Source organism: Babylonia areolata, chromosome 21 (genome assembly GCF_041734735.1).
Source record: "Babylonia areolata isolate BAREFJ2019XMU chromosome 21, ASM4173473v1, whole genome shotgun sequence".
Lineage (NCBI taxonomy): Eukaryota > Metazoa > Mollusca > Gastropoda > Neogastropoda > Buccinidae > Babylonia > Babylonia areolata.
In genome coordinates, this window is record NC_134896.1 from 54,667,536 (window position 1) to 54,782,535 (window position 115,000).

General features: G+C 44.1%; 4 protein-coding genes and 1 long non-coding RNA gene across 5 annotated transcripts in view; 3 read left to right on the top strand and 2 right to left on the bottom strand.

Annotated features, from left to right (window-relative positions):
- The window catches only part of LOC143296445 (uncharacterized), a 3,768-nt gene extending 2,343 nt beyond the window's left edge, over positions 1–1,425 (top strand). The window contains exon 2 of the long non-coding RNA XR_013057143.1: positions 1–1,425. This exon is cut by the window's left edge and continues 424 nt beyond it. This is a non-coding gene — a long non-coding RNA (uncharacterized LOC143296445).
- Positions 1,426–26,423: 24,998 nt separating this feature from the next.
- Positions 26,424–61,987, top strand: LOC143296656 (bile acid-CoA:amino acid N-acyltransferase-like). The gene is made up of 4 exons (XM_076608685.1): positions 26,424–26,492; positions 30,606–30,876; positions 31,461–31,730; positions 61,899–61,987. The coding sequence occupies exons 1-4, from the start codon at positions 26,424–26,426 to the stop codon at positions 61,985–61,987; spliced, it is 699 nt and encodes a 232-aa protein (XP_076464800.1).
- A 10,221-nt stretch (positions 61,988–72,208) lies between these two features.
- Positions 72,209–79,186, top strand: LOC143296657 (bile acid-CoA:amino acid N-acyltransferase-like). The gene is made up of 6 exons (XM_076608686.1): positions 72,209–72,488; positions 73,077–73,346; positions 73,925–74,085; positions 77,240–77,323; positions 77,453–77,594; positions 79,071–79,186. The coding sequence occupies exons 1-6, from the start codon at positions 72,209–72,211 to the stop codon at positions 79,169–79,171; spliced, it is 1,038 nt and encodes a 345-aa protein (XP_076464801.1). The 3' UTR covers positions 79,172–79,186.
- A 4,577-nt stretch (positions 79,187–83,763) lies between these two features.
- On the bottom strand, positions 83,764–84,360 carry LOC143296351 (histone H1.2-like). Its single transcript, XM_076608229.1, has one exon. It carries the CDS (start codon positions 84,322–84,324, stop codon positions 83,764–83,766), a length of 561 nt encoding a protein of 186 aa, XP_076464344.1. The 5' UTR covers positions 84,325–84,360.
- A 19,222-nt stretch (positions 84,361–103,582) lies between these two features.
- LOC143296658 (transcription factor IIIB 90 kDa subunit-like) lies at positions 103,583–113,975 on the bottom strand. The gene is made up of 8 exons (XM_076608687.1): positions 113,792–113,975; positions 110,142–110,344; positions 108,607–108,685; positions 107,691–107,840; positions 106,677–106,770; positions 105,733–105,847; positions 104,155–104,159; positions 103,583–103,721 (listed from the first exon to the last, which is right to left on the bottom strand). Exons 1-8 carry the CDS (start codon positions 113,973–113,975, stop codon positions 103,583–103,585), a joined length of 969 nt encoding a protein of 322 aa, XP_076464802.1.
- Between the last annotated feature and the right edge of the window lie 1,025 nt (positions 113,976–115,000).

A 115,000-nucleotide genomic window follows, 5' to 3' on the forward strand; every position in this document is an offset into this window, starting at 1 on the left:
TCTACTGCCCAGAAACTGAACCTCAGCTGCGAACAAAATCAGAACGATAAAGGTTGTGGACCAGATACAGATACAACAGGGTCCATTCTGAACACAGACGAGCGTTTCCATGACACCATCTCCTCTTTATCATTGAGTGAAATCATGCAGCAGGTTATAACTGAACCTGCAGACGATAAAGAATTGGAGACTGGAACCCAACGCTATGAGAGAGACGGGAATCTTCACGATCGGAATAAGCGTGGAAGCGTGTCATCAAACAAACTTGAAAACCACAACAACCTCCAAGAGTCCCACCAAGAACGCGACGACCCCATGCGCAACATGCGTGGTGAAGAAACCAGGACAGAAACAACAGCTGGCCTCCCAGGACGAACCAAAGTACCACCAAGGCTGGATGATGGAGAGAAAAAGAAGCTAGGTTCACTGTCACTGAGTCAGACATGCAAGTTCTGATTCAGCATAAGCAGGACATCTCTTACTAACAAAACCACCCACTGACGACAAAAACAAATTGCTTATTTCTTTAAAATCCAGACTGAGTGAGCGTCGAGAGTGAAGGTCACCACCATGTCCATTGAACTTTAGTCCCATCAAGGACTGTGTTAATATATAAAGACATTGCAGACTTTTTTTTTCTTTTCTTTTTTAGCTTTCCTTTAGCAACAATTCCTTCATCTTAAAAAGGCATTTGACTCAATTTGGAGAAGTGGGTTGTGGCAAAAACCTGTTTATGGGAGCGTGAATGGCAACATTTTGCGTGTCATGATGAACATATATGATACCTTTAAGACATGTGTGTTTTAAATGGTAAAAGAATCGGCATTTGTAAAGGTTTTCGACAAGGAGAAACTCTCTCGCCTTTGCTTTTTTCCCCCTCTGTATCTTAATGATTTTGCGTCGCATTTGACTAAGCTTAAGATTCCATCCTTGATCTTTTATTGAATGTTGACAGCTTAGAATTAGTTACATGCAGTTATTTATACTCTTGTATGCTGACGCAGGAAGGATAACCACGGTCCCCCACTGTCTTTCACGAATATTGTTTAAAACGGAAACTAGTGGTTAGTGTGAAGAAAACTAAAGTGATGACACTTAATACTACCAAAAAAAAACAACGTAAAAGCGTGTTTTTAACTCTCTCCATACGAACGGCGAAAGAGACGAGTTAACAGCGTTTCACCCCAATTACCATCATCAAAATATTGCAAGCGGAATGCTCTTATACTGAAGACGTGAATGTTGACAAAGAATACCACAGTTCTGACGACGGAAGCTAAAGGTTGGGTCATTCAGACTCCCACTGGACATCCGAGGGGTCTGTGTAGAGGAGAAGAGAGGACTGGCCGTGAGTTGAAACGGAAACTAGTGGTTAGTGTGAAGAAAACTAAAGTGATGACACTTAATACTACCAAAAAAAAACAACGTAAAAGCGTGTTTTTAAGTTTGGTGATGCCTGTTTGGGTGTTGTCGATTCTTTTACATGTCTTTGTGTCGATATCAACAGAAAAGGCACTTTTCATAAATCTAAAATATGATTTATGAACAGGCTCAAACAGCCATGTTTTCGTTACTCTAGTCAGCTAGAAATCAAGATTTACCTTTACATATTGTTGTTGATTTATACAGGTCTACGACTATTCCTATTTTGTTGTATGGTTCAGAAATGTGGGGCTGTGTAAATGTAAATATACAAGATAAAATGGAATTGAATTTTGTGAAACACTTTTTCAAACTGAATAGGAATACCGTGACCCAAATGATTTATGGAGAAAGTTGCATTTAAGACTGGTTCGGTTTTGGACTAGCTGAGTGTTAACAAAACCGAAAAAAATATATTCTGGAAAATATACTTGATATTATTTGATTATATATAATATGGATTCTTTAAAAGGGATGAATAATATCAAACAAATTTTAAAGGAAACAGGGTATGACTGTATTTGGGATGCTCGGTCCTTTTTAGAGAGGGAATCTTTCTGCAATGTTTTCAACATTGCTCTGAGAGAGAATTTTCAAATTCTAAGGAATGTGACAGAGTGATTTACGATTGCCTGTGGCCAGAGGAAGAACGGGGAATATTATTTGTACATTTCGAATACCTGTATGAATGTAAAAATGTTTTGCACGTGGTAAGTGTGGGTGAATCGTGAGCTGTGCATGTTCATGTGTGTGTGTGCGTATATGTATGTGCTGTAACGTCAGTCTGAATGCATCAGAGCTCGGATGGTGTGGTCTGTGTGCCTTGACTGTTCCGAACATCAGGTGGGAAAAAATGTTTTTATTTTATTGTTTATTCAATGATTGGTTGCTGGATTATTTTATTCGAAATTTAACTGATTGAATAGTTTGAGAATATAGTAGTTTTTGCTGTTGGTTTTGAAATGTTGGTTTTTGATAAATTAATACTTTTTAGTGTAATTTATAAGACGTAGTGACTCATGAATGGTTATTGTATTGTTAACTGGAAAATTGTATGAATGCATGAGTCGTGTGAAAGGATAGCAAATATAATAAAATAAAATACGGGAACAGTAAATGAAGGGGGAACATTGAGAATTAGCTGGATGCTCGTTCAGTGTGTCGGAAGGAATAATTTAAATGGAGTGCCGAGAGCTAAAAACTGGAAAAAGTATTGCCAGGGCTCCATGTTGACCGGCCTCGGAGTGGAGGGACCTTGTGGAACTGGGACGTTCACTGAGGAGGTGCCCGAGTTTCCCACGAGTGAGTGGGGTGGACATTGACTTGACACTACTGTGAGTAGACTACTGGCCGGCCTAGGACTGAGGCCATCCTGGGATTGGATTATCAGGTTGTGCAAAGAGAATTGACTTGTGATAGTCAAGACATTTGTTCCTGGTTGTCTTAAAATTATTTTTTTTCAGGATGAAGAGAGAGTGAATGAAAAACGTTTAGATGGTAGGCTTTCCTCCCTGTCTGAAATCTTATTGTGTCGGGTAACGTTAGGCACCAAACATAGGGAACCAAAAGAAATCAGAGAGAATAGACTACATTCCCCTAAGAGATGTGGAAAGGTAGAGGGTAGACTCGAACCAACAAATGAATAAGACACACCACCATGAAATAGATTGTGACCAGAGGGAATAATTTCACAATAACAACTAACAAGTTCTGAAGACTTGATTCATTTCTAGATCCTTTGTTTATTCAGTCACATATTCTCAACATTCTTAGGATAAACATATCAGTTAACTGTCCCTGGTAACATTCTTCAGTCATCAACATAGACATCCTACGGACAAACCTAACCTAACTACTGCCTATGTTGACTTAGAATCCAACACGTCACATACCTCTTGAAATCATCATAGCTGCAGACCTGTCTTCTAAGGGTTTGCTCAGGTCTCTCTCTCTGCTCGGTCCGCTCTTCAGCTCTGCTCTTCGGGTTTCTTCTGGGGTCTCTAGTTCAGCCTTATATATAGCCCAGAACTGACCAATCTTCCCATTCGTATTCCACATTAATGAAAAATAATCACTCCCCTTCATCTCTGGAATTTATTCATTTGCCTGCCGTCCGGCCGCATTATTTCAGCTGGGAGTTACACATCGCTGGCTTGCTTTCTTTGTGCTATCACACACACACGTCCAGCCTAAAGGACCTCACTATTGCCTGATGCCCACACGTACTGGACTGGCCTCGGAGTGTGTGAGTCCATTTGTACTCAGCTGACCCTGTGGTGATCTAATCTGTTAATTGCTATACTGCCTGGGTCTGTCCGGCCATCACTCATGAAGAAGGCTGGCTTCAGTTATCGTTTCCACGCTCATTGCCATCTGCCCTTCCTTGTTCCCAGAGCTTCTAAGACTGCTATAGGCAGTGTGATATTTCTCTCGAAGACCTAACTGCAGAATTTTAACATACAACTGTCAATGCCAAACAGCAAGTCTCCATCTGCACACTTGCATTTATTTACAACACTAGTTTGTGTCCGGAGCGATACATCTCTAGACGTGATTGTTTCCACATGCATGTGGGTATTCTTTTTTGTTTTTATAATTATTTCGTGATACTTCTGTGAGTGACAGTCTACTCCTTTCCTCATCACAATACCTCTATTCACTCGACTTCACATTCCAAACCCTACATTACACACCTCACTATAGTATAGTCACAGCATCATTATTCTTCACATGTAACAATGTTTAATTGTGACAGTGAACACTTCCAAGCACACCCATCTCTTTTTCCTTTTGCATTATGTGCACCGTGACTAAATATCAACCCAGCAACCATATTACGTACCACGCTGTTATGTCGCACCCGTTTGTATAGCTGTGAAACCAAAAAAATCTCCACCCTTTACCCACTAGACGCCGTTACCGAGATTCGAACCTGGGACCCTTATATTGAGTGTCCAGCGCTTTAACCACTCGGATATTGTGCCCGTCAATGCTGTGATCAAAGTGAACTATAATGCATGATCTGCACGGGCATTCTCTATCGTGTGATCCTGATATCTGCTTCCCCTTGACCAAGTTTTCCTCCTTCACCACGCTTAAACACACGAACAACACGCCACTTCTGCAGTGCATCAACAATGTTCACCGCCATCCTGCTAAACGTAACCCAAAATCAAGCACACAACACTGTCAAACAATACTTTTTTTTCCATTTAACAAAACGCTTCCTCTACAACTTCATGCAATAAACCACTCTACTATAACAATGGATATAGTTCTCGACTTTCTAATTCAACCGTTTTCTGCACGCCTATCATAGGGATACGTTTATGATCCAAAAGCGAGTGGTGGTCGATCCGTGCATCCGGTTGTGACACTGTGCTGTGCCTGTTCCATCTCTGCCTTTCACTCTTCACTGAAACTCATCATATCAAAACCTTTCTAAGAGCACTCTGTTTCCTTCTTCTCCTACAACTGTCACCTCACTTTGTATGCATGACAAATGAGAGAGGTAGAGTGTGTGTGTGGGGGGGGGGGACACCTTGAAGAAAGAGTGGTCATGAATGATTAATGTAATTTGCATCTTTTTTCTTTCACGTCAAATGCCCTGAGCTCTTGAAGAGAAAGGACGCTGTGTAAATGTACATTCTTCTTCTGCTTCTTCTAATTGTTCTTCTTCTTATTGTTGTTGTAGTTATTATTATTATCATCATTATCATATTCCACACATGAACGTTTCTTTGATGTACACAGAATATCGTCATATCTAGAACCCAGAAGATTTTTTTTTTAAAGTTTTTGTTTCCTGTGTTCACAGAAGTAGAAATGTCGTGGGGAGGTAACCCGGCTGATCACGCGGCTGCACAAGAAGATTCCTGGAAGCGGATGCTGGCATTTCTGAAAACCCATCTGTCTTGAAACAAATGCATTTGAACATCGATGACTTTAATGAAAGTGTGCAAAAACAAGTCACAGCACCGGCAGTCTAGTTTTAGAAATGACGTGTAATATTTGCTTTAAGTATAGGCTATGTAACATAAATATGTTTTTTCAAAGAATCTTTCTTCTCCATCTCCTTTCTCTTTTCCTTACAACCGTACTATAAGCTTAACGTTTTGACCTATCTACATTCATTAACAAACAAACAAACAAAAAAAACAAAAACAAAACAAAACAAAAAAAACCATCAGAGAGAGAAATACGTAAATCTATAACGGAATAGTGTCAGTAGTATCTGTGGGATATGAACTGTTTGCTTAGTAGTGTCTTTTTCATAATTGATTTTTTCAAAATTTTTTTTTTTTTTTTGCATTTCACAATAAAAGGGAAAATCACTGAAAAGAAAGGAAACAAACATTTAGATTTGTTTGATTATCCAACATAAACATAAAAGATTGGCATGTATAAAACACGCTCGACATTCAGACATTAAAGAAATATTTGTAATTACTATCTTATAAGACCGCCAGTTTGCTTTGAAGTCCTGTATGTTGCATTCTATGTTTGCATTGTGTTCTTCTATTGTATAACACCAGGAAATGTGTCTTTCAAAAGCTGCTAAATTGGGTCTGCATTAATTTTGTCAAATTCACATTACAGATGTATATTTTTTCCAAGAAGTATCAGCAGGTCAAAAACTGTGTCCGTGCTTACCTTTTGAGCAATGCAAAGCAATACCATGCTTTCAGTTATTTAAATGTTGGTGCATGTTACATATTTTACCCTCAGTAATTCTTCAAACCAAAAGTGTTTTGAATGTTTGCATCTCCAGAATATGTGCTCAATGTTGTCCTTTTCATCCCTACAAAAATCGCAATAATTATTATCTACAGCCCCATCTCTTCCAGGACACTATTTGTTCCAAGGATTCTATGTAACATACGCGGCTGGAGCTATTTCAGCTCGGTGTCTTGAATTTTGTTTATTTTGTTACATTTTTGATATCATGTAAATTCCATATTTTCGTTAGAATGAGTGTCTTGCAATCGCAGGTTTCCAGCCAAAAACACTGCTTTTCTAGTGTGTGCAGTTTTGTTGTTACTGCAGCTGCTTTCAGTCTGCTGCTAAAGAATCTTGAAGAATGGAGGTAGGTCAGCTGCAGCAGATTATTTCTCATTCCTTTTTTCTCCTCAAACCCCAAACATGTTTCAGTTATGAATGAAATAATGAACTGCACTGATGAGATCTGTTTAGTTTTGCATTGTGCATGCTGCTGTCACAAAAAAAGGAAATAAATACAATGAGAACGAAGATTTGACTTGGGAGTCAAATTTTAGATAACGGATGCTCTCTCTCTTTGTCTCTGTGTTCCACACACATCTCTCTTTCCCTCTCTCTCTTTCTGTGTCTGTCTATTTGTCCCTCTCCTCCCCTCTCCTTTGTGGCAGTATCCTTGTTTCTCCTCCTGCCAAAAGTCAATCTTCAGGTTTAAAACTTCACAGATTAGGTAACACTGATGGAACAACAAAACGAAATACTAGAGAGAGAGGGAGAGCGCAGACACATACACACAAACGTGTGCACACGTTCCACAAACACACACACACACACACACACACACACACACACACACACCACAGCACACAGCACACCTCATAGCTTTCACACGTAATGAAATGAAATGAAATTATGGTGCTTAGAGCCTCGCCGACCACTAAGGCCATCTCAAGGCTATCGCCGCGTCAATTACTACTACAAGGCTAAAAAAAAACCAACCAATTAAAACGAGTCACCACTTCAAACTTTCCACTCCAAAGTTTAAAAAAAAACTTCCATAGTTTAAAACCTTCAAATCTGGTTAAAAAGGTTAAAAAGGTGCATGCAAACACACATACGAACGCATGCGCCACACACACGCGTGTGGGCGCACACACGCACGCACACACACACACACACACACACACACACAAACACAAGCTCGAATGGACACAAATAAAATACATTCCAACAATCCACACATGCTCGCGCGTTCGCGCACAACGCCAGGTGGTAACAGAGCATGTCTGTGGTCTGAAATAAACTGCAGCCAGCTGTTCACTGCCCTGTGGCCTCACTCACCACATCGTCCCATCCTCCACGTCAGCAATGCACGCGACCTCTGGTTCTAGCGGAAACAGGCGGCACGACTGTGCGCGCAATTAGCGGGCAGAGTTTCACTCTCCCTTATGACGTCACAACTATTTAACGAATCTGCAACACACGGCACTTTCCAGTGAGACAGTGGAACGAACGGGTGTGGACTGAGATACAGTTGACCTGAACTGGATATAACTGAAACATTGGTGGATATGGGTAATTTCTCTCTGTCTGTCTCTGTCACTGTCTCTTTATCTGTCTCTGTGTATCTCTGTCTCTCTCTCTCTCATTGGGGAACTATTGAAGTATGGATGTAAAACTGAATTGATTTTAGATTTCTTTGTAACGTTTTTCAACGCTGTTTTCGATAAAGGAATTTATCCCCAAAACTGGACTGAGTCTATTGTTCTCCCTCTGTATAAGAAAGGAAATGTAAACAAACCGAGTAATTACCGAGGTATCTCTATTTGCGACGCAGCTAGTAAGATATATAGCACAATTATTAATCACAGACTGCAAGATTGGGTTGAAAATAATATTACTGGAGAATATCAAGATGGATTCAAACGCAATTATTCTACTGTAGATCATATGTTTTCTTTGATGGCATTTATACAAAAACAATTTTCATTTAACCATAAACTATATGTTGCTTTCATTGATTTTGAAAAAGCTTTTGATTCCATAAGTAGAAGTATATTATGGCCTATTCTGTTAAAATATGGAGTGAGAGGGAAATTAAATGTATAATGAGTATGTATGATTGTGTGAAGATTAGAGTTAGTTGTGGGGGAAGGATGACTGGCTATATACAGTGCACAAGCGGTGTAAAACAAGGTGACGTTTGTAGTCCTATTTTGTTTTCTCTCTTTATTAATGAATTGACCCATGAAGTTGTGAATAATGGTAGACATGGTGCACAATTCACTACTGATCTTTTACAGTTGTTCATTCTGCTTTTGGCAGATGGTGGTGTTTTAATGTCTGGAACAGTAACTGGTCTTCAAACACAACTTAATAGTCTACATAGAGCAGCTACAGCTCTGCAGTTAAATGTGAATATGTCCAAAAGTAACATCATTGTATTTAGAAAGGGTGGGTATTTGGGAGCGAGAGAACATTGGGTCTATGAAGGAGTGAAATGAAATTATGGTGCTTAGAGCCTCGCCGACCACTAAGGCCATCTCAAGGCTATCATGAAATGAAATGAAATTATGGTGCTTAGAGCCTCGCCGACCACTAAGGCCATCTCAAGGCTATCGCCGCGTCAATTACTACTACAAGGCTAAAAAAAACAACCAATTAAAACGAGTCACCACTTCAAACTTTCCACTCCAAAGTTTAAAAAAAAACTTCCATAGTTTAAAACCTTCAAATCTGGTTAAAAAGGTTCACTTCTTTTAAGAAGTCCATCAGCGCCCACGGAGGGACATCACGAAACAAAGTCTTCAAAGAAACCGCCGTGTAATGTCTGCGTCTAACGTCATGCAGATCCCAACAGTCAAGGAGCACGTGTTTCACGGTGAGAGGCTCGTCACAGGGAACGCATCGAGGGGCCTCCTCCCCCTTCAACAAGTAAGAATGAGTAAAAAAAGTGTGCCCCGTACGCAGTCTGCACAGCACAGATTCCTCCTTTCTGTTCTTCACCCCCGAAGGGAGGGTCTCCCCCAGGTCCGGACGGATCTGGAAGAGCTTGTTGTCTATCTGGGTGTTCCATTTCTCTTGCCAAAGATCTTTAACGTAAGAATTGACCTTCCGCTTCATGTCTGTATAGGGTACCAAGGATCTGGACAATTCTTTCTTTACAGCGTTCCTGGCCAGCAGGTCCGCCCTTTCGTTACCACGAATGCCAACATGTCCGGGAACCCAGGCCAACACAACCTCGTATCCTTTCTTCGTTGCGAGAGTAAAAGTTTCATAAAATTCCAGCAGTTTGGGATGAGTGATATTCCTGCAGGCGATCGCCTCCAGGGCTGATAAGGAGTCGGAAAAGATCATGAATCTCTTCTGTTTGGAAGAGAGAACCATTTTTAACCCCAGGACCAGTGCAGTCAGTTCCGCGGTGTATACCGAGCTGTCAGACAGGATGTGTTCTGTTGAGGGCCGGTCAGGAAAGGCGGGACAGAACGCAGATGCGGCGACTCCGTCCTCTGACTTGGAACCGTCAGTGAAGATGCCTTGAAAGGTGGGGAATTTGTGGCACAGTTCCGAAAAGTAGGTTCTGTAGGCCAGAGAACTGGTGGTGTCCTTACGGTACGAGGCCAGATCAAATCGGACCTCAGGTGTTGTAAAGGTCCACGGGGGGCTGTCAGGGAACTTAGAGAAATCTGAGATGCCACCGACATCCAGATCGGCATTTTCCAAGTGCGGCTGAATGCGGAGTCCGAGAGGAGGTATGCAGTTTGGGTTGTCTGTAAATTTCTTATCGAAAGGGTTGTTGAATACAGCATCGTAAGCAGGGTTTGTAGGTTCCGAAAACAATTTCAAATAATAGTTCAGGGTCAGCTTCAGTCTGCGGTTGGAAAGAGGCGGTTCCCCCGCCTCTGCATACAGGCTGTGCACAGGGGTGGTGCGGAAAGCACCCAAGCTGAGACGGAGCCCTTGGTGGTGTACAGGGTCCAACAGTTTCAGGTAGGACGGTCTGGCCGAGCCGTATACAACACTTCCATAATCCAGTTTGGACCGGACCAGGGCTCTGTAGAGGTGCAAGAGAGTCCTCTTATCAGCACCCCAGTTCGTGTGTGCCACAACTCGGATGATGTTCAGGGCTTTTAGGCAAGATATTTTCAGCTGTTTAATGTGGCTGAGAAAATTCAGCTTCTGATCGAAGACGACCCCTAGAAATCTGGCTTCCTTGACCGCCGGGATGGTGGATGTTCCCAGACGGATTTCAGGGTCCTGATAGAATTGGCGAAAATTATGAAAGTGGATGCATTCAGTTTTGGAGGACGAAAATGTGAAGCCATTCTCCTCTGCCCAACACTGGATTTTGTTGACGCAGAGCTGAAGCCGTCGCTGGATGCTGGCGTACGTGCTGCCGGTTGCATATAAAGCAAAATCATCCACGAACAGCGAGCTGTCCGATCCTTTCTGAACGGATTGAACGATGTCATTAATTTTGATGCTGAACAGAGCAGGCGACAGGATGCTCCCCTGCGGGACACCCAGCTCCTGCTCGTGAATGTCGGACAGGGTGGTGCCGACTCTCACCTGGAATTGTCTGTCTTGTAAAAAATTGTGGATAAACTGAGGCAGGTGTCCTCGGAAGCCGAGCTTGTGCAAGTCGGAAAGAATACCAAATTTCCACGTGGTATCGTAAGCTTTCTCCAGGTCAAAAAATATGGCCACCACATGTTGTTTGTTGACGAAAGCATTTCTTATCGTGGTTTCCAGACGAACCAGATGGTCAACGGTAGAGCGATGCTTGCGGAAACCGCACTGTTCCTTCGCCAGAAGGCCGTCGGTCTCTAGTTTCCACATCAGTCTACCGTTGACCATCTTCTCCATCAGTTTGCAGACGCAGCTGGTCAGTGCAATTGGGCGGTAGTTGGAGGGGTTCGAGGGGTCTTTTCCCGGTTTCGGCAGCGGGATTATGAGGGCTTTCCGCCAGGAGGGTGGAAAGAAGCCTGTGACCCAGATGTGGTTATAAACTTTAAGCAGGGTGTCCAGACAGGTTTGGGGAAGGTGCTTTAGGAGTTTATAATGGACTTCGTCCATTCCTGGACAGGAATCCGTACAGGTCTGAAGGGCAGATTTAAGTTCGTTCATTGTGAAAGGAAGGTTGTAATTCTCTGTGTTGTCGGAAAAGAAGTTACATGGTGTTTTTTCTGACAGGTTTTTGGTTTTAAGAAAGCGAGCAGATTTGTTAGCAGATCTCGAGTTCTGTTCTATTGTGGAGGCAAGCAAATTGGCAACTGCTTTCTTCTCTGTGACCAGAGCGTCTGAAAGTTTAAGATGGTGGAAGGTCGGGCATGCGTTTTTGCCCTTAATTCTTTTTAAAACCCTCCACACTTTCTTCTTGGGTGTGTTGGAGGTTAAGGAAGAGCAGAAATCTCTCCAAGACTTCCTCTGGCTCTTTTTAAAAACATACCTGGCTTTCGCCCTCAGCTGTTGATGGGTTCGAACGCTATCGGACTCCGGTCTCCGAAAGACGCGTCGCTGCGCTCTCTTCCGAGACTTGCGGGCCTCCCGACATTCCGCGTTGAACCAGGGCGTTCTAGGGACCTGAGGCTTGGAGGTAGACGATGGGACTGCTGCTTTGGCGCAATCTAAAACGATCCGAGTCAGAGCGTCAGCAGGGTCCTTGCTTTTCAATACTGTTTCTTCCTGCAGCTCAGCTCTTATCTTGGTGGTAAAAAAACTCCAGTCTGCTTTGTCGTAGTACAGGCGGTCAGGCAGAGAGTCACCTTCTCCATCTGTGGGGCGGAGGACGACAGGAAAGTGGTCACTCCCGTGCAGATCGTCGTGCACTTTCCACTCGTAGTCCAGGACCAACGATGGATCGCAGACCGACAGATCTAAACACGAGAGCTTTCCAGAGGACAGATGCAGGTAAGTGGGGGACTTGTCGTTAAGACAGCACAAGTCCATGTCAGAGAGAAGGTTTTCTAAGAGAAGACCTCGGGCTGATGTCATCTCACTTCCCCAGAGCGGGGAGTGTCCGTTGAAGTCGCCCAACAGTAAAAACGGACGTGGGAGCTGGTCGACCAGGTTCATGAGGTCCTGCCTCAGAACACGGACGGAAGGGGGAAGGTAGAGAGAGCAGACAGTGATGGTTTTCTCGAGTGTGACTCTGACTGCCACCGCCTGTAAAGGGGTGCTTAAAAGAACTGTACTGTATAAAAGGGACTTTCGAATAAAAAGAGCGACACCTCCCGTCAACCCCTCTTGCTTCGGTTGAGCGGGTTTAAAAACGGAGTTAAAACCAGAGAGAGATAAAACCTTGCCATCTCTTTGCAGAGTCTCCTGCAGTGCCAGCACTGAAGGTTTCAAAGCACGACAAAGCAGCTGGAGTTCCTGGAAGTTGGCATGGAATCCCCGGATATTCCAGTGGATCACTGCCATTAAAAAGGTTTTTTTTTAAAAAAAAAATTAAAGCAGCAGCCTATTCCATCGCTACCCCCTGCTCCTCCACTTGCGGTGGCTCAAGGTCCGCCAGGATGGAATATTTGTTCTTTGACATAAATTTTTCAGGTTCCGACCGGGTCGGAATATCCACCACCTCGGCCCCTCCCGATCCCGCCGTGGCCGCAGCCCTCCCCTCCTTGAGTTTTGGAGGTGCGGGGGGCTTCCGGCCACTTCCGCCAGCCCGAGGGCCAGGCAGACGAGAGGCGGGGCGAGGGGGCCCGGGGGGTGGGGTGGGGCGGGAGGCGGACAACGTGCCTCCGCCCGAGGCTTTTCTCTCCCGCCCAGCAGCCCCTGAGGACTGCCGCGCAGGATGGGAAGGGGTGGACACAGCGCCTCCACCCAAGGCCGACGGTTCCGACGAGGCGGTTAAGTCGTCCGTCTGCGTTCCTGTGGACGTCGTCTGGACTGCGACGTCCACCGTCCCGGATCTGACGACAGAGGCATACGACGTCCTAGGCGACGCGGCCTCCACCTGTTTCCTTGCCTCAAAGAAGGAAATTTTCTGTTCTGTCTTGACTTTCTGAATTTGTTTTTCTTTCTTCCAGGCGGGGCAGTCCTTCGATGAGGACGGGTGGCCACCTCCGCAGTTCGCACACAGGGCTGCACTGACGCAATCGCCCTGGTGCGCCGCCTTCGAACAGGTGCCACACGCCTCTTCCTCCTTACATCTGTCTCTCACGTGTCCGAATTTCTGACACTTAAAGCATCTCAGAGGGGACGGTACGTACAGGCTGACATTAACTAGCAGGTATCCGACCCGAATGTCCTTGGGGAAATGAAATGAAATGAAATTATGGTGCTTAGAGCCTCGCCGACCACTAAGGCCATCTCAAGGCTATCGCCGCGTCAATTACTACTACAAGGCTAAAAAAAACAACCAATTAAAACGAGTCACCACTTCAAACTTTCCACTCCAAAGTTTAAAAAAAAACTTCCATAGTTTAAAACCTTCAAATCTGGTTAAAAAGGTTCACTTCTTTTAAGAAGTCCATCAGCGCCCACGGAGGGACATCACGAAACAAAGTCTTCAAAGAAACCGCCGTGTAATGTCTGCGTCTAACGTCATGCAGATCCCAACAGTCAAGGAGCACGTGTTTCACGGTGAGAGGCTCGTCACAGGGAACGCATCGAGGGGCCTCCTCCCCCTTCAACAAGTAAGAATGAGTAAAAAAAGTGTGCCCCGTACGCAGTCTGCACAGCACAGATTCCTCCTTTCTGTTCTTCACCCCCGAAGGGAGGGTCTCCCCCAGGTCCGGACGGATCTGGAAGAGCTTGTTGTCTATCTGGGTGTTCCATTTCTCTTGCCAAAGATCTTTAACGTAAGAATTGACCTTCCGCTTCATGTCTGTATAGGGTACCAAGGATCTGGACAATTCTTTCTTTACAGCGTTCCTGGCCAGCAGGTCCGCCCTTTCGTTACCACGAATGCCAACATGTCCGGGAACCCAGGCCAACACAACCTCGTATCCTTTCTTCGTTGCGAGAGTAAAAGTTTCATAAAATTCCAGCAGTTTGGGATGAGTGATATTCCTGCAGGCGATCGCCTCCAGGGCTGACAAGGAGTCGGAAAAGATCATGAATCTCTTCTGTTTGGAAGAGAGAACCATTTTTAACCCCAGGACCAGTGCAGTCAGTTCCGCGGTGTATACCGAGCTGTCAGACAGGATGTGTTCTGTTGAGGGCCGGTCAGGAAAGGCGGGACAGAACGCAGATGCGGCGACTCCGTCCTCTGACTTGGAACCGTCAGTGAAGATGCCTTGAAAGGTGGGGAATTTGTGGCACAGTTCCGAAAAGTAGGTTCTGTAGGCCAGAGAACTGGTGGTGTCCTTACGGTACGAGGCCAGATCAAATCGGACCTCAGGTGTTGTAAAGGTCCACGGGGGGCTGTCAGGGAACTTAGAGAAATCTGAGATGCCACCGACATCCAGATCGGCATTTTCCAAGTGCGGCTGAATGCGGAGTCCGAGAGGAGGTATGCAGTTTGGGTTGTCTGTAAATTTCTTATCGAAAGGGTTGTTGAATACAGCATCGTAAGCAGGGTTTGTAGGTTCCGAAAACAATTTCAAATAATAGTTCAGGGTCAGCTTCAGTCTGCGGTTGGAAAGAGGCGGTTCCCCCGCCTCTGCATACAGGCTGTGCACAGGGGTGGTGCGGAAAGCACCCAAGCTGAGACGGAGCCCTTGGTGGTGTACAGGGTCCAACAGTTTCAGGTAGGACGGTCTGGCCGAGCCGTATACAACACTTCCATAATCCAGTTTGGACCGGACCAGGGCTCTGTAGAGGTGCAAGAGAGTCCTCTTATCAGCACCCCAGTTCGTGTGTGCCACAACTCGGATGATGTTCAGGGCTTTTAGGCAAGATATTTTCAGCTGTTTAATGTGGCTGAGAAAATTCAGCTTCTGATCGAAGACGACCCCTAGAAATCTGGCTTCCTTGACCGCCGGGATGGTGGATGTTCCCAGACGGATTTCAGGGTCCTGATAGAATTGGCGAAAATTATGAAAGTGGATGCATTCAGTTTTGGAGGACGAAAATGTGAAGCCATTCTCCTCTGCCCAACACTGGATTTTGTTGACGCAGAGCTGAAGCCGTCGCTGGATGCTGGCGTACGTGCTGCCGGTTGCATATAAAGCAAAATCATCCACGAACAGCGAGCTGTCCGATCCTTTCTGAACGGATTGAACGATGTCATTAATTTTGATGCTGAACAGAGCAGGCGACAGGATGCTCCCCTGCGGGACACCCAGCTCCTGCTCGTGAATGTCGGACAGGGTGGTGCCGACTCTCACCTGGAATTGTCTGTCTTGTAAAAAATTGTGGATAAACTGAGGCAGGTGTCCTCGGAAGCCGAGCTTGTGCAAGTCGGAAAGAATACCAAATTTCCACGTGGTATCGTAAGCTTTCTCCAGGTCAAAAAATATGGCCACCACATGTTGTTTGTTGACGAAAGCATTTCTTATCGTGGTTTCCAGACGAACCAGATGGTCAACGGTAGAGCGATGCTTGCGGAAACCGCACTGTTCCTTCGCCAGAAGGCCGTCGGTCTCTAGTTTCCACATCAGTCTACCGTTGACCATCTTCTCCATCAGTTTGCAGACGCAGCTGGTCAGTGCAATTGGGCGGTAGTTGGAGGGGTTCGAGGGGTCTTTTCCCGGTTTCGGCAGCGGGATTATGAGGGCTTTCCGCCAGGAGGGTGGAAAGAAGCCTGTGACCCAGATGTGGTTATAAACTTTAAGCAGGGTGTCCAGACAGGTTTGGGGAAGGTGCTTTAGGAGTTTATAATGGACTTCGTCCATTCCTGGACAGGAATCCGTACAGGTCTGAAGGGCAGATTTAAGTTCGTTCATTGTGAAAGGAAGGTTGTAATTCTCTGTGTTGTCGGAAAAGAAGTTACATGGTGTTTTTTCTGACAGGTTTTTGGTTTTAAGAAAGCGAGCAGATTTGTTAGCAGATCTCGAGTTCTGTTCTATTGTGGAGGCAAGCAAATTGGCAACTGCTTTCTTCTCTGTGACCAGAGCGTCTGAAAGTTTAAGATGGTGGAAGGTCGGGCATGCGTTTTTGCCCTTAATTCTTTTTAAAACCCTCCACACTTTCTTCTTGGGTGTGTTGGAGGTTAAGGAAGAGCAGAAATCTCTCCAAGACTTCCTCTGGCTCTTTTTAAAAACATACCTGGCTTTCGCCCTCAGCTGTTGATGGGTTCGAACGCTATCGGACTCCGGTCTCCGAAAGACGCGTCGCTGCGCTCTCTTCCGAGACTTGCGGGCCTCCCGACATTCCGCGTTGAACCAGGGCGTTCTAGGGACCTGAGGCTTGGAGGTAGACGATGGGACTGCTGCTTTGGCGCAATCTAAAACGATCCGAGTCAGAGCGTCAGCAGGGTCCTTGCTTTTCAATACTGTTTCTTCCTGCAGCTCAGCTCTTATCTTGGTGGTAAAAAAACTCCAGTCTGCTTTGTCGTAGTACAGGCGGTCAGGCAGAGAGTCACCTTCTCCATCTGTGGGGCGGAGGACGACAGGAAAGTGGTCACTCCCGTGCAGATCGTCGTGCACTTTCCACTCGTAGTCCAGGACCAACGATGGATCGCAGACCGACAGATCTAAACACGAGAGCTTTCCAGAGGACAGATGCAGGTAAGTGGGAGACTTGTCGTTAAGACAGCACAAGTCCATGTCAGAGAGAAGGTTTTCTAAGAGAAGACCTCGGGCTGATGTCATCTCACTTCCCCAGAGCGGGGAGTGTCCGTTGAAGTCGCCCAACAGTAAAAACGGACGTGGGAGCTGGTCGACCAGGTTCATGAGGTCCTGCCTCAGAACACGGACGGAAGGGGGAAGGTAGAGAGAGCAGACAGTGATGGTTTTCTCGAGCGTGACTCTGACTGCCACCGCCTGTAAAGGGGTGCTTAAAAGAACTGTACTGTATAAAAGGGACTTTCGAATAAAAAGAGCGACACCTCCCGTCAACCCCTCTTGCTTCGGTTGAGCGGGTTTAAAAACGGAGTTAAAACCAGAGAGAGATAAAACCTTGCCATCTCTTTGCAGAGTCTCCTGCAGTGCCAGCACTGAAGGTTTCAAAGCACGACAAAGCAGCTGGAGTTCCTGGAAGTTGGCATGGAATCCCCGGATATTCCAGTGGATCACTGCCATTAAAAAGGTTTTTTTTTTAAAAAAAAAAAAATTAAAGCAGCAGCCTATTCCATCGCTACCCCCTGCTCCTCCACTTGCGGTGGCTCAAGGTCCGCCAGGATGGAATATTTGTTCTTTGACATAAATTTTTCGGGTTCCAACCGGGTCGGAATATCCACCACCTCGGCCCCTCCCGATCCCGCCGTGGCCGCAGCCCTCCCCTCCTTGAGTTTTGGAGGTGCGGGGGGCTTCCGGCCACTTCCGCCAGCCCGAGGGCCAGGCAGACGAGAGGCGGGGCGAGGGGGGCCGGGGGGTGGGGTGGGGCGGGAGGCGGACAACGTGCCTCCGCCCGAGGCTTTTCTCTCCCGCCCAGCAGCCCCTGAGGACTGCCGTGCAGGATGGGAAGGGGTGGACACAGCGCCTCCACCCAAGGCCAACGGTTCCGACGAGGCGGTTAAGTCGTCCGTCTGCGTTCCTGTGGACGTCGTCTGGACTGCGACGTCCACCGTCCCGGATCTGACGACAGAGGCATACGACGTCCTAGGCGACGCGGCCTCCACCTGTTTCCTTGCCTCAAAGAAGGAAATTTTCTGTTCTGTCTTGACTTTCTGAATTTGTTTTTCTTTCTTCCAGGCGGGGCAGTCCTTCGATGAGGACGGGTGGCCACCTCCGCAGTTCGCACACAGGGCTGCACTGACGCAATCGCCCTGGTGCGCCGCCTTCGAACAGGTGCCACACGCCTCTTCCTCCTTACATCTGTCTCTCACGTGTCCGAATTTCTGACACTTAAAGCATCTCAGAGGGGACGGTACGTACAGGCTGACATTAACTAGCAGGTATCCGACCCGAATGTCCTTGGGGACATCCGGGCAGCAGAAGGTGAGGAAGAAAGTGTTGGTCGGGACTCTGTCCGACCCCTTCCTCACCGTCACCCTGTACACATCGGTCACTCCCTGAGAGGACAGTTCGCTCTTGATCTCGGCCTCAGACACACCTTTCAACTCCGGGCATCTGATGACTCCCTTAGAGCAGTTGAGACCTTTGTGAGGGGAAATCTTCACTGCCCTATCCACGAAAGTGGTCGCCTTCAGAAGGAGCTGTGTCTGTCTTTTGGATTCTGTCTGTACTAAAAACGCTCCGCTCCTCAGCCTCTTGATGGATCTGAGCGATCCTGCCAGGCACTGAAAGCCCTTCTGGACAGCGAAGGGGCTGAGAGCTGACAAGGGCTTGTCGTCATCAGCGCCCTCCATCACTAGCCATGATGGCCAAAAACCAGAGGTCTCGACGACCTCCGACTCAGAGTCTGAGTCGTCCGTTCCCTGTCGTCGTCTTTTTCCGAGTTTGGGGGGGTGTATTTGTTTAGGATTCATGTTGAAAGAAAAATGTGAATTCATCCCTCCCTTACCCACCCACCATGGGGTCCAACTTAGGGGCCAGGGTCAAGGGAACACCAGCTTGACCCCTTCCAGGTTTCGGGAGGGATATACAACCAGCAGCCCAGCTCCAACGTGCTCCCCCCCGATCATGCCCAGCTCCCGGGGACAGAGAGCCGAGCACTACGGGGGTTACCTTCGTCAGCCACTAAACTGCCAGTCTTGACCCAGCCCCACGAAGGGGTAGCCGATTGACACACACGGGCCATGTGTGCCGCCTGTCTTAGGAGAGGTCCGAGCCAAAGGGATGTGTTGAGAGCAGCGTGCTCTCTCAATCCCCAGGATCTCATTCCCCTCCATCACAGGTCGCGCCGCACGGCAAACACGGCGGGCCTAAAGGAGGCCGCAGAGAAAAAAGAATGTGGAAAAGAAGGCTTGATGGGGAGCTGAGGACAGAAAAGACAGCCTCTTGATGGATCTGAGCGATCCTGCCAGGCACTGAAAGCCCTTCTGGACAGCGAAGGGGCTGAGAGCTGACAAGGGCTTGTCGTCATCAGCGCCCTCCATCACTAGCCATGATGGCCAAAAACCAGAGGTCTCGACGACCTCCGACTCAGAGTCTGAGTCGTCCGTTCCCTGTCGTCGTCTTTTTCCGAGTTTGGGGGGGTGTATTTGTTTAGGATTCATGTTGAAAGAAAAATGTGAATTCATCCCTCCCTTACCCACCCACCATGGGGTCCAACTTAGGGGCCAGGGTCAAGGGAACACCAGCTTGACCCCTTCCAGGTTTCGGGAGGGATATACAACCAGCAGCCCAGCTCCAACGTGCTCCCCCCCGATCATGCCCAGCTCCCGGGGACAGAGAGCCGAGCACTACGGGGGTTACCTTCGTCAGCCACTAAACTGCCAGTCTTGACCCAGCCCCACGAAGGGGTAGCCGATTGACACACACGGGCCAATGTGTGCCGCCTGTCTTAGGAGAGGTCCGAGCCAAAGGGATGTGTTGAGAGCAGCGTGCTCTCTCAATCCCCAGGATCTCATTCCCCTCCATCACAGGTCGCGCCGCACGGCAAACACGGCGGGCCTAAAGAAGGCCGCAGAGAAAAAAAGAATGTGGAAAAGAAGGCTTGATGGGGAGCTGAGGACAGAAAAGAGGCGGTAAAAAGAAGAACAAAGAATAGCGAAAGGGACAGTGGGTCACGTTTAGTTTGGGCCTCACTCACGACCTGTTCGGCATGGGAAGCCCTATCAGGGGCATCAGTACAAAACCACCACTTATTCAGCCCTAACAGCTACGATGGCTATGTAGGCTGTCAATTAAGACCTGGGACCAGAGCACCAAACCCCAAGAAGCACTGATGCCCCCGCCGACATAGCTCGCTCGATCACTGGCCACTAAGCCTCCCGACCACGACAAGGTAGTGACCCTCCCGGGAGTGGGTCAGGAGAACACCAGCCTGACCCCCTCCAGGTTTCGGGAGGCTCAAGGCTATCGCCGCGTCAATTACTGCTACAAGGCTAAAAAAAAAACAACCAATTAAAACGAGTCACCACTTCAAACTTTCCACTCCAAAGTTAAAAAAAAACTTCCATAGTTTAAAACCTTCAAATCTGGTTAAAAAGGTTCACTTCTTTTAAGAAGTCCATCAGCGCCCACGGAGGGACATCACGAAACAAAGTCTTCAAAGAAACCGCCGTGTAATGTCTGCGTCTAACGTCATGCAGATCCCAACAGTCAAGGAGCACGTGTTTCACGGTGAGAGGCTCGTCACAGGCAACGCATCGAGGGGCCTCCCCCCCCTTCAACAAGTAAGAATGAGTAAAAAAAGTGTGCCCCGTACGCAGTCTGCACAGCACAGATTCCTCCTTTCTGTTCTTCACCCCCGAAGGGAGGGTCTCCCCCAGGTCCGGACGGATCTGGAAGAGCTTGTTGTCCATCTGGGTGTTCCACTTCTCTTGCCAAAGATCCTTAACGTAAGTATTGACCTTCCGCTTCATGGCTGTATAGGGTACCAAGGATCTGGACAATTCTTTCTTTACAGCGTTCCTGGCCAGCAGGTCCGCCCTTTCGTTACCACGAATGTCAACATGTCCGGGAACCCAGGCCAACACAACCTCGTATCCTTTCAATTCAATTCATGTTGTTTAGAGCCCAGCCGACCGTTTAGGCCATCTCAGGGCTGTTACCACGTTTCAACAAAAAAATCTTCTCAAAACTGCAAATAAAATATCTTATTTAAAATTTTTATGTTTACAGCCCAGCCAGCCACTTAGGCCATCTCAGGGCTGTGACCACAACAAATCTTTACAGTATGCCTTTTTTTAAAAACATGCAATTAAAAATATCTAAATCTTGTTAAAAATATTTGTTTCTCTTAAAAAGTCCATTACTGCCCAGGGAGGCACATCCCTGAACAGTGTTCTCAAGGACTCAGCTGTGTAGTGTTTATGTCGGACCTCGTTCAATTCCCAGCAGTCAATTAATAAGTGTTTCACAGTAAGAGGTTCATGACAAGGGATACACCAAGGAGCTTCTTCATTTTTTAGCAGATAGGAGTGTGTGAGGAGTGTGTGGCCAGTATGTAATTGGCACATCACCGTTTCCTCTCTGCGGTTACCAGAAAAAGATGGAAGGTATTCTTTCAAATTTGGTCTAATTTGGAACAGTTTGTTGTTGGTATTGTTGTTCCATTCTTCTTGCCAGAGATTGTTTGTGTAACTTTGAACTTTTGGTTTCAGGTCAGAAAACGGAATTGTGGAATTGGATTTGGTCTGCTTTGTTGCACTTTTGGCTAGTTGGTCAGCCATCTCATTTCCAAAAATGCCCGAATGACCCGGTATCTAAACAAAGACAATATTATAGTCATCATTTTTAAGGGAGGTGTGCAGCTCGTGGAATTTTAGAAGCATGGGATGATTTGTATTGCGGCCAGAGATGGCCTCCAGAGCAGACAGAGAATCAGAGAGGATAAGAAAGTTTTTGTTTTGTGACTGATGAATCATTTTTAGAGCTAAAACCAAAGCAGTGAGTTCTGCAGTGTAAACTGAGCTGTCGTTTGGAAGATGTTTAGATAAAGACGAGTTGTTGAGAGAAGGGGATACAGCAGCACAGCCAACACCTTCCTCAGACTTTGAACCATCAGTAAAAATGCGCAGGAAGTCTGGATACAACTGGCATAGTTCAGCATACAATGATTTATAGATCAGGGAGTTGGTGGACTCTTTTTTGTAAGAAGACAGGTCAAACCTCACCTCAGGAGTTTTTATCATCCAGGGAGGGCTGTCCGGAAACTTGGAATCATCAGAAATGACATCAGTGTTTATATCCGCATCCTCCAGGTGTGGAAGAATGCGGATGCCCAGAGGTGGAATGCAGGACTGGTTATCTTGAAATTGTTCTTGAGAGGGAGGATTTATAACAATGTCATAGGAAGGGTTTAGTGGATCAGATGAAAGTTTCAGATAGTAATTTAAAGATAGCTTGAGGCGTCTGAGGGTTAATGAGGGTTCTCCGGCTTCAGCGTATAGACTATGAACTGGGGTCGTTCTAAATGCCCCCAGACACAGTCTTAATCCTTGATGATGAATGGGATCGAGCTTCTTGAGGTAAGAGTCTCTCGCAGAGCCGTATACAATGCTGCCATAGTCAAGCTTGGAGCGCACAAGGGCCCGGTACAGGCGTAGGAGGGTCCGACGGTCTGCACCCCAGTCCGTGTGAGCTACCACTTTGAGTGCAGTGAGAGCTTGTTGACAGGATTTCTTGAGATATTTGATATGGCTGAGGAAATTCAGTTTTTGGTCAAAAATGATACCAAGAAATTTGGCTTCTTTGACAGATTTGATTTTTCCATTTTTTAGTTTTATTTCTGGGTCAGGAAAAAAGGTTCTAAAATTATGGAAATGGATACACTCTGTTTTGGAAGAAGAAAACTGGAATCTGTTGTTCTCAGCCCACTGTTGAATTTTGTCTACACATAACTGCAGTTGACGTTGTATGCATGGAAACGATTTCCCTGTTGCGTACAGAGCAAAGTCGTCGACAAACAGTGAAGAATCGGATCCATGGCGAACAGAATTTATAATGCTATTTATTTTAATATTGAAAAGTGCAGGAGAGAGAATGCTGCCCTGTGGAACACCCTGCTCCTGCGTGTAGAAGTCAGACAAAGAAGAACCCAAGCGGACCTGAAACTGTCTATTAGATAAAAACTTTTGGATGAATTTTGGAAGGCGACCACGGAAACCAAGGTCATGAAGGTCAGATAAAATTCCATATTTCCAGGTTGTGTCAAACGCCTTTTCCAGATCAAAAAATATAGCTACAACATGTTGTTTGTTTACAAAAGCATTGCGGATGGTAGACTCAAGACGGATCAGATGATCAACTGTAGAGTGGTGTTTCCTGAAACCACACTGCTCAGCTGCTAAGAGCCTCTCAGTTTCTAGGTACCACGTCAAGCGGGAGTTGACCATTTTCTCCATGAGTTTGCAAATGCAGCTGGTTAGAGCAATAGGTCGATAGTTTGAAGGGTTGCTCGGGTCTTTGCCAGGTTTGGGAAGTGGAATAATATGGGCTTTTCTCCAGGATGGAGGGAAGTAATCAGTGGTCCAGATATGATTAAAAACTTTTAGGACTGTTTGAAGACAACTTTCAGGTAAATGTTTTAATAGGCTGTAATGAATTTCATTGGGCCCAGCTGCAGAGTCATTGCATGACTGGAGACTCGACTTCAATTCATCCAGCGTAAAAGGCAGATTGTAAAGTTTGATACCATCAAAGTCAAAGTCACAAGGAGATTTTTCCTTTTGAGTTCTTAATTTTGAAAAGGCAGCAGATCTGTTGACAGCAGAGTTTTCCTGTAAAGTAGACGCTAATAAGTTGGGAACTGCTTCTTTTCCTGTAATTAGGCGGTCGTTTAGTTTCAGGTGATGGAAAGAGGGGCAGGTGTTTTTACCCTTGATCTTTTTTATAACTTTCCATACTTTCTTGGTAGATGTTTTAAAATTTAGTGTGGAAACAAATTTTTTCCAGGAATTGCGTCTGCTCATTTTGTAGATATGTCTTGATTTCGCTCGGAGACGTTGGTGGGCTCTAACGTTGTCTGTGGTTGGTCTTTTAAAGACCTTACGTTGAGCCTTTTCCCTCTCCGAGCAAATATCTCGACAATCTTGATTAAACCAAGGTGTTTTGGGAAGTTGAGGTGATCTACTGGAGGTAGGAATAGCCGTTTTTGCACTATTTAATATTACATCTGTGAGAGATTTGACAGGATCATCAGAGTTTATTATGTTGTTTTCATCCATTTTTGAATGAACTATGGCAGAGAAAAGGTCCCAGTTGGCTTTATTCAGAAGAAAGTGTTCTGGAATAGAGATAGGCTCACGAACATTGGGAGAAATAAGAATAGGGAAGTGGTCACTCCCATGCAGGTCATCATGTACTTTCCAATCATAGTCAAGGACTAATGATGGGTCACATACAGACAGATCCAAGCATGAGAATGTACCATTTCTAGAGTCAAAGAAAGTGTGAGATCCATCATTTAAGACACAGAGATCAAGATCAGAGAAGATAGTTTCCAGTAAGCGACCTCTGGAAGATGTGCGGTCACTTCCCCAGAGTGGAGAATGACCGTTAAAGTCACCCAGGAGAAGAAATGGTCTAGGTAATTGTTGAATAAGATTTTCAATGGCTTGTTTTTGAACTGGGATAGAAGGGCTGAGATAAAGGTTGCAGATAGTGATAGTTTTATGTAAACTAACTCTAGTTGCTACGGCTTGTAAATTTGTTATGAGGGGAACAGGACTGTGCAAAAGAGATTTGTGGATAAGTAAGGATACGCCTCCAGTAAGACCGTCTTTTTCAGTGACATCTGCTGGTGTGTTTTCAATGTGGTAGCCATTTATAGAAAAATCTTTACCATCCGGCAGAAATGTTTCCTGGATGGCCAGTACAGCTGGTTTTTTATCACAGCAGAAAGTAAGAAGTTCCTCATATCTAGCTTGTATACCTCTGACATTCCACTGAGAAATTGTGTTCATGTTGATGATATTTATAGCCCAGCCGGCCACTTAGGCCATCTCAGGGCTGTCCTGGTAGTCCATATCATCACAGTCATCTTGGTCCGAAAGAGGGTTGTATTGATTTTGTAGCTTCAATTCAGCTTTTTTCTGTCTCCCAGAGAGAACAGACCACCTCCGATCTCCTCCAGGAGCTTTGTGTTCCGGTGGCTTGTGAAGAGCCGCTCTCCCATGGGAGACAGTTCCCCGCCCCCGCTGGTTTTTAAGTACTCCCCCCGGCTTGGGAGGAGGAGCAGGTTTGTGACTCCCCTCCCCAGCCGAGGATCCGGTCTGGGGATAAGGAGCTGCGGTAGAGGCAGATGGTACGCCCCTACCAGAAGGAGTTTTCTCCCTCACTGCAGAAGTACCGGAGGACCCCTGCAGAGAAGGAGAAGAAGAAGAAGAAGAAGAATGGGTGGATACAATGCCTCCACCCGAGACGACTGACCCTTTCTTGTGTGTAAACTCTGTACATTCTGTCTGGCAAGCGATGCTTACCATCTTTACTTTGGTTTTGAGAACGCTGGCGTACGATTGACCTTTTGGTTCACTGTTTTTCACCAACTTCCTGGCCTCAGAAAAGCTGCACTTTTTTTCTGCTTTTATCCGTTGAATTGTAGATTCTTTAACCCAGGTGGGGCAGGTCTTTGCAGAAGAAGGATGGTCACCTCCACAGTTCACACAAAGGGCAGGACTGACACATGCCCCTGTGTGGGGAGACTTGGCACAAGTGCCACACACCTCCTCCTCCCTGCAACGATCCCGCACGTGGCCAAACTTCTGGCACTTGAAGCACCTGAGCGGAGTTGGCACGTACAGAGAAACGTTGACCCGTAAATATCCCACCCTGAGAGTCTCTGGTAGTACCGTGGATCCGAAGGTCAAAAAGAAGGTATTGGTTGGAACTCGGTCAGCGCCTTTCCTCACATGGACCCGATGCACATCCGTGACCCCCTGCGACGCCAGCTCCGTCTTGATTTCAGCCTCCGACACACCTTCCAAATCACGACATCTCATTACCCCCTTACAAGAATTGAGGCTCTTATGAGGGGATATTTTAACAGGGCGGTTCACAAAAGTTGAGGATTTCAGTAACTGGTCAGATTGCTTTTTTGTGGCACATTCAATGAGCAGCGTCCCATTCCTCAGCTTTTTCGCATCCTTTGCCTTGCCTCCCACAATAGCAGATATTCCCTTTTCAACTGCGAAGGGACTCAGAGTCCGCAGAGGGTGATCACTGTCAAGGGGTTCAACCACCAAAAAGAAGGCCAATTACCAAACTCCCTCCTAGCATCATCATCCGAATCAGAATCAATTTCATTTCCATTTCCGTGCGTTCGTTTCCGTTTTATAGAGTTTTGATTTTGTTTGTGCATGAGGCGTAGGCTCAGCGATGGCAGTAAATATTCGGTCACCCCAGGAGAGCTGCCGTGCTGGGGAAGGGACAATGGATGGTCAATTCGACGTCCGTCTGCCTGAAACCGTCCCGCATGAATTCAGACAGTACACTCTCACGACTAACTAACGTATAGCCATTCATCCCCTAGCCGAGTGTAAGAAACGTGGGATTACGGGCCAGATACGCTGACCACGTTTGGGTCTTTGGTTCGGGAGAATTCATGCATCCAATCTGCTTCCCATACCCCGTCAACAAACAATATTTCAACATAACAAAAATCCCTCCACCTAACAACCAATCCAAACCACATCACTATACCATCAATTGGAAGCAACAATCAGATGCATGAATCCTCCCGCTAACACCCCCGGCGACGTGAAGCCAGACCCCTGGGGGCAACTTCCACGTGGTATCGTAAGCTTTCTCCAAGTCAAAAAATATGGCCACCACATGTTTTTTACAAATGCATTTCTTACAGTGGTTTCCAGACGGACCAGATGGTCAACGGTAGAGCGATGCTTGCGGAAACCGCACTGTTCTTTCGCCAGAAGGCCGTCGGTCTCTAGTTTCCACATCAGTCTACCGTTGACCATCTTCTCCATCAGTTTGCAGATGCAGCTGGTCAGTGCAATTGGGCGGTAGTTGGAGGGGTTCGAGGGGTCTTTTCCCGGTTTCGGCAGTGGGATTATGAGGGCTTTCCGCCAGGAGGGTGGAAAAAAGCCTGTGACCCAGATGTGGTTATAAACTTTAAGCAGGGTGTCCAGACAGGTTTGGGGAAGGTGCTTTAGGAGTTTATAATGGACCTCGTCCATTCCTGGACAGGAATCCGTACAGGTCTGAAGGGCAGATGCAAGTTCGTTCATTGTGAAAGGAAGGTTGCAATTCTCTGTGTTGTCAGAAAAGAAGTTACATGGTGTTTTTTCTGACAGGTTTTTGGTTTTAAGAAAGCGAGCAGATTTGTTAGCAGATCTCGAGTTCTGTTCTATTGTGGAGGCAAGCAAATTGGCAACTGCTTTCTTCTCTGTGACCAGAGCATCTGAAAGTTTAAGATGGTGAAAGGTCGGGCATACGTTTTTGCCCTTAATTCTTTTTAAAACCCTCCACACTTTCTTCTTGGGTGTGTTGGAGGTTAAGGAAGAGCAAAAATCTCTCCATGACTTCCTCTGGCTCTTTTTAAAAACATACCTGGCTTTCGCTTTCAGCTGTTGATGGGTTCGAACGCTATCAGTCTCCGGTCTCTGAAAGACGCGTCGCTGCGTTCTCTTCCGAGACTTGCGGGCCTCCCGACATTCCGCGTTGAACCAGGGCGTTCTAGGAACCTGAGGCTTGGAGGTAGACGATGGGACTGCTGCTGTGGCGCAATCTAAAACGATCCGAGTCAGAGCGTCAGCAGGGTCCTTGCTTTTCAATACTGTTTCTTCCTGCAGCTCCGCTCTTATCTTGGTGGTAAAAAAACTCCAGTCTGCTTTGTCGTAATACAAGCGGTCAGGCAGAGAGTCACCTTCTCCATCTGTGGGGCAGAGGACGACAGGAAAGTGGTCACTCCCGTGCAGATCGTCGTGCACTTTCCATTCGTAGTCCAGGACCAACGATGGATCGCAGACCGACAGATCTAAACACGAGAGCTTTCCAGAGGGCAGATGCAGGTAAGTGGGAGACTTGTCATTAAGACAGCACAAGTCCATGTCTGAAAGAAGGTTTTCCATGAGAAGACCTCGGGCTGATGTCATCTCACTTCCCCAGAGCGGGGAGTGTCCATTGAAGTCGCCCAACAGTAGAAACGGACGTGGGAGCTGGTCGACCAGGTTCATGAGGTCCTGCCTCAGAACACGGACGGAGGGAGGAAGGTAGAGAGAGAAGAAGTGATGGTTTTCTCAAGCGTGACTCTCACTGCCACCGCCTGTAAAGGGGTGCTTAAAAGAACTGTACTGTATAAAAGGGACTTGCGAATAAAAAGAGCGACACCTCCCGTCAATCCCTCTTGCTTCGGTTGAGCGGGTTTAAAAACGGAGTTAAAACCAGAGAGAGATAAAACCTTGCCATCTCTTTGCAGAGTCTCCAGCAGCGCCAGCACTGAAGGTTTCAAAGCACGACAAAGCAGCTTGAGTTCCTGAAAATTGGCGTGGAACCCCCGGATGTTCCAGTGGATCACTCCCATTAAAAAAGGTTAAAAAAAAATAAAGCAGCAGCCTATTCCATCGCTACCCCCTGCTCCTGTGCTTGCGGTGGCTCAAGGTCCGCCAGGATGGAATATTTATTTTTCGAAACAAATTTTTCCGATTCCGACCGAGTCGGAATATCCACCACCTCGGCCCCTCCCGATCCCGTCAAGGCCGCAACCCTCCCCTCCTTGAGTTTTGGAGGTATGCAGGGTTTCTGGCCACTTCCGCCAGCCCGAGGGCCAGGCAGACGAGAGGCGGGGCGAGGGGTGCCAGGGGGTGGGGTGGGGCGGGAGGCGGACAACGTGCCTCCGCCCGAGGCTTTTCTCTCCCGCCCAGCAGCCCCTGAGGACTGCCGCACAGGATGGGAAGGGGTGGACACGGCGCCTCCACACAAGGCCAACGGTTCTAACAAGGCGGTTAAGTCGTCCGTCTGCGTTCCTGTGGACGTCGTCTGGACCGCGACGTCCACCATCCTGGGTCTGACAACAGAGGCATACGACGCCTTAGGCGACGCGGCCTCCACCTGTTTCTTTGCCTCAAAGAAGGATATCTTTTTTTCGGTCTTGACCTTCTGGATTTGTTTCTCTTTTTTCCAGGCGGGGCAGTCTTTCGATGAGGACGGGTGGCCACCTCCGCAGTTCGTACACCGGGCTGCACTGACGCAATCGCCCTGGTGCGCCGCCTTCGAACAGGTGCCACACGCCTCTTCCTCCTTACATCGGTCCCTGGCGTGTCCGAATTTCTGACATTTAAAGCATCTCAGAGGGGACGGCACATACAAGCTTACACTGACCATGAGGTATCCGACCCAAATGTCCTTGGGGACATCCGGGCAGCAGAAGGTGAGGAAGAAAGTGTTGGTCGGGACTCTGTCCGACCCCTTCCTCACCGTCACCCTGTACACGTCGTTCACTCCCTGAGAGGACAGCTCGCTCTTGATCTCGGCCTCAGACACACCTTTCAACTCCGGGCATCTGATGACCCCCTTTGAGCAGTTGAGACCTTTGTGAGGGGAAACCTTCACCGCCCTATCCACGAAAGTGGTCGCCTTCAGAAGGAGCTGTGTCTGCCTTTTGGACTCCGTCTGAACTAAAAATGCTCCGCTCCTCAGCCTCTTGATGGACTTCAGCGATCCTGCCAGACACTGAAAGCCCTTCTGGATAGCGAAGGGGCTGAGAGCCGACAACGGCTTGTCGTCATCAGCGCCCTCCATCACCAGCCATGATGGCCAAAATCCAGAGCTCTCAACGACCTCCGAATTGGAGTCCGAGTCGTCCGTTCCCTGTCTTCGTCTTTTACCCGAGTTAGGGGTGTGTGATTTTTTGGAAGTCATGTTGAAAAAAATGTGAATTCATCCCTCCCTTACCCACCCACCATGGGGTCCAACTTAGGGGCCAGGGTCAAGGGAACACCAGCTTGACCCCTTCCAGGTTTCGGGAGGGATATACAACCAGCAGCCCAGCTCCAACGTGCTCCCCCCCGATCATGCCCAGCTCCCGGGGACAGAGAACCGAGCACTACTGGGGTTACCTTCGTCAGCCACTAAACTGCCAGTCTTGACACAGCCCCACGAAGGGGTAGCCGATTGACACACACGGGCCAATGTGTGCCGCCTGTCTTAGGAGAGGTCCGAGCCAAAGGGATGTGTTAAGAGCAGCGTGCTCTCTCAATCCCCAGGATCTCATTCCCCTCCATCACAGGTCGCGCCGCACGGCAAACACGGCGGGCCTAAAGAAGGCCGCAGAGAAAAAAAGAATGTGGAAAAGGAGGCTTGATGGGGAGCTGAGGACAGAAAAGAGGCGGTAAAAAGAAGAACAAAGAATAGCGAAAGGGACAGTGGGTCACGTTTAGTTTGGGCCTCACTCACGACCTGTTCGGCATGGGAAGCCCTATCAGGGGCATCAGTACAAAACCACCACTTATTCAGCCCTGACAGCTACGATGGCTATGTAGGCTGTCAATTAAGACCTGGGATCAGAGCACCAAACCCCAAGAAGCACTGATGCCCCCGCCGACATAGCTCGCTCGATCACTGGCCACTAAGCCTCCCGACCACGACAAGGTAGTGAACCTCCCGGGAGTGGGTCAGGAGAACACCAGCCTGACCCCCTCCAGGTTTCGGGAGGTGTTTTGTAGCTTATCTGAGTACTGTTTAGGGTAATCAACCTTAGAGACGAGTCCAACAATTGTCGCAGGTAGTTGTCTTTACCTTAAATATTGATTGGTATGTTTGTTTAGTTTGGTGTGTGATATTCCTTTGGTACAGATACAACTTTATAAGATGTGATTATAATGTAACAATTCACTCACAGATTGATTCTTCACAGCATCGGCGTGCTCAAGGAAGCAAAGTACCCTGTTACAGCGGATTTCCGTGCAGCACCCCACCCATCACCTCCACGTGTCCTCCCAACCAGACCCCATACAGGTCACACCCAAGGTCAGCCTCTTTGACCAGAAAGTTCACATCAAAGTTCAAGGACTGCCAACGAAGGCCAAGGTCACACTGCATGCCACGACACAGCAAGAGTGGAACAGACAGCCTGTGACATTTACCTCGTGTGGTCACTACGTGTCCAGTGAGGAAGGTGACCTTGACCTGAGTCGAGATGCTTCAGTTGGAGGAACGTACACAGGTATTTTAAGTTGAAAACGAAGGTAGGAGAGACAGGATTTTTCCGACATGTATGATCATGTCTACTCAACCCCTCTAACATGTCTTGTGAAATATGTATATTTTTGAAGGAATATGTTCCTGAAATGTTTGACACAGCCCAAAGCCATTTACTGGAGTCTGTGTTTGTTCTTGTTGTTGTTAAGGTAAGCTGTATATAGTGCTTTCTTGGATTTGATCAAATAGGTTTCAGATAAAAAGCAAAACACGATGTGTGTTCTCTCTTTTCACCTTGATTTGTGCGGGTTTAAGGAATTGGTCATTGTCAATGCATCTAAAAATTAAGTGTCCAGTTGTTTAAAGTCAGCTCGAATATTTTGTTTTCCAAAGGCATTGCTTTTCACGTGTACTTAAATATTCACAGTGTGACCATGAAGTTTCCTAGAAAGCCAGTCTTTTCATAACTCTTGGTATAGTTTTATATGGAATTTGGTGGCTTACTGCATTTGGATAAAGAAAAAAAGATATCAAATTATGTTGAAACAATCACATCTGATGATCTTCCTCAGTCAGGTGTGTCAACCCAGTTTCCCACATGTGTGTCAGGTGTGGACCCTATGGGACCGTTCTGGAGTCTGAGCCCCTGCCCCTCTGGCCCTCAGAACGTCCGCATGCTGGTGAAGAACGGGGAAGACCCTGTCCTGTACACGCTGTCCCTCTATCTGGGTCACTGGTCTGTGGAGGATCTGGTTTTCAAGGAGACGACCCAGAAACCTCTATACAGCACCACAGTGACCAGGTTGAAGAGGTCGGCAGACGTGAGACGGATACCTGTGAAGGAAGGGGGTGTACGGGGAGTGATGTTCTTGCCTCCTGGTGAGTGAGTCTGTCTTCAAGATTAGAAACATTACTTTGAATGAATGTGGACCTCTCTGTCTCTGTCTATGTTTCTGTCTCTGTCTCTCTCACCGTCAATTTATTATTCAAAAGCAAAAAAAAACTTTCTCACCAAGGAAGGTATTCAGGTGGAGTAGCTGTCATGGTGAAAAAAATATATAGCTCTTATATTGAAAATATTAAAACAGATATTGACAACCTGGTTTTGATAAAGACAGACAGCGCCTATTTGACACATCCGAAGACATAATATGGCTATGTGCTTATATACCTCCGTATGATTCACACTTCTGGAAAAATTACCAGGACGGATATGGCATTGAACGACTAGAGCAATGTATTCTTAACATAAGTAATAATAATAATAATAATAATAATAATAATAATGGATACTTATATAGCACACTATCCAGTAATCTGCTCTAGGTGCTTTACAAAAACGCTTTTGATAACATAATAGTGATGGCCTAGAGGTAACGTGTCCGCCTAGGAAGCGAGAGAATCTGAGCGCGCTCGTTCGAATCACGGTTCAGCCGCCGATATTTTCTCCCCCTCCACTAGACCTTGAGTGTTGGTCTGGACGCTAGTCATTCGGATGAGACGATAAACCGAGGTCCCGTGTGCAGCATGCACTTAGCGCACGTAAAAGAACCCACGGCAACAAAAGGGTTCTTCCTGGAAAAATTCTATAGAAAAATCCACATCGATAGGACAAACAAATAAAACTGCATGCAGGAAAAAATACAAAAAAATGGGTGGCGCTGTAGTGTAGCGACGCACTCTCCCTGGGGAGAGCAGCCCGAATTTCACACAGAGAAATCTGTTGTGATAAAAAGAAATACAAATACAAATACAAAAACATTTTATCTATGTTACGTACACACACCAAAATGTGACACCCCCCCCCCCCCCCCCGACACACACACACACACACACACACACGCACGCACGCACGCACACACACACTGCATACATACATTTTAACATACATGTGTATCTGAAATGAAATGAAATTATGGTGCTTAGAGCCTCGCCGACCACTAAGGCCATCTCAAGGCTATCGCCGCGTCAATTACTGCTACAAGGCTAAAAAAAAACAACCAATTAAAACGAGTCACCACTTCAAACTTTCCACTCCAAAGTTAAAAAAAAAGCCTTCCATAGTTTAAAACCTTCAAATCTGGTTAAAAAGGTTCACTTCTTTTAAGAAGTCCATCAGCGCCCACGGAGGGACATCACGAAACAAAGTCTTCAAAGAAACCGCCGTGTAATGTCTGCGTCTAACGTCATGCAGATCCCAACAGTCAAGGAGCACGTGTTTCACGGTGAGAGGCTCGTCACAGGGAACGCATCGAGGGGCCTCCTCCCCCTTCAACAAGTAAGAATGAGTAAAAAAAGTGTGCCCCGTACGCAGTCTGCACAGCACAGATTCCTCCTTTCTGTTCTTCACCCCCGAAGGGAGGGTCTCCCCCAGGTCCGGACGGATCTGGAAGAGCTTGTTGTCCATCTGGGTGTTCCACTTCTCTTGCCAAAGATCCTTAACGTAAGTATTGACCTTCCGCTTCATGGCTGTATAGGGTACCAAGGATCTGGACAATTCTTTCTTTACAGCGTTCCTGGCCAGCAGGTCCGCCCTTTCGTTACCACGAATGCCAACATGTCCGGGAACCCAGGCCAACACAACCTCGTATCCTTTCTTCGTTGCGAGAGTAAAAGTTTCATAAAATTCCAGCAGTTTGGGATGAGTGATATTCCTGCAGGCGATCGCCTCCAGGGCTGATAAGGAGTCGGAAAAGATCATGAATCTCTTCTGTTTGGAAGAGAGAACCATTTTTAACCCCAGGACCAGTGCGGTCAGTTCCGCGGTGTATACCGAGCTGTCAGACAGGATGTGTTCCGTTGAGGGCCGGTCAGGAAAGGCGGGACAGAACGCAGATGCGGCGACTCCGTCCTCTGACTTGGAACCGTCAGTGAAGATGCCTTGAAAGGTGGGGAATTTGTGGCACAGTTCCGAAAAGTAGGTTCTGTAGGCCAGAGAACTGGTGGTGTCCTTACGGTACGAGGCCAGATCGAATCGGACCTCAGGTGTTGTAAAGGTCCACGGGGGGCTGTCAGGGAACTTAGAGAAATCTGAGATGCCACTGGCATTTTCCAAGTGCGGCTGAATGCGGAGTCCGAGAGGAGGTATGCAGTTTGGGTTGTCTGTAAATTTCTTATCGAAAGGGTTGTTGAATACAGCATCGTAAGCAGGGTTTGTAGGTTCCGAAAACAATTTCAAATAATAGTTCAGGGTCAGCTTCAGTCTGCGGTTGGAAAGAGGCGGTTCCCCCGCCTCTGCGTACAGGCTGTGCACAGGGGTTGTGCGGAAAGCACCTAAGCTGAGACGGAGCCCTTGGTGGTGTACAGGGTCCAACAGTTTCAGGTAGGACGGTCTGGCCGAGCCGTATACAACACTTCCATAATCCAGTTTGGACCGGACCAGGGTCTCTGTAGAGGTGCAAGAGAGTCCTCTTATCAGCACCCCAGTTCGTGTGTGCCACAACTCGGATGATGTTCAGGGCTTTTAGGCAAGATATTTTCAGCTGTTTAATGTGGCTGAGAAAATTCAGCTTCTGATCGAAGACGACCCCTAGAAATCTGGCTTCCTTGACCGCCGGGATGGTGGATGTTCCCAGACGGATTTCAGGGTCCTGATAGAATTGGCGAAAATTATGAAAGTGGATGCATTCAGTTTTGGAGGACGAAAATGTGAAGCCATTCTCCTCTGCCCAACACTGGATTTTGTTGACGCAGAGCTGAAGCCGTCGCTGGATGCTGGCGTACGTGCTGCCGGTTGCATATGAGGCAAAATCATCCACGAACAGCGAGCTGTCCGATCCTTTCTGAACGGATTGAACGATGTCATTAATTTTGATGCTGAACAGAGCCGGCGACAGGATGCTCCCCTGCGGGACACCCAGCTCCTGCTCGTGAATGTCGGACAGGGTGGTGCCGACTCTCACCTGGAATTGTCTGTCTTGTAAAAAATTGTGGATAAACTGAGGCAGGTGTCCTCGGAAGCCGAGCTTGTGCAAGTCGGAAAGAATACCAAATTTCCACGTGGTATCGTAAGCTTTCTCCAGGTCAAAAAATATGGCCACCACATGTTTGTTGACGAAAGCATTTCTTATCGTGGTTTCCAGACGAACCAGATGGTCAACGGTAGAGCGATGCTTGCAGAAACCGCATTGTTCCTTCGCCAGAAGGCCGTCGGTCTCTAGTTTCCACATCAGTCTACCGTTGACCATCTTCTCCATCAGTTGCAGACGCAGCTGGTCAGTGCAATTGGGCGGTAGTTGGAGGGGTTCGAGGGGTCTTTTCCCGGTTTCGGCAGTGGGATTATGAGGGCTTTCCGCCAGGAGGGTGGAAAGAAACCTGTGACCCAGATGTGGTTATAAACTTTAAGCAGGGTGTCCAGACAGGTTTGGGGAAGGTGCTTTAGGAGTTTATAATGGACTTTGTCCATTCCTGGACAGGAATCCGTACAGGTCTGAAGGGCAGATTTAAGTTCGTTCATTGTGAAAGGAAGGTTGTAATTCTCTGTGTTGTCGGAAAAGAAGTCACATGGTGTTTTTTCTGACAGGTTTTTGGTTTTAAGAAAGCGAGCAGATTTGTTAGCAGATCTCGAGTTCTGTTCTATTGTGGAGGCAAGCAAATTGGCAACTGCTTTCTTCTCTGTGACCAGAGCGTCTGAAAGTTTAAGATGGTGGAAGGTCGGGCATGCGTTTTTGCCCTTAATTCTTTTTAAAACCCTCCACACTTTCTTCTTGGGTGTGTTGGAGGTTAAGGAAGAGCAGAAATCTCTCCAAGACTTCCTCTGGCTCTTTTTAAAAACATACCTGGCTTTCGCCCTCAGCTGTTGATGGGTTCGAACGCTATCGGACTCCGGTCTCCGAAAGACGCATCGCTGCGCTCTCTTCCGAGACTTGCGGGCCTCCCGACATTCCGCGTTGAACCAGGGCGTTCTAGGGACCTGAGGCTTGGAGGTAGACGATGGGACTGCTGCTTTGGCGCAATCTAAAACGATCCGAGTCAGAGCGTCAGCAGGGTCCTTGCTTTTCAATACTGTTTCTTCCTGCAGCTCCGCTCTTATCTTGGTGGTAAAAAAACTCCAGTCTGCTTTGTCGTAGTACAGGCGGTCAGGCAGAGAGTCACCTTCCCCATCTGTGGGGCGGAGGACGACAGGAAAGTGGTCACTCCCGTGCAGATCGTCGTGCACTTTCCACTCGTAGTCCAGGACCAACGATGGATCGCAGACCGACAGATCTAAACACGAGAGCTTTCCAGAGGGCAGATGCAGGTAAGTGGGAGACTTGTCGTTAAGACAGCACAAGTCCATGTCAGAGAGAAGGTTTTCTAAGAGAAGACCTCGGGCTGATGTCATCTCACTTCCCCAGAGCGGGGAGTGTCCGTTGAAGTCGCCCAACAGTAAAAACGGACGTGGGAGCTGGTCGACCAGGTTCATGAAATGAAATGAAATTATGGTGCTTAGAGCCTCGCCGACCACTAAGGCCATGAGGTCCTGCCTCAGAACACGGACGGAAGGGGGAAGGTAGAGAGAGCAGACAGTGATGGTTTTCTCGAGCGTGACTGACTGCCACCGCCTGTAAAGGGGTGCTTAAAAGAACTGTACTGTATAAAAGGGACTTTCGAATAAAAAGAGCGACACCTCCCGTCAACCCCTCTTGCTTCGGTTGAGCGGGTTTAAAAACGGAGTTAAAACCAGAGAGAGATAAAACCTTGCCATCTCTTTGCAGAGTCTCCTGCAGTGCCAGCACTGAAGGTTTCAAAGCACGACAAAGCAGCTGGAGTTCCTGGAAGTTGGCATAGAATCCCCGGATATTCCAGTGGATCACTGCCATTAAAAAGGTTTTTTTTAAAAAAAATAAAGCAGCAGCCTATTCCATCGCTACCCCCCTGCTCCTCCACTTGCGGTGGCTCAAGGTCCGCCAGGATGGAATATTTGTTCTTTGACATAAATTTTTCGGGTTCCGACCGGGTCGGAATATCCACCACCTCGGCCCCTCCCGATCCCGCCGTGGCCGCAGCCCTCCCCTCCTTGAGTTTTGGAGGTGCGGGGGGCTTCCGGCCACTTCCGCCAGCCCGAGGGCCAGGCAGACGAGAGGCGGGGCGAGGGGGGCCGGGGGGTGGGGTGGGGAGGGAGGCGGACAACGTGCCTCCGCCCGAGGCTTTTCTCTCCCGCCCAGCAGCCCCTGAGGACTGCCGCGCAGGATGGGAAGGGGTGGACACAGCGCCTCCACCCAAGGCCAACGGTTCCGACGAGGCGGTTAAGTCGTCCGTCTGCGTTCCTGTGGACGTCGTCTGGACTGCGACGTCCACCGTCCCGGATCTGACGACAGAGGCATACGACGTCCTAGGCGACGCGGCCTCCACCTGTTTCCTTGCCTCAAAGAAGGAAATTTTCTGTTCTGTCTTGACTTTCTGAATTTGTTTTTCTTTCTTCCAGGCGGGGCAGTCCTTCGATGAGGACGGGTGGCCACCTCCGCAGTTCGCACACAGGGCTGCACTGACGCAATCGCCCTGGTGCGCCGCCTTCGAACAGGTGCCACACGCCTCTTCCTCCTTACATCTGTCTCTCACGTGTCCGAATTTCTGACACTTAAAGCATCTCAGAGGGGACGGTACGTACAGGCTGACATTAACTAGCAGGTATCCGACCCGAATGTCCTTGGGGACATCCGGGCAGCAGAAGGTGAGGAAGAAAGTGTTGGTCGGGACTCTGTCCGACCCCTTCCTCACCGTCACCCTGTACACATCGGTCACTCCCTGAGAGGACAGTTCGCTCTTGATCTCGGCCTCAGACACACCTTTCAACTCCGGGCATCTGATGACTCCCTTTGAGCAGTTGAGACCTTTGTGAGGGGAAATCTTCACTGCCCTATCCACGAAAGTGGTCGCCTTGAGAAGGAGCTGTGTCTGTCTTTTGGATTCTGTCTGTACTGAAAACGCTCCGCTCCTCAGCCTCTTGATGGATCTGAGCGATCCTGCCAGACACTGAAAGCCCTTCTGGACAGCGAAGGGGCTGAGAGCCGACAAGGGCTTGTCGTCATCAGCGCCCTCCATCACTAGCCACGATGGCCAAAAACCAGAGGTCTCGACGACCTCCGACTCAGAGTCTGAGTCGTCCGTTCCCTGTCGTCGTCTTTTTCCGAGTTTGGGGGGGTGTATTTGTTTAGGATTCATGTTGAAAGAAAAATGTGAATTCATCCCTCCCTTACCCACCCACCATGGGGTCCAACTTAGGGGCCAGGGTCAAGGGAACACCAGCTTGACCCCTTCCAGGTTTCGGGAGGGATATACAACCAGCAGCCCAGCTCCAACGTGCTCCCCCCCGATCATGCCCAGCTCCCGGGGACAGAGAGCCGAGCACTACGGGGGTTACCTTCGTCAGCCACTAAACTGCCAGTCTTGACCCAGCCCCACGAAGGGGTAGCCGATTGACACACACGGGCCAATGTGTGCCGCCTGTCTTAGGAGAGGTCCGAGCCAAAGGGATGTGTTGAGAGCAGCGTGCTCTCTCAATCCCCAGGATCTCATTCCCCTCCATCACAGGTCGCGCCGCACGGCAAACACGGCGGGCCTAAAGAAGGCCGCAGAGAAAAAAAGAATGTGGAAAAGAAGGCTTGATGGGGAGCTGAGGACAGAAAAGAGGCGGTAAAAAGAAGAACAAAGAATAGCGAAAGGGACAGTGGGTCACGTTTAGTTTGGGCCTCACTCACGACCTGTTCGGCATGGGAAGCCCTATCAGGGGCATCAGTACAAAACCACCACTTATTCAGCCCTAACAGCTACGATGGCTATGTAGGCTGTCAATTAAGACCTGGGACCAGAGCACCAAACCCCAAGAAGCACTGATGCCCCCGCCGACATAGCTCGCTCGATCACTGGCCACTAAGCCTCCCGACCACGACAAGGTAGTGACCCTCCCGGGAGTGGGTCAGGAGAACACCAGCCTGACCCCCTCCAGGTTTCGGGAGGATACATGTGTATCTAACAGCTACCCTAACACATACGCACACATAGGCAGGCACAAACTTACATAAACACACGCACACACAATACACATTCATATACATGCATGTAGTTATGTACACATACATATGTATACACACATAGTCAAGCACACCTAACGAAAAGGAAGTGGACCTGCCACAATTGAACTTATTGCTGAGGGAAAAGGTGAGTTTTGAGACGAGATTTAAAAGATGCGAGGGAATCAGAATGACGGATGTTATCAGGGAGCTTGTTCCACGTCTTTGGCGATTGAAAAGAAAACGATCTGTGTCCATAGGTCTTACTTCTGACGTGAGGTATCCTGAGAAGTCGAGTATCAGAGGAAGAACGGAGCTGGCGGGACGGGGTATAGATATGGACGAGTTCAGAAAGATACTTGGGGCCAGATCCGTTGACTGCAGAAAAGGTCAGAGTGGATAGCTTATAGTCTATTCGATCAGAAACAGGCAACCAGTGGAGACTGAAGGAGAGGAGAAACATAGTCAAATTTAGAAGCTCTGCAAATGAGTCTGGCAGCGTTATTCTGAATTCGTTGGAGTCTGTCTAACAGGTATTTGGGAAGGCCGGCCAAAAGAGAGTTGCAGTAATCCAATCTTGAGAGAACCAGAGAGCATACAAGTGTCTTGGTTGCATCAGTTGAGAGATAGTGGCGGATAGAGCTGATTCTACGCAAGTAATCTAAGTAATCAGCACAAATTCCATTTGCTCATTTCTGGGGACCTAAACGCAAGAACCGCGACGAGAAATATCCAGTGTATTGAGAATTTCGATGTTGGTGTTTTTCATAGTATGGATGAGTCCCCTTTCCCAAGAATTTCCCAGGATGAACACACGAATCATTCTGGTGACCAACTCCTTGAATTTTGCAGTATGTTTGACTGCCTGATCCTGAATGGTCTGTATGATAATAATTTTGATGACAGGTGTACATACATAGGTGTTTCAGGTTCCAGCACAGTAGATTACTGTTTGTCGTCATTAGAATTATTTACCTCCATAGATTTCGTGTCTCTTGTCGTAGAGAGTTATGGAGTCAGATCATCTGCTAGTTATATTGAAATGTAGAACTAATGCTAAACTTTCAGCCTGTGCTGAGAATACTAGAAAAAGTAAAGAAATTCCCTCCAAAATCGTGTGGAATTCAGATAAAGAATGTGAATTCGTGTACCAGCTTAAGAGTCCCATTTTACAAGACAAACTGAATTCCGCAATGATTTATGCAGACGAAGATATTGACTATGCATTATCCTTGTTTGTTGACTGTTTAAAGTCTGCTCGCATTTGCATGATGAAAATAAACTCTGGGACAAAGGGTAAGAAGCGTTCAGAATGGTTTGATAATGTCAGCAAATGAAAAAAGAGACAAGGGGAAAACTCAATAAATTTAGAGCAACAAGAGAAGATGACGATAGAAAAGATTATGTACAGGCAAGGAAGACTTACAAAAAAAATGTTGAGAACAAAAAAGCAGACTTTTAAGCGAAATAAAGTAATATCACTTGCCTCGTGTTTATCGGAGTCTCAAATGCAAAAAGGGCCTTTCAGTCTTAAAAGCAATGGCAACCAAAGGTATTGACGCCACCTCTTCCTGCTATACCAATCACTCGTCCTCAGTGTGATCGACTACGGACTTGGGCTAACGACACCGTCTCAAAGCAACCTCCTAAAATTAGAAAGAGTTCAAAATTAAGCTATGAGGCTGATCCTTGGAACAACAAAAGACACGCCCACAGAAACCATGCCATACCTGCTTGACCTTCCTTCAGTGCAGGCCAGAAACAAGTTAGAACAGGTCAAGACCTACTTCAAAGCATTAGAAAACCCTCAAAACCCACTGCATGACGCAGTCAAAGAACCAAAAGGCAGCCGCCTAGGACGAGGAAGATCATGGATGGGGCAAGCAGAAGACACAATCCAGCTAGTATGCCGACTACAAGACCTGAAAGAAACAAAAGAATGGGAGAAAAACCCCGAAAACCTCAACCATCTATTCAACACAGCCATTTCACCCACTCTAGGAAGACATTGTCGGGAATGGCCAGAGGGCAAAACTGATGCAGAAGTGAAACTACTCATAGAAGAAAACAGTAAAGAAGAGGACATCATCATATACACAGATGGCCGAGTCACCAAAGACCAATCCGGTTGGGGATTCACTGCGAAACAAAATGGAAAACCAGTTAGGGAAGAGAATGCTGCCTACAAAGTCACAACCTCCAGCCTAACGATGGAAGTTGAAGCTGTGACACATGCAGGTGTTAAGGGAAATGAGCGAGCTGACAGACTTGCTGGTAACGCAACACCAACGAGCGGCCTACATCTAGGAAAATCGGAAATCCTCAGAAAAATCAAAGAATATCAAAAAGAACAGGTACAAGGCCATCACACCATCGATCGCCTCAAAGAAATAAAAGCAGAGAGAGGGAGTGGCCGTAAGTCTAACATGAAAGGTAGAGCACGATGCTTTGCTAATCAAATATCGGCATCATTTCCAAACCAACATTGCGCAAATTTCTTCAAAACGGAACAGTCTCTGTGGGCTTTTCCAAATACAATAGACTGAGCAACACACTAGACGCCACGTTCTTGGCATCAGAGATCTTTTCCCATCCCTCTTGCGGCCAATCAGTGGCAGCCTCTGTGCGTGTGTGCATGTGTGGGTCTGTATTTTTGAGTGCGTTTGTGCATGCGCGAGAGTGTAAGTGTACACAAGTGTCAGTAGAGTTCTGTGCACGTGCGTGTGTGCATGTGTGTGTGTGTGTGTGTGTGTTTGTGTGTGTGTGTGTGTATGTGTGAGAGGGGGAGGTGGGGGTTAAAATTAAATTAAATTAAGAATATTGCTTAGAGCCCAGCCGACCATGAAGGCCATATCAGGGCTATCCACCATTCAAAGTCTGGTCACCGCAGATGGGCCACCCCAATGTTTTCAGCTTTCTACTGCACTGTGATCACTCCATGATAAAAATTTCACAACTTTTATACTAAGCATATACTATATTAAATACTATTAGAAATATTTATTTCTTTTAAATATTGCAATATTGTCCACGGAGGGACATCACGGAACAACGTTCTCAATGAATCTGCTGTAAAAAAAACCCCGTCGTGTGTCATAAAAGTCCCAACAATCAATCAGAATATGTTGCACAGTGAGTGGTTCATCACACGGAATACACCAAGGAGCTTCTTCTCCTTTCAGGAGGTAGGAATGTGTGATGTATGTATGACCTGTATGAAGTCGGCACAGCACTGTCATTTCTTTTCGATTCACCACAGCCATAGGCAGAGTCTCTTGAAGATTTGGTCGTATTTTAAATAATTTGTTATCTATTTGTTCATTCCATTCTTTCTGCCAGAGATCTTTAGTATACCGATGAACTTTGGGTTTAAAATCAGTAAAAGGAATATAAAACTTACATTGTTTCTCTCTAACAGCACTCTTAGCCAGATTATCTGCTATTTCGTTCCCTTGAATGCCCACATGACCGGGCACCCAAGCCAGAATGATTACAAAACCATTTCTTTTAAGATGGGTAAACAAACTGAAGAATTCTCGAAGTTTGGGATGATCAATATTACGATGAGCCAGAGAAGAAAGCGAGTCAGAAAAAACAACAAATTTACGATTAGATGATTGCAATATAGCATTTAAAGCTAGATTTAAAGCAGTTAGCTCTGCAGTAAACACAGAACTGTCTGACAGAATATGTTTCGCGAGTCTTTGGGAGGGAGAAGTCGGACAAAAAGCAGAAGCAGCCACTCCCTCCTCAGATTTTGAGCCATCCGTAAAAATTTTCTGATATAATGGATATTTCTGGCAGAGTTCGGAAAACAACTTTTTATAGACCAGTGAACTGGTACAGTCTTTCTTGAAGATGGTGAGATCAAATAAGATTTCAGGAGTTTCAAAAGTCCATGGAGGTTCCTCAGGAATTTTAAATTCAGTATCTATTAATGTAGGATCAATTTGGGCTTCTTGAATGTATTGAAGCATTCGGATTCCCAATGGAGGTGTACACTTTGGGTTGTTATCAAATCTGGATTTAAACTTTGGTTTATAAATATTGTTGTGAGCTGGGTTTTCTACTTCAGAAACTAATTTAAGGTAGTAGTTCATAGAAAGTTTCAGTCTACGATTTGAAAGAGATGGCTCTCCAGCTTCTGCATATAAACTATGTACCGGTGTAGTACGGAAAGCTCCCAAACAGAGTCGGAGTCCCTGATGATGAACAGGGTCCAGCATCTTTAGGTAGGAAGGTCTTGCTGAACCATAGACAACACAACCATAATCAAGTTTAGAACGGACAAGTGCTCTATAGAGGTGCAAAAGGGTTTTCTTATCTGCACCCCACTCTGTATGTGCAACAATTCTTATAATATTTAGAGCTTTTTGGCATGAAATTTTTAAATGTTTTAGATGACTAAGGAAGTTCAATTTCTGATCAAAAATAACCCCGAGGAATTTCACCTCTTTAAGAGCTGGAATTTTTGATTTCCCTAGATGAATCTCAGGATCTGGAAAAAAATGGCGGTAATTGTGAAAATGGATAGATTGTGTTTTGCCAATTGAGAAAGTGAAACCATTTTCTTCTGCCCAATTTTGGATCTTGTCAACACAGAGCTGAAGCCGGCGTTGAATGCCAGGGTAGAAACTCCCACTTGCATATAAAGCAAAATCATCAACAAAGAGAGAGGAGTCATTGTCATTGTTTACAGAGTTAACTATATTATTTATTTTGATACTAAAAAGAGCAGGTGACAGAATGCTCCCTTGTGGAACGCCCATTTCCTGTTCATGAAGATCTGAGAGAGTAGAACCTACTCGAACTTGAAAAGTACGGTCTTCTAAGAATTTGTCTATAAATTGAGGAAGGTGGCCTCGAAAACCCATTCATGAAGATCATGAAGTATTCCCTTTTTCCAGGTGGTGTCATATGCTTTCTCCAGATCAAAAAAGATAGCTACCACATGCTGTTTATTTAAGAAAGCATTTCGTATAGCAGTTTCTAATCGGACTAAATGGTCAAGGGTAGAGTGATGCTTCCTGAATCCACACTTCTCTTTGGCTAAAAGTCCATCTGTTTCTAGTTTCCACATCAGTCTACTGTTCACCATTTTTTCCATTAGTTTACAAATGCAACTAGTAAGAGCAATAGGTCTGTAGTTTGAAGGATTAGAAAGGTCTTTTCCAGCCTTAGGAATGGGAATGATAAGCGCTTTACGCCAGGAAGGTGGAAAGTAATCAGTAGTCCAGATAAGATTGTAAATTTTAAGCAGTATTTCAAGGCTTTCATCAGGCAAATGTTTCAACAATTGATAATGAATTTCATCAGGACCTGGAGATGAGTCATTGCAGGTTAATAGCGCCAATTTGAGTTCTGAGAGGGAAAAAGGAACATTGTAGTTTTCTATATTGTCAGAATTAAAGTTACATGGATTTTTTTCTTTTAAATTCTTATTTTTCAAAAATAAGGGAGATTTGTTGTTCTTAGTAGAAGAATGACTCTCAATGGAGGATGCTAGTACATTGGCCACTGCTTTTTTGTCTGTGACGAGTGAATCTGCCAGTTTCAGATGGTTGATGGAGGGGCAGGTGTTTTTCCCCTTAATATTTTTAATTATTCTCCACACTTTTTTCTTACTTGTTTTAGAAGTGATGGATGAGCAGAAATTTTTCCAGGATTTTTGTTTGTTTTATAAATGAAACGTGCTTTAGCTCTGAGATGTTGATGAGCTCGAACATTTTCCGCTATTGGTTGACGAAATACTAAGCGTAGTGCTTTTTTCCTTTTTTTATTTATAAGGCGACACTCCTCATTGAACCAAGGCGTTTTAGGTAATCTAAACTTGTTTGAAGAAGATGGTATGGATTTCTTGGCAGATTTAATAATTAAGTCTGAGAATATTTGCATAGGATCTTCACTTTGAAGGATCTCTTCTTGGATCTCTGATCGTATGATTGTGGTATAAAGATCCCAGTTAGCTTTTTTGTAGTTTAGGTGTTCAGTCTGGGAAGTGTTTATAAAGGTAGAAGGAGTTAATATAGTTGGAAAATGATCACTACCATATAGGTCTTCAAGTACTCCCCACTCATAATCTAAGACTAATGAGGGGTCGCAAACAGCCAGATCTAAACAGGACAGTTTGCCGGTGGATAACTGAATATAAGTTGGAGTTTTAGTATTTAAGCAACAAATTTAATTCTGTAAAAATATTTTCAAGAAGTAGACCCCGGGCAGATGTTTCTTCACTTCCCCAAAGTGGGGAATGACCATTTAAATCGCCCAAAAGCAAAAAAGGCTTTGGAAGTTGAGAAAATAGGTCAAAAAGATCTTGTTTATGAACAGGGATGGAAGGGGGTAAATATAAGGAACAAATGGTAATAGTTTTTTCCAGAGATACACGTGCAGCTACAGTCCCCTTAAAGTAGTATTTAGTTTAAGCGAACTATGAAGAAGAGAATTAAGTATTAATAAAGATACCCTCCCGTTTCACACTTCATTTTTCAGTTGAGCAGATTGGAAATAACATTGAAGCCTGTAACAAGAAAGTGTGTCATCTCTCTGCAGAGTTCCTGCAAAAGCCCCTTAGCACACACGGTTTTCGCTGTACAAAAGTACCTGTAACTCTGACAATTCGCCCGCGATTCCCTCGGATGTTCCATTGAAGAATAGAGCTTTTCCATCAGCTGTTATACAGAAGAGATTCCATATCACCAACCCGATTCACTCAGAGATTCAAATGGATTTTTGGCGCGCGACAAGCCTTTCGCTGACTAGATGTTTATCGCTTTTTGAGAGTTGGATGATGGCCAATTCGTTTTCGATTCCTTTCCCCGAGGACAATCGATAGCGCTGAAGGCTTCCTACAAGGAGGAGGAGGGTTACCCTTCAACCGCATACCCGAAGTCGAGAAGGAATGTTGTATCTTCCAACCCGTAGGGTGGGCCCGTCTTGTCCATGATCAGTTTTTTGCTCCTTTTCCTGTTTACTTTCGAGTCTGACTTGTCTGGACTGATTGTGAGGCAGTTTGTGGGGTCCATCTGCTACAGTCCTGACTGCCTGATCTTTCTTTATCAGAGTTGTGGAGCGTTGCGCCCTGACCCAAGTCCACTTCACCGTCTGGCATGAAACAGTAGATGATTTATACCTTCTGGGATTTTCTTGAGCGCGTCGGAGTATGATAGTAACAACAGTGTGGGACAAGTTGTTTGCTTCATAGACAGGTATTTCCTTTTCTGTCGCGCAATCCTTGTCATTATCATGTTCTCTCTCATACTGACAGTCTCTTGAAGAAGAGGATGGGCAGCCCTGCAGTTAGCACAACAGACCGATCTTGACACGGCCCACTATTTTTGGCCTTTTGCGCATGATCCACAAATCTCCTCTCCAGGACAATCTCCGCTGACAATCCAATATTTTGACAATCTGAAGCATCTCATGATAATGAACATACAGTGAAACCTTTACTCTCAGAAACCCTACTTTCACTGACTCTGAAGGACGGGAGAACAGAAGGTCAAGAAGAAAGTATTTGTAGGAACTCGCTGATATCTCTTTTTGATTGTAACGCGATGGACATCAGTTACTCTCTCTTGTGATTTCATTTCGGATTTTTATCTCCGTACTCAAGATCCCTTTCAATATCAGGGCATCGGAATGACGCCCTTTGATGGAATTGAGAGTTCTATGAGGAGAACACCTGATTGTCTGTCCCCCCCCCAAAAGAGGTTGCCTGAAGCATCTTGTCACTTTGTCTTTTTTTTCTTCAACACTTCACCCAAAATGTTTTGGATTTATTGTTTTGTGTGGACGTTTTAGGAGATTCCTGCATCCCCGCAAATGCATTTCTCCACAATAAAAGGCTGAGATCAGTCACTGGTTTTTCAGGGTCTGTGCCCTCAATCACCATCCATGCATGCCAGTTTTCAGAAATCTTCTTGTCTCTCATCTTCTGAATCTGAGGACAACCTGTCCTCAGACATCTTTCTTCTTTGGGGGGTTGAGGTATGTTTTTGAATCCATAATTTTTCTTGGAAATTCATCTCTCCCTACCCACCCACCATGGAGTCCAACAAGGGGCCAGAACTAAAGAAAAACTTTGTTCCATCCAGGCTTCAGGAGAGATAAAGCGGCCCTCAGAGTTCAACCTAATCCATTGTAAAGGATAGTGCAAAGTTTCCGGGAACAGAAAACCCACACGCCATAGTTCCAAACCAGTCAAAAAACTGAAAACCCTGACCCATCCCTCATGAGAAGCCGCTTGTACATGCGGGCCTCATTACCCTCCCGTCTAGGAGAGTTGGAGCCAATGTGAACCGTGTTGCAAGCTGGCTTGCTCAATCACCAGGATCTCTTTCCCCACCGACACGGTCGCAATTCGGCACATGCCAAACTCGACGGACCTAAGGAGATCGCAGAGCAAAGGGAAGTATGTGAAAAGAAGACTTGAAGGGGAGTAGAAGACAGACAGTACCGATCAAGGCAATTAAAAAAAAAATATAAAACAAAATTATAAAAGGAGAAGGAAAAGCTCACCATCATGAAAGAGCATGATGTGATGGTGACCCTGGGAACTAAAAAGGAGAAAAAAAACCCGAGGACCCCCAGTGCAGACCCCAGGGGGAGGAAGTGGGGTGCGGGGTGAGTGGGTAGAGGATGAGGTATGTGAATTATGCACGCCTACCACATGGGAGCAACAGGATATTGAACGTATATATATAATATATATATATATATATATATATAAATATTATATAATATATATAATATAAATAAGTGTATATATATATATATATATATGTGTATAAATGTTATATATATATATATATATATATTATATAAGTGTATTGATATAGGGGGGTTGTAATATATATATAAATATATATAATATATATATATATATATGTGTAAATGTGTGTGTGGTGGGAGATTTTGCATAATGTTGTATGTGTGTCTGAACAAGTGGTTCAACTGGGTCTCTGTGTGTGTGTGTGTGTGTGTGTTGTGTGCGCCGTGGAAGCTGTTATATGTAGACTAGAACTGAGTGTGTGGAGGAGGGGGGTAGATGGAGGTGCAGGGTAAATGTTGTGTGTGTGTTGTGTGTGTGTGTTGGAGCTCATGTAGTTATTAAGTATCTGACTGTGCTTTCATATCTCTGAAACTGCAGGTTACGGGTGCATATCTGATTACATGTGTGGGTGTATATGCATGACTGGGTGTCTTCATGTTTAACATCTATTTGCTTATTTACCTCTTTTTTTTTTGTTATTATTTATTTATTTTGTGTAAGCTTATCTATCATTTATTCCAACCTTTTTTTTCGCACCTCAAGGCCTGACTAAGCGCGTTGGGTTACGCTGCTGTCAGGCATCTGCTTGCGAGAGTGGGTAGCGTAAATATGGATTTGTCTGAACGCAGTGACGCCTCCTTGAGCTACTGAAACTTTAACAGAAACAACCCAGATTATCTAGTCGGGAACGGCAATTACCGCCTCTGATGGTCATAGTCGATCATGACTACAACGTCCCATGTCAGCAAGCACTTTGGCGCACGAAAAAGAACCACGGGCGACAAAGTGTTTTTGTCATGGACAAAATTCTGTAGAAAACACTTTTCATAGTAAACCCTCAAATATACATGCATACATGAAAAAGCGATCATTGTGCACAATGGAAATGTACTGGCCTACATGGAGAGAAGGGGGAAGAATGGTAAGACGCTCATAAAAAATATGCCAATACAGAGACTCCGTGGGGGTATGGGTTCGAATCCCGCTCGCGCCCTTTCTCCAAGTTGTCTGGAAAATCAAAACTGAGCGCGTAGTCATTCGGTTGAGACGATAAACCAAGGTCCCGTGTGGCATGCAAGGCACTTCAAGCACGCAAAAAACCACGGCGACAAACGGGATGTTATGGGCGAAATTCTGTAGAAAATCACTTTGATACATAATATTAACACACTTGCAAACAGAAAAAAAGGGATGATGCTGTACTATGTCAAAGCACTGGCCACGGTAAACATCCCGAATTTCACAGCAATCTGCGTGACAACAATACAATACAATACAATACAATACAATACAATACAATACAATACAATACTCCAGGCCGGGTATTTTTACCCCATCCCCTACCCCTCAATAGACAGACCTTGAGTGGTGCTCTGGGGTGCTGGTCATTTGATTAAAACAATAACCGAGGTCCCATGTACAACAGCACCTAGCGCACGTAAAAAGAACCCATGGCAGCAAAAGATTTGTCCCGGGCAAACAGTTTCAAAAAGAAAAAGTGGCGCTGGACTGTGGCGACGTGCTCTCCCTGTGGAGAGCAGCCCCCACTTCAAAAGAGAAAAACTGTTTTGACAAGTAACATGCAATATGCTCACCGGAATTTTTTTTTTATACCCCTCCATTCGACCTTGAGCAGTGGGCTGGTCACTAGTCACAAAGATGAGGCGATGAACGGTGGTCTCTTGTGCAGTGCAAGTTTAAGAAACCCACGGCGACAAAACGTTATTAATACAACGGGTGTCGCTACACTGTGGCGATGCACTTTCCCCAGGAAAGCAACACAATTCCACAGAGAGAAAAATGTGACCAAAGGGCAACAACACAATAATAGTATTATAAAAGTAATAATAATAAAGGAGACATTTCAGAACTGTCGGGAGCGCGAAAAAGGTTCAATCGGAAAATGAAGGATTTCAAAACTGGTGGAAATGCGACGAAGGATACTTGACAAACACAAGGACGGAGACCGGGTAAGCTGAAAGACTGGTATTGTAACAATGAAATATCGTAAAATGACCGAAATCGAAACAAAACTAGGGAAATGACCAAAAGAGCGACAAAAGAAACTTCGGGAAATGTCTAAAGTGCTGCAATGAACTCCGGAAATGACCGAATCACGACAATGAAAACTCGGGAAATGACCAAAGCGCTACAAAGAAAACTCAGGAAATGACCGAAATCACGAAAAAAAAACCTCAGGAAATGACCAAAGCGCTACCAGAAAACTCGGGACAAAAGCGCTTACAAATAAAACTACGGGAAATGAATAAAGGCGCGATTAAAGAAACTCGGAAATTGACCAAAGGCACTACAAAAATAAACTCGGAAAGTGACTGAAAGTGACAAAGTCGGGATTGACTAAAAGCTAAGAAGAAAACTCGGCAAATGACCAAAGCGCAACGAAGAAAACTCGGAAATGACAAAGCGCAACGAAGAAAACTCGGGAAATGACTAAAGGCGCAACGAAGAAAATTCGGGAAATGACTAAAGTGCTACAAATTAAAACTCGGGGAAATGACTAAGCGCAACGAAGAAAATTCGGGAATTGACTAAAGCGCTTACAAATAAAACTCGGGAAAGACTAAAGCGCAACGAGAAAACTCGGGAATGACCAAAGCGCAACCGATAAAACTCGGAAATGACTAAAGCGCAACAAATAAACTCGGGATTGACTATAGACGCAACGAAGAAAACTCGGGAAAGACTAAAGCGCGAACGAAGAAAACTCGGGAATTGACTAAAGCGCGACGGAAGAAAATCTCGGAATTGACTAAAGCGCAACGGAGAAAACGCGGGAAATGACTAAAGCGCGATAAAGAAAACTCGGGAACTGACTAAAGCGCGACGGAGAAAACTCGGGAAGTGACTAAAGCGCGACGGAGAAAACTCGGGAACTGACTAAAGCGCGACGGAGAAAACGCGGGAACTGACTAAAGCGCGATAAAGAAAACTCGGGAAATGACCAAAGCGCAACGAAGAAAACTCGGGAAATGACTAAAGCGCAATGAAGAAAAACTCGGGAAATGACTAAAGCGCAACGAAGAAACTCGGGAAATGACCAAAGCGCAACGAAGAAAACTCGGGAAATGACTAAAGCGCGACGAGAAAACTCGGGAAATGACCGATTCGCGACAAAACTCCGGAAATAACCGAAATCACGACAATGAGAACTCGGAAATACCAAAAGCGCCACAAACAAAAGTCGGGAAGTGAACAATGCGCGACAGTGAAAACTCGGGAAATGACTAAAGCTCTACAAAGAAAACTCGGGAAATGACTAAAGCGCTACAAAGAAAACTCGGGAATTTACCAAAAGCGCCACAAAGAAAATTCGGAAAACGACAAAAACGCGACAAAGAAAACTCGGGAAATGACTAAAGCGCAACGAGGAAAATTCGGGAAATGACTAAAGCGCTACAAATAAAACTCGGGAAATGACTAAAGCGCAACGAAGAAAATTCGGGAATTGACTAAAGACCTACAAATAAAACTCGGGAAATGACTAAAGCGCAACGAAGAAAATTCGGGAAATGACTAAAGCGCAACGAAGAAAACTTGGGAAATGACTAAAGCGCGACGAAGAAAACTCGGGAATTGACTAAAGCGCTACAAATAAAACTCGGGAAATAACTAAAGCACAACGAAGAAAATTCGGGAAATGACTAAAGCACAACGAAGAAAATTCGGGAAATGACTAAAGCGCAACGAAGAAAACTCGGGAAATGACTAAAGCGCTACAAATAAAACTCGCGAAATGACTAAAGCGCAACGAAGAAAATTCGGGAAATGACTAAAGCGCAACGAAGAAAACTCGGGAAATGACTAAAGCGCAACGAGAAAACTCGGGAAATGACTAAAGCGCAACGAAGAAAACTCGGGAAATGACCAAAGCGCAACGAAGAAAACTCGGGAAATGACTAAAGCGCGACGAGAAAACTCGGGAAATGACCGATTCGCGACAAAACTCCGGAAATAACCGAAATCACGACAATGAGAACTCGGGAAATACCAAAAGCGCCACAAACAAAAGTCGGGAAGTGAACAATGCGCGACAGTGAAAACTCGGGAAATGACTAAAGCGCTACAAAGAAAACTCGGGAATTTACCAAAAGCGCCACAAAGAAAATTCGGAAAACGACAAAAACGCGACAAAGAAAACTCGGGAAATGACTAAAGCGCAACGAAGAAAATTCGGGAAATGACTAAAGCACTACAAATAAACCTCGGGAAATGACTAAAGCGCAACGAAGAAAATTCGGGAATTGACTAAAGACCTACAAATAAAACTCGGGAAATGACTAAACCGCAACGAAGAAAACTCGGGAAATGACCAAAGCGCAACGAAGAAAACTCGGGAAATGACTAAAGCGCACGGAAGAAAAATCGGGAAATGACTAAAGCGCTACAAATAAAACTCGGGAAATGACTAAAGCGCAATGAAGAAAACTCGGGAAATGACTAAAGCGCAACGAAGAAAACTCGGGAAATGACTAAAGCGCAATGAAGAAAACTCGGGAAATGATAAAGCGCAACGAAGAAAACTCGGGAAATGACTAAAGCGCTACAAATAAAACTCGGGAAATGACTAAAGCGCAACGAAGAAAACTCGGGAAATGACTAAAGCGCTACAAAGAAAACTCGGGAAATGACTAAAGCGCAACGAAGAAAACTCGGGAAATGACTAAAGCGCGACGAAGAAAACTCGGGAATTGACTAAAGCACTACAAATAAAACTCGCGAAATGACTAAAGCGCAACGAAGAAAATTCGGAAAATGACTAAAGCGCAACGAAGAAAACTCGGGAAATGACTAAAGCGCAACGAAGAAAATTCGGGAAATGACCAAAGCGCAACGAAGAAAACTCGGGAAATGACTGAAGCGCGACGAGAAAACTCGGGAAATGACTAAAGCGCAACGAAGAAAATTCGGGAAATGACCAAAGCGCAACGAAGAAAACTCGGGAAATGACTAAAGCGCGACGAGAAAACTCGGGAAATGACCGATTCGCGACAAAACTCCGGAAATAACCGAAATCACGACAATGAGAACTCGGGAAATACCAAAAGCGCCACAAACAAAAGTCGGGAAGTGAACAATGCGCGACAGTGAAAACTCGGGAAATGACTAAAGCGCTACAAAGAAAACTCGGGAATTTACCAAAAGCGCCACAAAGAAAATTCGGAAAACGACAAAAACGCGACAAAGAAAACTCGGGAAATGACTAAAGCGCAACGAAGAAAATTCGGGAAATGACTAAAGCACTACAAATAAAACTCGGGAAATGACTAAAGCGCAACGAAGAAAATTCGGGAATTGACTAAAGACCTACAAATAAAACTCGGGAAATGACTAAAGCGCAACGAAGAAAACTCGGGAAATGACCAAAGCGCAACGAATAAAACTCGGGAAATGACTAAAGCGCAACGAAGAAAATTCGGGAATTGACTAAAGCACTACAAATAAAACTCGGGAAATGACTAAAGCGCAACGAAGAAAATTCGGGAATTGACTAAAGCGCTACAAATAAAACTCGGGAAATGACTAAAGCGCAACGAAGAAAACTCGGGAAATGACTAAAGCGCAACGAAGAAAACTCGGGAAATGACTAAAGCGCTACAAATAAAACTCGGGAAATGACTAAAGCGCAACGAAGAAAACTCGGGAAATGACTAAAGCGCTACAAAGAAAACTCGGGAAATGACTAAAGCGCAACGAAGAAAACTCAGGAAATGACTAAAGCGCGACGAAGAAAACTCGGGAATTGACTAAAGCGCTACAAATAAAACTCGCGAAATGACTAAAGCGCAACGAAGAAAATTCGGGAAATGACTAAAGCGCAACGAAGAAAACTCGGGAAATGACTAAAGCGCAACGAAGAAAATTCGGGAAATGACCAAAGCGCAACGAAGAAAACTCGGGAAATGACTGAAGCGCGACGAGAAAACTCGGGAAATGACTAAAGCGCAACGAAGAAAATTCGGGAAATGACCAAAGCGCAACGAAGAAAACTCGGGAAATGACTAAAGCGCGACGAGAAAACTCGGGAAATGACCGATTCGCGACAAAACTCCGGAAATAACCGAAATCACGACAATGAGAACTCGGGAAATACCAAAAGCGCCACAAACAAAAGTCGGGAAGTGAACAATGCGCGACAGTGAAAACTCGGGAAATGACTAAAGCGCTACAAAGAAAACTCGGGAATTTACCAAAAGCGCCACAAAGAAAATTCGGAAAACGACAAAAACGCGACAAAGAAAACTCGGGAAATGAAGTTCGACAAAGAACGCGACAAAGAACGCGACTTGCCTCCATGGCCCCCACCACCAACATTCAGATTCCCCTCTGCTCCAGAGTGACAGAGGAGAGCAGGAGAGACAGGGGTGAGAGGGGGAGAGGTGAGAAGGGAGATGGGGGTGTGAGTTGGGAGTGTCATGGCACTTTTGCCGTGCTCCTGGTGTCATTTTTCCTACAATTAGTTAATCGTTTTCATCGCTGTCTCCATCTGGTGATGCACCCTTCCCCATTTCACACCATCTGGAAGAGATCACCTTCCACAGGAACACGATCTATGTCACTGCGTTGATGTTTTGCGATATGAAGCTAGCTTTTAACCCTGGTGATCCAGAAAGCAAACTTCTAGTCCGGTCTTAATACTTCGTCTCTTCCAAGTAGATATTTTCCGTAAAGGCTTAATCCTTCGATCGCCTCACCACAAAAGCTTAACTCGGCTGCTGCAGTTGGTAATAACCCTGCTATGACACTAAAAGTTTAACTGTCCTCACAATAAATAATACTGGCTTAACTCGGCTGCTGCAGTTGTTAATATCCCTGCTACAAAAAAAATAAGTCTGGTAATTTTCCGTACAATAAATGAATATTGTGGAAAACAAAATCCGCACCACACTTCTGACAGCGCAAGACTCACCAATGTAGGTATACTCACCATAATAAAGTGGAGTGATGGCCTAGAGGTAACGCGTCCGCCTTGGAAGCAAGAGAATCTGTGCGCGCTGGTTCGAATCACGGCTTAGCCGCCCATACTTTCTCCCCCTCCACTAGACCTTGAGTGGTGGTCTGGACGCTAATCATTTGGATGAGACGATAAACGGAGGTCCCGTGTACAACATGCACTTAGCGCACGTAAAAGAACCCACGTCAACAAAAGGGTTGTTCCTGACAAATTTCTGTAGAAAAATCCACTTCGAAAGGAAAAAAAAAATGCACGCAGGAAAAAATATATATTAATAAAAAAAGAAAAAGAGTGGCGCTGCAGTGTAGCGACGCGCTCTCACTCGGGAGAGCAGCCCGAATTTCACACAGAGAAATCTGTTGTAATAAAAAGAAATACAAATACAAATAAGAGCACCCATCAAAGTACCTACCTTGAAGTCCACACCGTTGACCTCCGGCAGCAACACCCAGGACCCTGTTTTATTTCCACGTGCATTCACACCATGACAGGCAAACGTTAACTACAGCCCCCTTTGTTGCCTGGTCGCCAATCAGCTCCACTGATCACTCTTTGGACGAGAACCAAGTTGGAGATGTACAGTCTGGTAATTTTGTTGTAATAATGATAGGAAAAAAAAAAAAAACCCCCGAACGAGCTAACGCGGCTTCATTAAGGGTCCAAAGGTTCAGAAACAATCAACACTGAAAACCTACGCGCACTGGGCATTGGGGTACCTTCGTTACATTTGCCTGTCATAGCCAACATTGCATAAGGACGTGTTTTCTTTGTCCAACCCTTCCACATTTGACGAAACAGACAGAACGCTTTTTTGTTGTTGAACACTAATAATCGTTTCAACAGTTGATAGTGCAATTAGTACTGAGGACACAGCGCGGTGGACTGAAGGGCGGGGCAGGAGAAAGAAAACCCGACCTTTCAGAAAACCCTGTGTGCTCCAGGCACTCTTTGAAAGTTGTGCATGCGTTTGAGATTCATTTTCCGAAAGATTCCTTCATCTATTGCAACTGTCTGCGGGATATCCCAAACCTTCATCACTACCTCTGTTGTGTGTGCATGATGAAAAACTTTCGGTCAGAGGACAAATTGTCGAAACGACTGTTGCGCAGTCTCGCACACGCAACATGTTCTGAATGTCGAGAAGTTCACTGGCGAAATGTTTTGTGTAACTAAAATCAGCATGCTGTGTCAAATGTATACACACTCCACGTGCTGAAACGGAGTCGAATCGGTTGAATATTTGATTTTTTGTTTGTATGGTGTGGGTTTTGTTGTTTGTTTTTATCAATTATTCAAAAAACCCTTCTATTCAATCAGGGAGTGACCCAGTAACACTGTTAAAGGTAATAACGTTTTCATTCTTAGCGTATCTAATTTGAGAGAAATACATCAACTTCCATGCAAAGTCCTCCTTTAAAAAATGAACCTCAGTACGTGTTGTGCATGTATTTGAGGCTCGGCAAGATCTCCTTCCCTGCTTTTGTCATCTTCGTGTATGAAGTCAATAATTAAAAAAAAAATTTAAAAAAAAATCCATGTATTTCAACCGAATTTGATTCTTCTACCCAATGTGGGGTTTTGTGGATACAGGAATACGCCAGCTAAATGACTGTATAAAAACAGGTAACTGCAACTATGATGCAAATCATGCAAGCTTGCAGTTTATTTAGTCTACTTTGATACACCAGTAATACAGCAGTAGTAACTTGCTGCAAATAGGCTGGACCTCTGGTTCTTTCAATGCCGACTTCAGCTTCTAGCTGAGTCGTGTGCTAGTAGTACGAATGCACATTTGAAAAGTTCATTTAAAAATAAAAAGTTTGAAAAAAAAATGAACAAAAATTATTTTGTATAATATTTTCTTTCTTTTTTTTTCTTCTAAGTTTCGACGTAAAGTTTGTTCGAATAATTGACAGTGGAAAAAGCCGTGTATTTTGTTTCGCAAAAGCATTCTTATCCTTGTTTTCTGATGGCGTTAAATGAAATTTTCCACCTGATCACAGGCATCTGAACTCATTCCAATGATCGTCCGAACTCACCCATGACTCTGTGACCGATTCCTTTGAGTTTTTAGTCATTTGTTATGTATTTATTTGTTGCGATACAAGCAAATAGCAGGGATAAGGAGATCTCCCCTGGATAAAATTCTACCACCCATTGAAGGAGACAGCTGACAAACAAGTGCTGGGTACTCACCGGGATATCCATGTTGGGCAGGAAGGCTTAAAGCGGACCACCACAGTCCGCTACAGAGACAGTCGTGTCTCCGCCTTCCCGCCAAAACAGCCGGCCGCTGGCCCAGCTCCAAGTTTTAAACTCCCGCCTGTGGACAAAAAGTTCAGTCCAATCAATGAAAGGGGTGACATCTCTGCACTCAGTGGGCACACAGGGACAGAAAATACAGCCCAACTCAACCTGTCACCCCCACTCTTACTGGAGTCACCCACTGTCTGCAGCAACAGACGATCAAGTTCATTCCAATCAATCAAGGGGTGACACGAGTCAAACGCTGCCCACGAATCTATGTGGTTCAAAGAACAGACAAGACAGATAGAAAAGATCTGTCTCAAGAAATCATATAAAATTACCTGCAAAACCCCCTGCATAACATCTTTTTGAAAACATTCTTCGCGACGTGCCTTCAGATGTGGTGCTGATTCGAGAGATTGCCTAAATCGGATACAATTGATTGGAACCAGGGTTACGGCAATGTCCAATTTTCGCAACCTAAACCATTGAACATATTAGCTGCATTTCCATGGTTTTGCGGGACGAAAAACGAAACATCAAGATGGTGGCACATTAGTTTAGTGACTGAATCCACATCAGAATTAAGTAAAATACCGTACAAAATAAGAGTCGAAATCCACTGAAAATGGGTTACAACATCTACAATTGGTAATATCGTTTCATACATGCACAACAATTGCTGGTAAAATAGGTGCAATAATTCAGGATGCTAAAACTGGACTTGACCCAGAGTGACCATGTTAGTGTATACAACAAAACTACAATGTCTTACCTTGAAACAAAAATCTCGGTTGGAACACATTCACAAGAGAAAATCCGCATACATGACAGCCTCAAGACACACAACGAAATATCTGGTCCAGAGAAAATTCCCCAGCTTCTATCAAGCATTATTTCTTTGGGGGAAAATGTCGGTACAGAAATCTGCTCACCTGAGAAGTTCGCCTGGTCGACCGATATTCTCGCGTTTCACGCAATTCTAAACTGCACGTATCAGCAAAGGACTGAATGTGTGTGTGGAGGGGGGGGGCGGGGGGGGGGGGGTGGTGGAGGGGGGGTGTTTTTTGGGTGTATGTGTGGGTCTATGTTTTTGAGTGCGTTTGTGCATGCGTGAGAGTGTAAATGTACACAAGTGTCAGGAGAGTTCTGTGCATGTGTGTGTGTGTGTGTGTGTGTGTGTGTGTGTGTTGTGTGTGTGTGTGTGAGGGGGAGGTGGGGGTGCAGGGAGGAGGTGAGATAGAGGATGAGGTATGTGAGTGTATGCATGCCTACACTGTGGGAGCATCAGGATATTGGAACGTATATATTATATATATATCTTTGTATATATGTGTGTGGGGTTGGGGGTGGGAGATATGGGCGTGTGTGTGTGTGCTTGTACAAGTAAGTGTTCATCTGTGTGTGTGTGTGTGTGCGTGTGCGTGTTTGTGTGTGTGTGTGTGTGTGCCGTGGAAGCTGCGATACATAGACTAGAAACTCCGAGTGTGTGGAGGAGGGGGTAGAGGAGGTGCAGGGAAATTTGTGGTGTGTGTGTGTGTGTGTGTGTGTGTGTGTGTGTGTTGGAGCTCATGTACGTTTATATGTATTTGACTGTGCTTTCATATCTATGAAACTGCGTTTTGGGGGCATATCTGTTATCCATGTGTAGGTGTATGTGTGAATGTGTATCTTCATGTTTTATATTTATTTGCTTATTTGTCATCATTGTTTTATTTATTTAATTATTTATTATTATTATTATTATTATTATTATTATTATTTTATCATTATTTTCATTACTACTATCTTTTTTTTTCTTCTTTTTTTTCATCATAATTTTTTTTTTTTTTTTTTTCTCAAGGCCTGACTAAGCGGGTTGGGTTACGCTGCTGGTCAGGCATCTGCTTGGCAGATGTGGTGTAGCGTATATGGATTTGTCCGAACGCAGTGACGCCTCCTTGAGCTACTGATACTGATACTGAACCACTCATGTGCATGCATGAACGTGTGCGCGCGTGCCTCTGTGTGTGTGTGTGTGTGTGTGTGTGTGTGTGTGTGTGTGTTTGTGATTCACAGGAAGCAGTGTCATGGTTCAGTTCACACACTACAGTGAAGAACGGTGGAATCGGTGTGGTGGGCCTTTCTAAGGGAGGTGAATATTCAATGCTGATGGCATGGCTATGCCCACAGGTACTTTGTAAAAATACCTTTCCATGATTTTATTGGTCCATTATACGAACACGTAGTGGTGTGCGTGCGCGCGCGCGCGCGTGTGTGTGTGTGTGTGAGGGATATGGGAGGTGCACGGCCTCTCTCTATGTCTTTCTCCCGTCCTTCCATTTTCTCTCTTTTCTTGTTATGGATGGTTCATGCAACAGTGTTCCCTTTGCATATCTGTCAATGTATATTATATATGTGTGTGTGTGTATGTGTGTGTGTGTGTGTTGTAGGTGTATATATTTTATTTGTGTACATACTCACACGCGCGCGCGCACACACACACACATATATATGTGTGTGTGTGTGTGTGTGTGTGTGTGTGTGTGTGTGTGTTGTAGGTGTGTATAATTATTTGTGTACAAACTCACACTTTGTGTGTGTGTGTGTGTGTGTGGCTGTACCTGTTTGAGAATGTGTGTCTCTGTATCAGTGTATGTAGTGTCCATCATGTAAACATTATCGAATGAATGTATCGAGTAATGATAGGCTTAATAGCGCTGCTAAATATGCAGAATGTTATTTTGTGAGAGAAGAGACGTGAAGGATCAGGAAGACTGACCAGGCCGGTCACGCTGTATTTCAGGTGGTGAAGGCAGCTGTGACCATCAACACTGCGGGTTGTCACTCAGTGTATGACTTACATCGAAAGGACGGAACGATTGTCTGCAAAGGAGTGAAGTAAGGTTTCCTGTTGTGTCTTCTCTGCAGCGTTTTTTTTTCTCTATTTCTTTCTTTCTTTCTTTTTAATTATCATCATCTCTTGAGTAATAACAAGTTCACGCGATATTGTTAGCGTACATGGTTATTCCAATGCAGGTTTCTTTTCTTAATTATTGATATCAGCAGATCTTTATTTGATTCGTATCTGATTCGTGGAGGAAGGTGGCAGAATGGTTAAGACGCTCAGCTGCCAATACAGAGAGTCCGTGAGGGTGTGGGTTCGAATCCCGCTCTCGCCCTTTCTCCTAAGTTTGACTGGAAAATCAAACTGAGCGTCTAGTCTTTCGGATGAGACGATAAACCGAGGTCCCGTGTGCAGCACGCACTTGGCGCACTGAAAAAGAACCCATGGCAACGAGAGTGTTGTCCTCTGGCGAAATTACGTAAAATGAAATCCACTTTCATAGGTACACAAATATGTAAGCATGCACTCAAGGCCTGACTAAGCGCGTTGGGTTATGCTGCTGGTCAGGCATCTGCTCAACAGATGTGGTGTAGCGTGTATGGATTTGTCCGAACGCAGTGACGCCTCCTTGAGAAAGTGAAACTGAAACTGAAACTATTTGATTCGATGTGCCGATTGATGGGTTGGCACACTTGTCCGTTGATGAAATGACCAGTGTGCCTAATGTCTGGTGTCTGTCGATAACTTCTCATTTATATGGCTTGGATTCTTCTTTCCAAATGTGCTGCGAGGATCCCCGTTTTGCAGGCATGTAGAAATATGCGTACTCAGTACGCAGGTAAAATATTTCATCTGTTCGTGAAACTTCTGCCTTTACAGAATCCGCCCTGTTCTTTAGCAACAATGGAATCTACTCAGAATCCAGTCAGAATGATTTTTGACCCACTTGTGTCAACAAAGGGAGTCTATGTGATAACCCGGTTTCGGTTATGTGTGTGAGTGCTTTTGTGTGTGTGCCTATGTGTCCAGGGTAAACTTTAACTTTGATTTTTGACGTAGAAATAGAAAACATTCTTTTTTGTTGTTGTTTAAATAGGAACTTCTTTTGCTCAGTATGGAAGTTACATTGACACACACATTTCTCAAATGCACCTGGTCGAGGAGTGTTATGTTGAATAAGTAGTTATCTTTTGTATCCAGGGGCATAACTCTCTTAAAACAGACCTCACTCATCACCAACATTACATTCTAAATTATGAATATGTGCATGAAAAGGTTTTTGTGCTATATACTCAATGTGATGCTCTTGCACTGTCTACATTCGCCCAAGTTGTCTTTTTCGGAAAATACGAAATCGTACACAGATCAATAAGTATTCAATATTATGCACGTGCTCGTTCCCGATAGCTTATCACTTATATGGGCTTGTTCACAATTAAACGAAAAGAAAAGAAATACAAATGATGGACGGAACACACAAAAATGCGTTGGGATTGATCATTAACATTCGCTCATATTTGATTAAACGAACCAGGATGGTTTGCTAAGCTGTCTTTTTCTGTGGTTGTCAACCGTTTAACTTTTTCAAACGACTGATTCAATCTGATTCTCTTCTTTCTGAATTTCTCTATATTCGCCTTTGTTACGATTAATTAGAGTGACACATTAATTCCGTGTCCTTTTTTCAAATTTAAATTATTTACTTGTATTCTTGTTAACAAGGTCCTTATTTGTACTCAACCGTGTGTTTGCAGGGACAAGGTTTTTATTTGTATTCAGCCGTGTGTTTGCAGGATCAAGGTCCGTGTGTTTGCAGGATCAAGGTCCTTATTTGTACTCAACCATGTGTTTGCAGGATCAAGGTCTGTGTGTTTGCAGGATCAAGGTCCTTATTTGTACTCAACCGTGTGTTTCCAGGATCAAGGTCCTTATTTGTACTCAACCGTGTGTTTGCAGGATCAAGGTCCGTGTGTTTGCAGGATCAAGGTTTTTATTTGTATTCAACCGTGTGTTTGCAGGATCAAGGTCTGTGTGTTTGCAGGGACAAGGTTTTTATTTGTATTCAACCGTGTGTTCGCAGGATCAAGGTCCTTATTTGTACTCAACCGTGTGTTTGCAGGATCAAGGTCCTTATTTGTACTCAACCATGTGTTTGCAGGGACAAGGTCCTTATTTGTACTCAACCGTGTGTTTGCAGGGACAAGGTTTTTATTTGTACTCAACCGTGTGTTTGCAGGGTCGACGCAAGTAAAGCTAAGCCAACAGAAAGAGGATTCGAAACCACAGACTGCCTTCCAGTCACCAGAGATGATCTCATCCCTGTGAGTCAAACACACACACACACACAAACACACACACACACACACACACACACACACACACACACACACACACACACACACACACACACAGATTGGGGGATGGGGCTGACGAGCACGTGTGTTTGTGGGTCAGGTGTGGGAGAGTTCAGCCCACGTCCTGATGCTGGTGAGTGACGATGATGAGGCGGTGAACGTGGAACTGGCCGACGTCTGTCACAGCATGTACCCTGAGGATAAGAGACATCTGATGGAGGTGGTTCACTATCCAGGGGCAGGTCACCTACTGGATCCACCGTACACCCCTTACTGCAGTTTCTGTTTTCACCCTACTTGGAGTAAGTGTGATGAGAGAGTTTGTGGCTGGGAACACGTGCATCCCGTTTTCATTGCAAAATCAGTGACACTGCAAAAATAGACCAAGACACAAATAACAAGTCATAAACATCAATAAGAACTACTGTAGTCTGACTACAATTCTGTCTGTTTTTCTGTTGTTTCTTTTTTTTCTCTCAATAGTAAATCTGGTATCACTGTAATCTGAAAACTTTATCAACTTGAACATTATATGCGATGTGTATGAAAATACTTTGCGATAGTCATAATGAAATAATATGTATTGAGAAAACAGAACCATCAAGGCAATGGAGAAAAAAAAACTTGGTGTGATTGTATCGTTCTCTGTGTCTGTAATATCTGTGTATTTTATATTACCAAGAGCATCAGTTAATGTATTAGCTCGTCGATTCATTATTGCGTTGTTTAATTTATCTATATCATGTAGGTTTTCATTGGTACAAAACATAGTTGAGCTACCATGCACCGGTATAGTTCTGGTTAGCTGTTCCATGGAGCTGGTGATATCAACAGATTTATTTCATATTGAATAAATGCTAACTTGAATTGGTACGGTTTTTTTCTGCCATTTTTGTTGTTTGTATGTCTCAAATGAAATGTGAACGAAGGCGCTAGATTCTGAGTTCCCTTTTTTTCTGTAACTCATCTTTTTTATGAAAATTGATGGAAAGCGATAAGCAGTGATGGCTTCAAACTGAGTGTCCGAAGCTATTGAAATTGTTTGGGTTTTTTTTTTTTACTTGAGCTGTCAGTGCACAAAAGTACACTGGAAAGCGTCATTGCTCCGATGTTTTGAAGAACGTCTACTTCTTTATGGAAATAATTCCATTCTTCAAAGTTTTTCTTTCACAAGTTGACCATTCACCAGAAGTACAATTCAAAATCATCCCTCCAAAAGACAAAAGTACACGTAATCAGTCACAAAAGTGTTAATGTATTTATTTCTTTGTCTCACATAAATCTCCATTTATGCACTTCCGCAGTGTTTCTGTTTCGCCGGAATAGATGCAGTAAATGTTAGTTAACTCACTCAGTACGACCAGTCCTCGCTTCTCCTCTACACAGACCCTTCAGATGTCCAGTGGGTGTCTGAATGACCCAACCTTTAGCTTCCGTCGTCAGAATTGTGGTATTCTTTGTCAACATTCACCTCTTCAGTATAAGAGCCTTCCGCTTGTAATATTTTGATGATGGTAATTGGCGTGAAACCGCTGTTAACGTCGTCTCTTTCGCCGTTCGTATGGAGAGAGTTAATCTGTATGAGACATGACCAATAGCAGACGATAATCAAATGACACAGCTGATGAAGACCACAACAAACATTTTGTCACACTATTTCACGTCAGGAGGAATTCGTCACATGTCCACCCCAGATGAGAATGCAAGTTGTTGTTTCTGTCTTTTCACAGATCTGGAAATGCGGTGGGGCGGTAACCCAACTGACCACGCGGCTGCACAGGAAGATTCCTGGAAACGGATACTGACATTTCTGAAAACCCATCTTTCGTAAAAATTAAAAAATAAAAAAGATCAGGGCATGAAAGGCCACAGACTTTGGGACTGTTTTGTTTGTATTGATGATGATGGAGGGGGAGGAGGACGATGACGATGACGATGTTGCTATTGAGGTCCATTTGGTCCATTTTGTACTCTACGCTTCCTGTCATAATGATATCCCGGCGTTAACCAGGCCCGAGAGAGACAGACACTTGCAGTGTTGGTCAAGTAATTAGAGAAACACACCCAAAGACGCATCCTTGAAGTGGATGACACTTGACTGTGTGGTCCCAGTCTCCCCATTTAAGATCCAGAAAGCCATAATTAGGCAAATTCCAATTGTTGGAACACACATTTGGGTTTTAAGACGGCATGACATTGTTTTTTCTTCCTCACAATGAAGAAAAATAACGAATTCATGACAGAACACATACAGTGATACTAACTACACCATCGACTTGTTTACTGCATATGAATATTTTTAAGTGGATACTGAATTAACAAGAATGAACATAAAAGAAAAATTGAATCGACAGGTTTAGTTTTGCAAAGCCTGGTGTACGTACACCAGTCTGGACAGATCTGGAGAACACGGCTTGCGGTGTGGTAGAATCGATGGCCACCCCTCCTTTACCGTGGACTCAAAGAATTTCTTAAATAATCAAGATGCGTCTAAGTCACATAATTTAAACGATGTTATCACCTCGAAAAATCAGTTCATCACGCTGGTTTGAGTTGTTCATTGGTAGATGGGTTTTAGCACTGTGAGTAAATCTAATTGCTTCCGATCTGAACGTGCAAGGTTTGTACCCACTAGACTGCCTTTTTTCCAAGCTAAATGATATTAGATAAAGAATACATTTTTCTTTTTTTTTCTAATGATTCCTTTACTGGATAAAGTGACTATCACAAGTGAATCTTCAATCTTCAAGACCTTTCCTCTCTTATCGTAATATTGGTTTGATATTCCATGGTGGAGGAAGTTCCATTTACAATGTTTGTTTTGATTTACAATATTTTAAAATCTTCTCTTCTAATCAAGGAAACTATGTTGTTGTTTTCTAGATCGTATAAATATACGTTTTATTATCTGGACTGTTATCCCAGATTTTTCCACCAGAGTATAGGAAGGTGAACTTGTACAAGCAATATGTTTGTTTGGATTAAAATAACATGTTGCTGTGTCTGTGGTCATTTTTAAAGCTTCCCTTCTCTTTTTAGGAACATATCCATACATAACGTAATACACGCAAATTGCTTGTTGAAATATTGTTGAAGAACAGCCAGTCGTGGAAAAATGATATTCTGGGTTGTTTATAGTCATTAGGGAGTCGGGATGCTAGACTTAGGGAACTTTCGGTACTCCATTATACATATTTTGAATGATTTTCAAATTCCTGTTTCTACAGCTGTTCTATAAAGTTGTTAATTGATGACTGACTGGAAGAACGTGTGCACAGAAAAAAATTCTTCCGAATTGCTAACTGAAGTATTTTGTTTGAAAGACGTTCTCCTATGTCGTGTACTCAGGTCAACATTGATCTTTGTGAATAATAATCACCCTGTGTTTTGTGAACTATTTTCATTCACACAGAATTCTGGATATCTTTATTTCTTTCTACTGAGGAATAGTAGTTTGATTTTTGTTGTTGTTGTTGTCATATTGATACAGTAATTCTCTCATTTTTCGGAGTATTTTAAGAAATGTGAATTTATTCAGTCCAGTAATCAAGTCTCTGAATGTGATCTTGAAGTTTATCTGTTTGTTTACAAGCTCCTGGATCAGTTTTATGTTGCATTTCCATTTCTCTTATCAGTGCATGCTGTTGAAATAAGCAGGGAATAAAAGTGACCCTAAAACGGATCCCAGTAGAATTCCTTGTTTGACAGACAAGAAGTTTGCTTATTTACTGATGCCAGCTGTTTCTGTCAGAAGGAAAAGATTGCATGCCATGAATGGGCTCTTGTGTTGAACCATTAGCTTCACGTTTGTGTACATGTGTACACTCTCATGCGAGATGTGTGAAAGTCCGTGTACCTTGTTCTAGTTGTGTGTGTGTGTGTGTGTGTGTGTGTGTGTGTGTGTGTGTGTGTGTGTGTGTTTACTGAGCTTAAAAACGTGACAATTGCTTATTATGAATGTGCAATATACAGGATGAATGTACAGTGCAATATGTCTAATGCTAACGTCCATATTCTAAATATATTTCTGTTAATAATTACGATGTCAAAATTAATTGCAATGTTTTAAAAGCGAATATGTGAAATGCTTTTCTTTGAGAACATATGTTTATTATTCTTGTTTAATCAAGTAATCCGCGTGTGAGGGGTGGGTGGGGGGTTGGTGGGTGCGGGTGTGTGCTGATTATCTGGTTGTGGTTTTCCGCAATTTATCTTTATTCTTATCTTATCTATTATAATCAGTGTGCAATATAGTAGGCTATGCTTATACAATTATATTCAAATAATGTCTCTTAATTATTTCTGTTTTTACATTAAGAATACTAGTTATTCTATTGAAAACACCAGGAAATGTGTCTTTCAAAAGCTGCTAAATTGGGTCTGCATTAATTTTGTCAAATTCACATTACAGATGTATATTTTTTCCAAGAAGTATCAGCAGGTCAAAAACTGTGTCTGTGTTTACCTTTTGAGCAATGCAAAGCAGTACCATGCTTTCAGTTATTTAAATGTTGGTACATGTTACATATTTTACCCTCAGTAATTCTTCAAACCAAAAGTGTTTTGAATGTTTGCATCTCCAGAATATGTGCTCAATGTTGTCCTTTTCATTCCTACAAAAATCGCAATAATTATTATCTACAGCCCCATCTCTTCCAGGACACTATTTGTTCCAAGGATTCTATGTAACATACGCGCTGCAGCTATTTCAGCTCGGTGTCTTGAATTTTGTTTATTTTGTTACATTTTTCATAATAAAATTATCATGTAATGTTCCATATCTTCGTTAGAATGAGTGTCTTGCAATCGCAGATTTCCAGCCAAAAACACTGCTTTTCTAGTGCGTGCAGTTTTGTTGTTGCTGCAGCTGCTTTCAGTCTGCTGCTGAAGAATCTTGAAGAATGGAGGTAGGTCAGCTGCAGCAGATTATTTCTCGTTCCTTTTTTCTCCTCAAACCCCAAACATGTTTCAGTTATGAATGAAATAATGAACTGCACTGATGAGATCTGTTTAGTTTTGCATTGTACATGCTGCTGTCACGAAAAAGGAAATAAATTCAATGAGGAGGACGAAGATTTGACTTGGGAGTCAAATTTTAGATAACGGATGCGCTCTCTCTCTCTCTTTGTCTCTGTGTTCCACACACTCTATCTCTCTTTCCCTCTCTCTCTTTCTGTGTCTGTCTGTCTATTTGTCCCTCTCCTCCCCTCTCCTTCTTTGTGTCAGTATCCTTGTTTCTCCTCCTGCCAAAAGTTAGTCTTCAGACTTAAAACTTCACAGATTAGGTAACACTGATGGAAAAACAAAACACAATATGAGAGAGAGGGGGGGAGCGCAAACACATAAAAACAAACGTGTGCACACGTTCCACAAACATACATCACACACACACACACACACACACACACACAAGCTCGAATGGACACAAATAAAATACATACCAACAGTCCACACATGCTCGCTCATTCGCGCACAACGCCAGGTGATAACAGAGCATGTCTGTGGTCTGAAATAAACTGCAGCCAGCTGTTCACTGCCGTGTGGCCTCACTCACCACATCGTCCCATCATCCACGTCAGCAATGCGCGCGACCTCTGTCTGGTTCAAGCGGAAACAGGCGGCACGACTGCGCGCGCAATTAGCGGGCAGAGTTTCACTCTCCCTTTTGACGTCACAGCTGTATTTAAGGAATCTGCAACACACGGCACTTTCCAGTGAGACAGTGGAACGAACGGGTGTGGACTGAGACACAGTTGACCTGAACTGGATATAACTGAAACATTGGTGGATATGGGTAATTTCTCTCTGACTGTCTCTGTCACTGTCTCTTTATCTGTCTCTGTGTATCTCTGTCTCTCTCTCTCATTGGGGAACTATTGAAGTATGGATGTAAAACTGAATTGATTTTAGATTTCTTTGTAACGTTTTTCAACGCTCTTTTCGATAAAGGAATTTATCCCCAAAACTGGACTGAGTCTATTGTTCTCCCCCTGTATAAGAAAGGAGATGTAAATAATCCGAGTAATTACCGAGGTATCTCTATTTGCGACACAACTAGTAAGATGTATTGCACAATTATTAATCACAGACTGCAAGATTGGGTTGAAAATAATAACATTACTGGAGAATATCAAGCTGCATTCAAACGCAATTATTCTACTGTAGATCATATGTATACTTTGATGGCATTTATACAAAAACAATTTTCATTTAACCATAAACTATATGTTGCTTTCATTGATTTTGAAAAAGCTTTTGATTCCATAAATAGAAGTATATTATGGCCTATTCTGTTAAAATATGGAGTGAGAGAGAAATTAAGTGTATAATGAGTATGTATGATTGTGTGAAGATTAGAGTTAGGTGTGGGGGGAGGATGACTGACTTTTTACAGTGCACAAGCGGTGTAAAACAAGGTAACGTTTGTAGTCCGATTTTGTTTTCTCTCTTTATTAATGAATTGATCCATGAAGTTGTGAATAATGGTAGACATGGTGCACAATTCACTACTGATCTTTTACAGTTGTTCATTCTGCTTTTGGCAGATGATGTTGTTTTAATGTCTGGAACAGTAACTGGTCTTCAAACACAACTTAATAGTCTACATAGAGCAGCTACAGCTCTGCAGTTAAATGTGAATATGTCCAAAAGTAACATCATTGTATTTAGCAAGGGTGGGTATTTGGGAGCAAGAGAACATTGGGTCTATGAAGGAGTAGCTATGCCTGTTGTGAATATATATAAATATTTAGGTCTTTATTTTTCAACAAGACTGAGTTTTACTGTTGCTTGTAAAGATCTTGCAAGCAGAGGAAAGCGTGCGGCATTGTGCATTATGCAAAAGTTATCTAGTTTAGGTAATCAATCTTTTGAAGTGTTTATTAGATTATTCGACTCTCAAGTTCAACCTATTACTCAATATGGCGCAGAAATATGGGGTCTTGATAATGCTGCAATGTATTGTGAGAAAGTCCATTTGTTTATGTTAAAAGAAATTTCTGAAAGTATCAATAGAAACTCCAAACAATTTGATATATGGTGAAACAAATAGGTATCCAATACATCTGTACTCAGCTGTGAGGTGCATCAGGTACTGGCTGAAATTAACACGATTAGATGAATCAAGATTACCCAAAAAAGCTTATGTTGTGTGATTCGGATGTAAGGGGCAAGATTAATTGGGTAACAAAATAGGTTTGGGATTTGTTTGGCTTAACCAAGGAGTGGGGGATATCTCAGGATTTATTCGTAGTCTCTGCACCAGACTAATTGATTGTAGATGGCAAGAATGGAATGCTCATGTGCAAGAAAGTGATAGATTTCATGTGTATTATCAGATCAACTCTTTACATTGTGTCCCAACGTATTTATCCATGAATTTGGCAAAACATTTAAAATATGTCATGACAAGATTTAGGTTTCGGCTTTCAGACATTGCAGTTCATCATTTTCGATACACACAGCTTAGTGATCATGATCTTATTTGTCCATTGTGCACAAATGCAGAAGAAAACGAATTACATTTCATGTTTTGTTGTCCAAAGTTATGTGAACTAAGGTATAATTTCATTCCCCAGAAATATTACTCGCAGCCTTCTTTGTTTAAACTAGTTTTGCTTATGACGTCACGTAGTGAAGAAGAAGTCAGACAGTTTGCAACTTATCTATACATAGCATTCAAAATCCGGTCATTTAGTTGTTCCTGTTTATCAATCTAGGTATTGTTTTGTTTTATTGTATCATATAATGTATGTCATAATGTTTTCGAAATAAGTTTACACACCACCCCTTCATAAGGGGCTAAGGCCTTTTTTGAATAATCCACCAGAATCCGAATCCAAATCTCTCTCTCTCTCTCTCTCTCTCTCTCTCTCTCTCTCTCTCTCTCTCTTTCTCTCTCTCTCTCTCTCTCTCATAAAATGCAACTGTACGATAGTCGTGTCCAAGACCACCAGGACAGTACTGAAGTTAACTGCTGTCCTGACTACCTGGGCTAGAATGTCATTCAAGTGGAGAGTTTCTTGGCCAGGTTACATTCCCACTATCTTAGCCCAAAGGGTTTGGGGACAGTGGGTGTTGAGATGCAGCCCTGAAAAGCAATGCAGCCTTGCCTCCTAATTTCAGACTCATGGTCCTTCACATAAGACAAAGCTACAAATGACTTCCCATTGCAGCTGAGAAACCATTCATCACACAGCCCTGTTGGTCCAACTGTAAACAAGTCAATCTCTAGTGCAAGCCCAGTGTTCAGTAGCATCTATACATATTGCAGAACTACAAAAATAAAACATAACCAATACCAGAGTTAATGAGTGAAGTAACAATGGATATTATCTAAGTTGTGTGTCCTAATGGTAAAATGTTTTGTATTGTACTTTGTTACTCCACTGTCAATATATTCTTTTATTCAATGACGATTAACTCACTCTCTCTCTCTCTCTCTCTCTCTCTCTCTCTCTCTCTCTCTCTCTCTGAAAACTAATTGAAAAGGTATATGATCACAACATCTGTTGCAGGGCTCTTATCACTTTGTTTGTTATTAAAGCTCTTAATGCTTCTTCTAATGAGATACGTCCTTCCAGCAAATCTGACAGTTTTTGTTAGTTTGTGTTCAGCATCTCCTATTTCATGTATCTTCTGTTTTTCTTTCTGTGTACAGAATTTCGTGAAATACCTTCTGATCTTCTAAGACCTCTTTCGTTTCATTAAAGTAATTTCCATGTCTCGTACCAGCTTTCACATCTGTTTGTTTACGAAATTTGACGTTTTTCCATAGAACAGGTTTCGTTTCAGCGTGATGCCTTCCCATCCATTTTAGTTTTCTTTTGTTCATTTGATTTTTCTGATTTCTTTAAGAGTGTAAACCAGCTTCACGTTTACATGATTTATGTTGCAGTTTCAAAGTGTTGTTTTCAAGATTTGTACCAGACGTTTCTATTGCGATTGTCATGGATTATTGTTAGTGATATTATTTCCATGATTAACCTGTTCCAGAACAGCTGATCTGATAAGGAAAATTGAATTTGGCCATTTTTAGAAAATCGTGTATTGTATGTTTTAATTGGATATTGTTTTCTAATTAATTAGTTAATTGATTACAAAGAATATGTCGAAATAATCATAGAAACAGCTTGGTAAAATATATAAATAGATTATTCGTTAATTAATTAATCTGATAATCTATTTAATTAATTAATTAATTAATTGATAATCTTTCTTTTTTTTTCAAAGCTGTTTCTTTTATTATTTCTACGTATTCTTTGTAATTGAGAAGCTAGGCGTAAAATTTCCAAAACCATCTACTTTGATCGTGTTGCCTTCTCTGTCTCTGTCTCTGTCTCTCTGTCTCTGTCTCTGTCTGTCTCTTACATTTTTAGTGACACAGCACCGTCATTGCTTTTTCTCTACAAGGAACCCCTACATTTTCTCTCTGTTCCAGGTCATCAGATTGGCAGCCACGTTCTAAAAGCCAAACTTACAGCTTTCGTCAGTGGTTCCACTCGATTCTATGGTATGAATGGCTCTTGTTGTATATTTCTGTGTTGACTTTACCCATAATGATTATATCAAAGATATAATAATGATAATGATAACAACAACAACAACGATGATAATAATAATACTTAACATTATCATGATAATATTTATTATAATCATGATAATGATGATTATGTTTTTGATTATGATGATGATGACAACAATAATCCGTGTTTGTTGAACGTGGTAACTCACTCCAGGGGCATGCTCACCACGCTTTACAGTAATACGTAGGCAACGAAAACAACATCATGAGATGAAATAGCACATATCATACAATAAAATGATAAACCGTGGCAAAGGAAGGACATTTTGTACTGAATGCATGCCACAACCAAGAGTCAATGCAGTGCTCAAAGGAATGATGTAACATGGTATTGTTTCATTCATGTGACAATATGCCTCACAGCTGAAATCCCCGTGTTTTGTAGCTTATCTGAGCACTGTTTAGGGTAATCAACCTTAGAGACGAGTCCAACAATTGTCGCAGGTAGTTGTCTTTACCTTACATATTGATTGGTATGTTTGTTTAGTTTGGTGTGTGATATTCCTTTGGTACAGATACAACTTTATAAGATGTGATTATAATGTAACAATTCACTCACAGATTCTTTGATTCTTCACAGCATCGGCGTGTTCAAGAAAGCAAAGTACCATGTTACAGCGGATTTCCGTGCAGCACCCCACCCATCACCTCCACGTGTCCTCCCAACCAGACCCCATACAGGTCACACCCAAGGTCAGCCTCTTTGACCAGAAAGTTCACATCAAAGTTCAAGGACTTCCAACGAAGGCCAAGGTCACGCTGCATGCCACGACACAGGCACAGTGGCACAGACAGCCTGTGACATTTACCTCGTGTGGTCACTACGTGTCCAGTGAGGAAGGTGACCTTGATCTGAGTCGAGATGCTTCAGTTGGAGGAGTGTACACAGGTATTTTAAGTTGAAAACGAACGTAGGAGAGACAGGCTTTTTTCCGACATGTATGATCATGTCTAATCAACCCCTCTAATATGTCTTGTGAAGTATGTATATTTTCAAAGGGATATGTTCCTGGAATATTTGACACAGCCCAAAGCCATTTACTGGAGTCTGTTTGTTGTTGTTGTTGTTGTTAAGTTAAGCTGTATATAGTGCTTTCTTGGATTTGATCAAATAGGTTTCAGATAAAAAGCAAAACACGATGTGTGTTCTCTCTTTTCACCTTGATTTGTCCGGGTTCAAAGAATTGGTCATTGTCAATGTATCTAAAATTAAGTGTCCAGTTGTTCAAAGTCAGCTCGAATATTTTGTTTTCCAAAGGCATTGCTTTTCACCTGTGCTTAAATATTCACAGTGTGACCATGAAGTTTTCCCAGAAAGCCAGTCTTTTTATAACTCTTGGTATAGTTTTATATGGAATTTGGTGGCTGACTGCATTTGGATAAAGAAAAAAAAAGATATCAAATTATGTTTAAACAATCACATCTGATGATCTTCCTCAGTCAGGTGTGTCAACCCAGTTTCCCACATGTGTGTCAGGTGTGGACCCTATGGGACCGTTCTGGAGTCTGAGCCCCTGCCCCTCTGGCCCTCAGAACGTCCGCATGCTGGTGAAGAACGGGGAAGACCCTGTCCTGTACACGCTGTCCCTCTATCTGGGTCACTGGTCTGTGGAGGATCTGGTTTTCAAGGAGACGACCCAGAAACCTCTATACAGCACCACAGTGACCAGGTTGAACAGGTCGGCAGACGTGAGACGGATACCTGTGAAGGAAGGGGGTGTACGGGGAGTGATGTTCTTGCCTCCTGGTGAGTGAGTCTGTCTTCAAGATTAGAAACATTACTTTGAATGAAATGTGGACCTCTCTGTCTCTGTCTCTGTCTATGTCTCTGTCTGTCTCTCACCTTCCACCCCTCCACCCTCTCTTTCTCCATTCCTCCATTCCTCTCTCGGCATAGATGGCTGAGAACTATTTTACATACACTTTTCTTTTCCTTTCCTTCTTTTTTTAGCACTTAAGAATATGTTGTAATAATTCTGGCCAGCTACCAGATTCATCTCTGAGTCTTTCCATCCAGCAGAAATCAAAGAATGAAAGTTTTAAGGTTGGCTGATCAATGAACATTGCACGAATCTGGATGGGGACGGAAGTCCAATAAGAAGGGGACAAAACAACATCTGACGAAGTCTCAGGTTTCTCGGACTTTGTCTAAATCGACCACAAAACAGGTACACTGACTGATTGCAAGCAAGTCAAATGTGTATGAAAAGAACCCACGTGATGTTAACATCCGAAAATATCCATGCAAAAAAATGTTGTTTTGTTTCAGTCAGTGAACATCCGCTAACTCTTTTAAGACGTAATGAACGAACGTTGGTGCTGCAGGAGACGGCCGCCACCCAGGTGTGATAGACATGGCTGGTACCATGTCAGAGTTCCGTGCTGCTCTGCTGGCATCGCATGGCTTTGCTGTGCTGGCGCTGCCTTATTTCAAGTTTCAGGATCTGCCCGCCAAACTTGAGGATGTCCCGTTTGACTACTTTGAGGTGAGATTGTCAAGTTCATGAGTTTTTGACGTGTAATCATCTCAGTTTAAACACCGAGTCATCCACAGTTCTCTGGATGACGAAATGTTCACACTGGTTGGCAGTTACCTTCACTCAATTAGGTGGACGAGCGTTATATTCCACGAGCAATGCATCAAGTGTTTCTAATCAGCTTAAAGATTTCTACTTCTGATCCACTGTGTTCCTCTGCGCTCATGCACTGCAGTTCCCATATGACATTCTTTGTATTTATTTATTTATTTATTTGTTTATTTATTTATTATTATCATCATTTTATTATTATCATCATTACTACTACCTTTTTTATATTATAATTATTATTTATTCATTTATGTAAGCTTATCTATTATTTATTCACCTTCTCAAGGCCTGACTAAGCGTGTTGGGTTACGCTGCTGGTCAGGCATCTGCTTGGCAGATGTGGTGTAGCGTATATGGATTTGTCCGAACGCAGTGACACCTCCTTGAGCTACTGATACTGATACTGAAACATTCTTTGTATTGGTGGCCTTTTACATGCACATGTACCAACTTTAACCACATTTTTATGCCGGTAAAGTGTATGCTGTTTATGGATGTTTCCTTAAACCACAAAATGCAGATATGGATTACATATCTTAAAGGCATATATTAGATCCCCATCAAGTGTGCGTGCAAGCAGAAGGTTCAGATGTTGTCAATTATGCATATATGTTAAATGTCTGAACCACTCATGTGCGTGCATGCATGCGTGCGCGCGTGCCTCTGTGTGTGTGTGTGTGTGTGTGTGTGTGTGTGTGTGTTTGTGATTCACAGGAAGCAGTGTCATGGTTCAGTTCACACACTGCAGTGAAGAACGGTGGAATCGGTGTGGTGGGCAATTCTAAGGGAGGTGAATATTCAATGCTGATGGCATGGCGATGCCCACAGGTACTTTGTAAAAATACCTTTCCATGATTTCATTGGTTCATTATACGAACACGTAGTGGTGTGCGTGCGCGCGCGTGTGTGGTGGGGGGGTGAGGGGGGGATATGGGAGGTGCGCGGCCTCTCTCTGTCTCTATCTCTTCCTCCCGTCCTTCCATTTTCTCTCTTTTCTTGTCATGGATGGTTCGTGCAACAGTGTTCCCTTTGCATATCTGTCAATGTATATTATATATATGTGTGTGTGTGTATGTGTGTGTGTGTGTGTGTGTGTTGTAGGTGTATATATTTTATTTGTGTACATACTCACACGTGCGCGCGCACACACACACACATATATGTGTGTGTGTGTGTGTGTGTTGTAGGTGTGTATAATTATTTGTGTACACACTCACACTTTGTGTGTGTGTGTGTGTGTGTGTGTGTGTGAGTGTGTGTGTGTGTGTGTGTGTATGGCTGTACCTGTTTGAGAATGTGTGTCTCTGTATCAGTGTATGTAGTGTCCATCATGTAAACATTATCGAATGAATGTATCGAGTAATGATAGGCTTAATAGTGCTGCTAAATATGCAGAATGTTATTTTGTGAGAGAAGAGACGTGAAGGATCAGGAAGACTGACCAGGCCGGTCACGCTGTATTTCAGGTGGTGAAGGCAGCTGTGACCATCAACACTGCGGGTTGTCACTCAGTGTATGACTTACATCGAAAGGACGGAACGATTATCTGCAAAGGAGTGAAGTAAGGTTTCCTGTTGTGTCTTCTCTGCAGCGTTTTTTTTCTCTATTTCTTTCTTTCTTTTTTTTTAATTATCATCATCTCTTGAGTAATAACAAGTTCACGCGATATTGTTAGCGTACATGGTTATTCCAATGCAGGTTTCTTTTCTTAATTATTGATATCAGCAGATCTTTATTTGATTCGATGTGCCGATTGATGGGTTGGCACACTTGTCCGTTGATGAAATGACCAGTGTGCCTAATGTCTGGTGTCTGTCGATAACTTCTCATTTATATGGCTTGGATTCTTCTTTCCAAATGTGCTGCGAGGATCCCCGTTTTGCAGGCATGTAGAAATATGCGTACTCAGTACGCAGGTAAAATATTTCATCTGTTCGTGAAACTTCTGCCTTTACAGAATCCGCCCTGTTCTTTAGCAACAATGGAATCTACTCAGAATCCAGTCAGAATGATTTTTGACCCACTTGTGTCAACAAAGGGAGTCTATGTGATAACCCGGTTTCGGTTATGTGTGTGAGTGCTTTTGTGTGTGTGCCTATGTGTCCAGGGTAAACTTTAACTTTGATTTTTGACGTAGAAATAGAAAACATTCTTTTTTGTTGTTGTTTAAATAGGAACTTCTTTTGCTCAGTATGGAAGTTACATTGACACACACATTTCTCAAATGCACCTGGTCGAGGAGTGTTATGTTGAATAAGTAGTTATCTTTTGTATCCAGGGGCATAACTCTCTTAAAACAGACCTCACTCGTCACCAGCATTACATTCAAAATTATGAATATGTGCATGAAAAGGTTTTTGTGCTATATACTCAATGTGATGCTCTTGCACTGTCTACATTCGCCCAAGTTGTCTTTTTCGGAAAATACGAAATCGTACACAGATCAATAAGTATTCAACAGTATGCACGTGCTCGTTCCCAATAGCTTATAACTTAAATGGGCTTCTTGACAATTAAACGGAAAAAAAAAGAAATACAAATCATGGATGGAACACACAAAAATGCGTTGGGAGTTTATCATTAACATTCGCTCATATTTGATTAAACGAATCAGGATGGTTTGCAAAGCTGTCTTCTTCTGTGGTTGCCAACCGTTTAAGTTTTTCAAACGACTGATTCAATCTGATTCTGTTCTTTCTGACTTTCTCTATATTAGCCTTCCTTACGATAATTAGAGTGACACATTAATTCTGTGTCCTTTTTTTCAAATTTAAATTATTTACTTGTATCCTTGTTAACAATGTCCTTATTTGTAGTCAACCGTGTGTTTGCAGGGACAAGGTTCTTATTTGTATTCAACCGTGTGTTTGCAGGATCAAGGTCCTTATTTGTACTCAACCGTGTGTTTGCAGGATCAAGGTCCTTATTTGTACTCAACCGTGTGTTTGCAGGATCAAGGTCCGTGTGTTTGCAGGATCAAGGTCCTTATTTGTACTCAACTGTGTGTTTGCAGGATCAAGGTCCTTATTTGTACTCAACCGTGTGTTTGCAGGATGACGCGAGTAAAGCTAAGCCAACAGAAAGAGGATACGAAACCACAGACTGCCTTCCAGTCACCAGAGATGATCTCATCCCTGTGAGTCAAACACACACACACACACACAAACACACACACACACACACACACACACACACACACACACACACACACACACACACAGAGATTGGGGGATGGGGGTGACGAGCACGTGTGTTTGTGTGCCAGGTATGGGAGAGTTCAGCCCACGTCCTGATGCTGGTGAGTGACGATGATCAGGTGGTGAACGTGGAACTGGCCGACGTCTGTCACAGCATGTACCCTGAGGATAAGAGACATCTGATGGAGGTGGTTCACTATCCAGGGGCAGGTCACCTACTGGAACCACCGTACTCCCCTCACTGCAGTTTCTGTTTTCACCCAACTTGGAGTAAGTGTGATGAGAGAGTTTGTGGCAGGGAACACGTGCATCCCGTTTTCATTGCAAAATCAGTGACACTGCGGAAATAAACCAAGACACAAATAACAAGTCATAAACATCAGTAAGAACTACTAGTCTGACTACAATTCTGTCTGTTTTTCTGTTGTTTGCTTTTTTTTCTAACAATAATAAATCTGGTATCACTGTAATCTGAAAACTTTATCAACTTGAACATCATATGCGAAAAATACTTTGCGATAGTCATAATGAAATAATATGTATTGAGAAAACAGAACCTTCAAGGCAATGGAGAAAAAAAAAACTTGGTGTGATTGTATCGTTCTCTGTGTCTGTAATATCTTTGCATTTTATATTACCAAGAGCATCAGTTAATGTATTAGCTCGTCGATTCATTATTGCGTTGTTTAATTTATCTATATCATGTAGGTTTTCATTGGTACAAAACATAGTTGAGCTACCATGCACCGGTATAGTTCTGGTTAGCTGTTCCATGGAGCTGGTGATATCAACAGATTTATTTCATATTGAATAAATGCTAACTTGTATTGGTACGTTTTTTTCTGCCATTTTTGTTGTTTGTATATCTCAAATGAAATGTGAACGAAGGCGCTAGTTTCTGAGTTCCCTTTTTTTTCTGTAACTCATCTTTTTTTATGAAACTTGATGGAAAGCAATAAGCAATGATGGCTTCAAACTGAGTGTCCGAAGCTATTGAAATTGTTTGGGTTTTTTTACTTGAGCTGTCAGTGCACAAAAGTACACTGGAAAGCGTCAATGCTCCGATGTTTTGAAGAACGTCTACTTCTTTATGGAAATAATTCCATTCTTCAAAGTTTTTCTTTCACAAGTTGACCATTCACCAGAAGTACAACTCAAAATCATCCTTCCAAAAGACAAAAGTACACGTAATCAGTCACAAAAGTGTTAATGTATTTATTTCTTTGTCTCACATAAATCTCCATTTATGCACTTCCGCAGTGTTTCTGTTTCGCCGGAATAGATGCAGTAAATGTTAGTTAACTCACTCAGTACGACAAGTCCTCGCTTCTCCTCTACACAGACCCTTCAGATGTCCAGTGGGTGTCTGAATGACCCAACCTTTAGCTTCCGTCGTCAGAATTGTGGTATTCTTTGTCAACATTCACCTCTTCAGTATAAGAGCCTTCTGCTTGCAATATTTTGATGATGGTAATTGGCGTGAAACCGCTGTTAACGTCGTCTCTTTCGCCGTTCGTATGGAGAGAGTTAAACTGTATGAGACATGACCAATAGCAGACGATAATCAAATGACACAGCTGATGAAGACCACAACAAACATTTTGTCACACTATTTCACGTCAGGAGGAATTTGTCACATGTCCACCCCAGATGAAAATGCAAGTTGTTGTTTCTGTCTTTTCACAGATCTGGAAATGCGGTGGGGCGGTAACCCGACTGACCACGCGGCTGCACAGGAAGATTCCTGGAAACGGATACTGACATTTCTGAAAACCCATCTTTCGTAAAAAAGAAAAAAAAAAGAGCAGGGCATGAAAGGCCACAGACTTTGGGACTGTTTTGTTTATATTGATGATGATGGAGGGGGAGGAGGACGATGACGATGACGATGTTGCTATGGAGGTCCATTTTGGTTTGGGACTGCGTGACAAGGCTGTACTCTACGCTTCCTGTCATAATGATATCCCGGCGTTAACCAGGCCCGAGAGACACAGACACTTGTCGTGTTGGTCAGGTAATTAGAGCAACACACCCAAAGACGCATCCTTGAAGTGGATGACACTTGACTACACCATCGACTTGTTTACTGCATATGAATATTTTTAAGTAGATACTGAATTAACAAGAATGAACATAAAAGAAAAATTGAATCGACAGGTTTAGTTTTGCAAAGCCTGGTGTACGTACACCAGTCTGGACAGATCTGGAGAACACGGCTTGCGGTGTGGTAGAATCGATGGCCACCCCTCCTTTACCGTGGACTCAAAGAATTTCTTAAATAATCAAGATGCGTCAAAGTCACATAATTTAAACTATGTTATCACCTCGAAAAATCAGTTCATCACCCTGGTTTGAGTTGTTCATTGGTAGATGGGTTTTAGCACTGTGAGTAAATCTAATTGCTTCCGATCTGCAAGGTTTGTACCCACTAGATTGCCTTTTTTCCAAGCTAGATGATATTGGATAAAGAATACTTTTTTTTTCCTAACGATTCCTTTACTGGATAAAGTGACTATCACAAGTGAATCTTCAAGACCTTTCCTCTCTTATCGTAATATTGGTTTGATATTCCATGGTGGAGGAAGTTCCATTTACAATGTTTGTTTAGATTTACAGTATTTTAAAATCTTCTCTTCTAATCAAGGAAACTATGTTGTTGTTTTCTAGATCGTATAAATATACGTTTTATTATCTGGACTGTTATCCCAGATTTTTCCACCAGAGTATAGGAAGGTGAACTTGTACAAACAATATTTTGTTTAGATTAAAATAACATGTTGCTGTGTCTGTGGTCATTATTAAAGCTTCCCTTCTCTTTTTAGGAACATATCCATACATAACGTAATACACGCAAATTGCTTGTTGAAATATTGCTGAAGAACAGCCAGTCGTGGAAAAATGATATTCTGGGTTGTTTATAGTCATTAGGGAGTCAGGATGCTAGACTTAGGGAACTTTCGGTACTCCATTATACATATTTTGAATGATTTTCAAATTCCTGTTTCTACAGCTGTTCCATAAAGTTAATTGATGACTGACTGGAAGAACGTGTGCACAGAAAAAAATTCTTCCGAATTGCTAACTGAAGTATTTTGTTTGAAAGACGTTCTCCTATGTCGTGTACTCAGGTCAACATTGATCTTTGTGAATAATAATCACCCTGTGTTTTGTGAACTATTTTCATTCACATAGAATTCTGGATATCTGTATTTCTTTCTACTGAGGAATAGTAGTTTGATTTTTGTTGTTGTTGTTGTTGTTGTCATATTGATACAGTAATTCTCTCTTTTTTCGGAGCATTTTAAGAAATGTGAATTTATTCAGTCCAGTAATCAAGTCTCTGAATGTGATCTTGAAGTTTATCTGTTTGTTTACAGGCTCCTGGGTCAGTTTTATGTTGCATTTCCATTTCTCTTATCAGTGCATGCTGTTGAAATAAGCAGGGAATAAAAGTGACCCTAAAACGGATCCCAGTAGAATTCCTTGTTTGACAGACAAGAAGTTTGCTTATTTACTGATGCCAGCTGTTTCTGTCAGAAGAAAAAGATTGCATGCCATGAATGGATTCTTGTGTTGAACCATTAGCTTCACGTTTGTGTACATGTGTACACTCTCATGTGAGACGTGTGAAAGTCCGTGCATGATAGGTTGTACCTTGTTCTCGTTGTGTGTGTGTGTGTGTGTGTGTGTGTGTGTGTGTTTACTGAGCTTAAAAACGTGACAATTGCTTATTATGAATGTGCAATATGTAGGATGAATAATGTGCAATATGCAGGATGAATGTTCAATGCAATATGTCTAATGCTAACGTCCATATTCTAAATATATTTCTGTTAATAATTACGATGTAATAATTAATTGCAATGTTTTAAAAGCGAATATGTGAAATGCTTTTATTTGAGAACATATGTTTATTACTCCGCGTGTGGGGGGTGGGTGGGTGCGGGTGTGTGCTGATTATCTGGTTGTGGTTTTCCGCAATTTATCTTTATTCTTATCTATTATAATCAGTGTGCAATATAGTAGGCTATGCTTATATAATTATATTCAAATAATGTCTCTTAATTCTTTCTGTTTTTACATTAAAAATACTAGTTATTACCTGCAGTGTGTGGATGTATGTATGAAACGGTGTATGTGATATTTTTTTTACATTTGTGTCTTCGTAATATTCGTAAAAGCTGTTGTTGACTTTTTACAGTTATGGTCCCCATGTTGTTTACTTGTCTATGTTGTGGTAATGCACCTGACCAAATTTCTCCAGTTGGAGATAATAAAGTTATTCTTATTCTTATTAATGTGTGTGTGCAAAGGGGCGTTACAGCAGAGCCCATGTCTGTTTGGAATTGTCTTGTTTTTCATTGATCGTTCTTTAATTCCACAACTATTTACTACACATAATATTACACCAGGACAACAAATTTATACGACACCACTAAACACAAGTGTGTCAGACAAAGCTGTAAATACCAACAGTTTATCAGACAACACTGTAATCACAAACACTTTTTCAGACAACACTAGAAACACCAACAGTGTGTCAGACAAGACTATAAACACATTAAACACCGTTAGTCTGTCAGTCAGTCAGTACAGAATTTTCATGTTTCTGGTGATGTCTGAGTTGTATGCTGACAGACTGTCGCTGTCCATATCTATTTCCTGCACGTGTATGTTTGCGCGCGTGTGTATATATATGTGTGCATTCGTGTATATATGTGTCTGTGCGTCTGTATTTGACATGTGGTTTCCTGCATATGTTATGTTTGCGTGTGTGTATGTGTCAAACCCAAACAAAAACATTCATTACTGTTTACTGTTTTCATATCGGGACATATTTGTCTCTCTCTCTCTCTATCAATCTCTCTCTCTCTCTCTCTCTCTCTCTCTCTCTCTCTCTCTCTCTCACCGAAACAAAGACCTTAAATATGTACACAGTTTTCTAAGTTCAAGACTGAATTCAGTTATTGATTTCTAACTTTTTTTTGGTGGAGTATGAATACTTTATTGACTGGGGGGGGGGGGGGGGGGGGAAGAGATGGATCTCCCGATTCATCAAACCAACAACAAATGTGGACACTACATATCAAAATACATTCATCCTCACAGTTTTAAGTGTAAAGTCAGCCTTATTTGCTAATTTATCGACTGGTTATTTATCTGTTTATTTCTTTCTTTACTTACTGACTGACTAAATAATCCACGTCAATAATAATAATCATCATCATAATCATAATTCATAACAGAGAGAGAGAGAGAGAGAGAAGCACGTGCACGCCAGCACGCATTTCCGCGCGCACGCACATGCATACACAACAAGCAATATGTGTCCACGAGACACAGACGGACGCGAGAAAAGGAATGGTCTACGGGAGGCAATACATACTATCTTGCAACGATACATGCATGGATTGCCTCCCGTCGACATAGGGTGTGTTTGTGTGTGTGTGTGTGTGTGTGTGTGTGTGTGTGTGTGTTTTGTTGGGGTTTTTTGTTGTTGTTTTTTTTTTTGGGGGGGGGTTGTTTCTTTGGGTTTTTTTCATAATCCGTTTTCAATCATTTTTATTCTAATCTGTACAGAATACCATTCTTTGAGAAAATTACATTCTAAAGTGAGTGTGTGTGTGTGTGTGTGTGTGTTTGTCTTTGTCTGTGTGTGTGCATGTGTCTGTGTTGAGTGTGAGTCAACCCAATCTTTTTTTTTTTTTTTTTTTTTTTTTTAGTCTTCCCAGAGAGATATAACGTGTCATGTTAAAAAAAATTGTTAAAAGAAAAAAAAAGAGGAAAGATCCCAGCCTCATCTCTAGAAATGATTCACATCCACCTACACCCTGCCAAGGAAAAAAAAAAACCTTCAAAATTAATGTGCAAATCAAAACCAAAAAGTATTGAAACCCGAACCCCCTCAATTTTTTTTTTTTTTTTTTTTTTTTTTTTACACGAAAAAGAACAGTTCGTTTTACCCTCTTCGATCCCATTTCAGTATGTACCATGTTTGTTTGTTTTGTTTTTTTTTTGGGGGGGGGGGGTTGTTGTTGTTGTTGCTGTTTTTGGGTTTTTTTGTTTTTGTTTTTCGGTGAGTTTTTGGTTTTTTTTGTTTTGTTTTTTTTTGGGGGGGGTTGTTTTGTTTTGTTTTTTACTAATTGGTTTATCAGTCATTTTGGAGAAGGTTCACCTAGTTTTTTAATGGAAGATATTCCCAATTGAAAACCAATGTTTAAATTAAATAACCTTGCCATCCCCCCCACCCAGCCCTCCCCCCTACACACACACACACAGAGTAACGGTCAACTTTTTGCAAGGAGATGTCCAACCCACTTGGGAAGACGAAGGTGGCCCTGAGAAGGGCCTGATGGGGAGGGGAACCGAGGCAGGCTCCTCACTTCTTGGCCGGCTTCTTGGCAGCGGCCTTCTTGGGGGTCTTGGGCTTCTTGGGCTTGGCTGCCTTCTTGGCTGGAGACTTGGCTGCCTTCTTGGGTTTGGCCGCCTTCTTGGCTGGAGATTTTGGCTTCTTGGCAGCTGTCTTCTTAGCCGGGGACTTTGCCTTCTTGGCAGCGGGCTTCTTGGCCTTGGCAGCGGCGGGCTTCTTAGCAGCAGCCTTGGGCTTCTTGGCTTTCTTGGGCTTGGCAGCCGCCACCTTTTTCTCTCCCATGCGGAAGGAGCCAGAAGCTCCAGTGCCCTTGGCCTGCTTCAGAGTGCCAGCCTTGACCCCAGCCTTCAGGGCAGTTTTCAGACGAGCGTTGATCTTGGTGACCTCAACGCCCACCTTGTAGTTGGCCATGATGTACTTGAGGATGGCCTGGCGGGAGGAACCACCGCGCTCCTTCAGGGAGGTGACGGCAGCGGCGATCATGACGTTGTACTTGGGGTGCTCTGCAGGCTTGGCCGGCTTCCTGGGCTTGGCGGCCTTCTTGGCAGGGGCTGCTGTGGCGTCAGACATGGCGAAGAGCGCGTTACACGAAGCAAGAGAGGTCGTTGAAGCTTGGAGTTCCTGCTCGCTGGCTAGGCAAGATTGTGAATGAAGCCCCGACGGCGGCTGAACGGTATTTATGCAGCGCTAGCGAACTGCAAAGACAGCGCCGCGCGGGCGCGAGCAAACTGGCCCTCGCGAGGCCTCGATTGGGCAAAGTTGTGTTTGTTGGTGTTTGTTTCATGGTGGTTATCTCATCGAAAACAATAACAACACACACATATAGCATATCACTAGAATTGTCAAAAAATTATCTTTCTTTTGGTATATTCAGTGAGACTGTATTCATTCTTGGTAAAAAGAAATCTTCAAATAAAGTTATTCTTTACGACCAGCTGAAACGAGTTCGATGCACAAAATTATTCATTTCACTCAGAATTTCGGTACTGTCAGTGTAAATATGTTTTGAACAAATTTTTGGAATGCTTATCTAGCCAATCATGCAAGTTGTTTGTTTCGGGTGATCATACGGAGTAAGTTTAAAGCAATTTTATCAGCACCACAAAACACAAAATCGAGTCCGCCTGCCATTTCCCCCAGTCTCTCTAATCTCTTACTTAATTTTCCGACCACTCGTTTTCGTCCATTTGTGTTTGAAATCAAACTTGCGTATTACGCTTACTTACAATATCGACCAGGCAAACAGAAGATGTTGTTAATTTTACCCGATGAAAAGAGTTTAAGGCCCGTTTTTCACTTTGTTCTTGCCCTGTTTCCGAGACATTTTTGTTTTGTTAGCAATGGCGTCGTTCACTGACCGGCTCTGGCTGTCGAATTGTTATTCTTAATACAGAGCTTCAGTGACACTATAGTGTGCATATTAATGAATAAAACACGTTTATAATTCGATAATGGCTTTAACTGAAAGCTTTTAACAACAGTATTTTGTTTCATGAGTGTATTCAAGTCTGTTCGTTAGGGTCAATGTAGGAAGAATGGCGATGTTCACAGGTCATTTTATTTGTCGTCGAATCGGAGATAAACAGATTTGATTTGTCTTAGAAATCAAATCATACATTCACACACAATGCTATATGCATGTATCATTAACATTTGGTTTTGACTGTACTGTATTTAGTGTGTCTGGTGATTTTTCTGACTGGAGATTCAAATTCAAATGGCGGGCTGTTCGAAAAGCATACGACCAAGCAAGAGTGATTTGAACGGATACTTTGTTGTTGAATGATAATGTGTCAGCTGTGTTTTCTTTCTTTTCTTTGATAAAGGATGTGTTAAGTTATTAAGCTCAGAGTATTTGTGTTGAGTTGTATTATGTGTGAAAGTAGCATGTAGAGGGTCTATGATATCAGCCTAAATTTAGAATAAACGTGACTGGAAATCTAGGTCAGTCAGTTCATATCGAGCCCGCTTGGCAATGTGCTCGTTGCGTGTGCGAGTGTGTCAGTGAGTGGTGTGTGTGTACTTAACAAGCTAATAGTAGTAGTAGTGATAGTAGCAGTAGTAATAGTAGTAGTAGTAGTAACAGTAGGCCAGCAGAAGTCGTCACTGGATCGTCTTTAAACTCCGAGTCACAGTGATATGAGATTGTGTGCTGACTGAGGGAGCACGGTGTTTGTGTGTGTGTGTGTTTCTGTTTGTGTCACGTAGAGGTGAATGCGTGTGTGTGTGTGTGTGTGTGTGTGTGTGTGACGTAGAGGTGAATGTGTGTGTGTGTGTGTGTGTGTTTGCGTTTGTGTCACGTAGAGGTGAATGTGTGTGTTTGTGTTTGTGTCACGTAGAGGTGAATGTGTGTGTGTTTGTGTTTGTGTGTGTGTGCAGACGAGGTGAATGTGTGTGTTTGTGTTTGTGTCACGTAGAGGTGAATGTGTGTGTGTGTGTGTGCAGACGAGGTGAATGTGTGTGTGTGTGTGTGTGTGTGTGTAGAGGTGAACTGATGTGTGCCGTGTGTGTGTGCCGTGTGTGTGTGTGTGTGTGTGTGTGTGTGTGTGTGTGTGTGTGTGTGTGCAAATGTGTGTGTGCAAATGTGTGTGAGTGTGTCACAATCACGGACATAGATATTTATAAGTTCGTCAGTGGTCACTATGTGTCTTTCTGGCCACCACCACTACGTGCAGTGCGCGCGCGCTCACTGAGACCTGTGATGGCAGTCCGGCAAGGGTGTTACCGGCTGGGCATGACGTCCTCAGTTCGCCACGGCGAGTTTACTGACGCGAAGGCCAGGGCCCGGCTGTCCGTGTGAAAGAAAGAGAGAGAATGGCATTGGGCAGAACCGTGATTTAGTGCAGTGAAGGGAAAGGTTTTCTTTCATTAGTAATCAGCAACACCTGGTCAGTCGTATTTCTCACTACACGCGCCCGCACACTAATCACACACACACACACACACACACACACACACACACACACACACACACACACACATATATATATATATATATATATATATATATATATATATATATATAGTACACTGAGACTGACGCACTTCTGAGCAGACACACGAGCGCGCGCGCACGGCACTCACACTGGACACACCCACACCCATACATATACATACACACATCAGTGACACACACTGCGGCAGTATTATATAGCACATTTACATACTGAGAGACACTGGTACATACTCTCTCTCTCTCTCTCTCTCTCTCTCTCTCTCTCTCTCTCTCGACTCTCAATCCAACGATGTATCATGTCCAATTCTAGCTTACTGGTTTAATGCGACGACAACTGCCAACATGAATGACTGGTAGTATTGTTGGTTTTGAAAACTGATCTTCAGTACAGTCAGTAAAAATACTTGAGGAGAACATGCAGACTGACCCAGATAAAACGTCTTGAATATAAGAGTTTATCAAAAAATATACTATCGCATAAGACTCAATGTATCACTCTTTCGCCGTCAGTTTTATCCGGCTGTACAATAAAGAATATAATTACAGTGCATACTTCCGTCAATACTGAGGTCATCAATAATTAAAAAATCGGCCACACACATCATAAACATATTGTATTAATTATAGCCTGGCTTGTATTATGATTGAAATACCATCAATAAAACATGCTGTACTGATTTGTACACACAGAAACAGCCGGAGTCATGGACACACGCGTTCACACACACACACACACACACACACACACTGGCACGCACGCACGGCACACACACACACGCCGTTCGTGTTTTTTGTCTGCGGTCAGTCGTGGTCTCAGCTCCCATTGACTAATGTTCTGGGCACTGGTGTGACGGACTTTTTCCACGTGTCAAGTTGACTGTTAGTTCGACCCAGGCAGCAGTGCTCCGTGTTCGGGACAGGTGGTTGGGAGTAGTACATGCTGGGAACTTGAACATTCCGCTTCGCCTTCCCATAATTTACCATCACAAATCAGCTTTCACGGATATACGATGTTTTTTGTGTTGCATATTTGATCGTCTGCACGTGCAGATACTCAATGCATTTCAAGGCAGCAGCAGGTTTGAGCATCCATCGACACTGAAGATCTGAAAGCCGACCGATTTCCACCCATAATCCACCAGACGGTGACACTAAGGATCGAACCCAGGACCCTCAGATCGAAAGTCCATTCACCGCTCTAACCACTCGGCCATCTTGCGTCCGTCGCTGGTACATACATATACATGTGCTCGCACACACTGACGCACGCGTGGACGTCGAGCCGTCATTACTAGTAATAATCGTAGTTTTCTTCTTCGAAATCCATGTCATCTGCAACAAAAAAGATCGACGATGAATAACAATCTGACCTGGTCCAATAACACCAACACAACTCACAAAGGACACTCACCTGGTCCAATAACACATTGACACCAGCACAACTCACAAAGGACAATCACCTGGTCCATTAACACCGACACAACTCACAGAGGACAATCCCTGGTCCATTAACACAAACACAACTCACAAAGGACACTCACCTGGTCCATTAACACCAACACAACTCACAAAGGACACTCACCTGGTCCATTAACACCAACACAACTCACAAAGGACAATCACCTGGTCCAATAACACCAGCACAACTCACAGAGGACAATCAACCTGGTCCAATAACACCAGCACAACTCACAAAGGACAATGGCCTGGTCCATTAACACCAACACAACTCACAAAGGACAATCACCTGGTCCATTAACACCAACACAACTCACAAAGGACACTCACCTGGTCCATTAACACCAGCACAACTCACAGAGGACAATCACCTGGTTCATTAACACCAGCACAACTCACAAAGGACAATGGCCTGGTCCATTAACACCAACACAACTCACAGAGGACAATCACCTGGTCCAATAACACATTGACACCAGCACAACTCACAAAGGACAATCACCTGGTCCAATAACACCAACACAACTCACAAAGGACAATCACCTGGTCCATTAACACAAACACAACTCACAAAGGACACTCACCTGGTCCATTAACACCAACACAACTCACAAAGGACACTCACCTGGTCCATTAACACCAGCACAACTCACAAAGGACAATCACCTGGTCCAATAACACCAACACAACTCACAAAGGACAATCACCTGGTCCATTAACACCAACACAACTCACAAAGGACAATCACCTGGTCCATTAACACCGACACAACTCACAGAGGACAATCACCTGGTCCATTAACACCAGCACAACTCACAGAGGACAATCACCTGGTCCATTAACACCAACACAACTCACAGAGGACAATCACCTGGTCCATTAACACCAACACAACTCACAGAGGACAATCACCTGGTCCAATAACACCAACACAACTCACAAAGGACAATCACCTGGTTCATTAACACCAGCACAACTCACAAAGGACAATGGCCTGGTCCATTAACACCAACACAACTCACAGAGGACAATCACCTGGTCCAATAACACCAACACAACTCACAAAGGACACTCACCTGGTCCAATAACACATTGACACCAGCACAACTCACAAAGGACAATCACCTGGTCCAATAACACCAACACAACTCACAAAGGACAATCACCTGGTCCATTAACACCAACACAACTCACAAAGGACAATCACCTGGTCCATTAACACCAACACAACTCACAGAGGACAATCACCTGGTCCAATAACACCAGCACAACTCACAGAGGACAATCACCTGGTCCAATAACACCAACACAACTCACAGAGGACAATCACCTGGTCACATAGACACCGATATAACTCAATCAAAATGGAGATGGCATATGATAGTGTGATATCTTGCCATGTCATGTTGCTTGTTACGTGTGTGTGTGTGTGTGTGTGTGTGTGTGTGTGTGTGTGTGTGTGTGTGTGTGTGTGTGTGTGTGTGTGTGTGTGTGTGTGTGTGAAAGAGAGAGATAGAGAGAGAGAGTGCATGTGTGTATATGTATCTGACTGTGTTTGTGCGTGCGTGTGCGTGTGTGTGTGTGTGTGTGTGTGTGTGTGTGTGTGTCTCAGCGGTTTGTTTCTCTGTATGTCTGTGGTTTTGTTGCTGTGGATGTGTGTGTGTGTCTCTGTCTGTCTGTCTGTCTGTCTTTATCTCTGTGTGTCTATGTGCGTATCTGTGTGTGTGTGTGTGTGTGTGTGTGTGTGTGTGTGTGTGTGTGTGTGTGTGTGTCAGTGAGTGAGAGTGTGTGTGTATGTGTTTTGTCTCAGCGGTTGTTCCTATGTATGTCTGTGGTTTTGTGGCTGTGGATGAGTGTCTGTGTGTGTGCCTGTCTGTCTGTCTGTCTTTATCTCTGTGTGTCTATGTGCGTATCTGTGTGTGTGTGTGTGTGTGTGTGTGAGTGAGTGTGTCAGTGTGTGTGTCAGTGAGTGAGAGTGTGTGTGTGTGTGCATGTGTTTTGTCTCAGCGGTTGTTCCTTTGTATGTCTGTGGTTTTGTGGCTGTGGATGAGTGTGTGTGTGTGTGTGCCTGTCTGTCTGTCTTTATCTCTGTGTGTCTATGTGCGTATCTGTCTCTCAATATGTGTGTGTGTGTGTGAGTGTGTGTGTGTGTGTGTATGACACTGTGTGTATGTGTGTGTGAGTGTGTGGCAGTGTGTGTGTCAGAGTGTGTGTGTGTGTGTGCGCACGCGCGCGCGTGTGTGTGTGTGTGTGTCTGTCAGACATGTTGACTCTCATTGTGCATGCAGGTCAGTGTGTCCTGACGCTTCCAGCCCTCACTTCAATCGTCAGTGTCCCGGTACTCACAGCGGCTCCCGAAGTCCAGCTCCTCCTCGTCCTCGTCCTCATCCTCATCCTCTAGAGCCATTCCATCAGTAATGGGGCCTGTCTCCTCCACCACCTCCTTGATAGGCCCACTCTCCTCCACCACTTCCCTGGGAAGGAACGCCTCTTCTGTAATCTCGTGCAGCTCTTGGAATTCCTCCAAATCTGTCCGCAAAACACACAGCACTGGGGAATATAGACGTGGCTCCATCGGAAACCACAGCAAGGCATGATGTGCTATGGTGTAATGATGATCCATTTCAACACGGCAAACAATGGGTTCACTATTACAACCAACCACAGCAAACACAAACAACTATGATGATGATGATTGAAATGGTAAAATCAAAGGTACTTTAAAGATGAACATAAAAGCGGCAGCCTACACAGGAAATTCATGGAACTGAGCCAGATCATCTCCCGCCTTGGCACAGTGCCACCAATTTGAGCACCACAGACCCACAAATGATAAACAGACAGACAGACAGACAAACAAAAGAGCACACACACACACACACACACACACACACACACACACACACCATCACTACACACACACACCACACACACCATCACTACACACACACACACACACACACACCATCACTACACACACCATCACTACACACACACACACACACACACACACACCATCACTACACACCATCACTACACACACACACACACACACACACACACACACACACACACACACACCATCACTACACACACACACACACACACACACACACACACACACACACACACACACACACACACACACACACACACAGAGCACTGACCCAGCTCCTCCTCTTCTTCCCCCTCAGCACGCTGTGAAGTGGACACGCTGGACACCACTGTCCCCTTCCCCCCGGTCACTGCAGAAGGCGTGTCCACTGCCCGGCCCTCCTCTCTCCGCCTCTTTTCCCCTGTCGCCCTATCGGCCTTCTCTTCCTTCTCGTTCGCCTTTCTCTTTCTGCTGCTACTGCTGCTGCTGCTGCTGCTGTTGATGCTCATACTGCTGCTCATGCTGCTGCCCATACTGCTGCTGATGCTGTTCAGGATGCTGCTGTACTTCTTGTTGTTGTTGTTGTTGTTGTTGTTGCCGAGTATCATGGTAGGACTGAAGCCCACCGTTGTCGATTTCTTGTTTCGGCTATCTCGGAGAGCCTGGAGAAACAGTGTTAAAGTTAGAGAGAGAGAGATGAGTGTGTGTTTTGGAGGGGGTTGGGGAGGGAGGGGGGTGAGAGGGGGCCTGGGGTGGGGGGTCAGGGGGATGGAGGGGAGAGGTGGGGGTGGGGAAGAGCGGGGTTGGGGGGGGGGTGGACCTATAATCATAACAAACAGCGTTTTTACTGTGGATGTAAATAAACTTCTTGCCTTCTTGCGTAACTAAGTCGTCAATGGTATTTTATCCATGATGGTGTTCTAGGGTGGTTTTTTTTGTTTTTTTGGGGGGGAGGGTTAGGGGGGGCTTTGAGAGTCGATGAATACATACATACAGACATACATATAATGTTCAACCATCATCAATAGATATATATATATATATATATATATATATATGTATTTGTGTGTGTGTGTGTGTGTGCGTGCGTGTGTGTGTGTGTGTGTGTGCGTGCGTGCGTGTGTGTGTGTGTGTGTGTGTGTGTGCGCGCGCGCGCATGTGTGTGTGTGTGGTTAATCAATGCATATATCATCGTTGAAAAGGTTCACTTCGCACCTCAATTTTTTTTTTTTTTTTTTTTTTTTTTTTTTTTTTTTTGTACGCTTATAGTTGACTTCATCAAGTTTTTGTGCCTTATACATATTACAATTATTAGTAGTAGTTCTTTTTTTATGTATTTTTCTATTATTTATTTACTTTTTTTTCTCAAGGCCTGACTAAGCGCGTTGGGTTACGCTGCTGGTCAGGCACCTGCTTGACAGATGTGGTGTAGCGTATATGGATTTGTCCCAACGCAGTGACGCCTCCTTGAGCTACTGAAACTGAAAGTGAAACTCACCTCAGCGATGTTTGCTGATCCGCCGCTAACAGACCTGCATGAAAACAGACATTGGTTCATGTATTATCATATGGAATGAAACAGGCATTTGATATAATAATAATAATAATAATAATAATAATAATAATAATAATAATAATACTTTTGAGGAAGTGTGTCTGGGTTTGTTCCAATGTACCTTTTATTTACCTGTGTGCTAGCTGAATCGGTAGCGTAAGCAGCCCTGACTTGAAAGTTGTGTACCTTGTGAATGGAGAGAGTTACCACTCTTTACTATTTGTTAGTAAAAAGCATACATCATATCAAAACATTATCAAAGAATACAGTTCTTTTTCCAATATACTGCTCGAACCATAACTTTCAATACTACCATAAGATTCAATTACACACACACGCACGCGCACAGACACACACCCTACACACATACACACATCCAACCACCACCCCACTCACACACACACACCTATCCCCCATGCCCCCGCCGCATCGTGGCGGTGATGAGAGCGGTGCAGGGACACCTCCAGCGGGGAGCGGCGGGTCGGACTTGCTGAGGATGCCCCGGAGGACGTCCACGTTGATCTTGCTGCTCAGCCCTTTCCTCTGCAGCACCGAGTTGAAAGCGTCCAGGGCTGAGGCCGCCTCTCCGTCCGGTACCTCCTGCCTCTTCCTCTGCCTCCTCTGTGTTCGCCAACACACACACACACACACACACACACACACACACAGAGTTACACAGAGTCACACTAGTCCGAATATATAATAACCAGCGATTACACTGAGGTTATTTTTGTGTCCAGTCTGAAATCTCTAGTGATAAGAAACTCTAGGGAGAGCTGGACTCCCAAATACAAGGTCTTCAGACAAAGAGACAGGTTCTCAAAACAAAGAGAAAGGCTGTCAAAACAAAGAGACCTACTCTCAAAACAAAGAGACCTTCTCTCAAAACAAAGAGACAGGTTCTCAAACAAAGAGACAGGTTATCAGACAAAGAGACAGGCTCTCAAACAAAGAGACGGGTTCTCAGACAAAGAGACAGGCTCTCAAACAAAGAGGCAGGTTCCCAGACAAAGAGACATGTTCTCAAAACAAAGAGGCAGATTCCCAGACAAAGAGATAGCTCTCAGACAAAGAGACAGGCTCTCAAACAAAGAGACAGGTTCTGTTCTTAAAACAAAAAGACGGGTTCTCAAACAAAGAGACACGTTCTCAAAACAAAGAGACAGATTCTCAAACAAAGAGACAGTCTCAGACAAAGACAGATTCTCAGACAAAGAGAAAGGCTCTCAAACAAACTTTTAGGTTTCCAAAACAAAGAGACGGGTTCTCAGACAAAGACAGGCTCTTAAATAAAGAGACAGACTCTCAAAACAAAGATAGACAGGTTCTCAGACAAAGAAATAGGTTCTCAGACAAAGAGACAGGTTCTCAGACAGACAGACAGGTTCTCAGACAAAGAGACAGGCTCTCAAACAAAGAGACAGGCTCTCAAACAAAGAGACAGGCTCTCAAACAAAGAGACAGGCTCTCAAGGCAAAGAGACAGGTTCTCAAAACAAAGAGACAGGCTCTCAAACAAAGAGACAGGTTCTCAGACAAACAGACGGATTTTCGAACAAAGAGACAGGCTCTCAAACAAAAAGACAGGCTCTCAAACAAAGAGACGGTCTCTCAAACAAAGAGACGGATTCTCAGACAAAAAGACAGGCTCTCAAACAAAGAGGCATGTTCCCAGACAAAGAGACATGTTCTCAAAACAAAGAGGCAGATTCCCAGACAAAGAGATAGCTCTCAGACAAAGAGACAGGCTCTCAAACAAAGAGACAGGTTCTGTTCTTAAAACAAAAAGACGGGTTCTCAAACAAACAGACACGTTCTCAAAACAAAGAGACAGATTCTCAAACAAAGAGACAGTCTCAGACAAAGACAGATTCTCAGACAAAGAGAAAGGCTCTCAAACAAACTTTTAGGTTTTCAAAACAAAGAGACGGGTTCTCAGACAAAGACAGGCTCTTAAATAAAGAGACAGACTCTCAAAACAAAGAGAGACAGGTTCTCAGACGAAAAGACAGGTTCTCAGACAAAGAGACAAAGAGACAAGTTCTCAGACAAAGAAATAGGTTCTCAGACAAAGAGACAGGTTCTCAGACAAAGAGACAGGCTCTCAAACAGACAGGTTCTCAAACAAAGAGACAGGCTCTCAAACAGACAGGTTCTCAAACAAAGAGACAGGCTCTCAAACAAAGAGACAGGTTCTCAGACAGACGGATTTTCGAACAAAGAGACAGGCTCTCAAACAAAAAGACAGGCTCTCAAACAAAGAGACGGGCTCTCAAACAAAGAGACAGGTTCTCAAACAGACAGGTTCTCAAACAAAGAGACAGGCTCTCAAACAAAGAGACAGGCTCTCAAACAGACAGGTTCTCAAACAAAGAGACAGGCTCTCAAACAGACAGGTTCTCAAACAAAGACACAGGCTCTCAAACAAAGAGACAGGTTCTCAAACAAAGAGACAGGCTCTCAAACATACAGGTTCTCAAACAAAGAGACGGGTTCTCAGACAAACAGACGGATTTTCGAACAAAGAGACAGGCTCTCAAACAAAAAGACAGGCTCTCAAACAAAGAGACGGGCTCTCAAAACAAAGAGACAGGCTCTCAAGACAAAGAGACGGGTTCTCACATCCCCCACCCAAAACAAGATGGACGGATGGAAGGAAGGAAGTGAAGGCAGGGCGGGCAGGTCCCTCAGTCACCGCGCGCGCGCCGGAACGAACTTCCGTCAGGGGAAGTCACTCACCCCCGCTGCTGGAGTCCCCCGGGCCCCCCCTGTCTGGGGGCAGACATGGCACATCCCTGTGGGGAAAGACTGGAACAACACTCACCACGTCTGTGTGGTCTGTGGTCTGTGGTCTGTCGCCTGTGCCTCTGGAGCCAGTTGCATTGCTCGGACGGAAGAGCCTTGTATATTATGGTCGTGACCCGCTGCTAACTGAGTGTGTAGTAATGGAACTGACCAATGGCGTAGTTCGGTCAACGTAGGCATTTATTTAGTCACGTGTAACTGTCAAAAAGTTTGGAACCAAGCAATGCAACTGGCACCTGGCCACAAGCCAGCCACAGAGCGGGGAACCGGTTTCCACTCCAACCATTTCGCTTTGTTCGTAGTCTTTTTCTCTCTCCCTTTTTTTTTTCCCCCTCCTTCTTCTTCTTCTTCTTCTCTTTTTTCCCCCTTCTTTTTTTCATAACGAACCAACCACTGTGGGGTTGAAATCCTTTCAACGTCGTCATCACCATTATCATCATCAGCAGCAGCAGCAACAATGACAGCAGCATCTTCTTCTTCTTCTTCTTCTTCTTCTTCTTCTTCTTCTTCTTCTTCTTCTTCTTCTTCTTCTTCTTTTCATATCAACCAACCACTGTGGGGTTTAATTTCTTTCAACGTCGTCATCACCATCATCATCAGCAGCAGCAGCATTATCATCGTCTTCTTCTTCTTTCGCACCACCAAACCATTGTGGCACTGACTTCCGTTCTACGTCATCATCATCATCAACATCATCATCATCATCGTCGTCATTGTCGTCGTCTTCTTTCACACCGCCAGGACACTGTGGAATTGACATCCATTCTATGTCACATTCTTCTTCTTCTTTTCTTCTTCTTCAATCTTCTATTCCGTCATCGAACCACGATGGAATCTATTTCTGCTCCACAACTTTTTTTGTTTTCTTCTTCTTGTATGTTCTTCTTGGAACACACACACCACTTGTATAGTTCTGAGCTCTATGCCGAATTTCAATTGTTGTTGTTTGTTGTTGGGGGAAACGTATTAGCCCCTACAACGGAGTGTGGCTGCCTACATGGCGGGGTAAAAAACGGTCATGCAAGTAAAAGCCCACTCACATTCGAGTGAACGCGGGAGTTGCAGCCCACGAACGAAGAAGAAGAAGGAAGAAAAAGAAGGAAGAAGAAGAAGGAAGAAGAAGAAGAAGAAGAAGGAAGAGAAAGAAGAAGAAGAGGAAGAAGAGGAAGAAGGAAGAAGAAGAAGGAAGAAGAAGGAAGAAGAAGAAGGAAGAGGAAGAAGAAGAAGAAGAAGGAAGAAGAAGAAGAAGAAGGAAGATGAAGAAGAAGAAAGAAGAAGGAAGAAGAAGGAAGAAGAAGAAGGAAGAAGAAGAGGAAGAAGTTGGGAACGTACCTTTTTCTTTCCTACAGAACTTGCCTTCTCCTGTTCGGCCCGCAACCTGGCTCTCTCTGCACACACAGACAGCACAGCCGCTTGTCGTTTTATTTAGACAATATGAGTTGAACAGTCATCATCATCATCACCATCATCATCATAATGACGGCGATGACAGCGAATGATGAAAACGCGAAGATTTGTTGAACACTCATACCTTCGGCTACATGGCAATGCGCCCAGTTTCCTGTGTAATTCTTTTAAACGGGATGTACGAGTAGATTCTCTCTCTCTCTCTCTCTCTCTCTCTCTCTCTCTCTCTCTCTCTCTCTCTCACATACACACACACTGTAACATACACACACATTGTAAGACACACACACACACACACACACACACACACACACACACACACACACACACACACACACATCTTCAGACATTTTTTTCATTAAAATTTTGCAATGGTCCTTAAGAAGGGTAGCGGACGTGAGTATTCAATTCAATTCAATTCAATCCATCATACTTTATTGTCTGCTTCAACCAAAACCAGAAAATTCTCCTTCGGATCACTCAAAATGCCCGTCAGCAAATATCAAAGAGAAAAACCAGTAACTGAAATGAAATGAAATTATGGTGCTTAGAGCCTCGCCGACCACTAAGGCCATCTCAAGGCTATCGCCACGTTAATAACTACTACAAGGGTAAAAAACAAACAATTAAAACGAATCACCGCTTCAAACTTTCCACTCAAAGTTTTTAAAAAAACTTACATAGTTTAAAACCTTCAAATCTGATTAAAAATGTTCACTTCTTCCAAGAAGTCCATCAGCGCCCACGGAGGGACATCACGAAACAAGGTCTTCAAAGAAACCGCCGTGTAATATCTGTGTCTAACGTCATGCAGATCCCAACAGTCAAGGAGCACGTGTTTCACGGTGAGAGGCTCATCGCAGGGAATACATCGAGGGGCCTCTTCCCCCTTCAACAAGTCAGAATGAGTAAAAAAAAAAATAAAAAAGTGTGCCCCGCATGCAGTCTGCACAACACAGACTCCTCCTTTCTGTTCTTCATCCCTGAAGGGAGGGTCTCTTTTAGGTCTGGACGGAACAAACTCTTCCAGAACCAGTAACTGACCCACCCACCTTTCCCTGATCGCCACGCACACATCAGTCATCATGTAAAGAGGAAAAAAAAAACATTTCAGCTAAGATTATATTATACTTTAAGATAGAGCAGAACGGAAACACATTCACAATATTATTTTATTTATGTACATCGTCTTTTAAGTGCTTCAGAGAGAGAGAGAGAGAGAGAGAGAGGGAGGGAGGGAGACAGACAGACAAGCAGAGAACAAGAGAATGAGAGGGAGAGGGAAAGAGAGAGAGACCAACACAGAGACAGACAGACAGACAGAGAGGGAGAGAGAACGAGAGACAGACAAAGATAGACAGACAGAGGGAGACAGAGAGATTAACACACAGACAGACAGACAGAGGGAGACAGATTAACACACACACAGACACAGACAGACAGACAGAGGGAGACAGAGAGATTAACAGAGAGAGAGAGATAAAGACAGACAGACAGAGGGAGACAGAGAGATTAACACAGAGAGAGAGATAAAGACAGACAGACAGAGGGAGACAGAGAGATTAACAGAGAGAGAGATAAAGACAGACAGACAGAGGGAGACAGAGAGATTAACACACAGAGAGAGATAAAGACAGACAGACAGAGGGAGACAGAGAGATTAACAGAGAGAGAGATAAAGACAGACAGACAGAGGGAGACAGAGAGATTAACACACAGAGAGAGATAAAGACAGACAGACAGAGGGAGACAGAGAGATTAACACAGAGAGAGAGAGATAAAGACAGACAGACAGAGGGAGACAGAGAGATTAACAGAGAGAGAGAGATAAAGACAGACAGACAGAGGGAGACAGAGAGATTAACACACAGAGAGAGAGATAAAGACAGACAGACAGAGGGAGACAGAGAGATTAACAGAGAGAGAGAGAGATAAAGACAGACAGACAGAGGGAGACAGAGAGATTAACACAGAGAGAGAGATAAAGACAGACAGACAGAGGGAGACAGAGAGATTAACAGAGAGAGAGAGAGATAAAGACAGACAGACAGAGGGAGACAGAGAGATTAACACACAGAGAGAGATAAAGACAGACAGACAGAGGGAGACAGAGAGATTAACACAGAGAGAGAGATAAAGACAGACAGACAGAGGGAGACAGAGAGATTAACACAGAGAGAGAGATAAAGACAGACAGACAGAGGGAGACAGAGAGATTAACACACAGAGAGAGAGATAAAGACAGACAGACAGAGGGAGACAGAGAGATTAACACACAGAGAGAGATAAAGACAGACAGACAGAGGGAGACAGAGAGATTAACACAGAGAGAGAGAGATAAAGACAGACAGACAGAGGGAGACAGAGAGATTAACACACAGAGAGAGATAAAGACAGACAGACAGAGGGAGACAGAGAGATTAACACAGAGAGAGAGAGACAAAGACAGACAGACGGAGAGAGGGAGACAGAGAGATTAACACACAGAGAGAGATAAAGACAGACAGACAGAGGGAGACAGAGAGATTAACACACAGAGAGAGATAAAGACAGACAGACAGACAGACAGACAGACAGAGGGAGACAGAGAGATTAACACACACACACACACACACACACACACACACACACACACACACACACACACACACACACACAGAGGGAGAGAGGGAGACAGAGAGATTAACACAGAGAGAGAGAGACACAGACAGACAGACAGAGGGAGAGAGGGGAGGGGTGTGTTCTTACCTTTCTGTTCCTCCAGGAACTCCTGGTTCTCCCGCTCCCACATTTCTGTCTTGATTCGGCTCTCCTCCTCGGTCAGAATCATCTGCCCACGGTGATTGATCATTGATAATCATGTGTGTGTGTGTGTGTGTGTGTGTGTGTGTGTGTGTGTGTGTGTGTGTGTGTGTGTGTGTGTGTGTGTGTGTGTTGGGGCTCATGTACGTCTTATGTGTATTTGACTCACGGTGCTTTCATATCTGTGAAACTGTATGTTTGGTGCATATCTGTTATGCATAATTATTTGTGTGTGTGGATGTGTGAATGTGTTGGCTTTTTTTTTTCTTTTTTTTTACATTTATTTGCTTATTTATCATCATTGTTTTGTTGCACAAAGGAGGAAGGTGGCAGAATGGTTAAGACGCTCAGCTGCCAATACAGAGAGTCCGTGAGGGTGTGGGTTCGAATCCCGCTCTCGCCCTTTCTCCTAAGTTTGACTGGAAAATCAAACTGAGCGTCTAGTCTTTCGGATGAGACGATAAACCGAGGTCCCTGTGTGCAGCACGCACTTGGCGCACTGAAAAAGAACCCATGGCAACGAGAGTGTTGTCCTCTGGCGAAATTACATAAAATGTAATCCACTTTCATAGGTACACAAATATGTAAGCATGCACTCAAGGCCTGACTAAGCGCGTTGGGTTATGCTGCTGGTCAGGCATCTGCTCAACAGATGTGGTGTAGCGTGTATGGATTTGTCCGAACGCAGTGACGCCTCCTTGAGAAAGTGAAACTGAAACTGAAACTGTTTTGTTGGGTTTTTTTGGGTTTTTTATGTATTTGTTTTATCATTGTTATTATTATTATTATTATTATTTATTTTTATTTTTTTAAATTATATTATTAGTATTTATCGATTTAGTTATTTATTTAGCTATTTATTTAGGGGGTTTTTTGTTGTTTTTTGTACGCTTATAGTTGACTTCATCAAGTTTTTGCCTTTTACATATTAGTAGTAGTAGCAGTTCTGTTTCATGTTGTTATTTTTGGGGGGGTTTTGTTTGTTTGTTTGTTTGTTTTGTGTGTGTGTGTGTGTGTGTGTGTGTGTGTGTGTGTGTGTGTGTGTGTGTGTGTGTGTGTGTGTGTGTTTTGTTTGTGTGTTGTGGTTTTTTTTGTATGTTTCTTTGTTTGTTTGTTTGTTTTTCTCAAGGCCTGACTAAACGCGTTGGGTTACGCTGCTGGTCAGGCATCTGCTTGGCAGATGTGGTGTAGCGTATATGGATTTGTCCGAAAGACTGGCACACACACGTACCGAAAGCAGGAGGCATGGACAGACAGACAGACGGGGAAGACAAAGACAACAAACAGTGACAGAAAGACAGATAGTGACGGGGACGGCGTGAAAGAGAGAGAGGGGTGGAGAGAGGGGGAGAGAGAGAGAGAGAGAGAGAGAGAGAGAGAAGGTGGAGAGAGAGAGAGCGAGGGTGGAGAGAGAGACAGAGAGGGTGGAGGGAGAGGAAGGAGAGAGAGAGAGAGCGAGGGTGGAGAGAGAGAGAGAGAGGGTGGAGAGAGAGAGAGAGAGAGGGTGGAGAGAGAGAGACGGGGTGGAGAGAGAGAGGAAGGAGAGAGAGAGAGAGAGGGTGGAGAGAGAGGGTGGAGAGAGAGAGAGAGAGAGAGAGGGTGGAGAGAGAGAGAGAGAGAGAGAGGGTGGAGAGAGAGAGAGAGGGTGGAGAGAGAGAGAGAGAGGGTGGAGAGAGAGAGAGAGAAGGTGGAGAGAGAGAGAGAGAAAGAGAGAGAGTGGAGAGAGAGAGGGGGGAGAGAGGGTGGAGAGAGATGGTGGAGAGAGAGAGGGGGGAGAGAGAGAGAGAGGAAGGAGAGAGAGAGAGAGAGAGGAAGGAGAGACAGAGAGCGAGGGTGGAGAGAGAGAGAGAGGGTGGAGAGAGAGAGGGTGGAGAGAGAGAGAGAGGGGGGGAGTGGAACCCACCTTGTCCAGTTCTTCATCATCGAGTCCTTCCAGGTCCAACTCCCCTCCCTCCTTTCCCGTGCCGTCCTCGTCCTTCCCTGCACACACACCAAGAGTCCGTGCTGTGTACCATTATCATCATCACAGCAGTCACACACACATACACACGCACACACACACACACACACACAATACACACACACATACCCATCGAAACACACACACACACACATACACACACACAAAGAGAGAGAGAGAGAGACACACACACACACGCATGCATACCAAAACCAACACACACACGCACACACGCACCAAAACCAACACACACGCACCGAAACCAACACACACACGCACACACCAAAACCAACACACACACACACACACACACTAAGTTTAATTTTCAGACCATTATCTAATTCATTACGGACTAAATATTGCTCAAAAGTCAAGTGCATAAGCTTAAGTAATGTGACAATTAAGCACGTTGTTTGTATGTGTGTGTGTGTGGGGGGGGGGGGGTTTTGGGGTTTTTTTGTTTGTTTTTGTTTTGTTTTTTGTGTGTGTTGGTTTGTTTTTCACTGTGGTTTGATGAAGCCTTCCTGCGTGAAAATGTGTCATCACAAGTGACTGAGAACGTTAATGGTTTTTTGACTTTTTGCATTCATTACATTCATTATCAGTTGTTTCGTTCATCAGATTAACCACTTCTCTTTCACGAAATCCTTTAAGTAGTTTTCTGCAGTTATAATTAGATATTTGTTTCAAATTTCACCGACACGTGTGACGGGACATTAAAACAAAATTCAAAACCCTCATCCTCCACACACGCACACACACACACTCTCTCTCTCTCTCTCTCTCTCTCTCTCTCTCTCTCTCTCTCTGTCTGTCTGTCTCTCTCTCTACCACCTACACTCAGTGGTGGCAGCGATGCAGTCAGTGACCACCTCCTGGATGCCCTTGGTGTGGGTGGTGGGGGTGGTGGGGGTGGTGGTGGTGGTCGGGGCCAGGCTCTCCTCCTCCGCCCTCCTTCTCCCTCTCCCCACCATCTCCTCGGCCCTGACCTCCGACCTCTGCCCGTTGACCTTGACCTCCGACCCCCCGCTGCTGCTGGAGTCACCGCCGAGTGAGGAGGAGGATGGGGGTGACGTGGAGGAGGGTGGGGTGGAGGAGGAGGTGGAGGGTTGGGAGGAGGAGGAGGGTGACGTGGAGGAGGAGGTGGAGGGTTGGGTGGAGGAGGAGGTGGAGGTGGTGGTACCGGAAGCGGTGTTGAGGAGCACGTCCCTCAGCATCTCTTCGTTGAGGAGGTCCACGGCGCCCGTGACGTCACTGGGACCCTCAATGCTGTCCTGCGTGCCGTCCGCCTCACCCACCATTTCTGTGGATGATGATGATGATAATGATGATGATGATGGTGATGGTGATGATAGTAATGATGATGATGATGGTGATGATGAAGATGATGATGAGGAGGATAGTAATGATGATGATGATGATGATGGTGGTGGTGGTGGTGGTGATGGTGATGATAGTAATGATGAGATGATGATGGTGATGATAATGATGATGATGATGATGATGGTGATGATGATGATGGTGATGATGATGATAGTAATGATGATAGTGATGATGGTGATGATGATGATAATGATAGTTATGATGATGATGATGATGACGATGACGATGATAATCGCAATAATGATGGTGGTGATAACAATAATAATCATAATGATAATGATGATAACAATGATAATAATAATGATGATGATGATGATGATGATGATCGTAATGGTGATGGTGGTGATAACCATAATAATCATAATGATAATGATGATAACAATGATAATAATGATGATGATGATGATGACGACGATGATGATGATGGTGATGACGACGACGATGATGATAATGATGGTAGTAGTAGTAGTACTACTACTACTACTACTAATAATAATAATAATAATGATAATAATGATGAAATGATGATGATATATATATGATGATAATAATAGAAATGAATGAATTGATGATGATGAATGATGATGATGACGATGATGATAATAGTAATAATAATACTGGCGGCCTGTCAGTCCTGCCCCTGTCCACTCACTGGCATAGGCGGCGAAGATGCCCCGGGCTTTGCTGGGCTGGACGGACTGGTCAATCTCCCGCTGCAGACTTCGATCTGTCCGCTCACCTCTTCGTCAAGCTCCTCCCTCAGCCTCCTGGACAACACCGACACACGTGGGCACACCATCATCAATGAGTTATTAAAGGAGAAACAGTAAACTGCAGGCAGAAAAAGATATTAAAAAAAGAAGAAAATAAAATGGGTGGCGGTGTCATTGTAGCAACGTGCTCTTCCTTTGGGGAAGGCATCCCGAATTTCACACAGAGAAAATTAATCTGTTGTGAAAAAAAAAGAAAAAAAAAAGAGTAATTCAAATACAAATACGCATATAGTTTATTCTTTTATTTCATGAAAGGCTTTCTGTGTGAGTCTAATGAGATGTCACACTATAAAATAAATAAATAAATAAATAAAACAGCAACAAAAACTAGTCTGTAAGAGTTATTCACAACAGCTGTGTATTATTTCATTGAAGGATTAATGTTCCTCGTTTGATTTATCTTGATTAACCGTCCACATACACCAACAAACGCTGGAACAACACCACACGCATACATCATCGTTCAAATGAGTTATTAAAGTTTGCTTTTTAACAAATTCATGAAAGACTCTGTGTTTGCATTCTAATGAGATGTCACACGAACAATTTTGAAAAAAGAAGAAAAAAAAAAAAGTCTGTAAGAGTTATTCACAACAGGTTGTGTGGTATTTCACTGAAGGACTGGTGTTCCTAGTTTACTTTTTTTTTTAACGTACACATACATAAACAAATACTGGAACAAAATCACACACATACAAAAACAAATGCTGGAACAAAACCACACACATACATAAACAAATGCCGGAATAATACCACATACATACATACATCATCAAATGCCAGAACGAAAACCACGCACCCACACATACACAAACAAATGCCGGAATAAAATCACACACATACATACATCATCAAATGCCAGAACGAAAACCACAAACAAACATCATCGTCATCATAACAGGATATATCATTCACAAACCTCTCAAGACGTCAACAATTATCTGTTGTTATAGCACGGGGTTTTGTGGTTTTGTTTGTTTGTTTGCTTTTTGTTTGTTTGTTTGTTTGTTTGTTTTGTTTTGTTTTGTTTCTTTTTGGGGGGTGGGTGGGGGGGTTGTTGTTGTTTGTTTGTTTTTGTTTTGTTTTGTTTTTTTTTTGGGGGGGGGGGTAACTGCAGAATGACAATGCCAACGCCAAATATTAAGAATGATAGAAGGGAAAAAAAATCCATGAAACCCCCGCGGCCCCATCCCATAACCTAATGTTTCTCAATCGACATCATCTTAACTGATTACGGGACCATTTAGATCTAAAACTTCTGCATTAGCATTCTGTTATATATCACAATTTATACAATAAGTGAAATCAATTATAAGCAGCTTTATCCCAACGTATCATCGCCCCACGCCGACGGGCGCTATAGCCGAGTGGTTAAAGCGTTGGACTGTCAATCTGAGGGTCCCGGGTTCGAATCACGGTGACGGCGCCTGGTGGGTAAAGGGTGGAGATTTTTACGATCTCCCAGGTCAACATATGTGCAGACCTGCTAGTGCCTGAACCCCCTTCGTGTGTAGACGCACGTTAAAGATCCTGTAATCCATGTCAGCGTTCGGTGGGTTATGGAAACAAGAACATACCCAGCATGCACGCCCCCGACAGCGGAGTATGGCTGCCTACAAGGCGGGGTAAAAACGGTCATACACGTAAAAGCCCACTCGTGTACATACGAGTGAACGTGGGAGTTGCAGCCCACGAACGAAGAAGAAGAAGAAGAAGAAGAAGAAGATCGCCCCACGCCGTATCTACCCTATCCTCCCCCACACCTTGGTTATGTGCAATCCAAGGGTCTTCTTCTTCTTCTTTTTCTTCTTCTTCTTCTTCTTCTTCTTCATCGTTCGTGGTCTGTAACTCCCACGTACACTCGTGTGTACACGAGTGGGCTTTTACATGCATGACCGTTTTTACCCCGCCATGTAGGCAGACATACTCCGTTTTTTAGGGGGGTATTCAAAGGTCTAATTTCCCTTTTTTTTTCGTCATGACCCATGACCCTCGTGACCCTGACCTTTCGAGCTCTCCTGAAGGACGGAGGGTCCTGTTCCTCCAGACGGTCAAGGTCAGCGGAGTCGAACTCTTCCACCGACATCTGTCCCGTAGGCGTGTCTCCGAACTCCATCAGTCTGCAGCAGTAACACACACCAGTTACAGTAACACCAGCAGTAACACACCACCAGTTACAGTAACACCAGCAGTAACACACCACCAGTTACAGTAACACCAGCAGTAACACACCACCAGTTACAGTAACACCAGCACCACCCAGTTACAGTAACACCAGCAACAACACACCACCAGTTACAGTAACATCAGCAACAACATATCACCAGTTACAGTAACACCAACAGTAACACACACACACACCAGTTACAAGACAAGCACTCAAGGCCTGACCAAACGCGTTATGTTACACTGCTGGTCAGGCATCTGCCTAGCAGATGTGGTGTAGCGTATGTATGTATATATATATATATATATATATATATATATTGTATTTGTATTTGTATTTCTTTTTATCACAACAGATTTCTCTGTGTGAAATTCGGGCTACTCTCCCCAGGGAGAGCGCGTCGCTACACTACAGCGCCACCCTTTTTTTTCTTTTTTTCTTTTTTTTTCCCCCTGCGTGCAGTTTTATTTGTTTTTCCTATCGAAGTGGATTTTTATACAGAATTTTGCCAGGAACAACCCTTTTGTTGCCGTGGTTTCTTTTACGTGCGCTGAGTGCATACTGCACACGGGACCTCGGTTTATCGTCTCATCCGATTGAACTAGCGTCCAGATCACCAGTCAAGGTCTAGTGGAGGGGGGGAGAAAATATCGGCGGCTGAACTGTGATTCCAACCAACGCGCTTAGATTCTCTCACTGAAAGTGAAACTAAAGCAGGGCGAAGGGAAGGTGTATGTGGAAGGAGGGGGGGGGGGTTGCGGGTGAGGGGGGAGTGGGGTTACCTTTTCCTGATGGTGGCCTTGCAGACCCTGACGACGCTGATCATCTCCTTCAGGGTCCTGTTGAAGTCGTGCATCCTGGCCGCCACCAGAAGGGCTGAAAGTGAAACGGGTGGGGGTGGGGGTGGGGGTTGGTGGGGGGGGTGGGAGGGAGGTGGACCATGGTCATCTCCTTGGTCCGTACGTCTGTTTCTGTCTGTCTGTATGACTCTGTCTGTATGACTCTCTCTCTCTCTCTTTCGTCCTCTCTCTATCTCCCTATCTAGCTGTCTGTCTCTCTCTCTTTCGTCCTCTCTCTATCTCCCTGTCTGTCTCTCTCTCTCTCTCTGTCGCTGTCTGTCTCGCACTCGGTCTCTCTCTCTCTCTCTCTCTCTCTCTCTCTCTCTCTTTCTGTGTATGTCCTTCTGTCTGTCTGTTTGTATGACTGCCTATCCGCCTGTCTTTTGTCTACTATCTGTATGTCTGTCAGTCTGTCTCTCTGCCTCTGTCTCTGCCAATATGTCTCTGTTTCTCTGCCTGTCTGCATGACTGTCTGTCTGTCTATCTCTGTTTTTCTGTCTGTCCCTTTATGTTCCTGTTCATCTGTCTCTTTGTTTCTTTGTTTCTGACTGACTGACTGTCTGTCTGTCTGTCTGTCTGTCTGTCTCTCTCTCTCTCACACACACACACACACACACACACACACACACACACACACATCCTACCCACACACACACACCCTCCCCCACCAACACACACACACTACAAAAACACACACAACCCCACTCCCACCCCACCACACACACACACTACAAAACACACACACAACCTCACTCCCACCCCAACACACACACACCCACACACACACACACACACACACACTACAAAACACACACACACAACCTCACTCCCACCCCACCACACACACACACACACACACACACGACACAGACCACACAGACCACACATGCCGCCCCCCCCCTCCCCCCACCCCCCCGACCCTCACCCCCCACCCCACACACCCCTCCCCCTCGTTACCTGCTCCGCACAGCCCAGCAGGTTTGCGGCCTGTGTGCATCCAGTCTCTCTTCATTCGCTGCACCAGTCGGAGAGCCGAGCGACACACCTCCTTCTGCCGCTCTCCGAACTCCAGCACGTTGGCATAGCGCTCCATGTACAGGCACGGGTCTGCAGGCACGCGCACAGGTATGTATACACACATGCACAAACATTCACACACACACATATTATATATATATATATATATATATATATGTGTGTGTGTGTGTGTGTGTATATATATATATATACATATATTTGCACACACACACACACACACAAATAAAAACACATGCCCACGCACACACGCACGCACACACACACACACACACGGGTTACATAATACAGGACAATTCACAGGTTACATGATACAGGACAATTCACTGGTTACATAATACAGGACAACAACTCACGGGTTACATAATACAGGACAATTCACTGGTTACGTGATACAGGACAATTCGCTGGTTACATGATACAGGACAATTCACTGGTTACATAATACAGGACAATTCACGGGTTATATAATACAGGACAACAACTCACGGGTTACATAATACAGGACAATTCACTGGTTACGTGATACAGGACAATTCGCTGGTTACATGATACAGGACAATTCACGGGTTACATAATACAGGACAACAACTCACGGGTTACATAATACAGGACAATTCACAGGTTACATAATACAGGACAACTCACAGGTTACATAATACAGGACAACTCACGTTTCTCACATTGATATTGTGCGTAATACATTTCACAGGTCGCGTGATACTGGACATTTCTCACGTTGCGCAATACAAGACGTTTCACGAGTGATGAAAATACAAGACACATGATACTTAACTGACCACATGACGACGCACGTTAAACACCCCACGACACTTACCCACACTGCAGAGACTGATGTTCTGGTGTAGGCCCCTGGCGATGTGGACGAACATTCGTCCCAAGGCGAACACATCCACCTGCACATTTTGCATTGCATTGTATTGTATTGTATTGTATATTGTCCCAAAAGATCTCTATGTTTGGAAATTAAGTCTGCTCGCCTCAAGGAGATCGTGTCTCTACAGCGCAGCACTACTCAACTTTTTTTTTTCTTCTTCTTCTTTTTCTGCACTGGTTTTCGTATCAAAGTGGATTTTTCTAAAGAATTTTGCCAGAAACAACCCTCATGTTGCCGTGGGCTCGTTTACGTGCGCTAAGTAATGCTACACAAAGGACCGGAGTTCATCGTCTCATCCGAATGACTGGTGTTCAGACTGTAAGCCTGTGGTCCAGACCAGTGATCAGTTATCAGTGGCCAGCAGGAGTGGTTGCAGTATCTGTGGCTGGAGAAAGCGCCTTGTCTCTGTACAAGATTCAGCGCCATGCAAGTATTTTTCATTATTACTTTAAGCATATGGAGAGTCAGACGATGAGCGCGCGCACACATACACGCACACGCACACACACACACTCACACATACACACACACACCCACACACAGAGCCACACGCCCCCACCCCACCCCCAACACACATACTTTAAATCGTAACAGTGGCAATAATGATGATGCCTATTATCATCATGATAATAACTGTATTATAAAAAATAATAATAAATGATACTCACGTTCATTGCATCGCTAATGTCCAGCAGCATCAGTGGTTAGAGTTAAGGATTTGTCACAGCATCCATTCTGTTCTGTTAGTTTTCATTATAATCATGTATACTGACATATATACATACACACACGAAGAAAAACCCCCCCAGCAAGAATGGAAATTATATCCGGATATGACTGATCATCATACGTTCGTTGACTGTGTAATTCTCGCACATCGTTTGTCAGTGTAGCATACACCACACTCCGTGAGTTCCTCTTCGTGAAAGAGTAAAGCATTGTGTGTTCTGTGGCGGGGTCCCCGTGAAGGGACAAGACAAGACAAGACAAGACAAGACAAGACAAAATCTTTATCATCGAGGGTAATAGATAAGCAAGTAACATGCTTCATTTTTGTTTCTCCTTTTTTTTTCTTTTTTTTTTTTTTTTTACATCCACCCCTCGCCCTAAAGAGGGAATAAAGCTAAAGAAGCGAAAACGAATAAAAAGAAGAAGAAAAAAAAAACCAAAACACAGTCAAAATCCATCCGTATTTCCCTATCATCCGACCATTCACAGCCATTCCACCCACTGGCAAAGTAAAAAAAAAAAATAAAAAATAAAAAAGAGAGAGAGAGAGAGAAAATGGCATGGGGGAACAGTTCTTCCGTCGCAATCAAACACCCCCACCCCACCCCACCCCACACACACACACACCAGCTCTCTCTCTCTCTCTCTCTCTCTCTCTCTCTCTCACACACACACACACACACACACACACACACACACACACACAGAGTGAAGTCGAGGTGACACAACAGACACAGCCAGTGAACCAGAAAGTGAAAAAGGATATCAGGCAACCCGTCCAGGCGGCACACGATGTAGATGCAGGCACCTGCCACCAGCACGTGGCGGCGGTGCTGTGTCAGGCGGTTCCTCCGGGCCAGCTTGAAGTACACCTCCGCCGACGAGCACTGACGTTCGCTCAGCCGTGGCTCCATCCGGTTCTGGCCGACCCTGCGGATTATCGCCCGCACTGCACGGCACGGCACGGCACGGCACACACACACACACACACACACATGAGAGTGATGGCCTAGAGGTAACGCGTCCGCCTAGGAAGCGAGAGAATCTGAGGGCGCTGGTTCGAATCACGGCTCAGCCGCCGATATTTTCTCCCCCTCCATTAGACCTTGAGTGGTGGTCTGGACGCTAGTCATTCGGATGAGACGATAAACCGAGGTCCCGTGTGCAGTATGTACTCAGTGCACGTAAAAGAAGCCACGGCAACAAAAGGGTTGTTCCTGGCAAAATTCTGTAGAAAAATGCACTTCGACAGGAAAAACAAATAAAACTGCACGCAGGAAAAAATACAAAAAAAAAATGGGTGGCACTGTAGTGTAGCGACGCGCTCTCCCTGGGGAGAGCAGCCCGAATTTCACACAGAGAAATCTGTTGTGATAAAAAGGAATACAAATACAAATACACCGTGGAAAATCCTGCATGTGCTCACAGCTTCTTACTTTTACTTTTTGTTGTGTTTAGTTTATAGTATCCATAATTCCTATGACAGTTACATGAGTTCTCAGTTCACACCGCGATCACTGGTTGGGTCAGGGTGGAGGGGTGGGTGGGTGGATGGGTGGATTCATTGACTGATTCATGGGTGGGTGGGTACGGATGGATGGATGGATGTTTGGATGGGTGGGTGAGTGGGTGGATGGGTGGGTGGGAGATGGATGGATGGATGGATGGATGGACGGACAGATTCATTGACTAATGCATGGATGGATAGATGGTTCCTTTTCCGTCTCTGCTCCCATCAACATGCGTTTCATGTTGTAGTTTTCAGTTTCAGCTTCAGTAGCTCAAGGAGGCGTCACTGCGTTCGGACAAAACCATATACGCTACACCACATCTGCCAAGCAGATGCCTGACCAGCAGCGTAACCCAACGCGCTTAGTCAGGCCTTGAGAAAAAAAATATAGGGAATAAATAATAAATAAGCTTACATAAATAAATAAATAAATAATAATTATAAAATAGAAAAATGTAGTAATAATAATCATAATAATAATAATAATAATAATAATAATAATAATAATAATAAAAAATAAAATAATCATAATAATAATAATAAATAAATAAATAAATAAAGAAGACAACAATGATGATAAATAAGCAAATAAATGTAAAACATGAAGACACACATTCACACAAACACACACACATGCATAACAGATATGCACCAAACATGCAGTTTCACAGATATGAAAGCACCATCATGTTGCAGTGTATGTTAAAATGGTATACCGAGACTGGTCACGATGGTTCCCTTTCCGTCTCTGTTCCCATCAACATGCGTTTCATGTGTATGTTAAAATGGTATACCGAGACTGGTCACGATGGTTCCCTTTCCGTCTCTGTCTGTTCATATATTAGCGTATTTTTGCAAACTATCTTAAAATGGTGTACCAAGACTGGTCACGATGGTTCCCTTTCCCGTCTCTACCTATTCACATATACAACTTATTTTTGGTTCAAGGACACAGTCTCCATTACATCTTTACATCTCCCTTACATTATACAGAAAATCGGTTCTCTGTCGCCTGCCTGGGATTTTTTTCTTTCTTTTTTTGGTTCTTATTGGAAATTAAGCTGGTTCACTTCATTGTTACAAGTCCTCATACACGTGAGCGTGCTCGGACATTAAACCACAAAATTCAATAATAACATCATCATCATCATCAACAACAACAACAACAACATACCAAGCCCAACCTTTTCTTTCTTTGTCAGACTCTGTACCTCAGCCTATAAACTGAACATGATACCCTGGTCAATAGAAATGCTTTCTCTTTGCTGTCTACGGAGCACAGTTTACTTATTTTACTGGCTGATCATTAAGACAAAGCCATGTACAATAAAGTGTTTACAGTACACGTAAACACTTCAAAACACAAAGCCATGTACAATAAAGTGTTTACAGTACACGTAAACACTTCAACACATCCAAACCAAGCTTGCCTTTCAAAAGAGCGTCGTCCCGGTTGTGATCTAAGACCCGTCCAATTCTCTGATCAAGGCTTGTACTAGCCGGTCCTTCTGAAATGTGAAAACAAACAACAACAACATCAGGACAGGTCAAACCTAAGGCACTGGTCAGACTGTCAGGAGCAGTTCAAATCATAGAGATGATAACACACACACACACACACACACACACACACACACACACACACACACACACACACACACACACGCCACCACCACCACCACCACCACAACAACAAGGCTGTTTATGTAGTGCTGGACTGATTTTGTTCTGAGAGAAATCAGAGTGCTTTCATATCCCTGGACTTTCACAAGCACACATAACTGACACAGACTTGAGACTACAGAGGGGTGAAATGAAAAAAAAAATTGTTTTTAACTTAGAAATGCACGTTAATAGGTAGTAGAACTCAACTCTTCCCACCTGAACCTATGAATAATATGAACCTTGCCGGATAATGTTTTCTTGAGAATTAACTCTCTCCATACGAACGGCGAAAGAGACGACGTTAACAGCGTTTCACCCCAATTACCACCATCAAAATATTGCAAGCGGAAGGCTGAAGAGGTGAATGTTGACAACCACAATTCTGACGACGGAAGCTAAAGGTTGGGTCATTCAGACACCCACTGGACATCCGAAGGGTCTGTGTAGAGGAGAAGAGAGGACTGGCCGTACTGAGTGAGTTAAAAAAAAAAAAAAAAAATGCGAGAATGTCAGAGCTAAACAAAATATCACAGCATTAACACTCACCGTACGGACGACAAAAGAGGCGACGACGATGGTGTTTCACAGCTGCTGACATCATTAACATGTTGCGAGCGGAAAGTTCTCACACTAAAGAGGTGGATGCAAACAAAGAATGACGCAGTTCTAAACACGAAAGCTCTTGGCTCGGCCACTTAGACACCCACTGGACATCAGATGGGGTCGGGTCTCTGGGGCCTTGAGGGGGTGGGGGGCGTGGTGGGATGGGGGGAAAAGTGGCCGTCGCGAGTGAGTTAACAGAGACCAGTAAAGGAAAAAAGAACACCGTGAAGCTATGTCATCATGAATACATGCCATGATGTGACATTTGGCATCGCTGTCAATATTTCCTTTTTTTCTTGTTCTTTATTATTTGTTATTGTTCTTCATCTTATTATTACTATTATAAGTATTATCATATTGAAAAATAACCCTTGTATCTCAACAAATTAATGATTTTTTTTTTTCTCGATGATCATTGATGGACCAAATGTTTTGCTATGTGAATGCTGAATCACACTGATGTCGTGAAATGTCAAAATATAACCTTGTGTACAACTACAAGGGGAAAAAAAACAGAAGACCGTGAGACTATTAAAACCCAAAAAAAGGGAGCGGAAGTGACGTGCAGTGTCTGTGTGAGAGAAATATAAATATATACCTGACCACAGCCGTGCTTACCGTGGGAGACAAACTGTCCCTGGGCCACCATCTGCCCGCTGCGTCCCTCCTCAAACTGCACCTCAGCACTCAGTTGACAATCCGCCTCCACAATGTTGCCGCAGTCTGTGCAGACCTTCTCGTTGCGTTGTTCGTCCTCCACGATGTCCCGGGACCCACAGTTTGTACACACCACGTCAGCCATTGTTTGCAGGGGTCTGTTGAAAAGAGTGTGTGCACAGTAAGATTGAGTGTGGTGTGGTGTGTTTCTGTAAAGATAGCCGAAAATCAAAAGATGTGACGAGCTTTTGAATGCATACAGAATTTCCAAATTTTGGACTTTGGAAAGATGTATTGCATTGTATTGTATTACCCTTTTGACGTAACATAATTAATTTTCTCTGTGTGAAATTCGAGCTGCTCTGCCTCTGCCGTGGGAGAGCGCGTTGCCACAGTGAAAGTGCCATCCCTGTGTGTGTGTGTGTGTGTGTGTGTGTGTGTGTGTGTGTGTGTGTGTGGTGTGTGTGTGTGTGTTCTGCCTGCATGTACACACACACACACACACATATATATATATATATATATATATGTGTGTGTGTGTGTTTTCCTGTGGAAGTGAATTTTTCTACAGAATTTTGCCATGGTTACTGGGGAAAGATTCGAACCCGAGACCCTCAGATTGAAAGTCCAACGCTTTAACCACTCGGCTATTGTGCCTGTCAGCCAGTGCTTCACTGAGTCAGCAGGTATAACACGTGGGTCATTCAGTCGTCACTATCTCCACGTCTACAGATTTGACATCTGGGTTATCATCACCCCCTCACTGCCAGCCACCTCATCGCCACCACGCCCCCAACGCCAGGCCACTTGATGTTTGTTGCGGAAGAAGGCTTTCCCCCCCCCCCTCCCCCGTGTGCAGCATGCACTTAGCGCACGTAAAAGAACCCACGGCAACTAAAGGGTTGTTCCTGGCAAAATTCGCTGTTGTGTAGCGGGTAGATTCTGACATCCCATATCTGCATACATGTGCAGACCTGCTGGTGCCTTTATCAAGTTGCGCATACGCCTGCAGAAGATTTGTTTAAAAAATAAATGAATTAATAAACAAATAATAATAATAATGATAATAATAATAATAACAATAATGATGATAAATTAATATAGAAAAAAACACGCGGAATTTATAGATCCCTTAATTTGTGTCAGCGTTCTGCAGAAGATACTCAAGTT

Excerpts from the sequence above, each read along its gene's own strand:
- LOC143296657 (XM_076608686.1), top strand. The coding sequence starts at position 72,209 with ATGTTACAGCGGATTTCCGTGCAGCACCCCACCCATCACCTCCACGTG. Across the intron at positions 72,489-73,076 it reads AGTTGGAGGAGTGTACACAG|GTGTGGACCCTATGGGACCG; the intron begins GTATTTTAAGTT and ends CATGTGTGTCAG. Across the intron at positions 74,086-77,239 it reads TCCCGTTTGACTACTTTGAG|GATGACGCGAGTAAAGCTAA; the intron begins GTGAGATTGTCA and ends GTGTGTTTGCAG.
- LOC143296351 (XM_076608229.1), bottom strand. The coding sequence starts at position 84,324 with ATGTCTGACGCCACAGCAGCCCCTGCCAAGAAGGCCGCCAAGCCCAGG.
- LOC143296658 (XM_076608687.1), bottom strand. The coding sequence starts at position 113,975 with ATGGCTGACGTGGTGTGTACAAACTGTGGGTCCCGGGACATCGTGGAG. Across the intron at positions 107,841-108,606 it reads CATCAGTCTCTGCAGTGTGG|ACCCGTGCCTGTACATGGAG; the intron begins GTAAGTGTCGTG and ends GCGTGCCTGCAG. Across the intron at positions 105,848-106,676 it reads AAGGCCACCATCAGGAAAAG|ACTGATGGAGTTCGGAGACA; the intron begins GTAACCCCACTC and ends TTACTGCTGCAG.
- LOC143296656 (XM_076608685.1), top strand. The coding sequence starts at position 26,424 with ATGAATCCTCCCGCTAACACCCCCGGCGACGTGAAGCCAGACCCCTGG. Across the intron at positions 30,877-31,460 it reads AGTTGGAGGAACGTACACAG|GTGTGGACCCTATGGGACCG; the intron begins GTATTTTAAGTT and ends CATGTGTGTCAG. Across the intron at positions 31,731-61,898 it reads AGTGATGTTCTTGCCTCCTG|GGTCGACGCAAGTAAAGCTA; the intron begins GTGAGTGAGTCT and ends GTGTGTTTGCAG.